Source organism: Dromaius novaehollandiae, chromosome 5 (genome assembly GCF_036370855.1).
Source record: "Dromaius novaehollandiae isolate bDroNov1 chromosome 5, bDroNov1.hap1, whole genome shotgun sequence".
Lineage (NCBI taxonomy): Eukaryota > Metazoa > Chordata > Aves > Casuariiformes > Dromaiidae > Dromaius > Dromaius novaehollandiae.
Window position 1 is genome coordinate 35,627,331 of NC_088102.1, and position 144,179 is coordinate 35,771,509.

At 37.0% G+C, this 144,179-nt stretch overlaps 2 long non-coding RNA genes across 3 annotated transcripts; one reads left to right on the forward strand and one right to left on the reverse strand.

Annotated features, from left to right (window-relative positions):
• The first annotated feature begins 16,611 nt into the window (after positions 1–16,611).
• Positions 16,612–84,437, forward strand: LOC112979601 (uncharacterized). Of its 2 annotated transcripts, none has more exons than XR_003258221.2 (3): positions 16,612–16,690; positions 25,864–25,912; positions 83,795–84,437. It is a non-coding gene; the product is annotated as an uncharacterized LOC112979601 (long non-coding RNA). The 2 variants fall into 2 exon arrangements; XR_010389614.1 differs by lacking the exon at positions 83,795–84,437 and adding an exon at positions 78,443–79,209.
• An 8,798-nt stretch (positions 84,438–93,235) lies between these two features.
• LOC135328478 (uncharacterized) lies at positions 93,236–97,070 on the reverse strand. Its single transcript, XR_010389384.1, has 2 exons — positions 94,688–97,070; positions 93,236–94,196 (listed from the first exon to the last, which is right to left on the reverse strand). It is a non-coding gene; the product is annotated as an uncharacterized LOC135328478 (long non-coding RNA).
• Between the last annotated feature and the right edge of the window lie 47,109 nt (positions 97,071–144,179).

Here is a 144,179-nt window from a genome sequence, read left to right on the forward strand (position 1 = left end):
TGCTAAAAACTACAAGTCACAAAACAAGATATTGACTGATATACCATGCCAAATCCTTGGAAGCTCCAGCCAGAGACTTTTATGTATTTTCATTTTTGTTAATAGTCTATAAGGACATCAAGCAAATATCCATAAAAGTGCCTTTTCTTGGCTAAATGACATGCACTTTTAGGCACTAAAAGTTCATGTCACAAGTTCAACATGTGTCTTCTTTCCTTGCTGATCCACAGCATTTTGAGTAATCTGACTACACACTGTACAGCATAAAGAATCTCTGATGTATGGAACTGAGCACCAGCAAGATGGCAAAATTTGATGGATCTGAGTGCAGATTTCAAAGGACTTTGAAATTTCTCTTTTGAAGATCTAATAGAGTACAAGTGTTGAAATGAACAAAATGCAGCAAAGTTGCAACAGGAGCAGCAATTCACTACCATTTTTTTCATTGAAATGTCTTTGTTTCTTAGGACAGTACTGAAGCACCTGTTAAATACATTGCCGTTATGTTTAAACATCTTCTATTTTCATTTCTGATGGCTCAGAAACTCTAGTCCTAATATTCTTCTGCAAATGCTGTGAAAGGACCTCACTGGAGCTGTATAGGAGATTTGCTTCAGATGTGCCAAGCTGTCTGAGTTCACGATTCATTACATTTTTTAACCAATGATAATCAAAACGCCTGATAATCAAAGGTCAGAAGCAGAGTACGTGAAAAAATTTTAGATTTCTTTCGAGAGAAAAGGTTTCAAGGCAAGGATGGAGGGAGAGTAAGAAACAGCAGGCCAAGCTGAAGTCTTCACCTGGTATGTTGAAGACCCAAGTATTTGAATATGGCTATTTATTTTCATGGTAAGTCCTTCTGATCTGGGAAGGCATTTCCATACTGGAACTAAGAAAAGCTGTTTTGGTTTTGATAAATTATAATTCTTAAAGTTCTCCCAACCTCCTCTAGTCACTAGACTAGTATCTAATCACTAGCTCAGAAGAGAGAATGTTTCTCAGTCTGTTTAAATACTTTTGACACAACTAGGAATCGGAGAATACATTAAGGCTGGAAAGGATCTCTGGAAGTCATCTAGTCTAACCTCCTGCTCAAAGCAAACTTCAAAGTTAGTTCATATTTCTCAGGGTCTTCTCCAGTCAAAATTTGAAAAGTCCCAAGGATAGAGATTCCTTAACCTCTCCATACAACCTGTACCACTGCTTAATTTTTGTCATTGTATTTTTTTCCCCTTACATCCATTCTGAATTCCCCTTGCAGCAAATTCCATTTGTTGCCATTTGTCTTTCAGTGCACATCTCTGAGAACAGTTTTACTCCTTCTTCTCCATAACCCCCTTTCAGGTATGAAAGACTGCAAATAGAACCCCCCTTAATCTTCTCATCTCCAAAGTGAACAAACCAATTTCCCTCAGCTTCTGCTCCTATATCATGTACTCCAGCTCCATGCCCATCTTGGTGGTTTTCTGCTGAACTGTATCCAGGTTCTCAGTCTCTCTCTTATATTGGGGAGCAAAACCAGGGCCCTGTACTCCGGGTGAAGCCTCACAAGTGCTAGGTGGAGAGGAATAATAATATCCCTTGACTTTCTGGCTACATTCTTGTTAATGAAACCCTGTCAGTGACTAGCCTGTCACCTCAATGTCTCATTGCTGGCTCATGTTCAGGTTGTTGTCCACCAGAAACCTCAGACTGCAGACTTGCTGCATTGCAAGTCAGTCCCAAACCTGTACTGTTGGATGGGACTATTCCATCCCAGGTGCAGGATCTTGCATTTGCCTTTGTTGAACTTTGTGCTGTTCCTGGTAGCCCATTCCTCCAGCTGGTTGCTCACAGAGCCCCCTGGAGTGGTGGCCCTAGCTTCCAGGGTATCAAGCACTCCGTCCAATTTGGTATTCCCCATGAAATCCATGACAGTTCACTCCATCCCACTGGCCAGATCACTGATGAAGATGTTAAATAGTGTCAGCACTGGTATCTACACCTGAGGAATGCAGCTCATAACCAGTAACTAAGTAGACTTTGAATTGTCAACCTGTACCCTTTCAGCCCAACAATACAGTGCTTTTCATCCATGTTGTAGTCCATCCATCCCATCTGTAGCTCCCCAATTTGGCTACAAGGATGTTATGCAAAAGACTCCCCAATTTCAAGGTGAATGACATCTGCTGCTCTGCCCACGTCTGCAAAGCCAGTCATTTCAGAAGACAATTAGATTGGTCAAGCGTAATTGGCTCTTCAGACATATGTGCCAGCTGTTTCCAGTCACCCTGCTGTTCTTCATATGACAGAAAACTGCTTCAGGAAGGACTTCCTCCATAATCTCCCATCTTTTTTCTTCAAACAGTCCCAGAATTTCCTTGAATTGAGATAACACCAAGTAAGCAGATAGACTTAATACCTAACATGGAGTTCAGAGCAACTACATTTCTCCTCTTTCTACAAAATTTGATGCATACAATATAGTTTTTTATGGTTTTGATATGTTATCTAATAAAGCATTGGAAAGGGATGTGATAGAAACAGTACCTGATTTTACAGCAGTTCAGTCTTTTATACCCCTTTCATAGTCAAATCTGCCCCCTTACAAAAGAATTTTATCCAATATTCCAATCCAGGGTCCTTTTAAACATAACAGAGTCAGACAACTGCAGTCTTAAAATGCCAGTTTTAAAACCATCTGCTATAAACTGCACCTGCCTGTTTTCCAAATGGTAAATGCTCTTCATTTTTCCTGGAACTATGCTGCTTTCTCTCACCTATTTTGGAAATATCATATAAACCTTGCAATATCAGAAAAGTTTGCCATTCATTTCTACGGCAAGCCAATAGAAACCTGTGGATAATGTCACCACTGGGCAGATAGTTTTGCATATTTACATATATATGGGTAAATGGATTTTCCTTTCAGTGTTAGTTTAAAAAGGGATTCAGAGGACTGACATATAGAACTTTGGTATTAGTTTAATTTAAATTGTTGAAGTAAAATAAAATAGCTATCCATTGAGACAGTTCTCTGAGCCAGATTGCTCCTTAAGGTAGAAATGACAATCTTGGATTGGCTAGATTCAATAAACCAGGTCACAGTTTGGCCTATGCAGTGCCTTTGGTAACAGTCTTGTTACCTGGGTGAAACTGAGACACATTTTGGGCAAAAAGCTTCTTCTGAAAGCAATGAGTAAGCTATTTTGCCAATGCTGCAATGCACTGTAATACGGGGCAAAATCCATTTCTACGAAAGGGCCTCTGTCAGTATGACCTCTCAAAGTCTGCAAAATCAATTTAGCCCACCAAAGTTAGCACTAAAAAAGCATATAAATCAGTGAAAGGAGGAAGGGAAGAAGTGTTCTCAAATATTGTCAATCATAGCATATCTGCAGACATATTGTGAATGAAAAAAAGAAGGAAAAAGCAGTCAGAAACAATATCTGTATTTTGATTGGGCTAATGGTCTGAAAATGTTTGCATTATATATGATTAATACTTTGCTATTGCAACATTTTACCTATATGAAACAGCTGACAAACTAAGCTATGGGACTCATGAGTATTTCACATAGCAGAGATTATCAAAAGCTAGCAATGTCACTTACCTCACATCACAAATATTGCAATCCAGAGGCAAGTAGAGTGTACAAACATTTGCAAAAGAATTTTTTTCTGCCCAAATTTATGCCTTAAAAGAACCCTTCAATATTTAACACTATATAACAAATTACAACTTCTACTTCAGTGACCTGAGAAATGTAAATTATGACCAAACCCAAGAACAAAAGAATTCATAACAGAAAAGATGAAAGACCTCTGAGTGGAAGAAGTACTAATGGCCTTTACAGTAAGGCAGCATGAAGGAACTTAATTCCAGAGAGCTTTCCACATTTTTTTTAATACTTCTTTTTCTTTATCATAGTATAATACCTGGTTTGACAACAGAAATGTCAACAGTTAGGGCTCTATTCTTCAAATCGTCATGCTCTATTAACACTGTTTTTTTGTGGGATTTACCCTGTCAGGGAAGGAATCACCAAGGAGTAAAGTCTATGGTTGTCTTATTCACTAAATCCCTCTTCTCAGTGATGCACAAATGACTAAGTACTTTTGGTGCCTCTGCAAGGCAGGAAGTTAAAGCAGGTCAGTCTCAGGTTAGGATGATAGGAAGTTTGTCCTGCACATGCCAGATGTTTTATAGATGAAAGAAACATAAAAATCTCAGCCATTCCAAAAAGACAAAAGTGCATAAGGAATAAGTGTGCACCACAGAATTACACACACGCACACACATACCCAAACACACACATACATATTACTGTACTTGTGATGTGATGTATGGCAACATGAACCTTGTTCTTTCACTTCTTTCAAGGATGCACAGCTTTCAGTTGCTAATGTTCTTCACTATGTCGTGACACAGCATAGTCCTGGCCCCTGGTAAAAGGCATAAAGTGTCTAGATGCTTAGATATATCTTAAGGAGAATATATTGGACTAAATGGAGAGATTTTTAATAACAGAAGAGGGGGTGCACTTAATAAAATGAGCATATAGAGACCCTGACTGTGGCTTGGTGGATCACTGCTCAGGTCCATTGGCTCATGGATGCCAAAGCAGTTGTACCACCTCTACATTTACACACAGTTACATTTCTTACTTCTGTCTACTATAAAGCTTACAAGGAAACCTGATATGACATGATACTACTGAGGATATTAGCAAAGTGAGGGCTGAGGTTAGGCACCTTAATTGTTGGACTTTGAAAGATTGATGAGATACTATTTTTGCTGGTAAGTTAAAAGTCTACCCCCATTTGTCATCTCCTGTACCTCTAGCATCTGGGCCGGCTACTCAGGCTGGGAACTTAATTTGCTCCACTCTGCACATAGTATGATTCAGTCTTTTCCTGTGGGGGAAAAAAATCACTGTAGAAGTCCAATTAGGAGATGTTTATTATCAATGTAGACTTGTTTTATAGAGTGGCCTCTCCTGTGCTGAGCAAATACTCATTTTGGAAAATGAAGTGGGAAGTTTTACTGCTGTTGCTTGACTGAATAGTATGGCATCACATTTGGTAGAGACTCTTGTGCTGCCTCAGATAATTGTCATTAGTATTTATCAACATGAGGAAGAATGGGAAATGCAGATGCAAACCTGTGCGGTGAAACCTCTATGTGAGCACCTTTAATCAATACGCATGGCTATATATGAAAATGACATTCTAAGTTTTTCTAGTAATCTCTTAAAACTATAAAAACTCTAGTACATAACCTTGAGAGTAGCACTTACTTAAAAGTTACTTCCTTTCCATTTTAATCCTTTTAGTTCACCATCCATCAAAATATTCCTTCTCTTTAAAATATTTCTTCTGCTAGAATCTAGGATTTAGTAGCTACATGGAGAGTTTAAAAGCAGTTTCTTAGTCACTTAATTTCCCCTAAAAACTTGTGGTCAGATTCTCTTCTTTCTTACATGAGTTTTATACTGGAAAAATGCCTAACAACAGTAGAATAAAGTGCTTTCTGTTCTGTATAAGTAAGAATCAAATTGGACCAGCTATTTGGATGCTTAGATACATCTTAAGGAGAATGTATTGGACTAAATGGAGAGATTTTTAACAAGGGAAGGGGGGGTGCACTTAATAAAAAGAACATATAGAGACCCTGACTGTGGCTAATGTGCATAAAAAATTCAGCCTGTCAGATCTTCACTTTTCTAATTCAGTAATCTAAATAATTTATTTGACATTTTAGCTCAAGATGACCTTTCTTGGGAAAAAATTACTGTTTTAAACTTTTAGCAAGTGCAACCACTGCAGAGGATTGCTGTTGAAGTCTGCATTTTCCCAAATGAGTAAAGGTTAATCTTGTACAGCTCAAACACATTTCTGACCCTTTTAAAGAAGTTCACAAAAAGTCATTTAATTTTTTTAATATAATTTCAATTATATTGCAATATTTGTGTTAAACAAGCTTTCCCCTCCTCCCCTTTTATTTCTATTTCTCGTAAGCCATTTCCTGTGTGTTCCAAAGGATTTAGGCAAAGGACTTGTTTTGAATAGTAACCAAGTGTTACCTACAAAGTAAGTTCCATAAATCAAGTGAAAATGCATGGTAGATTAATAGGTGAGTAGGTTAAAACAGCCACTAGTAATAGCAAGAAAATGACTGTCCAGAGGTTCACAGTTCCCAGATTGGTCACTTGACTCAAGTAATCAGCCTCTGAGCTATGCCACAAAAAATGATCATGTCTGTCCCTGGATTCTCTTCCTCTAACTAAACAATCCTGTATTTTGCAGAGGGCATTCCAGTGGTTCTACAAAAGGACGTTTAGTGTAATTTCTACTTTGCTATTTCTGATAATTTATCTAACTTTCCGACAGATCACAAAAAATCTTTCAATGTAAGGAATAATATACCTCCAATTGTACATAATAAAGGCTATAATTCTCTTGGGGGGTCAGGTGATTTTATAGGGGTACATTATTTATTGTTTAAAATGTGAATTTGCTAGAATGGCTGAAATATCACAGGTTTCAGAATCTGTGCAAAATCTGCAGTGCAGCTGCCAACTGTGAGAGGGCCTAAGTAACTGGCTATCAAAGAAGTAGAGGACCATCCGTATTTAAACCCCTCAAATGCATGGATCTAACAATGTCTTCAGACTGAATTTTTTCCCTGCATTATTTTTCTTGAATTATTCTCCTAACTCATATCAGTTGAGTGGTTCCAGGTCATCATCTTACACATATTGGTGTGCAACTGGAGGAGCTCCAGGAGTCAATGGAATATGACACTGGTGTAAGTTTGATGTAAGAGGAGAATCAGTATACTCATCTCTGTTGTGATATTCTCTCTTTACTGATGTCAGTTCTTTTCTGGCGTAACAGTAGGCTATTGATCTGATGTGCCTGCATGTACCAATCAGAAGCTACTGTAAAAAACGGGGAGCTGAATGATCAGTGAGGCTTATGCTCCTAAATTATTTTGGCAATTTTAAAATCCATCATAAGCGTAATCAGCCTCTTTAAGGCTTCCAATGTTACTAGCTCATAATTATCAGTAGTGGGATTATGTACCATGCAGATAGTATTAAAATTGCAGAGCCAGCTTAGTCTGCAAGAATTTATTAGGTCAGGTGTGGCACTACATGAATAACTCCATATGACTTCCAGGGCGAGCTTGTCACTGGAAGTGGTGTGGCTGCTGTTGTGCCACATGGGGGAAAAGCTAGTAAACCGTTTTTTAGAACCAAGCTAAAGCATGGAAATCCAGCTTGTGTGGCTCTTCACCCCATTCCAATAACTGAGAGCACTGGGCAAAAATATCCCAACAAAGTGTTGGTTGAGTTTATACTAGTTCTAACTGCTTCATTTGCAATTAGAGCATTATATGTGTATATATTGCAGTTGCTCCATTAGCTGATAAAATGGTGATCGAGCTAGTGACCACCAAAACTAATAGTATGACTTCTTTTGCTTAGAAAACCAGAACTCTTCATCTGGGATCCTTTGTAATTGCTGCATTCTCCATAGACGAGGCATAGAAAGTTTTGTTGTGCACAATGATACGGAAGCCATCTGTATTCATTATGTGAATCATAAAAACAGCCATCGTCACTTCCTTCCATGCACTAGAAAGTAAAAGAGAACTTTTTTCCAAGGATTGCGTAGACTTTTCCACGTCTGCCTAAATATCATCAGTTGAGGCATGCCTATTGGCTACTCTAATTTAAGGCATTACAAAAGATATCCTAGAGTTACTGAATAAGCAACATTTCAAGCAGACAAACAGAGAGCATAGGCTTGTACAGTGAAACACTGTGCATTGATAAGGGCTATTCTTTGTTCAATTGATGCAGTAATATGCTGCAACATTCTTATCAGGTGTAGATATTTTTCAGATTGTGCAAATGTAGAATGGCATGGCAAAATAAGAGTAGTAAAGCTCACAACAGTATTAGAAAATGATAGTTTTCATTGTTAAAGGTCTCTGATGGATAAATGCTTTTGTTTTGTAGTTCTTTAACTATGATAAGCCAAGATGTTGCAAAATACTGGTTTGGATACCTCTATTTTTATTGTTCAATATGAAAACTGTAAAAAAGGAGTTGATTTTGAGTGAATTAAATTGGGCTAAAATGTTTTAATTGGGAATTCAAAACTGGACATGTTAAAAATATTTACTATTACAGGAAAAACTGCTTGCACACTACTGGGAAAAGCTAACAATAAGCTGCAGACACTGCTATATGAATTTGATTGCTACTTGGCATGACTGCAAAGTTAGCAGACGTATGAAAAAGCACTGGTATGCTAGCACTGAGGACAGGTGAATCCTGCTCCCTTTCCAAAGATGGCCTGAAGGTAACATCATTGCTTTCTGGTTCTAGTCCTGTTAAGGTCATGGTAGTTTTGCATCTTCATTTCTACTTGTATCCTAGTGATGTGTGAGCTATCTTAGATTATAAGAGAGGCAAAGTTTGTAGAGAGAAGTAGCATTATTTATTAGACCAACAGATAAAGTTAGATGGTTTTGGAAGAATCATTAAGACTTAGAATTAAGTGTCCATAATTGAACAGTAAGCTTTGGAGAAGATTAATCTTAGAAATTTTTCTCTCTTTGTTTTTAATTTTTGAAATGTTTTTGACTCATGATTGATGCCATGTAAAGTAACTAGCTCTCTGTTCAGAGAAAAAATTGTTCAGAGAATCTACTCAAATTTTCTTCACTCTGCATTGACAATGTTTCTCTGGAGATACCTAAACCTTTGCTATGAATCAGAAGGCGGTCCTTATGCCCATTTGGTAAGCTCTGGTAGTGTTTTTTATTATGTAAATTGTTGTCCTGTGGCCCACAGGCTGAGACAACTGCCAGATCTTAATCACTTCTAAGGCACTGGAGTCCGGATTTGAATTAGTAATCTACAGATGAAAGGTTTGTTCCTCCCATTAACAGTTCTCTATGACAGCCAGATCTTGTGTGTTGTAAACCTGTTGCTGTTGCATGCAGTACTGTGGCTCTGGGATTGTCCTTGTGAGAAAATGGCAGTGAAATCGTGCGTGTAAATCTTCTTCCCTTTTTTCTCCTTATTATGCAAATGACATGTCTTGAAACTGTGTCTATTTATCAGTTGTAAGTTTGGCTGATGCTCACATCACTTCAAAAATATTTCTAAAGATTTTTTTCCAATTGATTTTCTTTAGAGTTGTTTATTTCCTGTGCCTCTCTAATGTCCATGAGTTAACTAAAAATGTTAAAAGGCAACAGATGGTGATGCTTATTCTAAAGGTTATTTAATAGATATCTCACTAGTCTTTGCAGGGAAATGCATGAGGAAAGATATACTGAAGTACAAGAGGCCAGGCCTGCTGTGATCTTAAGATACTTATGCAAAAATGCATTTCTTGGTACCCTGTCTCCAATTCCACCTCACTGTGCAATCATATTGTGGTGAGGAAGATGGCATTAGTTCTAACTTTCATTTCTAGCATGCAATGAAAATACAGAATCCTCTAATGACCAAACATTACTTCCCATGCAGTGTTGGAACTCTCTTCCATTTCTCGAAGCAGCCAACAAGAATGGCTGATAAATCCATTTATCACTTCAGAGGAAGAAGAAAACAAGAAGGAAGTGTTGCCAGCTGATGCATGAACTCGTGAGAAGCTAACAAAGCTATTTCTGCCCATTTCATAAGAAGGCTTCTTAAAATTTACCTGTGATTTTAGGAAACTCTCAGAACAAATAAAATTAGGAAGACTTTGTCTCACTTGCGTACACTGCTTAGCCTGAATTCCTGATTTAGATGGAGTTTTCTCCCTTGTGTTCATCTGGCCTGTATAGCAGTGCAGGATTCAGTCATGATTGTAATAGGGGCCACCTTATATTTCTGGTCATCCATAAAAATCTCTGTTGTTCTTTAGGTGTGGGGCAGAGATACGACCTTACCTTTGAGGGCAGTATAGCACTCTAAGGTCTGGTATGAGGAACAGTAGACACATAATCACATAATAGATTGCTATATGATGCTTGCTAACTCACTTGGTTAAGGTCAAGAAGCTGCTTGTACACGCGCAGTATGATTTCCTAAAAAGGCATCTCATTCTTTACCCCACTGAGTGGCAGTGTGACACATAAAGAAGGTCAACCTCAGTGACCAATAAATGAGCAGCTACTTAAGACTGTGAAAGGCAAAACTGGCTTCCAGATGCAGCTGAAAAAAAGGCTGGAAACAAGAATTCTGACCACGGCCAACGTCTAAGAAAAGCAGGGCGTTAAAGTGACTCTGAATCCCAGCACTGTGATTTGAGCTACACATCATATTTTTGCATCTGTATTTATTTCAAATACTCAGTTTATCAGATACCAATGACACTAAAAACGCAGTTCGGTCTTAAAATGGTCATAAAATTGATATGAGACCAAAAACTATATATCAGATCCCAATTTGTCTTATTGTTCTATTTCCTCTGATGTAAAAATCCAAACAAAACTTTCTAGTTGCTGTGTTGTGTTTATAAAACCTGTAGTAAATCTAAATTTGTGTCCCAAATTAGCAGCATATTCACAGGTAACATCCTTGTGGAGTAGAGCAGGAACACTGTTACATGTTTGCTTTTCATCAGCAAAGAGCACTGCCATAATGTCTCTACTTGGTAAATTGAACTAGAGTGAGGTGGGGGGGTCTCACTAGTGTTCTCATTCTTATTGGTGCTGTAAAATCTGAGTCCTCTCACATGGCTCAAATTTAGTTAGTTAGCTTAGCTACCTAGGTCAACAAAGGAAAGAGCCAGGAAGCAGTTAACAGTATCCAACTTAGACTTTTCCAAGGGGGGTCAGAATAGGAACCTATCTCTTTTCAGTGACTATAAAGTATGATTATAGCCTGCTAACAACCTGCTAAGCTGTATGCCTAAAATTTGTTTAACTACTAGAGATTTAGTCTAAAGATGGTCTAAATACCCCCTGAAGTTGTGTTTCATTAGTTAAAACTTTTGCCTCTCTGATCCACATAGGAGTTCATAGACCTGTGTTGTCAATGAACTTACAGGAATTGTTTAGCATGTGCTGTTTCTGTCCTTTGATGGATGATAATGGTTGCTATTTTTTTGTTATGACCATCACAGCTTGAGGCTGTGGCTCACAAAACATCAACCTCAGGCCCTGTATCGAAGTTATTTACAAGATACTTACACCTCTACACACTGAGGAAGTTTCAAAAGCAATTTTATATCATAAGGCTGAGTTGCATTTCTGTATTTGAAAGAAAAGATTGCTCTGGATTTCACACTCTGAATGGAATTACTCAAAATGTGTAAGAGGTGGAATGAAGCATCATACATAGAGAACAAACAGAGAATACAGGAATAACGAGAGAATTTAGGGATTCTCATCTCTACAGTGCATTTAGGTTCAATCCAGACTGGCAGCAATACCAGGTTACCATAAACTTAAGGCTGAAGTTAACTTTTGGCCTAAAATTGAGTCCCAGGAAGAGAAACATGAGAAATAGTATCTTTGCTTAGGATCAGATGTCTGCAAGGGCTTTTGTACAGCTGTACTAAATTCATTACCCATAACCAGAATATTTAATCCAGTATTTGATGAGTAGCCCAGTAAGTAAAGAAGACCACAAAAATGGAGCAATACATTCAAACTTGTTAGAACAAGTCAGAAACCAAGAATCAAAATGATCACATGATTTTCTATTAAATTTAAAAAGCTCACATTCTAGTGTGCTCTGCTTTCCAAATGTCATTAAAACCATTAATGAAGCAAAATTAAAATAGCTGTCATGCACATCTAGTTGGTGTTAACATGCTTCTTCTGCAGTTTACTAACTGGAAAGAGAAATGCAGAAAAGATGAAAAATTTGAGACAGACTTAGTGGTGCTAATGGGGAAAATAACAAAAACATGAACACACTCACACACGCACACACACACACATGCAATACCTTCATTTCCTTTTCATCTTTTTTTTTTTCTGTCTTTTCTGGTACGGCTGCTTGATTTGATTTGAGAGATGGAATTGCCTTCAGTGTATTAAAGAAGGCAAAATCTGTAACCATAAGTTGCAGCAGCCCAAAGACATTTCTGAAAAAGCTTCATTGGGCAACTTGTTTTGGTCCTCCCAGAAACTCACCTGTGAAGCTGGGTATGTTTGCAGAGCGGTTCTTCTTAAAAAGAACAAGCATATGACAAAAACAAGCTAACAAACAAAGCTGTGATACATGTTTGGAGAAGACAGTTTTTACCTGAAGACAATAGAGAATCTTTTTTAGATCAAAGGCATGTTTTTAGACTGAAGGCATGCAACCTATTTTCTGTTTTTCAGAAAGGAGTAATAATATTTCTGGTCCTCTGAGCAAGCTTGTTTCACTCAGCACCACTCTTCTCACTCCCCCTGCCAGTCACACTTTGCTTAGTAAACAATTCATTGAGGTTTGCTGTTTTATTTTATTTTTGCAGACAGAAAATGTACTGTTATTCTGTAAATGTTTTCTTGCTGTCATACTTCCCAGACGATTTTCTTCCTATTTTTGGAGGCCTGAATCTGCGTTTGGTCACACTATTTGCTCCTCTATGGTCACCTCTGAGAAGATTAACCCTTTCATTAAGAAAGCTTGGCCAGGGTCAAACTACCGCCTGGCTCTGGACTCTTACATCCCTTTGATCTCCCAGCTATGGAGAAATTATTAGCAAATTCTAAGCCTTCCCATGTGATTTGTTTTTGTAAATTTGTAGAAATTATTCCTAATCCTATTACGTGGCTGAGGGCAAACCTGCATTAAATATATGAGACTTTTTGTTATGTGGCAGATGAATAATAAAGGAATGCTGAATGCAGCCCATTCCAAGTTATGGGAATCTGGACACTTCATCAGCATTCACTTAATCCTCTGCCATGGCCTACGCCTTTGATGAATGCTCTCATTTATGACCACTGATGCCACTCACTTAATTTCAGAGAAGAAAAATAATACCTAGCTGTTAATGTGAATATTTGAGTTTATGGCTGTACAATGAATAATTGTAACATTATCGAGGGAACATCTTCTTATACATTATTCACTTGTATAGACCACATTAACCAGAGAGAGGAAACTTGCAGTTTTGCATCTCCCATCTTCTTTGGAAGGTAGACACCATGCAGACAAAAGTCAGTGTCTTAACCCAAATTCTAGCTGACAGCCCGTATCAGCCCTCACTATATTTTGCTCATTGTGTTGCCAATCTCCTATCCCACCAATGACATTTTTTCAAAGAAAGAGTGGATTTCCTAGAGACTCTACTTCCATAGCTTTTTATTGAATAGGAAAATGTATCCCTCCTTTTTGCTTTGCCATGTAGTATGTCTGTAAATTTAAGCTGAAAATTAAGACAGCACAAAGTTTATGCTCGTACTTTATAAAAATATGGTTCCCATAATAAAAAGGTTCCTTTCATGCAATTTAAGATAAAAACAAAATTCATAAACACAAAATTTATAAAATAATTCTTCAGTGTTTTTCATATATAGTTTACAGCTTTTTCATCCAGAATCACAAGTATTCAGCCATGAAAAACATATTCACTTGTTTTATACAAATCTGTGTGATCTGAGACAAGATTTTTTTTCACATGTTCCTACTATATCTGATCTCTCTTCAGGTTTCCTTATTTCATTCAAGAGAATATGTAATTACATTGCTGGTGTAAATATTATTGTTTTAATTGGAAGCATTTCCACATTTTTAAGTGTATTTATTTACTTTTTTGAATGTATAGCAATATTTAAGAGTAGGAGTTCACTATGTTTTTATCCTGCTTACAGTGAAGTAATTTTAGGTTGATGGTGCTAAAATTCTAAAAGTAGAAACCTGCTGTCCCTTTAGTTTAGATCTATAAATTTCAGAGGTAAATTGAAGTTCTGGTAAATCATCAGTGTGAGAAACGTGTCTCGATTTAGTAAACTATTTAAAAAAAAAAGTCATATCCTAGTGGGAGTTTTCACACACTGTAACTAATTTACTGGAATCAACTGAGTAAAAATAAATAGTTTGCTTATTTATAGTACATTTACTGATCGCTATTTTGAGAACTAGTGTAGCAGCCTATCAGGACAGCCTGGGCTGAGTGCTCCAAAATGAATATAAATAGGGGTCCCATGTAGAGTAGTTGCTTCAGTCATCCTCTTCCATACTGTCACCTAATTTAACACACATGCTGTAGAAGTCACATGCAAGCTTCTGCATGCAAGTGTTATTTTGTATTTGCTGTATGTTTTGAGATGCCTGTCAGAAACAAGAGCACTGTCAAAGTGGAAGTTTTTATTTGGGAAAGGGATTGTAATATCTTGTGCAGTGTGTCCATATAATTATGATGATTCAAGATCTATTTTTTAAAGGAGAAAGAAATGCAAACTCTTCCGTGATTGTAAAATGATACAATGATGAAAGATTACAGCTTAATTGACTTCAGGGAGAGCAAGGCATGGCCTTAATTTAACATCATAATGTGCTGAGCTAAACTCTTTTCACCCCCTTGGATTTCTGTGCTGATTTCTGATGCCTCTGGTTTTTCCCTTGACAAACACAACATTTCTACAGGGTCACATTATTACGAAATTGCAGAGTTGATTGCATTTTTAAAATTAGTCTCTGTGACCCAAAGTGTTTGAGAAAAGAAGAGGGTACATAATCTATAATGGTTAAGATATGGATTTACAAAAGTAGTAGACAAGAATACAAAGTCTATTTACAGTGGGCCAAATCTTGCGAACAATGTTTTGGCAAAAATCTCCATAAATCTAGTGACATATTTTTCTTGAAATTCACCTCCCTCAAAAATTCACAGTATGTCCATAGCGGAAATTTTGTTGAAGGACATCTAAACTAAAAGCCAGAAACTAAAAAACAAAAAATACCTGTGGATGTACTTTAGATAGCTTTTTTTAGATTTTAGATATTTAGTCCTCAGTATGAGTATTTGGCAATTAAGGAAATCCAGGCTAGATCTACTTTTGGAACATCCCCAAAATATACAAGGTTTGTGAACTGGAGTCATGCTATATATTCCCGCTAGCATGATGTCAGTTGAAATATGTAACACTTACCTGTGCTATGGACACCCAACTTTGGTAGTCAACTTCATAAAATCATCCTTTGTTACTATAATAAGAATGTAAAGGCTCCATTCTATGTGAAACGCAATCAGTGTCTGGGGATTGCTTGCTATAGCATTTAAGGCTTTGCTGACGAGTCAGCTAGTGAGCAAACACCCTGTTTGCTATTAAGCGAAGTACAGATCTCTGTACAGTCATGTTGTTAAACTCAAAATGTGCAAGTCTTTCATAAACTATAAATTGGAGTCCACAATAAAAGAGAGCAGGGACAATGTAAAAAAGATTTGGTTTTTGGTTAATGAGCATTAGCACCAACAGCTGGAACACCTTATTTTGCAGGAAGTGTGTGTGTGTGCTGGGGGGGGGGGGGGGGGGGGGGTTTCCACTCTTTTTTATAAGATAGTTGATTCAGACCGGTAGGTTGTTCGGTGAGTTTTTCCTTACATTTTTAAAGCTCCTCTTACATGGTCTCTTAACAAAATTTAAATGAGTCTAAGCAAAGCCCTTCCTGAATGTAATGTTACTGTAAAACAATGCATTCTTTGCATATCTGGAATGAAAAGGTAATGAAAGCATTCTGATGTTTTGGCTCCAGTCCTGCAATCAGAAGAGGTTGCTTGGGTATAAAATGTAAGAAGCAGCAAGGCTAAGCAGCATAACTGAGAGAAATGTCTTCAGCCAAGGCACTGTCTGTATTGTACTGGACACTGAAAGCAAAGCAAAGCAAAAATGGCTTCCTGCCCACCACGTAGTTTTTATGATTGTAGAGTAATCCTCCAAACCCTCTCTATCCAGAGACTGAAATGCTTTTACCTGAAAGTAAGAAACATTCATGGCTTCTTTTTCAAGACTCTGTTTTCCAGTGTGATTGTCTTGGAAGCATACAGCATGTATCATGTGTGAGAAATTATACTTTGCTGAAATGTTGCCTTGTTAAGATATGCTAAGAAAGCTGAGAGCAATATTTACAAATAGTTTGTGTCACAACAATACACCCACTGCTCAGGCTTCCATCGATTTTACTATAATAAGAGTTGTAATAAAGGGTACCACTTTTAAGTATTATGAAAGTATTCTTTATAAAGAAAGATAATTGGGAAAAAATCTCTAAAATCTATATTAAAATCATTTTGCAGATTCTGCAATCTCAGCTGTCAGAAAAAGCAACCACAGTCTCTCATGTCTAAGAAGAATCATCCGGTTTTGTGTTGTTACTGCTTATTTGTCTCTTTGCCCCATGTAAGTTTTTAATTTACTTATGAAGCTCAAAACTCAGCTACTGTCACTCTTTTTTTTAAAAAAAAAAAAGTTGCTGTTAATCAATTTAAGCTGTGCTTTTGGAAAGAACAGCCACATTACTTTTCCATTCAGGAGATAGTTCAGTCCTGTACAGCAAGTGTTAAATTCTGCTGTCTATTACATGAGTGTAAAGCTGGTGTAATTCCACTCATGCAAAGGAGGCAGTTCAAATTTACATCAATTTAAAAGAAGGAAAAGCCAGACCTTCCCCTGAGCATTTGAAATTCACTCCAATAGATTAATGAACACTTTTCTTGCATGCAACTTCATGTTTTTAAGATCTTCCACAGGGAAGGTAAGAAAGGCATTCAAAAACAAGCTAAACCTTTTTTTCTATCAACTTTTATTTTACTTGTTATTTTTAATGGAGTGTGGAATATGCCTGATATATTTGTAAGTCGCAAGGGCCTGTTTCACCCACTGGTATCAATGAGTGACATCAGGGGTGAATTTGGCTTAGTTAGTTTTGTTCCAGCAGGTTACTGTATCTGTCGATCCATGCCACTTAGATCTTGACAGAAACATAATCATGTTATATGGGTATGTACAGAAGAAGTAGTTAAAGTGTATTAGAAAACATATACACTGAAGTGGATCATTTTTTCAGTCTATGAAAGCAAGGTACAAACTGAAGGCTGTTTCTTTAGTTGGCGTTTGCTATTATTTTTGGTTAACCAAAAGCAAATGTGGTGTAATATAGAGAATTTTGCTCCATCTTCCAAACACATTGTCCTGTTTTCTACTAAAATTAATCTATCGATTCAGTGACTTCTTGAACCCTTTTTCTCATGCTGAGTGTAGTACTTGTGAAGAGAACAGCCCGAGCACACCAGTGTGAGTCAGGATCTGAAATCTGACATTGCCAGTATGCGTTACATTCTGGCTGCATTTTTAGCATAGCAACGGGGGATCACAGAGGTGAAATCTAGACTGATTTACCTCATCAACAAAACACGTCCTATGACCAAACTGCTTCTCTATATTAATAGGAATGAGCAGACAGGCTGCCATCCCCCTGTGAAACTCATATCCATGGAAAGCTTTTAATTTTTTTTTTTTTTTGAGAAAAGCAAGCAAAGTCCCACAAGAATTGTTTCACAATTACATATACAAATAGGTTTACATACAGTTAGCAGAACTTCTAGAAGGAAATAGCGCTTGCATGTAATAACAAGCACCCAGGAAATGTCCAGTGAAGCCCAGGACAGAGTATTTGTTCAGATGAGCTGCAAAGCAGACTGGGGCAGGAGAGAGCTTCTGGATCCCTGTTTAGTATTAAATTTTCAGTCTTGATGTGATTGTATTATTTTATCTCTGTGAATTTAGCACATTTGATGTATGGTTATGGCCTTATAAATATAACAATAAATATCACATTTGTATTCAATTTGAGAAGTCTCCTTCCCTCCCTCACACCAGCAGCAATACATGTGATCTTACAAGGGTCTGACTGTAAATAATCTGGTTAAATACAAGGTTACTGATGCACTTACAATATAGAGAGTCACAAAGACCGTGGTAAGATTCAAGCCCCCAGATGTCTCTTCTTGCCTCAGACAAAGCAGATGTCTTTGGTTTTGAAAGGCAATGCATAATCTATTTTTGCTTGTTCAATAAAGAAACCGTATATTTACCGTACCTTTAGGGATTACTTTTTGTTATTGTCAAAGAAATAATTTCAATGTTTACAAATTGTTGGATGACATTCCCTCGTACATTTTTAAATATGATATGCAGGGAAAATACTTCTAGTTCTAATCTTTTTATTTAGAATAGAAAAGCTATGTGTAATCGAGGAGATCGGATATGATATCTTTATTAAAGTGGCATATGCTAGCTCTGTTACAGTTAAAGGTCTGCCAGTATATCCATTAAGGAATCCATTTTTCAGACTTTTAACACTTGTCTATATTCATACCGGAGTGAAACTTGGCACTCAGGTTTATAGCCCAATTTGTGCTGCTATTTACAAATGTCTCTTGGTATTCATTTAAAAAAATGTTTTTCTATTAAATGCCTGAAGACCAATTAGTTATTTAAAATGCAAATGGGAGTGGTAGTGAAAAGAACACTGTTGACTACTCTAAGAGTCCCGTGCTGGAGCCTGAAAATAATTTTGCCATAAGAAGCTTACGATATTCGATCATTCTGGAATGAGCTGAAAGTTAGGAGGTAAGGTATTTTTTTGAGGTTGGAGAGCTTAGATGCCCCGGAAAGAGCTACTCTGTGTATCATTTAGCTAACACATGCTTTAAAAATCGTGTACACCCTCATGTGCACACTATAACATTCCAACAGGCCTCATTATATTCAGGTAAATAGCATGTTTTTTTAAAAAAAGAGTATTTATTTATATATTTCAGTATTGAATATATTCATAGTCCTTTATGGTAGCACAGTGCTATTTATTTCAGTTATTTTGGGCTTTTTTAATAAGCAATTCTGTATAAGTATGCTACAATAGCAAGGCAAAACTTGATGCAGAAAAGATAGCACAGCAGCCTGAAATCCAGTCATGTCTTTGCTGCCTTACTGTTTGAATGTAAATTTCCTGTGGTTTAATTCAAATATACTTTTGCTTCTTTGTTTATACATTCTCATTTCTATTTGCTCTTTAAATAAAAGTTTGATTCCTCTGAAATGAAAATAACTATCAATGTTTTATTCTGAAAACAAATATGGCTTTATCCTTAGCTGATGTAAATCAGCAGCTCATTTGCCTTTGTACTAATTTATGTCAACTGAGAGGTTAGCCTGTCATCATAATAAACAAAAGAAAAAGTTCTTAAATCATTTGAGAAAGTTCCAAATAGCAAACCTTATTATAAATGGAGATCTCTTACTGCTCCCTCATTTTAATTTCTTTTTTGACAATAAATAAACTTAGGAAAGATGACGAACAGAATTTTAGTAACTCCTTATCGGACCAGGTTCCTTAATTTTATGTAAACTACTGTGGTCTGAGCTGGAAGCACTGGAGAAAATGTTACGAATAAAAGAAATCCAGAGTCAAACGTTCTTTATACCTTTGGGTCATTTTAGATTTTAGGGGTTTAGAAAAGCCCCATCAAGCTCCATTTAGACTTCAGGAGTAATTCCTTAAAGCAGTTCTGTAAACAAAATGATTCATAATGTAGATTTTTTGTTCGGTTTTGTAGTTTCTATTCCTCAGTTGTGAAAAAAAGTATATACTTTTTTTTAAGTACCTTACTTTTCATTTCTGCAAACCTAATTTTTAGTCTTGGGTTCTGAGAAATCAAGGGCTATTTAGAATACAATAAAGAATAAAAGTGTGATCAATTGTAAGAAGTATTTCTGTGAAGTGTGAACAAAGTGGGAATCTGAATTGCAGCCCCAAGTATTTAAATAAGCTATTACAAAAGGAGTGCTAGGAACCATTATATTGCATGATTTCTTGTGAATAATAGAAATGCTCTCTATCAGGTATTTTTACTTAAATGGAATAAATGTTTGAGAGAGATGGTGTTCAGCCATTGTAACCTTTCATGCCACTACTGTTAGTATTGTTAGAACTTCATCTATTAAAAATATGCTTTGAATCTATTAAAAATATTCTAAAACTTAGAAAGAAGTGTAGTTTTTAGCCCCCGTACATTAGTATCTCCATCTTTTGGTAGTGTGTCATTTATGCTTTAATGACATCAGTGTAGAATTTCAGCATTCTTATACAGAAAATGCCTGTCATATACAAACAACATTATGGCACTTTTAGTATAATATGCCTATAGTAGTGCTATTATTTAATGGTGTGCTTTTATATTGCTCAAGTAAGTTTTTAAGGATAAATGTATCTACATCATATACTAGTCCTGGGGCTAGTAAATGGAGTTACTTGTTGTGAATAAGGTGAGCAGGGTTTCATCTCTAGTTATGATGGTCCTGGTACAGTATCACTGAAGTAAAAAGAAGTGTCTCATTTATTTGCCTTTTATAAGAGCATAAGCAATCTGTGAGTCGCAGTTCATCAAATGTCCCATTTAAATCTGGTGTTTTTTACTGATGAGACATATTCATGTGTCTTAGAGTTGTGTTGAGTGGGGCTGGTTTTGCTGAATTGTCATGTAGGAACAGAAGTCCATGTTCTTTGTTTGGGCTTAATTCCAGATGACATCCACAATCCTGTTGCTTTTGCCCAAGGAAAGACCAAATTAAATATTTTCTTACATTTTTAAATTTAAGTTCAGGGAGTCTGCCCTTAACCCCATGTGACCACAATGCAGTCAGGGATACTGGCTTAGGCACAGGTGAGAATCTGCCTCCAGTGGGGGTCAGCCAAAACACAAAATGAAAAAAATGTTTCTTTCCAGAGGAGTGAAGTTATGAAAACTATGTATGCCATTACTGATTTCATGCAGCAGTACCATATGAAAGAACCTAAAACTCCGTACTAGGGTGGTATTTATTGGATTTGGTGAGAACTAGTGTCCCAAATACATGGATGCTTCCTGTTTGTGTAACATAACCAATGCTTATGGGGAATTTTTTTTTTTTTTACTTAATTTGTTCTAAATGCCAGAAATATCCTGAAATGATATTTTGGAAGGAAAACAGGCCAGTAGAAAGGATTGTTTTGTATGTTTTATAGTGAATAAGGCAAAAAACATAGAGTCTCTTTCTAGTAATGGGAACTTCATTTAGAATATTATTTTCTGATATAAGATACAGGTTTATGAAAGCTTTTTATAATACTGTTTACTTTGTTTTGCATTATATCTGCTCTTCCTTACTCTATACAGTCACTGTTTGCATATTCTTTGGAATAAACACAAGCAAACTGGCTTTCTTGCTTTCTAGCTAGAACCATTAAAAACTCTATTAAATTACATTTTAAAATTTTAAAATTTAAATTTAAAAATGCTAAATACAAGAAGGCTTGAATTTAAATTAAGTGGATATGTAAGGAGTCTTTGGGCCATAGCAAAATTTGAGAACTATAGGATAGGGGTATGTGTCACATCACAAGAGAATGTATAATGTATCCTTTAATAATGACATCTGTTTCACATCAACTAATGCAGTTAGAGTGCTATAGGTTATTTAACTCCAATGGACCAAACTTTCAAATCAAGTTAAATATCTCCTTGGTATTCTTTGGGGAATGACAAGGCATGATCTTGGGAAAATGGAGTCCTTTTAATTCTAGTGACTTCAGTCACAGTTGGTATCCACCTCTTCCAGGTCAGTCTTGGCATCTTCTGGGGGAGTCGTTGTTAGAATAATAGTTATGCAAATATCAGGTCAAAAATCAGGCCTTCGGCCAATGTTTTTTCTGAGTCTGCAGGCTCTTGAAGCTTTGCCTTGAGCTTGACATTAAATCTTTAAATCTTACTCAGATTTAGTATGGAATATTAATTGGGATACATTTTTACCAAATCTATAGTAATTTATTTTCATAAACCAGGGGATAAAAACTCAGTAGTTACCATACAGTAAAACTCCATTCTTTGTTTAGATTAAATAATATAATATAATAAAAGCACAGGTCTGCAGCTGTGAGAAATAATTTTATACACACTTGGAAGAAGAAGCAGGTTGTTCAGAGCAAGTAGAGACACTTCAACCGAGCTACTGGGATTCGGATCCCATAACACTTTGGAATTAGTTACTAACTACATATACAACACAAGTAATAGCAGGTTTGGCACATTTAAACCCTCATTTTGCCTTCAAACATCATGACTGGTCTTTAAGCTGAACCAGGTGGGATTTGCAGGTGAATCGGAAGCCTTTGGTTGAACTGTATTGTCCAGCACACACCTGTGTGTGTATTTGGAAAAGAAAGTCTCCTTTGTTTTGCTGCAGAGGCAGCCACAAAATGTCAAGATAACCTTAATTTATCCATTAAAAATGTAGGCCCATATTTAAGAGTCATCAGCAATAAAGGAAAATATACTGAATCATTTCAAGTGCATGCTAATCATTTAATGTAATAAATGGAGCAACTCTAATTATCTCCCGAGGAAATGATTTCACACTAAAACAATGGAAATGAAGAGGTTACTTTGGGAGCATTATACACAGCTGAAAATTACTCATGTGAATCTGGAGGATATTTCAAATAAGTAGAAAGGAATGCTTCTGCCTTTTCAGTAATCATTTAATGCTACGAGAGAAACACTAAATGATGGTAAAGATATTTAGTAATTTGCATGCAGTGAGGCTTTCACAGGTGCAGTTACACGACCAAACACTGTTCCTTTCCACTGAGACACTGGTTAGCACAAGATCAATGTCATAATTACAGGTCTTTAATGCAGAATAGTTGAACAGTGAACAGTAAAATGAATATATTTGTCTTTCATATTTGTTAATTCCAGTCCGCATTAGAATTTATAGATTTGTAATTGAAAATACCCATGAGTCTCTCCCTCGGGGTCTCTGGGATTCTTTATTTTTAAAAGGGTAAATAAAAATCTTTTTGATTTTTTTTTCCCAAACTAAATCCCAGGAAAGCTTATTTTGGAAATTTAGCACATTTTTAGCCAACAAAGAAGAAAATGAAAAGCAAACTTTTGAATAAGATGTAAAATTTTCTCAGGGAGTGGGGTTAAAATTGAGTTTAGTGATTCAGTCCATTCCCTCCAAGGGAACTGATTTTACTGTAAGCTAAAATGTTTTGTTAAATTATGTACTTCAGTTGCTTGGGTGTTATGTCTGTCTTGGAGAAGCACATGAAATGAGCACTATCCTCCTAGGCATTTTAAAAACACATCCACATTAAATAGAATATATATACAGTGGTTGAGCATGCAGTCTTTTTAAACTAGATAACAAAATGATTTTGACTTGTTTTAAAATCTTTTTCCTTAAATGGCTCTAAACCTAAGACTAAAAGATAGATAATGTGGACTGAAAAATTCCCCCCTTGCTTTCAGTTTTGTAGAGAACAGCACATTATAGGTACTTTCCTTTGTACAAGAATCGCATCAAATGCCAGGAAAGCTACATCTGTTTTGGCTACATATTTAACAGTATGCTTTCCAGAACCCTCAATTTGTCTTTATGAATACATCAAATGCAGCTTGTTTAAAATGTTTGCCCATTCCAGTGCCAGGCTACGATAGATATTATTAGCTTATAATTATTATTAAAATTAGGTAAGATATTAGAGAATGCAGCTCTTGTACACAGGGAAAGATATGACCTAGTTCAAGACAAATTAATGCACAATGATTCTAAAAGCATAAACAGACGAATATAACTTTTAGATGGTCTGCATTTATTTTAAGGCTGATGCATATTTCACAAGAGAATATTTAGACAATTGTTTTTTATTGTAAGATTACTGTTCATCTTGTACAAGAAAACAATTGTTATCAGGTATGAACTTAATTGGAATCAACTGTAGCAGTCTTTACAGGAATTTACTGAAATGTCTGCCATTCAGAGCTGGCTTACCATAATATTCTCTATGGAATAGTTGACCACAGGATTCTCATTCACAAACAGCCAGGTTAAACAGTTAAATGCTAGCAAATCCTGCATAGCCCTGTGGGAAATTTCACTTTAATCCCAAACTTATAAGAGGACAATCAAAGCCCAAAGCCTGAGTAACAAATCTGATCCTCCGTTGCAATCTGTGTCCTCATGGGAAAGAGAGAGATGCTCCCTGTACAAGCCTGAGATGGATAAATACCTAAATGATGAGATAGATGGGGAATGCAGAAGAAGCGTCTGGCTTCAGCCATTCGCTTCCAATTTCACATTACATTGTGAAAGGCAATTCTTGTGCAGCTCGGGAACAGCCAGTCCTGATTACTATAAGTTGAAGTGTGGCTTAAGGAATGATTAATGACAGTGTCAGGAGAAAACAAAGCACAATGAGAGTTATCTCTAATCCACCTGCTTGCAGATGCTATAGTAAGGGAATGAAAATGGCCCCGGCGAGCCCTGATAATAAAAAAATCAAAATAGAAAGGTGCAAAGCTGTAGATATGTATTAATCTGATATATAAAAACTAGGTCTTAGCTTGAATAAAGCATTAGGCATGAATGGAGCCCCATAGGTGATAGATATTAGAGCATAGTGGACTTCACATTGTCTGTATTTTTTAAATCAAACAGAACTGTTCCCTTCAGTATTGCCTTTGACATTAATAGGTTGGTATTTGAAAAGTCACAGTTCACTAGATGAGCAGGCTTGTGAGTTCAAGCTCATTAAACAAAACCTCTTTTTTGTTGTTTTTTAAAAAAAAGTGACACCATACCACCACCTTGTGGCTTTCTAATGCATAACCCCGGGGAGGAGAGGATCAGATTTTTCCATTTCCAAACAAGCTACAGTCAGATAAAACATAATTATAAGATCTCCTTTCTTTCTGAAAGGCAAACACACTTACAGCTACTTCCACTCGCACAGTGCATCTGCAGGGCAGGTAGGCCCTTCCCAAAGGTTCTTTAGGTAGTTTTCAAGCTGTTCCAGTAACATTTGCTCTGATCCAAGACCGCAGCTATTACAGAAGTAAGAGGGTCACCGATCGCAGCTATGACTGAATATGCAAATTAAGGTAGTTTCCTACAACTAGGTTTCAGTTGCTCATTTTCTGCCTCGTCCTGATCTATCCATCTTTCTAAACTTCAAGTCTGCTGGGAAATCTGTCACGGATTGTGTAGCAAGCTGAGAACTGGAGAGATTCACTGTACGGAACTGTCTCCTACTGTCTCTTCCTTCTTGGTGCGCCGTGCTGTTCATCAGGCAGGGTACATCTGTTAAAATCCCTAACAGTGGCAGTACCTTGTTTGGTTTAAATTGCAGCGTTCACATATGAACTACTTGCTTGTTTTGCGGGTTTCATATACTAAAAGGGAGTCAGAATAGTTCTAGAAGGAATACTACTGGGCCTTTTTGTTAGGTGCTAGGTCTTCAACTCCAAAACTCACACTCAGGTTTCCTAAAACACCTAAGCTACCTGAGAATCTAAACTTTTTTACTCTCGGTGAGACTTAGGTTCCTCAGTCATCCAGGTGACTGAAAATTTTAACCATCATCATGCAAGACAGGCACAGAGACTGAACGAGAATGCTTCTTGCGACCTGCCTGTGCATCAGATTTAAAGCCATTACCTCGTGTCGCCAACACCGAGGGAATGATTTGGCCCCACTGAATTCAGAAACAAAAGTCTCATTGATTTAACTGGGCCAGAATTTCATCCCAAAGGTTTCCCCCCTCCTTTTTCTTAATATAACCAGCAACAAGTTAGATGTTAATTCATATTTCATGGAAGTATTTTAATATTGAAAATCTAATGAAGATTTAGCACTCAGTTTTTAATGAGGCTGACATAACTGTTGAAAGAAAGCAAATACATTATTCTAATTAATACCAGTTCGTAAGTGCTCCTGATTTATATATTAAACAAGAAAGAAAGTGTCTTGTCATACACTAAAATTTATATTGTATTCACCCATCATTTACTTAGAATTTTTTCTTTTTTTTTTTCATGTGAGGGGTATGATGGAAGCTGCCATGTAGAATTGTACAGCTGCTGCATGTGCTGTAAGTACTGTGATCACATCACCCTTATTTTCTGATGATGCGCCTCAAATCAATTCTATCCATGTGTCTTTGTCTCCACCTGACACCTCCTGCTATCATAATAATAATGCTGTATGGTTTAAAGCTTAAAGCTTTTGTATACTGTATTTTCTTAATAACACCAGGGAGCCAGACAGTTTCCCTGCTATAAAGGCACATTGTTATAAACAGGAAAGGGCCTGCATTGAAAAATTTTTGATCAAGGTATTGAAACCAACAAAAATCACGCATGTTACAGCTGGAGTTTTGGTTAGTCCATTTTAGAATCTGACAAAAATTGAGATTCTGGGTACATGTTTTGGGTGCTGTCTCTTCTCTAGGCATTAGGGCATCTTTTATTCAAGCTAATGTTTGGAATGGAACAAAACAAAACAGAACAGAATAGAATAGGTTGTGAATGCATTTGGAAATGCTTTTACCTGTGTAACCAAGCAGAATGGGAGAATGAATTAAGCAAGAGAAAATAGTCTTGTAACTACAGTGTTTTGTATAGTCGTGAAAGATGTTTGAGTTAAATTTGAAAGGTAATGTGTCAGCATCATTAGACAGACATTTCATTGTGAACATACAATAGGTTGAAGATTCCTTTTGGATAAATCCAAAATCATTTAAGGGTTAACTGCTATGCTAGCATCACACTGTGGAAAATACAGAGGTATCATTGTCAAACATGTTGTCTGAGATGCTTTTATACTCATCTCTCATATGCTCCTCCCCACTTCTCTATTTTCCTCTTCTTTCCAATAAAATTTTTCATTTCCTTCAACCTCATCCTTCCTTCCCATGGCACTACTTTCTCTCTTGATCCCCAGCAACCATCAGGAACCTGAAAGGTTTCCTTTAAATGATTGTGCTGAGCTTTCAAATGTCTCCTTCCAAGCATGATACCTTTAGCTGATATTCTGGTCTTGATACATGCTCTGTTTTAGGTTTGTCTTGCTTTCTTTAGAATGTGTGCACCTAGGGATTCAGTTCTAAATGTACAGTTTCTGAAAAACATTGAACCTTAGCACCATACCCTCTAAGATCTGAAGGCAGCAGCTATCTCAGCAGAGATTTACAGACTATCACAAAATGTATTTCAACAGAAGCTCAGAATCCTGTTATGTGGCATTAAAGGCAAGGGATGAGAAAAGGTAGAGGATTAGAAGATCAAACTCCTAAAAAGGGGGGTTCATCAAAAGATTGATTTTGTGCACCTGGATGAGATTTAAGCTTGCTCTTTCCAAGCTGTTTTTGTGCGAGCAGATTCATCTCTGAGCTGCTAGGGGTGACCTCTTTTATTCAGAAAGTTTCTCAAACAGGAATTTCAAAAGATTTTGCATGTGTGTTCTTTCTGGCCGAAACACATTCCACCCTGCAAAGTCAGAAACCAGCCAAAAGCAAGAATGAATAATTTACAAAGGGCAGCTGGCCTGGTTCTTGAAAAATCAAACTAAAATCTTGACTCCAACCCTCCTTTAAGTGAGTAGATCTAAAGCCTAGCCCTGCAGGTCAAGACCATTCTTACATTTGTTTTGCCTATCTGCCTAAATTTCCCTTCTTCTACTGTGTGTAGACATAGGAGGAGATATTCTTTTTCCACTCTCTTCCTATCCTTAAATTGCATAGTGCTGTTGATTCAATCATAGCTACTTTTGGATTAGAAAATATGCTCTAAGAGTAGGTGAATATTTTTTGTAGCCTGCAGAGGACGTAGAGATTAGTGCCTGGTGAGGAGATGATTTAAAATAGAATGTATTAAAGCAGAGCTGCACGCTCTCCCTGTAAGACAAAGTATTACCCAAATTACTTGTGTATAACTATGGAGTCCTCACTGCAGTTACCCTGCTTGCAGGGATGTTGCCTGGTAGCCGTTTGGTAGTAAGCCATTGACTCATTAATGTCACTGCTCTAGGTAGCGTTCTAAGATGGGAGATAATATTTTACCTCTTCATTAGTTAAAAAACCTAGCAGCTAATGTCAGCTACTGCTGACATCCTTATTTAAATTACATTCTAGGCTTCATCACATTGCTAGGACTGTTATTTAACAAAGATCGCAATATATTTTCATATATCACGTAGTGACTTTTAAGCCATCTCTTTTGACATATGCTAACCTACAGCAAAATAAAGATTTCTCTGTAGATCTTAGCTAAACAGCATAATAGTGAGCTCAGTTGTACTTATCTTAATCAAAAATAATCAAGAATAATATTTATGTGTATGCTGCTCCTGCTGTGGATGCATAAAGCAATAGTAAAGAGCCATACAAAAATTTTGAAACTGGATCACCACTCCCTGCTGTTCAGTAGATGGTGAAATTCGGTGTACTTCAGTCCAAATTTGAGCACAAATTCTTCATAGCTTGAGGACTGTGTGTGCTACCATTTGCGATGTAGTTATCCACTATTGCAGTATAATGTTCAGAATTTTTATAAAAGAATCCCAACACCAGTACTTGGTCCACACACAGTTTAGGATAGGTTTAAAATCTTGGCCAGACACATGATTTTCTTTAGCAATACCTCTACAACACGTACAGAAATTGTCAACACCAGCTAAGTGTCAGTATAAGGCCTGGTATAATCCTCAAGGGAATAACCTGTATCAGTATAAATATGTTTATGCTGATAACTGAGTCCACACTGTAGCCCTTTGTGCGTTCAGAACATATAAAAGAAGCTACATTTTTATGGAGTGAATCGAGGTGCATAGCCTGGAAAAGAAGCAGAAACAGAGCATAAGATGAGAGTAGCTCAGATGCATTTAACATCTGCAAACAAAAATCAGTGTTCACTCAGATAAATGGATTTCCATGTGATGTTCCTTCCTCTTCTCTTTGTTAAGCATGGAGCTCTTTTTTTCCTTTCCCCCCCCTTTTTTTTTCCGAAGCTAGTGGTAGATCTGCTTCTGGCAGTATGTTATGTTCAACCATTAGTTTATTTTTTAAGACTAAGAAGAGATATTTCTACATTATAAATTATTTATAAACATAAGAACAAAGGGAGGCTGTCAGGGATGCTGGTACTTTGAGAAAACAAAAAAAAGATGATGAATATATGAAGAATACAATTTTATGAAGGAAGGAGGGGGGGAACTCAACTACTAATTATTAACATTCATCTGCAGACAAAGACCTGAAAGGATAGGATTAGAGGGATACATTTACATCTGTCTGTCACAAAAAGAAATCTCTTTAAAGGTTTACTAGACTGTCACAAAACTTCTTCTAATGTTAAACTTGAGGGTCTCACGAGGGAGAGGAATAGCTCAGTTTTGGCCCATTCAAAAATAAAGTGATATTAAAAAACAAATACCCAGAGCACTTACGTTTTTAGTAACAGCTCCAGCTGAATCTCTTTAGGTGACATACAGGTTCATATGTCATGGAAAAACTTTTACATGTCACTGCAAGTTTCAGTAGTTTCTGTTTACACAGCCATGTGTACTTTGAGACATGATATGGCTGCCACAGCAATCATTTTGTGAATAGCATTCATCCTCTGGACGCTTCTTTTCATCTATAAAAAGAAATCTGCAATAGGTTGCTTTGACAATTCAAGATGCTGAGCCACAGTTTCTCTCCTTTAAAGAAGCAGACATTAAGGTTAAATACATTAAAAGCACACAAAAATAAACACGCTGTGTATGTACAATACGTTGACAATAGCAAAACTTCAATATACTGCAGTTTTTGATCAAAGAACTAAATCTGTAGAAAAGAAATCCAGAATATAGCTAAAGTTGTCATTTCATTTTTCATAGCAAAGTAGTTTGTATTGAACATGCATCACTATGGAAAAATCTAGAACACTATTTTATATTACTTGAGTTGTTGTGTGTAGCCATATCAGGGAGGTATTCAGACAGCTACTCTTAGGATCTGACATATATTTTCTTCGTATTGTATTCTGGTGGATTTTATTGTGATTTATACACTGGCTTGATGAACATATGAAATGGCTTGCAAGGGAGAAAGTTTTCATCTTGAGCACTTTGTTAGAGATACTCAAATTAGCAAAGAAAAATGTCAAGGATTCATCTAGATCAGTCCCTCGCCAAATCAGGATGATTCTCTATAGTATAAAAAAACAAATCCAGATTCGACCTTTGAGATTCAACTATTGCCGTCATTAAGCATGCCGTTTCATGTTTTGGATGGGATTCAAAGACCTAGAACAGTACCTCTGATTTCACAGTCATTCATTTTTCCATGTCCGGTGCAGAGAATATTCTCCAATCTCTATTTTCAAAGCTGACTGGTGATTACTGGTGTCTGCTTTTATATGCAAATGTTGAGACAGCAAAAAAAGACCTGATATTCAGGGGCTAGTTCCTGAGGTCTGCTGAAGTTTCAGCTCTCTAGGTGTCTCAGCTTGGGCACGCAAAAGCAGATGCATCCAAATGTAGGCCCATATGCTTGAGCATGTTGCACCACTATATATGCACTCTCTGGCACTGCTGAAAGGCATACATTCCCTGCAACCCTCCCACACACCTCCCTCTGTTCTGCTCCATTTAGGTCTGTGCACATAATCTAGATTTCAGGTAACCTGAATGAAAAAGTTCTTTTTATTCCAGTAGCTGATAAATGAGATGGTCAAGATTCGAGTCGACTCCATAGCCAGCTTCTCAGCATGCATATTCCCTGTGGATACAGTATTCAGTTACATACAAAGGACACTGGTGCTGAAAGGAAATGCAAAAATGATGGCTCATAAAACTGGAATTGTGTAAGCAGTAATAACAAGATATTTTATTCTTTACATATCTATTTCATCATCCACATTTCCCTTCACTCAAAACTTCTCTTACTGAATGCAACTGAGTAATCCACCTGAGCTATAAAGGTAATAAAGCAAAATTATCACCGTAACTCTAGGAAATATCTTAATACATTTTTGAAGGACTTTTTCAAAAATAAAGCAAAACCCATACAGCAGTGTCTAGCAGACAAACCCTTAAGATACAGAAAACGAAACACGGTAAAAATGCCTAAGAAATGTGAAATTGTAGGTGTCAAAAGCAATTGGATTGTTATGCCCCTTTTCGATTCACATATCTTTCAGACAGCTCTTCTTTATGCCTGTTCTGCAGTTCTAGCTTGATATTTTAGGGGACAAAAACTCTAGTTCTCAGTAAAGGGTGTTATTTTAGAGGTCCAACAGTATTTTCTGTCTTGTGTTCCTTATACAGTACCTCACCACTAATCAAATTCTAAAGAACAGAAAAAATATGCAGTCACTTAGTAGGGATTAAATTTCACGTCTTTACAGTTGGAGATCTATTTTCTCTATTTTCTGTTACTCATAAAGCAGGCATGTGAAGCCAATTTAAGAAGCAAATGGTGACAGATTTGAAAGGAAACATTAAAGCTACAGTTGAATATTTACTTTGCACCTGTTCTCTATTATATATTTTTATATTTATATGTGTATGTGAGTTTGTGTGTGTATACATTCACACACTATATATATCTAGTATCTAGATATATATGTCCAGTGTCTATATATAGAATCTATGTATTGTAGGCAAGTAGAAAATACATATTTGTTTCTTTCTCATTTCACTTTTTACCTGAGAAGTAAATGTTTTGCATTTTTCCTTCTGGAACAAACATGTTCATGAGGGTAACCACATGAAATACCTTTCCAGTCTCCAGAGAGAACAAAGTTTGTGAAAAAGCTACTTATAATGGAGGAGTTCAGCTAAATATAAATTATTGTAATCAATGGCAATATAAATTTGAAGAGTATAATACATTCTGTATACTGCTAATATTTGCTACTATTACATGTATTTCCAAAAGTAAAATTGTTGCACTTCAAACAAATTTTCTCTCTGGCTTAAAGCAATTTATTATTCAAATCTTCCTATTTTTATCTACTAGGAAAATATGTAATGTAGACAGGCAGGTAACAAAATAATTGCTGAAGCTCATCAGAGGCAGGACTTTCACAAGGCAATTGTTGAATCTTATCAAAGTTTGGGATCTGACTTAAGAAAGATCTGTTTTCAAGTGCCTGTGCCTAATTCCACTTCTGAAGCAAGCCCTTCTCTGTCTATCTGCCAGGGCATGTCATGCAGCTCTAGAATTTACTTCCTGTTTGCAAGCAAGCTAAAACTTGTATCCACACCACACAGCTTGTTACATTTAAGCATGACTCCATGGCAGTTAACTACAATTATATAGATAGTACACAGGCATGGTGCTATGCTGACGAGGATAATTTACTCTTCTCTGCCATGAAGTCTCCACAGCTAATTATGCTCAGTCATCTTTTCTAACTCCTTCCAGCAGTTGCTTCTGGTGCATTTTATCTGTATTTACATAAAATGCATCTTTGATCCTATTTCTCGCCCCATGCATTACATTATTTTATATGTTGCATTCACAGAGATAAGTTGCTATGTGGAGATACTGAAGTGATGATATTCCTAAATAGACACTCTAGGGTGTTGATAGGGGCAGCAAGTTGCTAGTTTCCCTGATCTTCTAGAGATTTATGTGCCAGTGTAATGAGAATAATAAACTGCTGTTCATTGTCAGTGTCTTTAAGAATCTGTTCATAAAAGCACATATTTGCAATTCGTATTTGGCTTTGAACAAGCATACAAGAAGGTAGCTGAGAATAGGTCCAAAATTAGATGTAAGAAAACCAGAAATAATCAGTAGAACTCTGGAAGACTCTGGAAGACAAAGTGAGGACAAGAGTGTGGATCATATATGTAAAATCAGGGCATTTAGGAGTGAGGTGGGTAGTGAAATACTGTTTTTTGAAGTTTGGATTCTGGGACTCTTCATGCATACACACAGCATGATTAGGAGACACCCCTATTCAGGATTTGGTTCCTGACATTCACTTTTGCATCCCTACAGCAGAACATGGAGTGGTAAGTCCCTGGTTTCGATCACTTGTCAAATATTCTGGAAGGATGGAATTAAAGGCCTGGCACTCAAATTTTGAGTGAATTAGAGATTTAAGCATTTGAGTTGAGCATTTCTGCAGTTCAAAAGCAAGGTAAGCTATCAGTGTAGATATAGACACTTAACATAAATTCCAGGATGGTAGTGGACAAATGAACATGGCACCCTTCTTGTTTTAGTACTAATATTGTCTCTCCCGGAAAAGGAAAATACATTTTTCTGATACTTCCAAGGATACCTAAAGGTGGTATGCATTTCTAGTGGGGACTTAACTCTACCAAGGACAGCAATAGGGGAGATGCAAAGCAACAGATAATTTTGCATTATTGTGTCCCTCTCCTATAGTGCCTTTTGTTTAAGGATTTCAAAGAATTTTAAAAATGAGGTCCATTTTGCAAATAAGATAATTGAGGCACTGCACAGTGAAATGACTTGCCTGAGGTTCAACTACAGGCAAACTGTCAAGCTACAATCAGAAAACAGAATATCTGTTCCTTTCAGGTACTATATCCACTAGGTTAAGCCAGTTGTTACTTGCTGCTTTAAAGTATTCCGCATGTTCTAAATTGTGCCCCTTACTACAGGCTTGATTTTAATTTATCAGCGATGAATAACAGAAGCAATTTTATGGAAGCTAATCGAGCTATCCAGGAGTAAAAACAGTGTAACTAAAACTAAACACCAAAAGTAAGTTAGGAATTTTTCATTCCTTTTCAATAATGAAGGTAAAGTCACTGAAAATATTTAAACGGATTGTTTTGATTCTGCAGACACTGGCAATTCTAATGTCAAGATAGGATATTCTTCTAAAACAAATGTTCTCATACAAAAAGAAATTAATTCAGGACAGTATAGAGGAGGTCAAACTAGGTGATCAGAATTATCCTTTCTGGATGCATAATCTATGGATTTATGAATAATGTGAATATGCTGCAACTATATTGCAGTGTCATTTTCCCTTAAAAGTAGCTATATACTTGTTTGCATGTTAAATTTCATTGTCTAGTAACAGACTCTATATTTCTGCTTAGTATGTCTTAAGTTGGGAGAAGATTTCCACAGTCTTGTTGGAAAGTAATCCAAGGCAGATTTCCTTACACCTTGGTCTCTATACTGAAAGCTTTAGGTGCCCTCTTTTGGTATAAAATGGGAATTTCAAGCAGGCTTTGTTTATTAAAACTCAACCTGTGGGGGAATTGCAACAAATCTCTAAATTATGTGAATCCTATGATAAGCATTATACAGGTGGAATTTGCCCACAGAAAAAGCATTTTATTTCATATGAAGTCTTATTGTATGATGCACCTCAGTATTAATCTCACATATACAGCCAGTTCATGTTTTTCCATTAAATTCTCAAATTAGGTATTGGATTTTAATTGTTATGCTTCAAGAAATATACATGCTTAAAGCCAATATACCTGGAATGCATAAATGCGATGAAAGCAGAATTGTAATTCACAGAACATTTTCTGCTGAATTTAAAGGTTTAGTTATGTCATACTGTCTATATGGCTTTCTTTGGCATGGGGACTCACTTATCTAAGCCACAGCAAAGTTCTAGTTCCAACAAGTACAATGCTATAAAACATCAAAAACATTTCCTTTAAGAATATACAAGTATAAATACAGAGATTTTATAAGTTCAGCTTGTATCTTTGTGTTCAGCAATGTGATTGTATGGGGTATACTTCTGTCCATGTCAAGATCAGCAATATTCTGTGTAGTTTCTTTTACTACTGGTTTCCTTTCATTTTTCATTTAGAGTCCTTAACCTGATTTTACAAAGACAAAAGAAGCTACTTTCTCATTTCTTCTTCCTCAGCAACACTTGCTGTTTTGATATTTTGAAATATCTTCAGAGTTGTTAGTAGCTAACCCTAAATTGGTGTTATGTCAGAAAGAATCTCAGATGTAGTTATTGAAGCAGTTAATGCTAGTTTTTAGGAATACGTGATGTAATATCTAAATCTTCTCCAACATTTTTCTGCCAAGTAGACTAAGAAAATCTATAGAAATTCATAGTTTAGAGAGCATTAGCAGGACACTGTTTTTTCTTCAGATTTGCCTCTCATAGTTAATGGAACATTACCATTCCAAAAATGAGAAGGTGTACTGGAGGTACACTCTCAACAAATACAGAAACTACAAGGGAGAGCTCTGCATGTTTTGTATTGGCTTTGAATATATTCTTCAAGGGTGTTCTTATATTCTTCTACGTAAGTCAACCTCAATTTCTCTGATCATATCAATACTGACCAAGAGATAAATGATTCAGCTTTTTACTTCCTTAGCAGATAATCCTACTGAGTCCCAATCTGATTTTTCTCTCAGGAGTGTTTTAGTCCAAAATCTTTTTCAATCAGGTGGAAGTATGAGGTTTTTAGCAGGGAGGGAATATGGCTCATGACATTTGTTTTCAGACCTTCCTAATAAAAGGAATGTTCTTTGTACCTGCTTGTTGTTGTTAGTATTACCTCTAAAATGATAAGCTGCAATTTTAACTATAACTAGCTGAACAGTGGCAGAAGATGAATGCCTGTAACTTTGCAAATTTAACATCAGTACTAGCATTATGTGCAGACTTAGGGCAGTAGGGCACATTGTCACATCAATTTTTAATCAGGATTCTCCAATTAAATCAATGGACAGTACTGTTTAAAAGCCAATAGTACAGTAGTTGGCTCTAATCCATAGATTTAGAGGATAGTCAAGTTCAGGCTGACGGTAACATAAGTAATGGAGGTTGCTTTCAAGTGTTCTCAGTCATTTAGCTCACTCTAAAATGCAAAGTTTCAAAACTGTGCATCTGATGACAGAGTTAGGCTCCATTTGTAAATACATTTCCTGTAATGTGGGATGCAATGTTTTATTCATAATGTGATGAAGAGCAAGACAATATGGGCCAAAACAGGCAGAGTTTTGTAAGCAGATAGGAGACATAGAAGTAATTTGTAATAGTCACAAGTCATTGTTGGGTAAGTAAGAAATGTCCCACTGAGCAACTTCAATACTTTTTTGATATTCCTGTACAGTCACAGCACAGATTTGTTTCTTAAATAGTCAATACTGTGGCAATTTTCACAGTATATCTTGGCTTTTTATGCTAGTGAGGCAGAGAATGAGAGGACTATTATAAGTATCAGGGCAATGTTACCTAGTTTTTTTTTTCTCACAGGGTTGTGAGAAGCATGGGGTTATTCAGATGAATTTCTATTCATCTAGGAAACAAGGAGTAGTGCAGAGATGACAAAGTTAAAGAAAGATGAATTGGACATGTTTCCTTTTAGATTTCAGAAGTTCTAAAATTCTTGATAGGGTCCAGTTCAATGTCAGAGACCTGAATCTATCAGTCCCATAGATACATGCAGATTAGAAGCAGTAAATCTTCAGTACTTTTTCATGCACCTTTGCAGGAATGAAAAGGCCTGAGGATCAGATCTGCTGATTTTGAAGTGCCTGGCAAAACTTACATTGACTTCATTGGAAGCAAGACTAGTTTCATTCATACTGGTTGGTGCTCTTAAAATGCTGAGTCTTGGTTAGTACTGAGTGCTTGACTGCATCGCCCTTACTTCTTGCCCACTGTAATTAAAGATTTAGCAGTGTTGGTAACTCTAACCAGTCAGCCACCCAAAAGTAATGATTCTATTTTAGGAATTAAGTTTACGCAGATACTACATTTGAAAGATTATTTATCTTCTGGTTTCAAAGTGTTAAGAGTTCACATTCTTCATCTGTTTCGGCAACTGGGAGGCCTAAAAATTTTTTTTGCTTGTATGAATGAAAGCAAAGGGTGTCATTTAATTTACAGTTCCTAGGATTTGACATTTTAATAAGAACACTAAAAATTAAATTTGGAGTTTGGTGAGGTCCATGAGAATTTTAGCACTACCAGCCAAGTTCACGTCTAATCCCATAAGAATTGTGACAATATACAAGGCTGGCAAAATTTTCTTAAGATGAACTCTTTGAGGTTAAAGAGACGAATTAGTTGCAGCTCCCTGCAGTTTCTTTGACTTGGTTGTCTACACTGAAGCATGGGGTTCTGTAATGTATTTCAGTGGCTTACTATCAAGGACCAGAATTCAAATATGACTCTAAGTCTATTGAGAGCAATAAACTTACCTTGAGGTGTGTTTTTAGAGAGTTAATAGATATACAGTATTTAATGTCAGCATGGCAAAATATTGTCTCCTTGTATAAAGAAATATTCAGAGTTGGGCAGGAGAGTGACTTACCTAAAAGCCTGACTTCCTCATAGGGGTCATCAGAAAGGGATTACAGTCCTGAGCTGTACCAGATCTGATGCCTAAGAAAGGGAACTGCAGTTCCATGCAGCATAAAGAATGTGAGGACAAAAGGGAAGGAGGGACACCCAAGAGGAGACAGAAGCACACATCACTGCAGATTTGTCCTTTTGGTCTCATGATGCCTAAGACAAGACGAGACCATCCTCTCCTGTATTTTACGAAGTCAGGAAAGAAGACAGCAATGCAATATGCACCACCAGAGAAATGATAGAAGTGGGAAGGCATCATTCACACATATATGCCCTTGACTCAAATCAGAACTGAAGGTACTCAAATGCAGTGGTGCTCCTTTGAAACTCCAACCATCATGAATCAGAGGTCCAGAGATCACCAGTACTTTCCAATATTACCTCAGCATCACCAATTTAGAGTTTACATGCTCAACCAAAGCCCTTGTTCCAAAGCCTTTTGATACCAGATCACTCCCATCCCTTCTCCAGCTTATCGTACACCCTTCACAATCTTCTCATAAATAGCACATTCCTCTTTGTCCCAGGTCTTTCCATATTAGTCCTCTATTGTTTCCTGTCTCTAAATCTCTTAGCCTCCAACTCATCATGCAAACCTTCACTGTTCTCCCAATTCTATCTACCTAATCTACTCTCATCAAAGTTCAGCTACAAGGAGATGCAGCAGCATCCTGTAGAAGCAGAAAGTTCCTGGCAGGAATTTCATAAAGCCAGACACAGAATGTACTTGTCAGAAATCCATCCCAGGGAACTTTATGTGAGTTAAGAAAGAACAATTCCTAGAAAATATAGATGTATGGCAGTTACAGCTCAGAAGTAATGGGTTTGTTACAAATCCTTCTTTTCAACAAAGATTTTGTGCTTTTTAGTCTCTTCCCTCCTTTATTGAGGGACTCCCTTAGTGAGTGCAGTGATTTGAGCTCCCACATCACTTCTCCTTGTCCAGTAATTAATATTTCTCTTTCCTCAGACCTCAAAATCAATCCTGCTACCCAGACTCCACATCAGTTGTGACACACACCCCCATCACTATGATGTAATTTTAGACCAAAGCCAGCAAAGAGAAATAGCCAGCCTTCTAATGGTCTGGCTATCTGTCAGATGTGGGAAACTCACATTCTTTGATTTGAATCAATATAGGAAGATTTTGAACTTCACACAGCAGACTGAGGGTTCCAGCCACTGCGCAGGCTATCATGGGGTTTCTTGTTTTTGAGAGGATAGGAAAATTCTTGAAATCTCAAATATTTCAACAGGCTGAGAAAATTGTTTTCCACTCAGTTCTAATAAGATCATAGGTTCAGTGGAAATTGTAATAATTTCTGACTTTGAAAAATGTGATGTTTCATTGACTTCAACAGTTAATCAATGATTGAATTCACACGATATAAGTTTACTTAAGTAAACCAGAAAACAGATGTTGTGTCTCATTCATTTTGTTATATAGGCTCAGAAAAGTAATTACTACCAAAACTTGGAAATCCTAATCTCTGACAACTGAATTAAGTTTCTATGTGCATATACTATATACCATCAAATGTTCAATAGTTGGGAGTTCGACCTTCTGGAGCTGGCCTAAGGGAACCTTTCAAGACTTTGGGGATTTATGAGGGGTCAAAGATTTCTAGGAAGTCTGACCTAAATGCTTCATGTGAAATTAAAAGAAAGTAAGAAAACCATTTTACATAGAATCAGACTGGAGTTGTTGGAAAAATTAGGACAAAGAAAACACTCATCTGGTGCTAAGATAAATTACTAAAGATATTTCCGGTTATGTAACTTTCTTTGTGATAGCTTTCTGCTTGCATAATAAATTATTTTAGTTTCAAAATATGAGATCAGATAGCAAGGTTACAATGGACATTCAGGAGTGAATACTAAAGATTAAGAACATAAAAAATAAATAGCTCAATTCATTCTATATCTGTATCAAGTCTGTTCCTCAGCACAGCTTATGACAAATTGTTGTCCTAATGTGATAATGGTGAGGGAGGGTCTTCTTGGAAAGGGGAAAACAAAATATCATTTTAGAAGGGAACATCTTTTGTTACAAATTTGAACTTATTAGAACAACGATTAATTTGAAGCCCACATTTAAAAAAATCAAAATTTTTGAATTTTAATGTGGAACAAATCTTTTGTCAGTCTAGAAACCAAAGTCTTTGCTTTATATGCCGCTTAAAATGTTGTTTCACTAGGTGTCCCTTTAACACATAAGTTACATTTAGGTCCTACTTGACAATTCTGCTGATGATGTGTGAGCCACAGTAGATCCTATGCTTCTTTTTCTTTGCTATGCAATTTTGAAAAGGGCAAGTAAAAAATTCTGTATTTCTGCCAATCTAATGAATAGATAAATTGAAGAAGAAGTGTTTTCACATAGCTTTTTTAATATCATAAATGTGGTCTGATCCATAATATTTGTTAAAGGACTGTAGTTTGTATTAGAAGGAAATGAAAATCTGAGAAATTCACAGTAATTTAGAACAACTTCCTGAATTAACAACAAGTTTTCATTGTCAGCTGCTGCTTAGTCTTGTTTATAGAGACAGTCCTCTGATCCTGTTGAAACCTCAAGGAAAAGGACTTTATCCAGAGTCTTAAATCATTCTGAGATGAGTAAACTCAAAGGAATTACATCATGATGCTTGGTAAATCCTATGAGCTTAACTCTTTCATTGCCTTAGGATGTTTGATTTTCATCCAGGAAAGTACATCTAACTCGCTCACTCAGTCTAGAGTGAAATACCACTTCATTTGTGAATCTGGCATGGACAGAGTTATAGTACAAGATAAGTGGCAGTTGTCAGCCCTCCAGAGAAGAATGTGCTTTCAAGAGAGGGAGCTGATGCACATTTTATCATGTGGTAAAACACCCCTCCTTGTGGTTAGCAAGCAGCAAAAGGCTGTTGTGCATCAAACAGTCTGGAAATGCACTTCAGTTATGCTACTGACTTTTAATTATTTATTTTGTTACATTGATAAAGATATGCATGATTAAAAGCTTACAATGTTTGGCTTAAATATTCAGCCTGGAATCCAGTCTACAAAAACAAGAGGTGACAAAAAGGTGGTACTGGTTTATGTTGTCATTAAATTGAAATAGTACCTCTAGAGAATGTCTGAAGGAGTTTTTTGGTCAAGTATCTGATATCCTATATGTCACTAAAACATAAAAAGTTGTGCAAGAGCTTGAAACAAAAAATACATAATCTATCTGATGAAATTAACCTTTTTTCCTTATTATATGAGGATATACACAGTTTTGTGATCCAAGGATTCTGGATATTTTATTTTAACATTTGAATATCTCCTTGCATGAATTACAGTCTTCTGCAAATTTTCGGTGTTTTCTATCCATGTCTTATTACTTATCTGTTATTGACTGAATTACTCCATAAGTGGGTGAAAGCATTCAAACAGACCTATCTGAGGCTAGTGCTGTGACTATCAGCTTCTGCACAGATGACTTTACAGAATTTTATGATTCTGCAAGTAAATGTTGCAAGTAAAAGTTGATGATACAGCTGTTGTAAGGAAAGGTCTGGGGCACAAGAATACACAAAATACATCCTTTATTTTTTTTTTCCCCCCAAGGAATGACCCTGTTTTTCCAGCTAGAAAATTCATGCTTAGAAATATTGCTCCAGAAATGGTGCTTCCTGCACTGATCTATCTATGCTTTTCATAAAAGCTTAGTTTTGGGAGGTTGAAGAGGTTTGTATTGACAATTTTTGCATTTTGACTGGCATTTGCTTCAGAAAAAGTGACTGGGGAAAACAGAAAGGAAGAAGGTTAAGTTTCCCCACATAATTCCTTCTAGCCTGGGGATTCAGTAAATTGTAAAGCCAGAAATCAGGAACTGTCATCCTAGCACCTTTCAAAGATTTCTGCTAATGTTCCAATAGCTTTCAGAACCTGCCTCTGAACCATACAGGGCTGACAGCCCTAGTGCAACACAGGTACATGCCATCCTCTTTGCCATCATGCTAAATGCACTATTCCTGTAACCTACACGGACACAGTCGATCTTTTCGCTGTGTCATCTGAAGAGTACTGTTGCTACAGTCTGTTCATTATTATCTCTCATTGCAGGCTCCCTGTCTCTCAGATCAGTTGTTTGATATCGGGACTTCCTCGCATACTAGGGTAGCTCCAACAACTAACTCATCCTGACAGGAATGGGAAGGGCTCCTGCAAGGGATAGGGCAGATGACAGATCTGATGAGCACAGTGATAATAAGGTGAGGGCAGTGATAATCAGGCAGGAGCTATAATTTCTTCCACAAGCAGAAGTGGAGCTAGAAGAGAGCATACACCCATGGCCTAAGTTTCTCTGTCATTCTCATAAGGGCTAGGCCAGGTATAAAATTGTATCGACTGTATCATTTCCACAGTAAAAAATGTGGACCTTTAACTCAAGTGAGAAAAATGCTTGCTTTTGCATTTAGAGGTGCCTAGCTTAGGTGCCACGCGTGGCTCAAACATGAGCATTGCTATATCTGTTTGTGCTGTCTGCATTGCGGTCTGACAAACACCTGAGTAGCACTTGGCAGATCACGTGTCCATATTCTTCTGTAGGTTAGCTCCTCTTGCAGGCCTCTTCTATATCCCTCAGTACCAAATTATATGTAAGTGAAGTGGAAGAGATTTACAGTACGAATTTCCAGTTCATGGATCAACATATATAAAAATTGGGTTAGGATCTTTGAGTTATCATTAGGGTAATTTTTTTTTTTTTTTTTTTTTTGCACCACATTTTATTTAAGTAAAACATTAATTTTACTTTTCTAATTTTAATACTTCCAATGTATTTGATTCTCCCTGTTCCCTTAAACACAGAGCAGGGCAACTGTTAAAGACTCTTTTTCAAGAAGATTAAAAGCAGCATGTGGGAAATTCTGTCAGTCTTTAAAAGAAAGTGAGTGACTGCGAGGTGCCATAAGGTCAGAGCTGGCTTCATCCTCACAGGTGTGACACTACACTGGATGCTTCAGGAAGCAGTAATGCATTATACAGAGCTGTTCATCTGTCACCAGTTTGAATCCTGCCTGATTTGAACACAGTTTCCATCTGAAAGACATGCTATGCCCCACCCCACGCCCAACCGCCCTAGCAAATGATTTGAGTGGGAGCTGCTTCCAGCTCCACCACTGTAATTCACAGTCATGGTATACATTTTTAAGATAGGGACTATCTCCTGCTCAGTTTGTGTAGTGGACTAGCAGTCTGGGCCGGATTGCTTAGTGAGACCTCCTGCAAGACTGGCCAAAATCGTTGGACTTACTCTAAATGTAAGGAATCTGGCTATACTCTCATTATCACTGGAGGTGAGCAGGGAGGTCTACCTGATGGATGATCATACCTCACACATGTAAAGAACTGTTGCAATTGTAGGTTGCTTTTACATTTGTGTAAGTTTTGAACTTCAGGACTTGAGAGGACTAGCTTTTTTCTATGTTCACCTCTACAAAAATCACTAAAATCAAAACTTATTTTTGTATTTTCAACACAGGGTCATGCAAGCAACCTCAGCTGCAATTGTGTTCTGCATTTCTTCTTTACTTGAATGGACTGAAAAACAAATACTTGCCTAAGCAAACGAGTTTCTCAGTATCCTTAATACCTATTACAGCTATTTGCACTTGAAAATAACAGACGATTTTCTTCTAGTGATTACACACAGTGTGTTTGACAAGAGCAGTCACTCCCCTGAAGAATTTATAATCCAAGATTCCAGTGCTACAGTTGGATCTATGCAAATTAAAATCAGTGGGTATCAATAGAATTTCAAGATTTGCCAAGATTTTAAGATCAGAACATAGGACACAGAATAAAATAGGAAATCCAGAAGAAAAATAATATATTTGAAGGTGTTGCCACTGCAAAATGTGAAAATTAGATTGTTGGAAGGATTAGTCTGTTAAATGAAGTGGTATTTTTGGTGGTTTTTTAAGGATCATTAAAAAGAGATAATTCCAAAGTCATTAGATTTTAAAATCATTTACGGCAGGACAAAAAGTGCTATATACATGTGTATACTGTATAGTAGGGGAAAATATCCTGCTTTCAGAGAGATTAGATTAATAAAACAAACAATTTGGTTGTATATCTTTTGTAGTAATTTAAGGAGGAGTTTGGAGAGAATATTTATTAAAAAGCATAAATATTATTTAAATATTAAGTCTCTATTGTGTACTTTTGAATATTGATAAATAAAAGATGGAACTCAGGAAAATACAGTTGTTTATATTGTATCAGTGTTCCCCTGAATGAGATCACAGTATAATTGAATAAAATATATGTATCTTGAAAGCCATTAATTAGCCAGCATGTAATAGTTCACAAGACCTGTTAATATATGGGACTTCTGGGACTCTTTTCAGATTGCAGCAATTGATTTTGACTCAGAGCCAAGAAGTGCAGAGTGGTTTTAGTATTTTTTTTTTCCCCTTCCAGAAACATACCTGATAAATCTGGCTTTGCTTTTCTTACCCTCTGTTCCAGTCAGACCATAATTACTCTGGCATCAAGGTCAAGCAACTTGGCTAGCTCTGAAAGATATCAGCTGTTTTTCTCATGCTTGCTGAACCTCTCTTAGACAAATTTTGCATTGTTTTTTGTGTCAGTTTTATCATGGAACATCGTGCTGCCATCTGGGAAGAAAAACACCATGGTACAGGAGCAGCTGGTGAATGAGAATGGCCAAATAAACATTGGCACTCACTCTGCCATTAGGTGCGATAAGAGGGCTGAGGCCAAGCCAAAAGAGACAGCCCCATACTGCTGCCGCCATCCTTCACTGTCCCTTTCTCCCTTATCTCTATTTAAAAACACAGCTATCATTCATTTTAGAGAAGGGAAACCACACCTAGCTATCAGGTAGTGGATGCACCCTTCTGAAGCCTGGAAAACAGAGATATCCACAGTCAAAAGCATCTAAAGTGTCTTGCCAACTGACTGAGTGACTGGATACTTTTATTTCACTGGAAAAATAACAAGAACATTTTGCATTTCTATAATGACTCCTGTCATAGGAGCTCAAAGCACTTTAGGCATAAATTAGTTCTCTAAGCACTTTGAGAATGGGTACGCAGCTACTAGCTTCTTTTTCCCAAACAGGGATACTGAGGCACAAAGAAACAAATACCTGAATTGCTCAGGGTTGGAGATGGAGTTTGTGTTAATGTCAGGAATAAATCCTCTGTTTCCCAACTCCTATCCCTTTATCTCTACCAGCAGCCCAATTTTCTTCCAAGAGACTTGAGGCTGGCCCAGAAATTTAGGGAGCCAATGTGCTTACAAATAATGGCGTACCAAACTTTTACCTCCAGAAATACAATGTCATGCAGGATTGTATTGTGATCTATTTTCTAAAAAGTTGAGTTACATTTTGGGGATCCCTTATATGCAGACACATTGCAAAGTAGTGGATAGAGGAACTACATCCAGCCATCCAATGGCACAGACTTTCTAACAGGTGCTGGTGGGGAGCTGATTCTTAGCTTTTAGACACTGAATTTCTCAAAGTAGGTCCTTGGATATCAGCATATGTATGCTTGCATTTGCAGCTTGGGTCAGTTGAGAACCTATTTACATTTGGCACAGACTGGACACATATAGACATGCAACCATTACAGTGCCTATGGTTGCCTATCAGCTAGTAGTTTTACTTAAAACTGGGAAGTTTTACTTAAAATAAGAAAAAAACACTTCTCTTCTTAGTAATTAGGAAGACTGGTTTCCAGATAACAAGCTGAAATTTTGAAAGTGACAAAAAGTAGTCTATATGGTATTTAAAATGAAGATGAATTATTCTTTATATTCCATTATGTTGTATGTTGCTATATCAAATATAGGCTCAGTTGGCCACTCAAGTTTGACTGCCAACAGTATTTGCCATCTGATGGCTGTTTGGGGAAGAGTTTAGTAATTTCAGTCCACTTCCCAGTGATAACAGCTGTCTTCCTCACAAAATCACATATGGCACTAACTGGCCTGGCCTGCCTGTCAGCCCTAGTAAGGCTAACATCATGGTGTTAGCATCATCTTTCTTTTGTAAAGAAGACCATGGCTAAGGTACACTAACGAGCCTTTTGAAAGCAACTTAAAAAATGATAACCCTAAAGTGCTTGCTCTGCCCTAACAGTCCTCAGATTATTTCTGTTATTTCTTATTTTATTATTATTATTACTTCTGTTATTACAGAAATAAGAGCAAAAATTAGTCCAATCCAAAATCACCATATTTTCCTTTCTTATGTCTTCTATGCAACTGCAAAAGACCAAAGAGCCAGGATTCAGGGGCTTCAGGGGCAGGGCTAACAGCAGGAGGAATCATCATCCAGTCTGATCTCTTGCAGTAGCACAGGCCATAAAACTTCAAGTGATTTGTAAGGACAGGGAGCAAAAACAGGCTGTAAATCAATGAGCAGTGGAGCTAATGGAACCTTGCTTCCTCTCAGCCTGTATCACATGTATGCAATCCCCTCCCCAGTTCTCACCTGGCAACCCTTGGTGCCTTGCAGAATTCTTCTGGTTCCTCCTATGTCCTTGGGGTGGAGGGATGCTAATGGCCACAGCTGTTACGTTTGATTCAAAGCTTCCAGTGTGTGATGTTTGGCTGTTGCCTCTCTGTGTGCTATAGTGGGCTGAATTGTGCCTTCCTTTCTCTCCCTGGGGGAACTATTTTGTGTCTCTCTCCTCTCCCACTCTATTCATATTCATGAACCTGGAGCATATGCCTTTCCAAAGTTGTGGGGAGAAGTCTGCTGTCACATCAGCCTAGCTTCATTAGAAAACTAAGCTACTTACACAGTCATGGAGAGTGGGGACCCTGCGTCACAAGACATGAGCCGTTGTGCCACATCAGACAATGTTTATCAGGTGGCCAACAGCCCTCTTATAGCTAAGAGCAGTTCCTTACCACAAGAGATTTGTACTACCATTCTTATTTTCCCAGAATGACTTCTCTGCCCCATGGAGAATGCTGGTACTGCCAGCTGTTAAACTTTCCCACCAAAAGAATAATAAAGGAAAAGAAAAATTAGGAAGTGAAATGCGCAAAAGACGGTAGAAAAGAACAGAGAAAAAATCAGACTAAATCATTTTTCAATAAATATATTTGGTAAAACTAAAAAGTGCTCTAAATCACTGGTTTGAATCTCCCCAGGCATTTTCAGGAACTGGCACTATAAGTATTTTACAAACTTTGAACTCTCCTACCAAAAAATTCAGATCCAAAATATCCTAAATTAAAAACATTTAAAAACCAAAAAATAAAAAATATGTATCTGTGATCAAGGTCCAGGAGCCAACTGAGAATTTTTGTAAACTGATACTATTTTGGGGTTGGAACCACTCAAATGTGGGGTAGTTACTGTAATACCCTAACATGTCAGCAGCCCAGTGGAAATCTGCTGTGGCCATCTGGTGCAGTACAGCACAATACAAAAATATCAGTTCAGGTCCTGAAAGTAGTTTAGGTTTATCTGTTTAGTATTACATCTACCTTAATTAGCCATAATAACATGTCCTAAAGCTAACCCTAATATTGTCTAATTCCACTTTCTGGGTACAATATTAACTGCATTCTCTTTTAATAATGTGTTTCAGTTAGTCCTGATTGTAAGACAAAGTGATGGTAACCAGCCATGACTGCAAGACACGATTTCCATTTTGCACTGTAAAAAGTTAGTGTGTTTGGGATTTTAGATTCCTTTTTCCTGCCCAAGGTTTTCTGCTACAGAGATGGAAATTCTGAAATACTGCTTTGCGGGAAAACTGTGTAGCTTGACTGATCCAGATTTTGTAATTTTCCTTCCACACTCTACTGTGCTCTCAAGCTTTACTTTGATTTAACTGTCTGATTGAACTCAGTATCTCAATGAGAACTATACCTAAAAATGTTTTCCCAGCAAACCCATTCAAAGTTTCCAAATACATGAACAAGTTCAGAAAGTAACTGAACACAAAGCCGTTGTGATAGTGAAATCTCAGCTATATGATATGACAGCATCAGGTCACCAGACAGAGGGGAGGTTATGAGTGTGGTCTTGGAAAGATGGTTCTATGCTTTCAGAACACGTGGCAAGGGAAAGCTTGAGATGCTAGGTAGGTGCTGGGAGATGTGGTATTTACCATGTTCCCAAGCTGCAATACCACTATCTCACTCAGAATCACAGATCTGCTGATTATTTGTGCTTGGCCTAGGAGAATGCAAACTAACAGTGAGATATGTTGCAAATATGTGAAATGCAAGTGTAATGCTTGAGAAGCATCAAGTGGGGGCCAAAAGAAGGAATATATGCTTCAGATATGCTGATATACAAGACATACAATGGCATTCAAGACAGGTCATTGAAAGAGAAGGAATGAATCTAAAGAGCACTCAGAACAAGTACTCAAGAGATTTGGATTCTATTTCTGTTTGCCACTAGTATGCTGGTTGATCCTAGGCAAATCACCATGTCAGCATGATTAGCTTCAGTTTTGTCATCTGTAAAACAAAGATGACCTCAGTAATATCCCTGATAAAATGCTATGATTAAAAATGCTTTGATATAGAATGCTTTTTTCTGACGGAAAGGTCTATGCAAGACCTGGGAGTTACTGCTTATCTCACAAACCATTCAGTGCATCCAATCTCCATGTCCATCTGGCGATAAGATTGTTTCTGTTATTGGCTCTCCGGTGAGTTGGCAACCTGCTTTTCACACCAGTTGTTAATCACAATTCCAGCAATTTATTTCATGGATAAGTTCTGTTAAGAAAGTATTAAACTTAACTGTAAATATTTTATTGTAGTGATGCAATGAGAAACAGAAAGAACAACACTTGAGAAACAACACTGTGTAACTGCTCTCAGAAGTCTGCTGATCAGTCTCCCAGGGCCACAGCATGTCAACCATAACATTTGAAAAAAAAATCTTCACTCTGGGTTCTGTAATAGCAGAAGATCCAGAAGATCCACCATCTCCATATGGTAACTCAGGACTGGCCTTTTGATCAGATCAGATCAGTCATGTTGGTGCCAAAAAGCCCTTTAGAAAGAGTTCTTAAAAACTGAGTTAAAGTGGAGGCATGCAAATGTATCCAGTGTAGAGCAACTGGAATATGCTATTTTATTTCCTGTAGATACGCTCCACAGATGTGCCCAGGGAAGAATGCATGAGGAAAGAAGTCATAGTGATGGAGAAACAAACTAATTTCTGTAAGTAAAATGACTTGGCTAAAGAGCAGTACTAGTCTGCCCTTACAAAGCAGATGAACTGAGGTCCTTGTCTTAGCTGTCTGTTCCGTCATGAAGGTGTTACAATTGTGCGTCTTAGGCTTGTACAGGCAGAGAACCTATATATGGCAATTGCTGTTGGGACTATGTCTTGTATAGATATATCCAACTTAGTTTTGCCCCTCGTATCTCAAGTACCAGCAAAAGTCTAGCTGCAGCAGCACAGAAATCATTGAGGACTGCAAAAGTATCCAAATGAACTAGATAAATACTGAAATGTTTCACATGAGAAGAGGTCCATACTATTGTGACTGCGAAGTTCTCAGTCATCAAGCTAGATAGTTTGAAATTATCTTCTGTATGCTCTCAAAAACAGCATTTGCTGTGTTTGTTTTGCCCTAATGTATGCTGGCAGTAGGTATTAATGTGTTATATTCATCCTGTCCACAAGATGTCAACGCACCCTAAGAATTGTGGTGCACATATATGCTAGTTTTTATGTAAGATGAAGCCTGAGTATTTGTGCATTTCTGTTTCATGTAAGTACAGGGCCTAGGCCACCACAGCCATGATTCTTACTGGGGCCACTGAGGAAATGTCACTGCCAGTAATAACTAACAATAATAATGACACAGATCACTATGTCCTGCAGAAAGAATCTAGGGGGAGGGATCTCCATGAAGAGCCTCTGTCATTCAGTCTCCTGTTTGTCCTGTTTGGAAACATGGGGCGCTTCCTCAGGATATGGTGGTTAGCAGTGTACATGCCAGAAGGAAAAACAAAGTCTTTTAACTTAAGCATCATGCCTGAACTGCCAGATGGGAACTGCTCAACACCTGACTCGCTGAGAGCGTGGGCAGAATGAGTGTGTATGTATCAACAGCTGTCCTTGTTTACTGATACATTCTGGTATAAAAAAGGATAAGAATTGGACTTATGCAAATTCATATTGCAGCCTGTGTTACTGAAAGCTTTAATTCTGCTCTCATTTACCTGAGACTATTGCTGAAATAACAAGGATGCTCTGAAGTAAAATCAACAGGTAAAGAAAAGAGATTGTTGCTTCTGATTGTAAAGGACTTTTGAGCTCCTCAAATGATAGGCATTAGGGAAATGCTAGTTTTTATTATGTTTCACTGCTTTGCACTTCTATTTGTATTGTGTTACACAGAGCTCAAGATCGGAATATACCTATTTGTTGTCTGAAGCCACACATACAACCTCCTTGGACTGATCTGGTCCTTATTTGCCTTGATTGATTCAGAGTTAGATGAGATGGCACAAGAGGCCTACTTTAGACCATTTGAATTTTGACTTATGTCAGCAAGACCTAAGTGTGCGGAATTGGTATATCTGGAAAGGGAGAGGACAGGGTGGGTACTTTTACTGGCATTCCCCCAGGGAAGAAGCAGCCAGCATTTATGAATGTGTTTCAGTAACACAGTAACTGCTGCCAGTTTGTCAGAAGCCAAGTTTTGCCAAATGCCTTTTCAATTTTTCCATAGACCTTTAATATTTGCTTTCAAAAGAGGAGGATGGAAAATGAACTGAATGTCACTTGTTACAACAGAGATACTAAATTTGTCCTTTTTTTAATCTTCTGGAGAAATATATAATTGCTTATGTTTAATTTTGAGTAGTATAAACTACAATTCTAGCATTGTCATTTCCTCACATTTTGAGTAGGAGGCGGCTGATTCTGTCCTCTCCTACCCCCATAAATAAATTTATAGAGTTAGTGGATTTAAAACAACATGAAATAAGTTTAGAATCACCCTAGTGTAACCTCATGGGTTGTTAGGTGCCTAATACATGATGTCTTGACCCTGCTTTCACTGCGATAAATCTAGAGTAACATTCATGTATGTTTGTTCTTCTACTAACCAGAACAGAAAGAGAGGGGGCCCTTTCCAATCTTGAGATCTTTAACCGAAAGGTACTAAAAGGGTTCAAATATTATTATGATTTACTGCAGTCAAAATTCACTTGTTTGCATCTTGCAGATAGATAATATGATGTAGAAAATGCAGGTCTTTTTAGAGTTTGGCTTTGTTTGTCTGTTTTCTTCCTTGATTCTGAACAATAACATGCTTCAACTTTTTTTTCGTCTGAGGGAAGTTTCGCCAACTCAATAGTAATACCAACAAAAGCTTACATCATAAAATCAGAGACAAAGTATCTGTATTTTGTTATATATCTATCTTGCCTATGAAGGGAGGAAAATTTAGTATCCTTTCCTACAAATGTAAATGATAGGAACTACAACTAGATATGGTATATAGAAAAATGCATCTGCTTTCTCCATTATGAAAACAGCATCTTTCAGGAACAGTTCAGACACAAAAATCATGCTTATGGGACCTGGTGTTCTTAATGGCAGGCTTCTGCCTGTGGAATCTGATACTGCTTCAGATATTTGAGTCTGGCTATTTCTACCACTTTGTGTAAGTCAGATATATGTCTGTTTTCTACAAGCTGGAGTTTGGAATCTCTAGGCATTTAGAACCAAGCTTTTATAAAGGGTAAAAATGTTAGGTTCCCAACACTGAAATGTTTTGGTCTTGATTCTGGCTTTAACTAGGTTGGCGGGGCTGACCAGACTGAGGATAGATTGGTTGCCACTTCAGAGTAGCAGATACAGTGTTGCCCATGAATTCACACCCAGCCTTCATCCTGGCACTTGCTGTGGCTACAGCTAGAAGTACCAAAAAGCCCAGAGAAATGTGGTGGAAAATGTGTTTTAATAATACATGATGGAAAAAAAATAGCTGAACAAGACTTACATAAGATGAAATAGGAACTAAACTGGTTTTCTTTTGAATCTTTAATAACATTTTAATCAGCAAGAATACATAAATGTCTCCCAACTAGGAACATCCTGAGATGCAGGACTGCCAATCTCTCTTTGTTCTCTGTCTCTCTCTCACTCTTTTGCTCTTTCCCACCCTTGCTGCCCATGTTTATTTCTAACATATCACCCTAAAATAAATTATTTCCTTTCTTTTTTTTTTCCTGCTTTGATAAATGGTGAAATAGCTAAGTGTTGTCCTTTATAAAACACCATCTTTAGCATAAGGTGACAACTACTGGGCCAGTTAATTCCTTAGAGATGCATCAGTTAGTTACACTCCTTTCACATTTTGATAGGTTTCATTATGACTGTAACTTTTAAAGATTTTTTTTTCCTCAAATGAAAGCTAAGTGTCTAGACAGCAGTTAAAACAGCTGCTTTTATTCCTCTTCCCATACAAGTTTTTTTCCTCTTGTTTCTCAAGCATGTGCCTTTCCTTATACGTGCACCCTATAAATAGCACCTTCACCAGTAAAAAGGGAGGTAATCCAGTTTGCTGCTTTCAAGAGGAGAAACTATGATGAATGCAAAAAAGACCTAGGAAAGCAAGTAACAACCTAAAAAAAATCTCTATTTCAAACACAGTATAATGCACATAGAATGAGAATTAGAATAAAAGTTGTATTTGTGTGACCAGCAGTCTCTGTGTGACTACCACTCATCAGGAGAGTAAGCTTTAAGGAAGCTTTAAAGATGCTGTTTTCATAGGGCACTGAGAGACAAGGATAGCTTCAAACCCTCTTGTTTGACTGCTCAATGGGGCATAGGCACGCATGATTTCACTTCCTTCCTGTAATAAATCATTCAGAGTTTTCTACTTAACAAAAAGACCTTCTGTATGCAGTGTCTGAATTGTGGTAATTATAATGTTTATTCATTTCCATCAGACTGGTAGGGAAGACAGATCAATAGACAACATTTTGACCTGAGGCCTGTGGGATCCAGACTTTGTGTCTGTTCTGTACGAGAACTCAAACAAATCACTTTGACACAGATATCTTCTAAGATACCTAAGAGTACCCACCAGCTATAGTTTTATCTCTTTCAGGTGACTGACCTCCTCTGTGGATCCTGCTTTTAGTCTGGCCATGCCTACATTGTCTTTTGATGGTAGTATTCACGGCCAGGGAATGCGATTTGCCTGACCAGATGTAGTGTTTTCCATCTAAATAATTATCTAGACTTTCTGTGGTCAATGGAGAGAAATAGCCTTTGTAGGATGTGATTCATCTGTTCTTTAAGCAGTTGATTCATGCCCTCAGAGTGCCTATTTCTCTCCATTGACTAGAAAGGAACCTTTGTCTTCACTGTAGCTACCTGAAATTGGGTGAGATGCTGTGGGCAGCAGATCCCAGGACTCCAGGAACATCCAGAGGCTCCCCTTTAAATATCTAGTATATGACCTAAGGGCTTTAATAGTGGGTCTTGGTGTGGTCAGGCAGGATGTCAGCAGTTGCTCGAAGGACCTTTGAGATAGCTCTGAACACATGAGAAAGGAGACACATTCATAGACAGTCTTTAAGAACAGTGCAGAGTCTAACAGTTGCGTATTTCACTGAAGTATTGAGGACAAATAACTGAAAGATTGTGAGAAGTTTAGCTGCTATAGTGTTCAGGGCCATATAAAGGCTAGCTGAGATAGATAAGCCTGCTGTTTGGAATTATGTGGTTTTGTACATCATGATCTTCTGCACAGTGGTGTCTGCCAAGTGTGCTACAAAAGCATTTCAAGTACTCAGGCATTCAGAATGTCACTCCGGAAGCAGCTAAATTATTGCTGGTTAGATATATACCCACTGAGAATTAAACTCTTTTCCATCTTTGGGTTTTGCTTGTATTTTTTTTTCTTGCTACTTCTCTTCCCACCCTGTCCCCAGGTTTTTTTCTCTAGAAATTTTTCACATTAATGGAAAACAGTTCATCATGTAGGTAGTGATCCAGAACCATTATTAAACATCTGTTAAGTCAGGAAAGCCAGGAAAAACTTCAACTGGATTGTAATTGTTCTTGAGAGGGTGAGCAATGGAAGGGAGAAAGCACACAGAGCACAGGAGGCAGCCAAAGTCTGTTTGGATTTGGGGATTTTTTTTTTCTCCAGAATCATAACAGTTAGAAGGAAGCAAATGGCCAAGGTTCTTACGCCAAGAGGTACGTGGTTGAGTAGGATAATAAGATTGACTTATGTTCCACCTATCCCACACTTCCCCATTTTTTGAAGTGCACAGACATGAAGAGGGTTGTGGAGAACGTAGTAGCTGTCATTCCTACGTATTTTGACAGAATGCGTACAATAACATCTCCCTCTCTAAAGTGGCAATGCTACACTAGCTATCCACTGACTTGGAAATTGCTTTGATCTCTGTGGAAGGAAGGTATTAACATTTAACATTTTGAGAAACAATTTTGGTGAATCTTTCTCCTGTAATAACAGATGTTTCTGCCTCAAGCTGTTCATTCCATTCCTCTGCCAGAAGTTACTACAGAGTCAGTAGAGGGGAACATGTGTAGCACATCCATAGAAAAAAGCTTGGTGTCCTAGGATAAACCAGTAAGGAAAACTGACTTGAGCTGGTACTGTCTAGGTGGAACAGTTAAGATATTATTATTATATTATTTCTGCATATTATTTCTGCTAACTTTGGTACAGGAACAGTAACCTTTGTGTGGAGGAGGCAGCTAGCAGCAGTAAGGCCTTAACTCTAGAGCAGCTCAGCTATTACAGCTCCTACTAACTTGACACTTTGTTAATAATAAATACTAATAGAAAATGTGCTATTACAGAGCCCTAAATGTTACTTGCTTTCATAATGGCACAATGTGTATCCAAGAGTGAAATCTGAATGAAGCTACTGCAATATAAACTCAAAGTGTGTAGCTTTTCATTCAGAGGAGCAGGGGCAGAATGCTATCAGTCTGGCTGAATCTGCTCAAATAGAGTTACCATCTGTTGTCATAATGCCTTGTTATCTAATTAAAACAATATGACTGGATTACAACATTTTGAATAGTATTTTTTGCTAGACTGGCCCTGACTCTAAAAAATTTACCATTCTGCCTGACTGCCTCTGCACCTGCTAATACAGACAATGTAAAGAAATTGCAAGCTTCTCATTTATTAACCATATGGTCAATAAGCTAGTTCTGAACCTGAAAATATTTCTGCATTTTAAATTTTGACTGACTGTATCCGGTAGTCATTTCTCTGTTTTTTGAGGAAGTGAATAATATGGATATGAGAAAAGTTTCTGCAGCGCTTCTGTGTCTATATGGCCCATAGGTACTAAGGATGCAAGTAATCAAGGTGGGTGAAATTATGTTTTAAAAAACTAAACATTTTCTACTTTTAAATAAGTTTTAAGTGTAATGAGTTCTTCACTTTCTTCCTATTTTATAATCCTAAATTGATCATTAGAAACATCTCTTGTTTATATCTCTAACTCAGTATAACAAAATTTTTGGTTTTACAGAGTTGTGCATTTAACATCTTTTCTGAAAAATGCAGATGAACACTCCATTTGGCATTAGTTGAGCTTCCAGTTTTACATCGTGTTTTTGAAGAGACAAGTAAAAGCAAATGTAAAACGGTACCAGCAACTGAAATCTGTGTTTGTAAGAATAAAAACAGCTATTGACTAGAGAGTTAACATAATGACTAAGAGGGTAGGGCAAATCTGTTAATCAAATGCTCTATTATTTTAGATCTCTAAAGCACATTTATTATACTTAAATAAAATGTTCAGTTTGATAACTGCAAAACTTCTGTCAATACTGGACAAAAAGTCTTTCAAAATATGTTTTATAACTGTATTTACATTTTTAGCTTGTAAAGCTTTTAGTTTACGGAAGCTAGAATACTGTATCAGACTGGATTTCCTAGTTGCTATCCAGACAGGTTTTGGCCTCAACCAAATATGCTCAGGTTAGTAAGGAGTGAGAAGGTTACCCTTTCATAGTTCTTCAACCTCCTAAAACCCCACTAACTTTTTATTCAAAAGTTTTAGAATTAAGATATGCTGTGGTACTATGATATTCATATAGTGAAAAGCTTCAGATGATGTCAGCAACCACTAGTCCACCACAGCTTCTAAGCCTTGTTCACCTATACCTTATTTTTAAGATGCAACCTTTTTGTGTGTGTTTTTTTTCCCCTCCCTCCCACTTATAATCTTCTCAGTATCCCGTCAGGACAGAGCTGACATTAGATCTTGAGGGTTCTAGTCAGAAACTAATGGGGCTCTGAGTGACAAATGTGGAGTGATACCTGAGACCTAGACTTCCTCCCCACTTAAAGAGGCTCTGGTTAACATTTGCCTCAAGATACTTTTTTTGTACTTTGCATTACCAGCTTGCAGCTAGGCCATTACAGTTTAGTGAGGACTGCAGACTCCGGAGGATTCGTAAACCTTTGTGGAGTATGATATTTGGTAGTTACAGGTGCTTTGCTTCAAAGGGAAACTGTATTTGCCAAACCTTTCTGAAATCACTTTCAATGCCAAGAAAGATTTAAGAGAAAGCTAGTCCCTAGATCTGGAGAGAAATGCAAAGAACTAAAACAATAACATGCTGTAATAGCTACCTGCAGCTCTATTTTAATTTTGGAACCCAGTTCTGTTTCATTCACCCAGCAGATCTGAGTAGTGAGTAGTAGGACCAACAACCCTATTTTTGTGACTGCTAAACCCTTGACTTCCTGGATAAGACACACCTTCAAGTCAGCATCTCCTAAAAAGAATCCCTCTTTGAGATGAAGCTTTCTATCTGGTATCTGATCCTGTTTGCAGATCCTATTTTGTTCATGTGCACTCCTAGATGTTTCCTGAAACTCTTAATATTGATTATTAACTAGAAATTTCCTGGCTAATGCTGCTGCTTGTACCATTAATCTTTGATACATAACAGTGCTTGTGAAAAGTCTGTGATCTGGATAAGGTTATCACGTGACTTCTCCGCAAACAAAAATTCAGAATGGTCCTTTCTATCAAACTGGTGGTACTCAAACATTTCTGAGGAGCAAATTGAAGTTTGATTTCAGAACATCCCTTCTATAACAACATATGATGTTAGAGCTATTTATTTAAGCAATGAAAAGGAATGTAGTTCTTAATCACTTTCAGTAGATACTAGACATGACATAGGCAGACTTGAGGATAGCAAACTTGATCAGTTTTTCCTCAGTTTCTTGGTTCCTCTCAGACTCTCTCTTCTACCCACACATTAGGAAACTTGCCCAGTCAGCTTTGTAAGCTACCTGGCCATCCTAACATATTCTGAAAATCTGAATAATTGCCTTGTAACCACTTCTGCTTCAAAAACATGATCTAACTTTTTTCTGTATGTCCCCTTTGCCTTTTATGAATTCTTATCTCAAATCTAATTTCTACCATCTAAACAGGAGGAATACCCTAAAACCTTGAATTTTCCACAGAAAATGATCCAAGTTCTCTATCATCTCTTCTCCATCATTCTGCCTACCACAAAACACATTTATTTATCAGACAAAAGGGATTGATAGATTAATTGAAACTGTCAAAAGCATTGAAGGAAAAATAGCAGAATTTTATGCTAAAGTAAATCTGCACAGCTCCATACATTTCAGAAGTAGCTACTTTACACCAATTATGGCCTGCAGCATTTCAGAACTCTGCTTTCACTACTTGCAGCATCACAATTGAATAAGGTTTACATTAGTATGCTACTTGCCTCCAAAGTGAATTTGACCTCTCTGCTTATCCTCCCCTCTAAGAATGAGGAGATATGATTGCTGCCCAGTCCTTTAATCCATACACAGACATACCACGGACTGGTTGTACTGATATGGTAAGTCAAAGGAGGGAAACATGGAAAGAAAATAGTTTTTCACAATTGTAAGAAGCTGGGAAGAATTTTCATCATGAATTACTACTAAGTGTCTAGAGTCTTTAGGAGCTCATTTTCGAAGATTTTGTTGTTATTCTTAAAGCACTTGTGAATGGTGTCACTGACATCATTTTATCGTTAAGCCACATAATATCTGGCATTTCTGGTCAACCTGTACCTTCTGCATTTATATCTCTTAAGTGAGAATCTGTTTCCTTTTAAAAATAAAAAGTTCCAAGCCTGCATGGCTGCACAGAAAACTTCAAAAACAGTGAACCCTTACAGCTAAGAAACATAAAAACAAGCAAGAATAACGTCTTGCTTATTTATGCATTTATTTGTTTACGAGTGCCATAATAATTAGGCTAATCTCAAGGCACTTGGGAACATCTTGATTTTTAAATACTAAGTGCTTTTCTGTAAATAGGAAAGAAATCGTCCATTCTCCATGCTGGGCAACATCATGCTTAGAATTCCTCTCCCACTCTCACCAGTGATACAGAGAATAAACATATTCTTTAGGCTCTCCAGATTCTGGGATGCCTCATTGTTGTTGAACCCAAGGGTTAGTAAAGAATTAGGAAGAGTCTGGAAGAGTCATTTTCTCCTGATTTACACCCATAGATAACAGCGTATTTGGGAAAGGGAATTATTTTATTCTTATTTCCATTTCCACCAAATTTGTAATTCTTTCCCTTTTCCATAAATGCAGAAAACAAGAAAAAATGTGATGAGATTAGAAACTGTTCATGATTTTCTGAGTGGAAAACGGTCTTAAAAACACAGCTAGCTTACAAATCCATATTAAAATGTCTAAGAAAATTGTCTCAACAGTGTTGATATTGTACATAGAAAATAGTAGTCTGTTTAAAATTATCCAACTACCCAATCTTGAAAGTATTCCAGCAAGAGGATCGTGTTTGAGAGAGCTTTAGGAAAATCATATTATATATTTCAAGACAACTTAAAAATAAATAAAACTTACTTTTGTTTCTTATTTAAGCAGCTTTAAGTCTTCTGTGAATAGTGTTTAGGGTTCTTGTTCTCTTCAGAAACTGACAGAGTCAGGCAGTAGCACAGCTTTTTTTCCCAGGCCATAGCCAAGCAGCAGTAAAAAAGATTGTTTTGTCTATTTACTATTTTGAAATCTAAGCTTATGGCAACAGCTGCTTAAGTGTAACATGATGGTCACAGCATCCTGTCAGGATTAAAGCAAAAGCAATAAGAACAACACCCCCCACCTTCTGTCATAACAATAGCTGCAATGGCAGGCAAGGGCTTTCACAAAGCCTCCCTGGCAGACCAGTCACTGATGATGATGATGATGATGACAAGAACACTCCTGCAAACCTGGCTTCACATCTGTTTATAGCACTGCTGCTACTGGGAAAAATCCCACTTCAGTAGGTCACTATCAACAAAGCAGTACGACTCTTCATGGGGCTGGAGGGAGTGGGGGGGGTGTATCTCTGATAGTACCTAGTTGAATCACAGCGGAGCCTATTGAAAGAAAAGCTCTCTACAGGTGTTCGTTTCTTATTGGGCAGGTTGGGGTGGGCATAGGAGGAGGAAGAACAAAGGTGAGTAAATAGGAAAGACTGAAACAAACATAACTGAACAATGCTACCGAACCGGGCATTTCCAGCCATTCATCCTCATTCTTACTTCCCTCGCTTAAGGCAGGAGAGAAAAGTATTCCCTTTAGGCCTTCACTTGTCTCCCTTAGTAATCTGTCCTGAGCTGATGTTCTCTGTATCCTCCCTTACCAAAACAGCACTACATGCTCATCTCTGAGTATGAACTGCACTATAATGGATAAAATTAACACCTGAAGTCTAAACAGTACTCTAGCCTTGGGGATATGAAAATCAGATTTTTAGTAAGAGTCTAGATTAGTCTTAGGCTTAGCAGGTAAGGGAGACAGACAGGCAGAGACAGAGAGAGAGAGAGAAAATAAGAGTACACTTAACGCATATAGGTACAGGCTGAACTGAGCTCCAGATCACCAGTGAACTAGCTGTTAATCTCATGAGAAATTTGGTTTATTAGTTAAAGCACATCACCAGCCATGACTGCATAAATCCAAATGCTAGCTCAGCATATAGGGAGAACTGTTCAGTGTTCGTCCACTTCTGTATAGGTAGACTCAGGACAAAAGAGAAAAGAAGCATGTACTGAATTGCAAAATTAGACTGAAAATCCACGCTTGATATTTGGACTGGCCACACATTCTGTAAAACAGTAGCTTCTTCTATGTACTTGTACACTATCAACACTTCGCCCTTACCACTATCGTCCTCATCACATCTCAATTAACAGCCATTTGCAAGTACAGCTTCAGAACAGACTCCAAATACCTGTGAAACTAGACTGGCCTTGAGTTTTGTCAGAAACACAAAACTCATCTGTAGTTAGCAAAAAGAAATCCTGGTGTAAAGTTTGAGTGAACCTGATCCTGTTTAGGGAGTGTCTTTAAAACCACATGAAAGCATGTGAAATTCAATGATTTTAGCTGTGTTTTGCTTTGAACATTGAGTTCATTTAAACTCTAATTTTAAAAAGAAGCCACAGTACTTGGAATCTGTATGAACCGACACTGAAAGTAGTGGGCCCTTGGGTTGAAATGGTTGAGTTGGATACAGCCCTGTTGATAACTCTGCTATTTTGTTTTGCATGTGAACAGTTGAGATCCACGATGGTTCTTTCTTTGTCTGAAATGGAAGATAGATGTGTATATTTTGCTAGGTACAGTGAGACTTTAATTCACTCCACCAACACAAGTCCCAGAACCAAAAATATGAGGCCAGAAATAGTTTAGTCTAGACAGGAGCTAGGTACATTAGCATGGTGCACCACCTAAGCTGACAAACCTTTGCCAGCCTCAGCTAGTTTGTACAAAGTCGATGCCTCGACTCCCCTAAGGCATCTCTTCATCATTTGTAGTTCACCTGCCTTTGACAGCAAGAAAGGAGCTTCTGTATACACCTAGACTAGTCACAAAAACTCCTTTGTCTTAAACCCTCTGTAAAATGAAAATAATCATATTTATCTAAGTGCTTTGAGATCTCTGGATGAACAATGCTATGTCTCTGAAATACATCACTGATGAATATTTTATGAAATAAATCGCCAGTGCTGTCAACTGTAACCCTATGTCTATAATTAGGAGCATTTTTAAAAGTCTGTTCACCCTTCAAGTGCTTCAAGAACTTTTTTATATCATGAATACTTTAGTTCATAACATTTTTGCTATTTTATGTCATGCTATTGCTCTAAATTAACATTTTGGCACCAAAAACAGTAGTCTTACTAACTGCTAGGATTTTAACTTCTTTACACATTTATATTATATATGACTGATGCCTTTTGCTTTTAGTTTAGTCTCTTTCAGAATCTTTCTATCAATTGAAGCAGTTTTGCTAAAAGTCACTGCATAAGCATTTCCAATGCTCTGAACAAAGACCTTGTGCCAATTTTTAGCCCATGGTGCCCTGCTGGCCAAAAGATATTGTAAGGATCACTTAATCCAGTGGTGCAGCAGTTTTGCCTGGGGACAGGTCGTGGCAGGAAAAAGCTACACATCCTAGCAGTTTAGTTAAACTGGCCTCGGGCACACCTTCCTGGGGACACCAGGGAAACCACTGCTTTAGCCACTTGGCCATCGAGGTCAGCTCCACCAGCTTTCCCTGCCTTAGGTTCGTGCCAAGCCCAAAGCTGGAGCTTAAGCAGAACCAAGGAGACAGGATCAGAGTATTTTACCAGGTCCTCCGTGACCTGGAGGGCCTGATTTCTCCCAGCAAGAGGGCCCTTTCCTGCTCACTCGGATTAGGCAGATCCAGCCAAACTGGACACCTGCTATGGTTTGGCAAGTCCAGTGGGACCTGCAGGACTGAGCCTGTACCCTCTAGTTGTCACAGAGAAGTTCAAGGTAACTGTGAAGGATGGATGTGCCTCCATTTTCTTTCATGAGAACTGGAAGAAAGAGCAAAGGGCTTAAACTGATTTTGTAGAAGATCTGTGGCCAACATACTGCTGCTGCAGTGCCTTTCTGAAAGAGCACTTGTGTAAAATATTTCCTCCTGGGCAAATTTGGTTATGAATGAAAAACATAAGATCTTGAAATAATGAGACAAATAAATAATAAATAATGAGACAAATTCCAAAGCAAACTGTAATAGGTTCTCAAACCTTTTTCTAGTCTCCTCAGGGAAAAAAATCTGTTACTTCAAGCTCCTGCTTTCACTTGGGATCACCTGAATCTGTGAGATTCGTTCCTAGTGACCAGTGCATCACTTACATGTAATAAATACATACTTATGCCATTCAATTTTGATACATTGTTTCTGGCCTTGCTCCAGCAAAATGCTTAAGCACATGCTTAACTTTTAAGAAAGGTTGTGAACTAGTACAAAATCATGTGACTACAGCAATTAAAAGAAATCAGTAAAATATATACATCAAAAGTCAGGGCTCCATCTACTTAGTGTTTCTACAGCGTTCAGGTCGGTACTAAAAAATCCAAGCTATGCATTTAGGGTTTTTTATGTTAATTTTCCAAAATGTATAATTGCGAAGAAAAAATTTTCTGAACTTTAAAGACTAAAACCAGTGCTGTGTGAATCTTCAGGCACTCTGAAACAACAGCTGGGTTTTTCTGAATGGGATGCAAGCTCTGTAAGTGAACTATACAAATTTCAAGGTTCATCCCAGGAGAAGTTGCATGAATTCAGCAGATCAGCTGTTACAGAGTGAGCTGGTGTGTGACATATGTGGGACTTTGGCAGAACCTCATGTGTTAGCCCCTTTCTCTTCCTGCTGTGGTCTGAATTAATAGCCATTCTGCTTAATTTAACGTACATGCTTCTCTTCTACCTAAGCCTTAGGAAATACTCTGGCTATTTACCCTAAAGCAAGATCTGAATGGAATTTGTATAACTACATTATTTTGATATGTTCTAGCAGCACTGATTCATTTGTGATTTTTTGGCAAGACTATTATTCAAGAAAAGCCCTTAGTGTAATTATAGTTGTACAACATAAATGTTTTTGCCATCATCATAACTTATTTTGCCCTCCAAAGCTATATGAACTGTATCTTCAAAATCATGTTCTCTTGATATAATCATGTCTACACAAAGAGGGACTATTGCTTTAGCTTCACCCACATAGATACATCTGGCTTAGAGAACGGCGAAGTTGCTACAATGACCTCTAACAAAATATACCATCATCTCTGTGGAGAATCAAGCTAGTGAAGTAGTTTAAAGGGAAATTTCAATAAAAGTCTGTTACTTAAACCTGAATCACATATTTTCTCAACATGGTAACAGATCAGTTCCCAATTAGCTATCCTCCTTTACATTGCAGTCTTTAATGCAGTTCATTTCTTAATGAACAGCATAAGTACAGTAGCTCAGTGCCAGATTCCATTAGCGGGCACCACCCTAAATAGAATTAAAACACTACAAATTAAAAGAAACTTGGGCAGAATCTAATGGTAAACACTATTCCAGTAAGTGCTTCTCTTCCATTACCCAATTTGTCATTTAAATACGTTGCTCATACAGCCTTTTACTTAATCAAGACCCAGGAATGTGACAACATTCACTGTGGTAAATTGCTTCAAGATATTACATATATAGGAATTTTTCTCAGCATTTCTTTCAAACTATATGTTTTTCAGACACAGTTTAATATTGGTCTTCCTTATATAATTGTGTCTCAAGCTCCATAGTGTCAGCCTATTGACAGCTACTTTTGCAGAGCTACTGTAAGGATAACCAGAATAAAACGAAATTAATGCTTTTCCTCGTCTAAAACTGAACAGGTTCTTGTTTGGAGAAGTCTTATTAACTTAATTGTTTCCTTTTACACTGCACTACATTTCCTGATTGCAATCAGAACCAGAAGTTGAAATACCAGAAAAATGTTATCTTATATTCCAGAGGACTGTCTCCATGTCAAAGCACTTTATGAAAATGAACGAAATAACCCTTATTAACTTTTTGAGTTATCAAAGTATTACTATTCTCATTATTGAACCTAAGGTGACATAAGTCATCTGTGAACAAGCCAGCAACTGAATCTGTATCCTCAGACTCCTGTGATCATAATACTTTCTTCTTCAAGAAAATTCTTTCCTATTTTGGAAGACCACAGATATTCAAATATTCAACAGAAGATAAAATCAAAATATTAGATGCTTAGAATGTTTCTTAGAGAAACATTCTTAAAACTATGTATATCTTTGATTTCTATATAATCTATATAATTTCTATAAAATAAAATTAATTGAGGAACCAGTAGAGCAGTGCTACTGACAGAATAGTACAGTATGGTAGATTTATAACCATCAAGGGAATCTAGTGTTGTGTATATTATCAGGTCAACAAGACAATGCCACACCATACAGGTAAAATAAATGTAAAGCATACAGTAAAATGTACCATTTATTCTTTTCTAAAGCTAGCAGTAACTTTTTCTCTGAGAAATTGTGCTTGCCCTACATAGTCTTGCAATTTGGCAGCTCAAAAAACTTCAAAATCTTTTTTTTTTTCCTATGAGAAAACAAGTGTATCAGTATGTTCATAAAATAAAAGTGACTATGCATTCAGTGAGCATTTCACGAGATGTTTCTTGTTGGGTAATATTGGACTGCTGTTGTAGCTGGTGAGCAAAATCTCACTGCTATCACACCAGACAACTTCTGTTTGGAAAAAATTTCTTAAATGGACAGAGCTCTGTCTCTTGTCTTTATTCATGAAAAATCTTCTTCCCTGGCAGCTGAGTCATTTAGTGAATTATTATTCTAGCCACATCACTCTCCTATGTAACACTAGCTGGAGACATCTTTTTCATGAGTGGGTTTTTTATACTTTTAGTGAGAAGTCCGCTGCCAGTTAGTTACAGTGCTTCTTGTGTTGTTTTTTTAGTTGCATTTGTATAAAAATTGTTTCTTTTGGCTGTGATTCTCATATCTTGCCAATCCCGAAGCGGAGCTTTAGAAATGTGTTTCATGGCATCATGTGCTTTCCCTGGGATTATCTATAAAAGCAATGGTAAAATTTTGTCACTAGGTGGAGCCTGAATCTTCAGCCCTTAAGGGTTCTTCGTATTAATTTCCTGTCACTTTAGGAGGGAGTTCCTCAGCCTTTCCAGTCCTGTAGCTAGGCAACTTCTAAACCATTTGAGGTAAATTTGGTTGTATAATCTGCTGTATGTTATAAGTCCTATTAGAAGCCTTTTTTTTACATATTGAGTCATGTTTGCTGTGTGACTGAAGTTGGATTATGATCAAAAGGAAAAGAATAAAGACTTTCCACATGTGGGCCTGTTATGTTGCTTGTATAGTAAATTGCTCCATGTTTGACTTTTCTAATGTTCTACCAGAAAAGTAGATTGATTGCAAAGAAAATATGGTAGTGCTGTTAAGGGAAGACTATTTTATATTATTGTCATGCTGTGGACATTGATTACCCAAATCTGTACTGGTAGACTGATAGATGATATCATAGCTGTACAGCAACACCCGGGGCACACAGCTGGGGCTTCATCTAATCAACACAAACTGTCCTTATAATACATTTAACGTGCAGTAAAAAAATATTTCCTTTATGCTGCAAGCTGCGCCAGCTCGGAAAGCTGTTGGAAATATGCAGCCTCGCATATGGTAGCATGACATTTACTCTTCCGGTGCCACATGGAGTGGAGGAGGAGCTGCCTTATACTAGGTGAGAACTCTGTTGTGGTAACAACTTGACCTCACTAGGGAGTACAGAAATCTCCCCTGCTTATTGCAGGACTCAGCAGGGTACTGACATCTCCTTTCCTAACTGGAAACCTTTTTTCCTGTACTCTCTTCAAACACAGGATGAGGATCTTGGGCTAAAGACTGTCCTCCTCAGGCCTCATCAGAGTTCTGAATTTCTGCCTCTTCTATGTAGGCTGAATCTTTTGACTTTTTAATACTACTGAAAAGATATGGGCAACTTTTAAGAAAAAAAAAGAGCAATGTTTATTTTTAGAGTATTACATAATGCACAGTAGTAAGATTAGGGCTGTAGCCCAGAATGTCCTGGTTACATGTTAATTCCAAGGAAGACTTCTCCAGGAAGGCTTCAGAATAAGGAAGCAGTTCAATGCAAAGGGCTGAAATCTGATTGACATAGAGCAGAAAGTATCCCATAAACAGGGAGACAGTCAGAAAAACTTTTCCCAGAATAAAGCCAGCATGTTTGTGTATTTGTTTCAAAGGTTAGCCTTTAGCCTAATAAGAAATAGATTGGACTACTCAGATGGGGAAATTCTGATAGTTAAGAGATAGAGAGATGGTGGTGGGAAAGGAGTGCATGGAATTCTGCAGTGTTGATGTAAGCTTTTGGGGTCATATTTTTGTAGAATAAAAACATTGCAGGAGTCAAGCTTGTAATTAAAGGGTTTTTATCTAATAAAAACTGACCTGAAAGGGAAGCAACTCCAGTTACCAGGCAACGATTTGCAATGGATCAAGACAAAACTAGATAGTGCCTATCTCTGGGGAGGAAGCTCTGTTGATCTGGCAACAGTTAAATTGATTCTCAGTGCCCTTTTATAATCTTTGACCACTCCCTTTATCCTGTCAACCATTATTTCAGTCAGAGAGTAAAATCCTTAGTTCTTGCAGTAGCAGAGTAAGGTATGTGTTCTGCAGAACCTACTTTATAAATTTATCCCAGTTGAACTGGATTTTAGTCTATTCTTGAAACAGGTAAGTGTACAAGTGAGGTAATTCTTCATGAATTACTCTTTTCTGCACATGCATTTTCAAAACTTTTACAGAAGTTACTCTCATTACAAACTGACATTTCACCATGATTGTCTAATTTCTCTAATTTACTAGTTAAACTGATGTATGTTATTTTTGCATAATAAATCTGACCTGTCTACATGATTTTAGCAATACAGTGCCTTTGGCATGTACCTGTGTATGGGATTTGCTTTAAAACCAAAGGCCAACAGATGACAGTGCTCTCAAGATTTGACTTGTGAAAACAAGGACCCTTTCCATACTTCTGTAGTATGCTTACTGAACTCTGATATGGTATTAATCAAGTATCAGTGCTGCTGCTGCAGCAGCATTGCTGCTCTCAATTACCACAAGGTCTGGCACAGCACATTTGATGCATCTGGTGCATAGCACATAGGATAATTAAGTAGCTCTCATTTTAAAATAAGTAAATAACTCAGCCTGCAAGAAACATTTTGTTACAAAAAGACAAAGGCAACAGTATATATGACTGCCTAAAACTCTACCACTTTAAAAAAGAACAATTACTTTAGAAGTTAGTTTGGAAGTTACTAAAGCAGCTGGACTATTTTACAAGCCCAACAATAGTATATACAGTAAGTTTCAGACACATTAAATTATGTTGAAATGGGGTAGATTTTCCTGACACAAGTCCTGACTCTAATTTGAGCAGCAGAATTAGAAAGTACAGGTTATGAAATGTACACTTACAGATACAGACTTATAGATAAACTCAAATACATTTCAAGCACTTCATATATTTTCCCACTTCTGCTTTCAGCATTTTGCCCATTTACCTCCAGAAAGGTTAGATAATCTTAATGTTTGACCACGGGAGGAGATGAGTACATGTACTTAACATTAATTATCTTCATTTAAACTTATTATAGTGTCATTTGGCACCTGTTTCTTAAATCAGTTTTAAGAATCTTAACGTAATTTATCATTACATGCATGCCTGAACTGATTATGTGGTATACTGTTTTGAATCAGGTATGAATAGCTCTACTAGAAAGCCAGTTATTAAATTCAGGAAGATGGTTCTCAGCACTCCGTAGTTAAGTATGAAAACATTCATAATTCAGATAGTAAATGGCAGTTAATGCATTTTATTCATGTTGCAAACACAGTCACTTACTGGTGATGTTGAAGATGTATCCTAATAGAGATATAAAGATATCTCTTTGAGCAAGCAGATATTTGTAATGGTTTTGCAGTGCATGCGGTCTCCTGCTGGGAGGCTAAAGGAGACAGCTGTTCTCTGGGGTCTTGGTCCTCAGATTTTGGTAGATCTGTTTATATATAAACTAACTTTGTATTCTGTGGATATAGACTAAGGTGAGACCTTCCTTCCTTCCGTCCTTCTTCAGAGTTTCTTCACTAGTTTTGAGACTTTCTGTAAGCTGACACTTTAGCAGGAGTTGAAAGCCTGTAAGACTCAACAAGGACCCACAATCAGCTCCAGGATGAAGCCCAAATATCTCTGCACCAGCCTTACTACCTGGGCTGTTCTCTCATTTCACTGTTTCTACTGTTCTTTCAACTTTTCTAGTTTTTTTTTAGAAAGACTGATTACTTTTTCAGTTTAATTAATTCATAAATCTACAATCTCAGCTCCAGTCATCACCTTTTCACCTATTCTTTTAATCCTCTCTTTCTATTGACTCCACATCTCTTCCCATAAAAAAGAGGAAATAAAAAAATGCAAAGTGACCTTACTTCTTTCCTTGGCCTAACTTCTCACTATATTCTTTCTACATTTCTATTCTTTTGTCTCCCTTGTGTCAAAATACAAGTCGGATACCTAATTTTCTTTTCTGATTCCCTACGTGGCCCATGGACTGCATACCATCTCCTTCCCATCATACTCCCATCGTGTTCCCATCTCATGTATTTCTCCCCTTAAATTCTCACTGTCTTTCAGTGTCTCCTATACAATAGTCATGTGTGTATCTGCCGTCCAAAAAAGCTGTTTTGATCCTAGTTTTCTGCTCACCGTTCACTGTCCTTCATCTATTATCACTAAGCTCAAAAATATTCTGTTTTATACTATATCTAAACAATTGCTGCCTAATACTTTTTCTTCCAATTCTGTGCTAGATCTTCTCTGGTTTCTTCCCATGGCGCTCTGATGAAACTGCAGCTAGATAAGCCTATACTTACATCTTCCTAGGTAAATCTCAGGATTACTATTCCAACTTCATTCTCTCTCTTGTCAGCCACTTTGGACAGTATCACGCTCTTGTGTGCCTCTTGAAATCCTATCCTCTTTTTCCATTATTGAGACAAATTCGTGTGATTCCCACTGATCCTCTGAACTGCATGTTCTCAAAAGATTCTTAACATCCAACAATCTTTTCAATATTCACTTTCTCCTCTCACTTTGCACCTTAACTAATGGCAGTCTAATCCACAAGCACAAATTCAAATACTTTGCTCTGTTGATTATTCATACTGATTACCTGCTTCTTATTTACTACAAACTTATTTCTTATCCAGTCCAAAACTTCATCCTGACGTATACCCATAGAAGTTCAGCTCAGGCTCAGCAAGACTAAACCAGAATTTATTATTCCTTCTGCACAGTCTTCCTCACTACTTCCTTTGTCAATCACCCTGAGCAATCCCACATCCTGGCTGTTGTTCAAGCTGTTAACTTGAGCATTTTTTTCAATTCTGACTTCTCTACCAGTCTTCATATTAGTGCAGTGTTTAGGTTTTGTTCATTCTTTCTGTGTAACTAATATAGGTCTTTTCTGTCCATCCACATGGCACAAATTCTTGCCCATAGTTTCATCATCTTGTGTTCAATTGTTGTTTTCATCTGTCTCTCATGCTTTTCCCTATGCAGTTTTTTGTAGTTCAGTACCAACTCAAACTATTTGTATATATTTTTCAGGCCTTTCAGAAGCTGTCTCGCAATATGAGGATATGGGATGCCACCTTTAACTGGTCTATGTTATCAGCTTCCATTTGATTCATAAACATCTTAAACATATATACATGTTGTGTTTTAGCTCATGCTGCTTTTCAGGCTTGAGAGGATGTCCCCATGACCTTCCACATATGGTCATATATGCTAATATATTACCCTCTTTCAGAACTAGAAAAGGTGTGATGTGATTAGGTGGCTGATAGGCTGAAACTACCATCTGTCTTTCTCACAAATATTGTCTCATAATTTCACTTGTACTTCTGTTATCTCTTGTTTTATCTTTACATTGTAAGCTGGGGAAAGGTAAAGGTTTAGTTTTGTGACTGAACAGCATCAAGCACAACTGAGACATGTTCTTTGACTAGGACTCACTGACAGTAATGCAAATAGCTGTGGTAATACATTTTTATGCCTGAAAGCTGTCTCTCAAGCCTAATTCAATCTCCTTTTGGTGCACTATGTGCCATAAATATAAATGTAAATTGGAGTTTTCAAACAGTGGCTTAGGAAATAGATCTTGTTTTGAGAAATCGAAGGAAGAAGCATGAATTTTGTTGTGTTTTTATATCTGTGTTCTGCATATTTGAATTTGCAAGTCTGCAGAGGAAGTTTAGCTTCCTCTGTATTTCCTGTGGTGCTGATATCTCAAAGTGCATAGAGTGGCAGACCAGATCAAGCAAAATACAGTGGGAAGGGTGACCATGTTAGAAGCTGGTGTAACTTTCCATGTGAAAAGTTAATATTTAAATTGATTGTTTTCTGAGCTTTTTTATATCCCATACTTATTCTAATCAATGTTTGTGTTGCTAGAGTATTTGTTAAAGCAGTGTTACAAGTTAATTTGATACAACAAATTTTTGCATTTATATTTACAAGTGTTAGTTACACAGATCTGATTCTAAAACACATGAACTGACTATCCCATACAGTTGACTCTCCTATCATCTGTAGAATCAATTATTTTGAGTGTAAAATATCACCTGCTCTCAGTGAGCTACATGTGAATGATAGATCACCCAGTATTCATAAAAATGCATTCAGAGCAGAATTTTAAGCAATGAATAGCATGAAAAATTGCAGTTTATCTCCAAGCTAAGAAAATCAGAGATTGAATATATACATACATGTATATGTTCATATGGTTTGCATAATTTTTTTGGCTAAAGATGTTGCATTTCTGAGAAATAAGAATAAACTCAGCACTTTTTTCCAGGTGGATTTAAGCATGACATATTATGTTATGACATGCTAAAGATTTCCATTTTAAGCATTGTAAATATGGAAAATCCATTATCATTTTTTATTTATTTATCTGTGATTACAAGACAACCTAGAATGATTATTTTCCTTTCAAAAATGGGCAAAAAATAAAAAATGTTCACATTATTCTCATAGTCTATTTTTGTGTCAGAGCTGCTCAAAATGCGTACTGCATTTTCCATCATTTGTGCTGTTAACATTTTTATACTAGGGAACCTTTGCTTTTGTAAGTCACCAACAGAATGTACTTTGGGAAAGCCGTATCTTACAGATACTGTGGAATTGGCAAGCATTTTGGCAGAAGGGCGTAGGTTGTAGTCAGTTGCTTCAGAATTGCTCCCCCATCATCTTTACGCACTGCTATCCCCGGAACTGAGTATGGGAGTGAGCAGAAAAGAAAGTTGTAGCTTGCTTAACCTACGATTCAGAAGCCAAACTCTCATTTAGATGTCATATTTCTTTCATATTCCATACTTTCTTTTAAAACATTTTCAAATGGTAGATTTTGAAAATAAATAAACAAATGAAATCATGCCCAGAATTACCAAGCTCCTTCATTTTAGGCATTGAAACCTTCAAGGGACTGTGGGTAAGGGACCTGGTGGAAATTAATAGATGGTTGGGAGTTTCAAGGGGAGAGCCAGTATTCTAGGTCATTGCTAAGTCAGAAAAGTTGTAGGCAGGATTTAGCAGAAAGGACAAATGCCTTAAATGTAGAGGTCACATCTATTAATCATGTTCATTACAGTGAAATGAGAAGTCTGTGTGGTCATTTCTCCTGTGTGAGAAGGCACTCTAATTTAGTTTAAAATCTTAGGGGAAACTTTATAAATCTCTAAGAATGAATGTAGAGATTCTGTTTGGTATTTCTAAGGAGATTTTCAGGAATCTAAGTGCATTATAATGAAGGAATGGATGAACAATCTGCATCCTCCTTCACATAGAAATCTGGAGCAATCTTTTCATGTTCCAAAAATGATGAAGTACCACTTGGCATTCAAGTTTATGACATTCTTAAAACACTGATTGAAGTTAGGTTTTTCTTTCTGTCAGTGAAACACAAAATGCTTGTTCATTACTGAGTATAAGAAATTTTTTCCAAGATCGCCTCAAGTGCTTACTGAAAACCCAAGGTCTGTCAGTGCTAAGTAGTTCTCAAAATGTTTTCTCCAAACTCAGGTAACTTTAAGAAACCAAATATGATGTTTATCAGAAGCTCTTTCAGTTCTGTGATTCAGCCAGTTTTCCACTGCTATTGATTAAAAGCACTAGAAAATCAGATGATGTGCCCCAGGATACACATAAGTTATTAACTCTGTTGGGATTTCACCCAGGGAAGTTTCTGCCTGCTAGTCTTTTGCTTTTACCAGGAAACCATATGGCATATTTAAATGTTGTGTATACAGTCTATTTATCAGGGAGATCTCATACTATGGGAATTGTCTCGACTGAGATGATTTACTTATAAAAATGAAACAGAGAGTTTTTGCATAAATGCCATCTGAAAAATTATCTACAATTTTCATTATCACAGCAAATTAATTTGCATTGCCGAGATACCTTATGATGCCCTCACTATCCTTTACAAATGTCCTAACAACTTTGGAATGAGATTAAAAAAGATAAAAATTTTAAATGATAAAAATTAGATTAAGTAAATCAAAATAAACCTTGTGATGAAATCAGAACTTTTTTTTACTTTAAAGGTGGCCATCTATGCTTAAATGTATTTAAAGTGTATTGGTTTAATTGAATTAAATTTTGCTGTTACTTAAATGTATTGTAGAAATATGACAATAGATGTGTACTCTATTCACCATATAGTGAAATTAGACCAGCTTATGAATGCAGCTTTTAACACTGTTATAATACTTCCACATTCATTCCCCCCAAAGGTAGCAGGACAAGGCTCTTTTTTCAGTGTTACAATTAACTCAAATCAAAGTACATACATAATAACATAGTTTTAAAAATATGACTGGTGAATCTACACTCATGGCTTCACTAGTTCTATAATCAGTATAGATGTTACAGTCAGAGGAAAGGGATTAGAGTGTAGGTTGCTAGTGTGTGGCCTTGACTAAGTGTGGAAAATGGCTTCTTGTTAGGGAGTGCTGACAGGTACCCAAGAATTCAAATGAAAATTCATCTTTTCTTAAGCCAAAAGTTAAAACATGTTTTAAGGAGGAAGATGGAGGCTGGAAAAGCTATAACAGATTTTTGTGGACTGTGACCCCCTCCAAATGTGCCTATATCCAAAGTAGATGCTAAAAAAGAAAGCAGCTCAGTGCTTTAAAGTTTTAGAAAACAAGCATCTGACCTGCAAAAGTGCTGCTATTAAGACCCATGTGATACAACTTATAGCTGTAAATAGCAACAAGTAAGATGAGAAGTGATGCTTAGTTAATGGCGATGGTTTGGGTTTTCTTTTACATCCACATAGCATATCACGAGTTACATTTGTTTTCAGTGATATTAAAATCTGAAGCTACCATTAGATCGTTGAGTCTGAGCTCTTATATCAGTCAGAACATAAGGCTTACATTTTATGCCTGTATTCACCCTAATAACCTTTTGGGTAAAAGAGATCTTTAAAAAGTGAGTTTTTAGCTTTACCGTCCACAATTTTTTCCTCTAGTAGTTAGCTCTCTTCATCAAATTAAATATATCTTTATAGTTGGTATTGTCTATGAATGAAGTGTTATCTCATTGCAATCATGTCATCTCTCAAACGCCTTTTTGATGAGCTAAATAGATTTGCTTTCGTTAAGTCTGTCATTGTAAATCATCTTTCTTAGCCCTCAGCTATTTTTTCCTGGATTTTCTCTGTAGCCTTGTTAGTTCAAAAAGATATATCCCGAAGTACACTATTCATGGGGGAAATAGAGCAATCTGATGTGACCCTAAAAGGTTCACATATGAGCAAGGAAGAATAAGGTATAGAACATAAAAAAGATGGATTATAACATTCATATACATGTTTCTGATTTCAAATGTCTCAGCACTAAGAAAACCTTTATTTTCATTTAAATGGATCTTCTGTAAGAAAAATGCTGCAGTTACCCCTCTTGTAATTCAAAACCTTGATACAAATAGTGTTAAACTAGCCATTGTAGATTGCAAAAAGTAAACCGAGAGAGAAAAATAAAGCTCAAAGTTTAGTTCAGTCGTCAAATAAATCCTGACATAGCGCAGTCAGCTTGATATTGCAGCACGAATACTGAATTATCATACTAGTCTAAAAGGGATTATTAAACTCAGACAATGGAAGACAGCTACCTGTCCCCCTGCTCAGTTAGGGCGTAGGGAGTTTCTGGTATCCAGGCTCCTAAGGAAACAGTGAAGGGCCTGGAACATTCAAATCTGCCAGAACTGGAGCAGTAGTGGTATAATAAGATGAGAAAAGACAATATGAAAGTTAGTACTCTTTCTGTTCAGCTAATCTTACGTAACTGTCTTATTTTGGAAATTCAGAAACTTTTCACTTGGTTGATCAGTGGTGAATTAATTTCTTCCATTAATGGGATTTTTTTAACATCTGACCAGCTTTACTGTGGAATCTTCCATAGCTGTGATAGTGTTATCTTAGCTGAAGGACTAGCAGACTTCTTTCATCTAAAACCAAGAATTTCTTCAGGGTTGGTCACTCACTGCAGCCATCCATATTTTATGCATGGATACACATGCAAAAAATGCTCTTGATGTATGAACTAATATAGTTCTGTTCTGTTGGTAATATCATTTGTGAACAAAACCTTCTGAAATGTAAAATTGCTACCACATGGTGAGAATATTGGGAACAAACACATTAGAAATAGTATTTTATTTTGCTATACAGTGTTATACATAAAGATCTCAAAATTATATTAAAAGATTAAGTAACTTATTCAAGTAAGACAAGTCTAAGAGAGGTAGAAAGAACACCAAAAGATCCTGCATCTTCATGCTTTGCTTGAACCAGAAAGTTTGAAAGAATAGATGCTTATTTTATTTTATTTTAAGTGAGAAAGAGCATAAGGCTAATACAAGAATATTTCTAGCACCCCTTTTAGAAAACCAGCTGCCTGTGGTAAAACAGATGCTGCAAAAAAGCTAAAGCGAGGGAAAAGATCAAAGAGAGGAAGAAATGGGAGACAGTATCATTAGCTAGATTGCCCATGAAGCAGAAGTAAGGAATAAATGCCCAGTAATGATATGGACCGGTAGTATAACAAAGCACAAATTCAGGCCTATTATGATGATTATAGCCAAGTGTCACTATAATAAATGTGTTCTAATCATTTTTTGCGTAAAAGTAAGCCTTATCTATCAAGCTGATTGTTATCAGATGGTCTTCGAGATAGTGCTCTTAGCTGCATGTATTAGATTTGACAAAGGTTGCCTGTGGCTCGATTGTAAATGAGTTTTAATGCCACTCTACAAATGATCCAGTGGTTTTCACATGCTGTCTGCAAAAATGCAACTCTGCTACTTTCTATATTCTGATTTTTCGGATATTCACAGACAATACAAAGAAAAGATTCAGACTGCAAAAGAATATCATGCTACTTTCTTCCTAATCTTGATTTAAGCAGTGTTTGACTTACTGGTAGGAAAGACTCTGGATATCAAAGGTGAAATAACAATATGGATTTTTACAGATAAATACAACCCGGAATATAACTCTAACAACACACTAACCAAAAGAGAATGTTTCATTTCATTTGATAATGCAGCCCTTATAAAAATTGGTGTTCAGCATCATTTGTTAATAAAATCAGGTATCAATGCAATGTTTCCACATGTTGGTATTTTGATAATCCATGGAAGTTGTGCTTACTATGAAAAATTTACCACAAAAAAAGAGAAAAATGAGACAGAGGAGGCTGTAAAATTGCCTATTGGGGGAGAAAAATATTTCTGTTTTATGACCTTTCATCAATATGGCACACAGCAGCCTTGTTATCTGAAGAACAGTTAAAGGATGCAGATAAATAAAGGCAAAATATCTTCATATGTCTGTTACTTACTTGTATTATATGTGACAGTTTAAATGGAATATTCCACAAATGTTCCAATCTATTTCCTATACAAGACAGTAAGAAAATCTTTGGCATTGCTCTCTTTCTTCTGACGGGAATGCAACTCTGCTGGATTTGCTAGAGTAAGTGAACTTGGAACTGGCATAGATAATTTGCATGAACTTCATGCACTTATCTATATATATGCATGCACACATACATGCAAGAACACATAAACTTGTATATATACACACCTGAGTAAATGGGAGAATCAAACCGGGACTGAAAACAATAATCATTCTGGAGTGGAACTGTGGCAGTGCAGTACTCTCTGCCCTTTGCTCAGGATTTATAGTAAATGTCCCATTTAGACTGAAAGGCCTTAGATTATTTGATTTAATTTGTTGTCTTAAAGTTGTTCCATGTTAATAACTGGAACAAGGAGCCTAAAAAGCACAAACTAGACAGTTTTTTAAATCAGGTAATTTGAATTATATCCAAATGGTTTTCCAACAAGCATTATTACTTTAATAGCTATAGCTTTGTATTATAAGAGTTGATTGTGTAATGAATTTACCAGACACATTCTCAAAGGGTAATGAATAAGACCCAGGAAGCCATTTTCTTAATGTTAAACATCTATGATTAATAACATCTATCCATTGCCAGCGGTAAATGTATAACACAGTAAGATAACTCCCTTTCTTTCTAATCTGAAAACATACTAACATGTTTTCCAAAACCATGAAAACATAAAAGCTTATTTTTTCCCCACATGTCTGTGCTTTAGAATAAACTCATTTTAGTCTATGCAGCAAATTTGGGTTCTATCAAACCAGTATAGTAGATTTCCCAGCATCAGCAGGCTTCTAACATTTAAATAGGGGATCATGATCTCAGGCGGACTGTAACAACCTCAACAAATGCTGAGAGATTAGTGATCATTTAGATAGCTCTGGTCTGAACCACTATAAGCATCTTTATAAAAGAACTTGGACATCACATATATAACCACATGTGAACTGAAATACAGTGGCTCTGTTGAAAAACTGAATGTTTTCTGTGCTAACAGGCTATCACTATCTTTTTACTCTGTCACAAAGTTTTAGTGTAAGCTTGAGTGATTCATATAGTCTTTCTGCATCCTGAATTCCCTGCTTGTAAAATGGTGATGATACATCATTTCACCCCCACTTAAACTCCAGGCTGTTCAAGGCAGGACAGTATTATCACAGCTTTGAAAAAAAGTGTACCACTTTTCCCAGTACAAATAATAGAGCATTCTTCTAACTGGATTAATTAAATGAATAAATGAAAATGGGATACATCCCACCTAACTTTAGCAATCTAAATTTAGGCATCAAATCTCAACTAGTCATCTAGACTTCTGTAAGTAACTGAAGAGATGTAGAGATTCCCAAAGGGCAGTTCATCCCATCCTAAGATAAGTATCTAGGAGATGGAATGATTTGCTGTCCCTCTCTTTTCCTGCCTCTATAGTGAGCAGAGACAACCAGTTGACTAGATACCTAACTTTTTTTAGCTAAAAGTAGTTGAAATGACTTGCATTTTTGAGTAACCTTTCTAAAAATAGTCATTCATCTTTCTCAGATTGATTTGTAGTAGATATAAACCCAGAGAGGTAATTTCACCCTGCTTAGGGTTTCATACAGCACGTGAATAGCTTTCAAGTATATCAGTATGGTCAGGAAAAGTGTACGCTGCTTTGTTGCATGGGATAGAATTATTTGAAGGACAAAGCTCACTGCATGCTGAAATGGATAACTGAGTTGAGGCCTACTTTATCTTAATTTTTGCTTTTCAGAAACAGACATCATTACAACCACACACATCTTAAACTTTTATTTCTTTGCAGATTTATGTAAAACTTACACTAGTTGTAAAAGATAGAACAGCTAGCATTACTGAAAATCTTCACGTACTTCTGTATCACTGTGTTAGTCTATGAATCGAGGTTACAAAAATAAGCTGATGCATCCACCTGAAGTAGAAAATTAAGTGCTGCATTTTGAAGATAACTTTCTGTAGGATTTCTTAGATGTGATAACTTAGCTGAATGGTAGTTCAGTAGTGTTAGCAATTATGGTATTAATGACAACAACCACCATCTCATGCTAAGAATGCTTTTGCATTATAAGAAATAAAGAACTAAAATATTTTCATTGTTCAACTGTACCAAAACCTAAAAATTTGTAACAAAACATTATCCTATCATAAAAGCATATTAAATATACTAGGAGGCAAATTACTGTAATTACTGTGCTGTAGTGAGTATATGAGCCTTGTCCTTTTTATGATCAACTTTTTGGTCAGTACAGGTTTAAGCACATACATTGCTGTATGTTTCAGTCTATTACTAATACATAGGAATCTATTGCTTTGAAAGTAATGATTTTGCATCTCTCAACACTCTTTTTCCAGTAAATGTCTAATGCAGCTTAAGTTCCCTGGCTTTCTATACCTTTACATGGTACTCAGTACTAAACAAATTCCTCAGATTCTCCAGATATCTTATCAACACTGTTCCATCGCTGGACCAGACTCATTCCATAAAGAATATGAATAGTATGGGGAGAGTTTCACTGGAGCTCTCTTTACTGTTTCTCTACCTATATGTGCCTTGACTACTTTCTGTAGTGATCTGTACGTTTCTAGTGTCAGGTAGAGGACTGATAGAGCATATGGTAATTCTCTAATGTCCAATTCTGAGCTTTGAGCAACAATTATCATGTTTTCAAATAAATTCTTTCTGCTTTGAATATGTTGTTTCCTTTCCTCATGTGAGATTGTTTGGCCATCTGTTGCATTTGCTTTGGCTGCTTTCAACTCTGTCTTTAACACTAGGAGAACATATTTATGGAAAGCTTATCCATCAACACATTTTCCACTATATGATTTGTTTCCCTTTGACACCAGCAACACTAACTGCTCCTCCAAACTCGAATTGCAGCTTATTGTAGATAGTCTTTGTTTGGATATATTTATTGAGTTTTGTGTAGTATCTTAAGAGCATCTTGCTTTTCTATAAGGTAAATCAATACTATCACTCACAAATTAAAAAAAGATCTTATTTTTGATGAATACAAACAGTTCACGATATGCAGTATTTTCTATCTGAAAATATTCAAAATCTGGATCATGAGTCTCACAGTCTTCTCCAGTGTTATTTTTATCCTCTTCGTTTTGGTGTACAGTGGATGGAACAGTGTACAAAATTAAGAGCTTCTGTAGCCACAGTATTTCTCCTGACCATAATAAGGAGTCTGCCATGTATTGCTTTTGTCGCAGTGTTTTGTACTTATGCATTTGCGGAGTGTACTGCACTTAGCCATCTCTCCATCCTTTGTTCTTTCCTCCCAGAAAAAGCATTTCATCTCACTCGCCGTTGAACCATTTGGAGCCACTCTCTGGCTGCATCTAGCCTGAAGTATGCACAACAGCTTACTCAACAATCCTGCTGGTCCTGCAGCTATTCAGATCTGGAATGTACTGCAGTTTCCATCTAGCCTATACGTCTGTATTTCCTTCCCATGGAAACCCAAGTATAGAGGACATGACGGTGTTATTCTTGTTAAAACCACCCTTGGGAACTGCGAAGTGGATTATATGCATCTTCTGTGATCATTTGTCTATTAACCCCATCTTCACTCTTCAGCTCAATAGGCATGACACAAAAGACATACATGTTGTATACCGCACAAAAAAGAAGCAGCCCACTACTAAGAGAAGTAACAGCAAACTTCCTGCAAATGTGTATTATGGAATCCAGTTACTGTTTTACACCTCGTAAAATCTGTGTACAGGTTTTCACATATAAAAAGACTCTCCTCAACCATAGCATTAACCCTGTCCACCTCAGATTTCACCACTTCCAGTAATACCAATCACCTGTCTTGTTCCTGCACCATGTGACATTTAGAGTTCAACGTTCTAGTGTGTTTTCTCAACTTTCACCCCATCTAAACCACACTTTCAAAAGGTTGTTTGCTTTTATTAAAAAAATGAATAGGTACATATTTATCAATTCTGAGCTGCCAATATGTGTTTCCAGGAATAATTAAATGACATAAGTTTGTATTCTAAATCTAATGTTTGCTCCCTTGTGATTTCTCCATTAGAAGATGTTCAATAAATATATATACTTCCCATCCTGTGAGGATCAGCACTTTTATTAAGCTCTAGCATAAACAAGTCAGAACTGGTTGTTATATTTTGCAGAGGCTTATATCCATACAATGTGTAATGGTAAGAACTGAGATACTTAATGAAGCAGACCTCCTTCAGTTCCTTGGCTCTGAGTAACTGCCGAACAACACATAGTAACAGAAGTAAAAAGATGTTCTGAATGTAAAAGTAGAACAGTTAAAAGCTCTAATATAAAAAGGAAACAGATTCCTTGGAATGATGAACTGCATAGGGGAAAGATGTGCCTAATCTAAGTCACCAGACTAGCAACCTGGGAGCATGCAAACATAATCAACAGATATCAGGAGTCAGTCTGAATAAAAATGCTGTCCTGAAGCAATTAAAGAGGCAACAACATAACCCTGAGGTACTGAATAGTGAAAAACTAAACTGTCCGTGAACACATCAAAGTCAGGCCCTTCATTTGTCAGAAGTGGAGGCCAGTATTATGCATCACAGGCATTAATAAAAGTAAATGTTGGTATGCTCACAAAGAAATTGATGACTTTGGCCTTAATCCTTGACCATAGAAAGTTTCATCTTCCTTAGTGTTCTATTCCTCTTTCATTTATAGGAGCAGGGTGTATTTATAGGAGAGAGTGCTAACTGAAATATTGAGTAGTAAAATGGGTCCAAGAAAACATTTTTTTAGTACATGTACATGGCTGTTTCTTCACTTTCTTCAAAAGACAGAAAGGAAGAAGCTCAAAGCTGGTTGGGTAGGGTTTCAAGCAGGCAGTCTACACAGCAGGCTGAAACATCAGGAAATTGCCTAGTCCAGATTAATGAGTTTACTAGCATCTTGAAAACAATATTTCTGGATATATAGTGCCCTTAAGATGTGTTCTCTATTGAGACCTTCTGTGTCCTTGTAGATTTGTCTATGCAGGGTTTTTCTCATGGTGAGGACAAGGGAGGAGGAAAAGAGGATTGTTTACTAAGTGCTTGAGCCATGTTATACCAGCTTTGCCAAAACAGAGGCCTTTTAAAATCTTTTCAAATATTACACCTGATTTCCAAATAATGCTAGAGAACAGAACACAGATTCAGTAACTTTTTTCTTCTGTATGAGTAAGCACACTGGGAATTAAACAAAGGAATTCTCTCATGAGTTATTGCATTAGATGATGACTACTAAAAGAACATTTTCCTTTTTTTCTTGGAAATGTCATAATTCCTTTAGAAGAGGTCAGACAAGCAACAAAATTATGTCAGCTGAAGGACATGAGACATTCAGAGCTGTAGTATCTTCCTGCAAGGCCCAGGCCTTATCATCACAACTGATACTTGGGCTACTTCAGATGGTTCATCATTCTTCAAAGTATTTGAAAATTCTTGTCATTGTGCACAATATTACAACTTTTCCTGGTTAAAGTTCACATCAGGTAAACTCCTATTATTTGACTCATTTTTCCCTTAAGTTATTAAGTTGTAACTGTAAAAATACATTGCTGCAAGAACTGCATTACATAATGTCTCTCTCACATTTACAACCACAATCATGAGACAATACCTATTCAAAATGTGAAACAGGAAATTTCATTTTCTCTCTGACAGTATGGCAGACTGGAAGAGAGAGGTCTTAAAGTCTGTCTGTTTAAGGGTGTGATCTGCACCCCTAGTAACTAATTTAGCATCGGGCAAGATGACGGTTTCATTAGAAGCAGCCCATTCCCTTTGATAAACAGATGTACTCTTTATTTAACTGTTGCCCGCCAAGTTAGTAAAAAATAGATATTTTTTTTCTTTGTCACTGCCAGTTAATTTCCGGCCTCTCGTTCTTGAATCCAGATACAGTTGTCATAAGCAAAACATTTCCAATTATTATGTATTACCATAAATAAGTATTAATTCATCCTTGTACATGTCCCTTTATAAATCTTTACAGCACTACAGCTAAGCAGTTGAGCTTCTCTGTCAAAACTGTATGAGTAACAGTCCAATAAAGCCACACCTAGTTGTCAGTGGACCAGTACTTGGGTAAACATGGTCCAACCCAGCACTCCTGAGCCCAGTGCCTTGGTAAACAGTCAAGCATTCAGAATTTGCAGGTCCTACCTACTGAGTGAATAAGACCCCACCTTGCTATTATTGTCCTAACAGCAAGGCAAATAAAAACTCCACACGCAACTCAAAAGAGCTGCCATTGGGCCTACTTAAAAATAATTCTGCGCAATTCCTTGATAGGCTACTAAGCAAATAAAGGCTCGGCTTTGTTCTGTTTTTCTAGCCTCTAGGTAAATAACCAGTGAAGAAAAGCACTCAAGAGTGTTGCAAATAAAGCTTTTAACTTACCAAAAATTATCTGTTAGATACTGTAGCAGATGTTATCACGAATATATTGCTTTTTCTTTTATTCTTTCACTTTGTATTTTATCTTTGTGTATCTTCTTTGGGAGCTACGAGTGTTTTAGCATCAAGTAAAAGGGAGAAAGCCCATCTGTGTTATTCTTAAGTTAAAAGAATGACTAGATGTACTTTTTAAAATGGACATTTACCATTTATTTATTATTTCAGTTTTTGCTGGATGAGTTTTGAGGATTTTTTTATTATTCAGATGTTCTGGTCAGGACAGGACAGTTTCTATCCATGTATTGCCACAATCTTGATATAACTCAAGGTGTAATACTTACCAGGGATGGATATGAGCTGATGTGCTTAGACTGTAGTCTGTAGAAGGCTATCTGAATGGATTTGGTTCAACATACAATCGTGGCTGCTATTTTCCAGATTTTCAAGGCTCAGAGTCTTGAAGGCTCATTCGGCTTTGAAAATGTCTCTTCAATTTTAGCTTTTAAGTTTCACAGAAATCCCATTGGAAACACTTCTATCTCAGGTTCAAATTCTACTTCCATACCCACTGACAATGCTGGTGTCTAGTGGGCACTAAAATTTCTTCTCAAACACTCTGTCCACTTCTAATTAAGAGCATTCACTCTAATGGTATTTCCTGTAGGTACTTAGCAGTATAGTTTCAGTTATTTTCTGCTCACGAACAGTTAAATATTTATGACTTGATCTTTCAGGCAGCTGAGCACCTCCTTGAAGGTGATGAATGCCTTTTGCTCTGGTCAACATGTTGATGGCTACTTAAACGGTGCAAAGTAGAACTGCTGCTGTAGTTGTGCTTGCTCTGGTGATATTCTTAGGCCATGCAGGGGAATGTTTCTTACATTGCCTTTATTTCCCTGAGCAAACACACAGCTGGGGCCTATGAGTGAACTGTTACAAAGCAAGAGTTCTAGCTATCCTACATCCTGTATTTATTTGCACTAATGGGACTTCTTGTTTGAATAAGGACTGGTAACATAAACATTTCCAAAATTAAGTTGTAAGGTTTTCCACATGCTTTCATGACTGCAATCTTAAGAACTGGGAAGTTTAGAAATGAAATCATATAGGCTGTAGGAATCACTATGAGTCTAAAAACTATTGTGAGCCTTAAAATACACACTCTAAAGGATATACACATATGTAAAATATATACATATATAAAGCATATGCACACTATAAAGTAGACGCGCTAAAATCAAGCAAATCACAGCTATGTGATATGCAAACCAAGGATCACAACAGCAAATAGGTCTGTTACTGCAAACAAATACTGCCCTTTTTATTACATAAAAATTATAGAAAAACAAATTATGCCACAAATAGTAACAGATATTTCAGCTTTAACATGTCATATAGTTCCTGTTTCATATTTACTATACAGTTCTGGTTTCTTTGACAAGACTGTCCTAAAGTCTCATTTTTAAAGAAATGCTTTTATACATATTTAATGTATAATTATATTATTTTATATCACTACAAATACAAATAGGGTCTGTGTAGAAGAAGAGAGATTTGAAAAAGATCTCTCTGAATATTGTTTTTCTAAAATGAACTATGGAAATAGAGGACAGAATTCTTTATTAATAGGCTAATTGTTACTAAATTGAAGCAGGAGAGGGAGACTACTTCTAGTTAGAAGACAATATGACATCCCATAGCTTGCTGGCAGTATACCCCAATTTGGAAGAACTCAACCTATGGTTATTGTATGACAGCCTCCTCTATTCCACATGGTTTTTTTGCCCACAAAGAATGAAACAGGTGTGCAGATCAAGGGCTAAACTGTTTAATTTGTAACCGGAAGGTACTAAAGTAACTGTTTAGCAAACAGGTCAAACCTGGATGCATTGTAATTCTCCTGTTTTCTAGCGCTTAGGTGGACTTACAGTTTTGCAGGTAGTTTGCAGCCATGGTATGATTTTTGCCTTTAATTTGCCAGCATGCTTTTTTTCTCTTTTGCAAAGTATCCAGCCTTTAAAATGCTCATACATGCTCATCTACACTGTATTTTAGTTTCACTTTGCTTTTGGCTCCTTCGGCTTTTAGAGGCAGGAAAATGTTGCTCCATACGAAGGGTTATTTTTTACTCGCCAGAATTCCTTTGCAGTTTTAATGGAAAGAAGCAAGACTTTTTGGGGGGAGCCAGCATCTCATTTCCATTCCGCTCTCATACAGCCACTGTTGTATCTGCAGGGCCTGCAGAATGTAACTGCTGCGGCAGGACGAACAAAGACACTATTCAGCATGGAGAGCAGCTTCCCTTCCGCACCACTCGCTGACCGCAGAGAGGTTGGCTGGAGCACGCTATCCGACAGACACAGGATTCGCTGGCTGAACAGAGCTCCCCAAGGACTCCCGTTCGGCATTCTGGATTTCTCTAGTGGGATGAAGGCTTCCTTTTCGGTACTAGTCTGAACAATGAGAATCAGCTGCAGCTTGTTTTCGTTTCTCAGTTCTTTACATACAGAAATCTGCTCTTCGGAATGTTACTTAACAAAGTTGTTGCTCATTAGAGCTAAGGTGGCTGGTTTCAGTACCCCGATTTTGTTCTCGGATGGTATGTTCCGAAGTTACAGAAGTTGTATGACGACATTGTTTCTAATCTACTGCCTCTGAAATCCCATTGCAGGGGTCATTTCCTGACTTTTGTGTCACTTCAATCCAGTCCCTTGCAAGTTCCCACCCCCTGTGACTTCGCAAACTAAGTATATAATTGAAGTATTTTCCCATATCTATTTCCTAGGTTGTACACACAAAGGAATTTACTGTAAGCTTGATTTTGCGTAAGAAAATAAATGTACCATTTGAATAATAAAAATACCATTAAGGTAAGTTATGAACTAAGTGTTTAAAGAAAAAGAACGCCCTACACAGTGTTCATTCAGACTTAGTTCAAGTTGATGAAAAACATACAAAAATTGTTGAAGCTCCATAAAATGCTGAAAACTTCATAGACAAAGCTCATGCCAACTTTCAACATGTCTGTTTCTTTAATGAGCAAAACCAGGTCCCAACTTTCATTTCAAAGCCATAAATTATATGGGACCAATATTAGACTTGGAAGTCAACTTTTGCTTTGTGGATAAATAACAGATACAGCTCAGTGAGGCTAAGACACCATGACCATAAACACTGTCCCAACAGAGAATCACCCTAACGAACTGTGCCAGTGCAACGTAAGAAACCAGCAATTAAAGAGAAAGATGAGTCGAGCAAGGATTAGTGACCAACTTTATTCCTAATGATACACCATCAAAACAAATAGAGTTTCTACCTTTGATGAATAAGGCTCAGCACTTCTGCAATTTAACTACATGCCATTAACAGATATGACAGAAATCTTCTCCCAGTTGAACCAGGGGAGACTTCCATTGAATTCAGGGACATACTCTTTATTTAAATTGCTACAATCAATGCAATCAGATTTATGATACAGTTCTAATTCTGGGAATAATCCAAGCAAACCTATGATTTGTGTAGTATTCTGTGTTTCCTCCTTCCTTCTCAAAGTAAAACTATTTTATTTGTAGTCATCTCCACAAGAGATGTGCCACACAGATTTGTTTCAGGTCCGATATGCATCCAGAAATTCAGAGGTTTCCAGAGTTTATCTGATCTCGTCCAAACCTCTCAAGTCTGGAAATTGGATGAAAATCTGTTAAAAGCAGACTGTCTTGTGATTTTTCAGTACTTCCTTGTTTCATTCAGGTCAGCTGTACTGCAAGAACAGCCTTTCTCACAGTATTTTGGCATTTCCGATTTCAGTTCTGGCTGAAACAGAGAAGTGCCAAGGCATGAGCAGTAACTTCATAATAGCTTACAAAACATTTTTAAAAGGTTAGGTTTGGTCTGTGTTAGTTTAAATTTCAGGTTAATTTTATTCTAGGTAGACTGATCTAGTCATTTCTCTTACTGAGAATAATTTCCCTAATTTCTTTACTGACCAAACATATTTTGTCTAGTAGCATTTTCCAAAGAACAAAGCAATTTGAATGGAGTGCAAAAACTAACTGGCACATAATTACCTAGAGTGACTACTGGACTGTTGACAAATGTTTTTTCTGTGCTTTTTACCTAGCCCTGGTTTGTAGGGCTTATCCTTAGACTAAGTGGCATAGCTGGCTGAATCATTTACACTTCAGCCAATAGGCAGAATCCTACTACACCTTATCTGGCAACATTCCCATATGTTCATAAATACTCTAGTTGTGCAAATAAGGATTTTTGAGACAATTGCATCAGTATTTCAATCCAAGATTGGAGAACAACCTTTAACGATGATATTAACTAAAATTTCTGTCTTACAATTTATTTTTAGCTAAACTTCTTCTTGTATTCCGTATAGTAGAATAAAAGATCCTGGTTCTTAATTCAAATGGGTCAATCATTTGGGTAAATTTATTTCAGGAATCAGATTTAATACCCTTCAGCACCAACATCCTAAAGAGTGAAGGTAAATCACAAACAAGTAATAGAAGAAAACAACCCATGGATGTTAGATTTGTCTTTCATTATTTCTATCTAATACTTCAGTTTCTTGTATTTAAACATAAACACACACTCCCAATTTTTTCTGAAATCCACCTTCTGCAGGCTGCACCTGACAGGCACACACCTACACCATTGCTAACCAGCAACCTCTCACAAGTGTCCAAACAAAATCCACATATAATGCTTCCTGCTAAAGAAAGCCTTGGTGATGTGGCAGGGTTATATTTGCAGGGTGCACAGACACAGTCAGTGAATTCTAATGGAATTTAATAGAGGCAGTGCTGTCAGAGTACACAAGTGCCTGCAAATGTTGGTGCCACACAGCTGTCTGGTCATTTTGTTTTTGTTTTTCTCCCTTCATACTTTACAATGATCAACTGAATTCTTGTTAGGCATTTGTAATGAAGAGCTATAAGAAGGAGAAGAGAGTTTTATTAGGAAAAAAAGAGAGTTAAGATAGACAAGAAGATTTAAGATTTAAGAAGCCAAATGATGCAACCATAATGATGCAGGTAGGAAAAGAACCCTAACTGGCCTACAGAGCTGCAAAGAGCAAGGAATTACTCTTCCTTGTTTCCCCAAGTCAGAGCATATATAGAATAAGCAAAACCAAATTATTTTATTATGTTCTTCTCTACTTACCTTTCAGATTTTTTATAAATATATTTAATGCTAGTTGTTGGCAGTACATTTACAAATATTGGGACACATTTTTTTGTTAGCCATTGTTCAGATAAATGCATTGAAGCAATAGTCACAGAAATGCAACCTTTCTCTATACTGTATACTCATTACCTGAAAAAAATCACCTCAAGAGCTCTTACCATAGAAGGGTCTCCAAGTCAGGGACTGACTGTCTGACACCTCTAATAAAAGTGCTAATTAATTCCAGCCTTTTTATCTTTTTATTTCATCAAAATACTTGGTCATTAGAAAGAAGTTCCTGACATATTTCATCTTGCCCACCCCAAAAAAGCCATGAAATAAAAACAACCTTGCCTCTCTATTAGCCTGGTGGTAACTTGTTAGCAGCAGTCAAGAAGCAGCTTCTTTTGGGTCCTCTTATCCAGTCGTAGCTCATAAACCATCCATAGATCCATATTGTTTAAGAAAGCCAATTACATTTCAGGCACAGTCATAATGGGTCTGTCCTGCACAGCTATCATGGGCTTTTAGATACTCTAGAAGTGCTTGAGGATTTTCCATCAAAACCTTTTTGTTTTTTTCTCCTTATAGAATACACAATTTTGCAGTATCTGTTTTTTTCCACAAGAAAAAGCTTTGCTTTTATGTAGATTCCTTCCATTTTCCCATTAGGATAACCAAAAAGAAAAAAAAAAGCCATATTTTCCAGTTGGCTGAATAAGAAACCAAATATTCTGGTTTGCTGAACTAATCTGAAATGTTTCATTTTAAGTCAGCACATACTGAAATGCATATTCCTCTGCAGCTGCTTTGCTATATATGTCTCATACCCCTGTTCTTTCCTGCCGGCTTGTGTTTCTTGGCCAAACTATCTCTTTTCAAATGAGATGAATGGAGTTTCATCAGGGCACATGACCTGTGTGTTAAACAAAATACTTCAGTTTGGCCATATGAAAATATTTCAATCGTTAAAATGCTGAAATTAAATATTTCCTCATTTCTGCATTGGAATTTTTCAAAATTTCAAAATTCTTGTGTTGCACACAATAAATAGGAATTTCAAGTTTGGCTTCACTCTGAGATGAAAAGATGTGTCAAAGTATTGTTAGTCTCAAAGAGATTACTGATTTTCTGATTTTCATTCAACTCACGCATGATCAGAAAAAACTTTCCATCCTATTAATACAAATTAAATCACTCCAATCTGTGTACTTTGGTGCTAAGTTTTAAGACAGTTTGCATACTTTATTGTTTTAAAATAATTCCATAATCACAACAAGATAGCAGTTCATATGTTTTTTGCAGTAAGGCCTGATTCTGCTCTCACTAAAATGAGTGGGAGTTTTGTCACTGACTTCAATGAGAAAGGATCGTCTTAAGTGAATATTTATGGGTATAAAAAGGAAAGCCACAGGGCATGTGGTTATCTCCCAATAACCCACATCCTGCTGTGTTTTTTTGCTTTTGTGGATTATAAATAGGCGCTTTATAATTGAGTTGAGACTTAGCCGCAGTTATAACAAAAGAACCTTTTAAAGTGGAAGAGCTTTTACTTTATTTGTGATTAGAGTTGCATGCTAACCTAGCTTCATACAAAGAAGGTAAAGGACTGGGCCAGTAAAAACCTAACTTGTTTCAGGGTATATTCTGTCTTCTGAGCTGCTTCTGAGAAGTCAGAGAAACAGAATCTGCGAGACTCTTCTTTAACCATCTTGTTTAAAAGTAAAACAAAATATAAAATGTCTGTTTGTCACAAGAAGTTCCTCCATGAACTGATTTTTTGTTTGTTTTTTATTCAGAACAGTTTCTGTGCAAGAAAAGGATATTTTTAGGGGTCAGCTTAAGCACTGTATCATTTGCTTTTGTAAAAATATTTGCCGCTATTTTTCTGCCTGAGCCAGCAGCATCTGCCTAGAACAAACTATGTGAAAGCCCTTTGGTTTTCGTGTTTCTCTCTGCTTCACCACTAACTGGGAACAACCAAGTATTTTAGAATAAACAGAACAAGAAAATCATCATAAGATGATCAGGAGGTTTACATGAAGTTCTTAAACTTCCTAGGGTTGAAATGATACTGGATGGTAAAAAAGAAAAACTCAGCAAAGTGAAAGCAGTTGTGCATTGAGAAAAATGTTCACACAGGTTTAAAGACAAAATTTGGTTCTGATCAAAATAATCCTTCAATTTTACAGTGATACTTTCTTTTTAGGTGGTCTTCTGCTGATTATAGAATGTAGAGGTATTTTAGTTGAATAAAGTGGTGCGACTTCTCCTCAAAATCAGTTTTATAACTTTGAAATTTACCGGTGTTCTGTGCTTAAACCAAAAAAAAAAAAAAAATCCTGTGTGTTTTATAGACACTACTACTTACTTGGTAGTACCTCTCGTTCCAGTAGTAACAAAGAAGGGAGCAGATGGAAAGAGCTTTCTGAATGTTGAGTTTTTCAGTGTACAACTGTCTCTATTGAAAACTCCTCTTTGCGTTACTTGATCTCTAGCAAAATATGCTTTGCCTGCATGCCAAACAAGTTATACATAACATTTCACAAGTTCTGAATTTAACTTCGAATGTGTTTTGGCAATAAACTATGATATTCATAAACAAAATACCATTGACCCTACCGAAAAGCACTGTGGTTCATTCCAAGCTAAGATCATCTTCATTAGTTTAATTCAAAATCATTAACCAAACAAAAAAAAGATGTTGTACTGGAGAAATAATACAGAGAGGTTTCAACATCTTACAAAATGAAAGAGAATTTTTATTTGTTTTTAAAATTGCTCTCCAGGATGTATGAGAGAGAGAAATAGTGAATACATTTCGTTGTTGATTAAAACAGAATACATGCCATTATCATGTGTTTTATCAGGTATTATCAGGTACCTTCAGGTGTTATCAGGTATTATTTAGGATCAAAATACAATTTTTTGTACCAACACTACTCTTCTTTTTATTATACTTAAACTTTAAACACTTTTATCAGACTTCCTTCAGAACACAGATCAGCTATTGAAATCTATTTTCCCTAAATCTATGTTTTTCTTAGTAGGAGTGGAATCATATTGCATTTGCCTTTGCGTTATATATTATTGGATAGTATCTTTAAGCCAGATGTGGCTGCTTTCAGCTGACATATAGACTAAGTACATGACTTTGGGATTCATCAAAGGCAGCTTTTGGTCATCACAGGTATGAGACTTCACTCATAGCTCTTCATTTTTGTGTACATCTTCAATCTTCAATTTTGATTGTGAATTTGCACAGGATGTGGGCCAGGGAGCATTTAGTAGAAAAAGCTTTAAGACAGAAGAAATTTTTTTGTTTATCTTGTACCTTCAACTAAAGAATTTCATTTTTATTTCCATATACCACTTACCTAAAAAATCAGGTGATAACAGACGCTCTTTAGTGGTTGAAAATATGGAGACCACATGCAAAAGGCCATGCAAAAAAGCAAGTGGTAGAACTGACAGTGGAAGGTGGCAGTTATTATAGCCTGTTCTTTGCTCTAACCACAATTACAATTCTTTACAATTCTACATGATGTCAGCTGTGTCATCAGTATAATCTACATTGACAGTAGGTTTGGAACACCCAGTCTTTATTTATTCTCTAATACTTCCTAAGGAAAAAAATTTATTATCTGTTTTCATAAATATGTAGCTTGTCGGTTTATAGAACTTATGGAACTATTTATTTTTATATATCTTTTAATTCCTTTAAAGGGTACAAATCTAAAGCTGTGCATACTGCCATTATTAAAAAAAAAAAAAACCTGAATTTATTATTGTTCATTTTATTTCCCCTGTTTTTAGTTTATTTGCTATTTCATCTTAAATTGGACTACAAATTGTTAGAGGGATGCATTCTATCTTTCTCTGTGTTTGAAGACATGATTCATGGATTAAATTCAATGGCTGTATTATGCAAAAGATTAGATTAAATGCTAATAATGATGTTTCAGGTGCCATGAAGGCTTTAAAACAAATGCTCGATCCTAGCTCCATTGAAATCAATGGCAATTTGCCACCAGCTTCAGTGCATCCAGGATTTTATGCTCTGAATCTTTGAATCAGGATGAATTTAAAGTATGTTCTTAACTGCTATCACTCAGCAGAGAATATAATCTGCCTACTTTTCATTGATTGTTTTATGGCTTTCTCTAACACCACCAAGTGGGAAAGCAATGCGTTGGTAAACATCCACTAATACTTCTCTAAAGGTGTTCAGTTATTTTATTTTATTTTAAGTAAATATTGATTATGTGTGGTAGGACAGTGGAATAAATTTAGTGACTGATTTTCTTTAAGGCTTTTTCTGGAAAAGTGTTTTCTTTACTGGCTTTCACCAATCTAACACCTTTTTCCTTCTTAACATCAGAATTTATGTCTACATAATTTCACGATTTCTTCTATATCCTGAAAATATATCAGGGTGAGAATGGGTAAGTTTGCTATAATTATGTTTAATTTCTTTATTTCAAGTGCAGAAGTATTTTTGCTCATGTCTTAGCTACCATGTTTTAAAATGAAATGTGTCTAATTTGTTGTTTTTGTCATGTGTATCTGAAAATGATACTTTCTATATTTGTAGTTATTCATATGTCTCCTCCGTGTTTGTTCTTCATAACTTCCCTCCTTAGCAAATTGTTTTGCTGGAGATTTTACATCTACAAATCTTTCTTCAGATAATTTTAGGATTCGATATTTCCCTACAGTTCCAACAGCAAAATATTTTGTCATTGGTCTCTATTTCATTCTGTTGTTTGCCTGAGTAAAATAAGTGATTGTTTATTAAAAGATAATTTCCCGCTTTTAATATTATTTGCTTATTAGTCACTTTTAGTTTCTTTGACAGTCACAAATGATCTTATGGGAAGAGTGACATATTTTAGTGACCTCATTTATAGATTTAGAAATTGATAAGATTCAGACTACTGCAATCAAAGTCTTACTTTGTTAACAATACAAGACAGATGATTTCTCTGATTGACCTAATTCTTATTTGAACTAAGGCATATCTTTTAGGAGAATATGGCCAGTATTGATTGAAGGGTGTTCAGTGATGAGGTGCGACCACAGTTTAAAGTAAATTTTGCCAAAAATTAATTATGCTATTTTGAAAAATTGCATCTTTTTAGTCAGTTGCACAGTTTCTGGTTCCAACCATGAGGCATTTTTGTAAATCAGTCTGATGAGCTCTGTATCAAATGTTTGTTCCCTGAAGAAGTGCTTAAGGATTACATTAAGAATTTTCAATCTTTTTGTATAAGTCACTTTTTTCAAATCTTTTATCATCCCTATGACTCTTTCCTGTTTTTTCTCAATTTTTCAACAGCTATCATGAAACATGGACACAAGAACTAGAGGCAGTGTTCCAACAGTGGTCCCACTATAGAGGTAGCATAACTTTGCTACTTCATCTCAGTCCCATCATACACGTACACATCACCTAATCCTTTTGCTCACAGCATCACACTGGGAACTTACCTTCAGCTGATTATCCAACATGACATTCAATTTGTTTTCAGAGCCACTAATTCCAGATAGATAATCATTTATCCAGCACTTTAAATTCTTTGTTCATAGAGCTATGACCTTACATTTTGCTGTACTGAAGGGTTTTTGTCTGCTTGAGTACAGCTTGCTAAACAGTCCACATCTCCCTGTACTAGTGACTTCTTAACTTCATTTTTCACCATTCCCTGGAACTTTGGGCCATTTGTAATTTTTATCAATAATTATTTGGGTTTTTTTCTGGATCACTGATAAAAGTTGCTAAGTAATACAGACTCAAGAAATAATTCCTAAGACCCCTCTAGAAAGGGTTAGAAAGGGTACTGAAGATACCCGGGACAAAAGCTGAGACATAGGGAATGCATTAATGATACTGCACTAGAGGCTATAAAAGGTGTTGACAGCAGTGACATGATACAAGATGTAGGTAGGGGCCTGAGGTATTTAGCTAAGAGTATGTAGCAATGCATAAATCCACAGAAAATCAAGTTTTCTTAATTCTGGTAGTCACGTAGCAATCTATTATTGTTTAATTTCTTAACTTTTTTTTTTTTGCAATATTAAGTCAAATGCCTTGCAGAAGTTTAAGACCGTTCTAGCGATAATATCAACCTATATCAGCCAAACTTGCAGCATTTTCTTAATTATTTCCATATTCCTTTTGCTTCCTCGAGTGGGAATTTAATTTTTAGCACTATGTGGAATCAAATTCTTTCAGAAGGACAGAGTAGACCCTGATCTTGATTGTCCTGAGCACTTTTAGGAAGAAACTGCTATCCTATGATAGTATGCAAGGTTGACTCTTGTTTTTTGAGCATTGCAGGAAGTGCTCAATACAATTCTTTCAGAATAATGGAAGATAAATGATGAAAGCTCAGATAAGATGGTGGTAGTAAGACATATATCTGTGCATTGTTCAAGGTCTAAAATCCCATTCCATTTGTTTACTAGAGACTGCAATTTAAAATCAAGACAAGGTGATGAGATTTAAAAACTCATTTATTCATAGTTTTGCACTCACAGGGTCATAGAAATTCAAGTTGGGGGAAAAAACCCTAATAATCGCTTAGTCTGTGCCCTTTCAAGCTCTTGCCTACAATATATTTATTTATAAATTCACTCCCTGAATTTTATTTTTTTATTGTATTTACTTTGTACTCAGTCTAGTTTTAGGCATGCTGAAACTACACAGGCTGTAGTACCCAGGCAAGCCTATTCAAATATCTCTGCATTCTGGGTAAGCCTCTAACTCCTCACCCGAGCCTAATTAAGTGAAGTTCATTAATTCAAATTCCAGAAGATGGAAGGCTAAAGATCAGACTTTTCTAGAACTCCACATGCAAATCATGGCAATGTATATGAAATGTCAAAAACCCCAGTCTTCTTAAATGTAGTTTACATCTTGTGTAGCATGTGTAGTTTTAAATACTCAGGGCTGAGTACAACCCGCATGTAGTTTCCTTTTGTTTTCAGGAAAGATCTGCAGTCATTCCCTGCAAAAAAGTAACTGTCATGAACTTGAATGTTTTCAAAACTGCTCTGAGTGAACTTCTCTGTGTTGGATTGAAATTCTTTCATGTGTTCCCCTACTTTTGTATTCCAAGAAAGATTTATTTCAGTGTTGTCAACTCCATTCAAAAACACTCCATGTTTACCTTTATTTGTTCTTGTCAAGTAATTCTCATGTTTTCCTCATAAGAACTTAGCCGAGAAGTGGAACTTGAAATTCCGTTGTGCATATCGTTCTTGCCGTTCCATAGCGGCACAATGCCGTCTTTTCCTTCTGTTGCAGCACTGAACTGGGTTTCTGACAGGCTGAATTCCCAAGACTAATATTGTGATTGACTTGTAACACCAAGAACACCAGTAGCCTTAATTTTCTCACATTTGTCAGGGTAGTTTACATGACGTAGAACAGACAGCTGTGTTTTCTTCATGGGACCTCAGAAGCAAAGATGGAAAACCATAAAGCAGTAATCATATTAAATGGGGAAGAACACCCACATTAAAAATAAGATCAATATAGTAGCGCCTTATGTTCATATACTCATTTCCTTATATTATATTTCTATAATTATGTCAGATCAAAACATCTTTTACTGGAGTCACCTCAACCAAGAAACAAAAAATCTGGATTTTCCTTTGTAAGGCACAAGACATTCAAAGCTTTGACCCCAGACTGGCTTTAACTATACTGTGTATGGAAATTCTGTATGTAATCTGGGTAGCTGGCAAACAAAGCTACCTAGCAATTTTTGGCTAGTGGAGATATTTTACAATCCATTCTGCATTCTCTTATTATCCTTGTTTTCTTTTCTACTCTGGCTTTTTTGACTGACTAATCACGTTGCACTGCTGGACTTCATTACTTTGTAGTGTGAAATGATTCCTAGATAATATCGTTATCAATGATTTTACGTCTGTTTTCTGTACCTCGTAAGAAAAAAAATAAGCAAAATCCCAAATCTGTTAAGTCACAGAACTCATCTTCCTCCGCACTGACGAGTGTGCAGATTCTCTGGTTTGTGCCTGTCAGTGGGCACTCCACGGGTGTGCGCTGCTGGAAACTTTGGCTCGGAAGGCTCCTGTCGGACTGCAAGGCAAGCAAGCAGACGAAAACAATGAGCAGAAACTGGTAAGTGGGAACTCAGCTGGAGACCATATTTTTAGTGCTGGGTTCATACCACTAGACATTGCTCCTCATTAACTGTAAAGTCACCGTGGCAATTTACCATGTAAAGGTACACATTGAAGAGAAAAAGTGGTGTTACTACAGACACTGTACTTACACAAGAATGTCATTAGCATTCATTTCATTAACAAGGGCTGCACTTGTCCACAGAAACTACCTATATTTATCCATCACAATGAAGATATCCAACCAGCATTTCCCTTAGCTCAGTGAAGTACAATTTCCAGATCCATTCAGAGTGTAAAATTCAGAATTTACATGGAATTAAAACTAGTATGCATTTCACTTACTGCTCTTAGCAGTCATGTACCCTGAACAGTTTACCATAACTCTACTCAGAAAAAGCATTTGCAGTTGTAGTATCATGTAACATAATTCAAAACCAAAACATCTGTGACAGATACCCTAACAATGTCACGTAGTATTAATCTCTGCATTTAGCTAAAGATTGAATTTCAGAGGCTCCTTTAATTGGTCAACTAATTTAACAAGTTGCTGTTACAAGTTAAAATAATTTCCACTTCCATGCACTTGACAGCACTGGGCAGAGTTTTTCAGAAAACACTTGTTACCTGCACAATTCTTTTAAACCTTAAAGATTGCCAGCTTTTATCTTTTTAGCTTATATCCAAGGTATGCTCACAATGTTTTTTATCATTTTAAATAAGTAAGTTAGCATTTTAAATAAGTACAGTTCTGGCAATATGTCAGCGTAGCAGATGTTTTCTCATTTCATAAAGCTTGTGTATGTGAATAAATCTAATATAGTATCTCCGTAAAACTGATTCTATTCAGCTGATTATTTTTCTAAATTAAAGGATGGTTTTAAAATAATTTAATCACATGCCCTGTGGCAACATAGCCAAAAAGGGTGATACTTTTGCCTAAGGAGGTTCAGAAAAGAGCTCTGTTTTCTGCTGTCTTTTGCTGGATTTCATGAGAGACATTTTACTCTGTAGAGCCTAATAATCTAATCAAGAAAATAATGCCTACGACACAGTTGTCCTTTTTTCCTGTATTCCACATAGAAATAGTTTTAAAAGACACCTTAAAAGGAAATGGAAATCTACAGGAATCAGTCATGAAGGATAACCTACTAAAAGGGGTATGATTTGGGGAAGATTTTAAATCATTGCAAGAACAGAAAAAGAAGCTGTTACATGACTTAAAGCAATGCAATATGCTGACAAGATTGTGGCATTTGTGAAAGTAAGTCGAAACTACACAGGGGACATTACCTCTTCTGTGTGACAAAAAGAAAAATCAAGGGAAGAAGAGAAATAAGTTAGTTCTTATTGTTTGTGCCTTATTAGAACTAAATACACCAGCAAAAACTAACCACGGACTTAGATTCAACTAGCTAATGATCTGCAGGTCCCTTGATTTCCTTACAGAGCTTTAGGCCAGGTGGCACTTGATGGATTTGGTCTGCAGGGATTTGTGAAAGCATTTGTATAGGTTTTATTTCTTGGCTCTTCATGCCCTTACGTACAGGAGAGTTAAGATGAACTTAATCTCAGAGCTCAGACTGCCACATTTTCGTTGGCTTCCCATGATATTGGCTTCAGTTCTACTGGAAGTTCCAGAAACCTCATTCCTTTCCAAGATTTGCAGTAAGACTCTATGTTAAAACTCAGTCTCTGTCCTTTGGGCTCCAGAATCATAAGCCTCCTCTAAAAGAGATGTTCCTATGCTCTTTCTTACACATAAAACAGTAAAGCTAATTCACTGTCATTTATGTTTGTGGTAATGGTTAGAGCTATTTTTTAGGATATAGGAGATACAGGACTAAAGTCTTTCTCAGCTTGAGGGTTTTCAAACCTACCTCTCCCTCCTCTCTGTGGCAGTTCTCTAACCATCTGCTGACAAACTATTCTGGGTGGTGTGTGGTGATACTGAATTACCGCAGAACTACCAAGAAGAAAAAAAAGTTACTCTACTCTCACAGTGTAAAACTCAATTGAGTTATTTTACAGAATTGAATTAGCGTGCACGTAAGTACAGAGATGCAAACAGAAGTGAACTTCTTGTGACTTTTAACACAGTGTAATAAGTCCAGTTTAAAATAAAGTTCTGTTCATATAATTTTCAGAAATAACTGAAATTACTTAGACAACTGAAGCATCCAACAGCCTTCACACATTAGACATGAAGATCTGAAATCTTCTTCAGCATAACGTTATATGCTTAAGCATAAGTAATTGTTTAAGTACGCTGTTGCATTAAGAGCTGTCTAGCATCAGTTTCCATTTAGGCATGGTAGTTACAAGGTCAAAGTTTTTTGACTTTGTACTGATGCAAATGACTTTTCCAATTTTCTGCAGCTACAGTGGCAATATTGGAACTCAGGCTCTCCACCATCAAAGTGTCTTTCTTCACACCACAGAATGGTCCTGCAGTTGTTCATCTGTAGAGGGTTTTAGGATTCAGAATCTCACCAGTTACTTTTAATTAAACTTTACATTTCAGAGTAGCACTTCTACCTGAATGCTTCTAGTACTACTCTCTAGTTCTGCCTCTGCCATAGGTGCAGGAGTATGAGTGGATGGCAGTACTCTTAGCTCTAGCTTAATGCCTAAGCACGCATTACAATACCTGCCATAAATTAGAGTGTGCTCAGCTAGCCAACTGACACTAGCTACTTCACTGACATAGGAAATACAGTATAGTGCTGTAAAGTTGCCTTAATTCTTCCTGTACCTTTATGGAGTCCAGCAGATGGAGCACCCAAGAGATTTTGATCCTTTTAAAGCAGTTATACCTTCTTCAATTTTAGGAGAAACCCACTGTTCCTTTACACTGGTCTGAGTAAGAAATCAATGTGACTGCCTATGGATACTATGAATCTTATAACAAAGTGAAATTACAAAAGAAAAACAATAACAAATTCATACATTTAGAGTATACCAGTCCGTTCCAACTCAGATTCACAAGCAAATCTGATAGTAGTCATGGTCGCTACGGTTTTATTGCATTTTGGCCAGTTTCCATATGCTGGAATTTCATCCGTATATTACATTCTGTCCTCATCTGTGCAAAGTTGTGATGTTACATGTCTTTATAATGTCTTTATGTTACATGTCTTACATGTCTTTAAAAACTGAAAGCAGAGAAGTAAAATAATAAAAAGTCAAGATCTTGCAACTGGTCACATGCTTGGAGGCAGCTGTACCAAAGAGCTATGTGACCTTAGTTCTTCCATCGTAAAAAAAAATGTAAATCAGCAATATTTCTTTTTTATCATTATTATTTGAATCACTACAACATCTTCAGGCTTCAGTTAGAGATCAATGCTCTGCTGTCCTCAGCATTAAATGAAGACTGACCTTACCTGAAGTTTCTTCCTGTTTTTCTATCCAGTGTTAATAATTTGAAGGTGATTTTTTTCTCTTTTTTGCTTAAAATTAAACATATCAAAATCTTTTATGATTTCTGGGATTCTGTATTTAGATTCATGCAAACAGATACTTACTTCCTTGAATTCAGTGAAGTTCTTTATAGGAAAAATAGTCCATTTAAAAGTTCAAGGCTTATGTGAGTGTCACTGCCAATCTGTTTGCAGCACACAGCACCATGGCAGTTGTTCTATTCTGGGTGATATGGAAAGATTAGTCTAGTTGAAAATCCTGAGCACTTTTTTCTTTTCACTCCAGTTTCAGCTTCTCTTTCACACTGTAAGTGTCTGTTGTTTTTCCCTTTGTGCTAATTGTTGTGTTAGAAAAGCCTGCCCAAGGCAAGATTCAGTCCAAGTGCTGCCTGTTAGATACAGGTAATTACTTCAAGAACTGAACATCAGATTCTGTTTTTTTTCCAGGTAACTTTTAGGTCAACTTAATTGGTGCTTGATTAGTTCTCTGTAGTTAAAAGCATTCCTGAAGGTAACTGGTATTTAAAATATCTCTGGTCTCTGGAGTAGGCTATATCCTGGCCAGGTCATTCTTGGGAGAGGAGTACAGAAGAAGGCCTAGAAACTTAAGGACATTTAAATGAGGAAAAAAATAATTAATGGTTCTTCAGGGCTGCACTGTAAGAAGCTCAATTTTGTAATTCACTTGCAGACCTAAAATTCAGAAATTTTTCTTAATTCTCAGAATTTCCTGAAATCTTCTATAGCTTTGTATAACGTAAGAGATGTCTGTACCCTCATTTTCCTATGGTGAGAGAAAGAAACAGCAATACTGACTGATCTCACAGAGGCACTCTCAAGCTGAATAAATAAGTGTTCATATAAGGCTTTGAATATGGAAAGTGGAGGACATTACTGCAGAATCACAATAACCGAAGGCCAGGCACAACGTATTATTCCAGTACAGTACTGTATGTTCATATACAGTTACTATCTGTTATACATAAAGTATCATAGTTGTTGAAATCTCAACTCTTTTAAAAAAACATTTTTTTAAAAAAAAGCTCTCTTTGCAAAAAAGGAGACTTCAGGTACTAGCGTCTGACTCAGAATTCTGTTCTGCCCTTGAACATCCCTTGTGCTTTCTAAAGATCCACAAAAGCAAAAGGGGGAACAGACTTTTTAGGAGAAGTGAAAGTGCTGTCAAAAGCTACTGTAAACAAATTTTTTAAATGGAGAAAAATATATGTGTTTCACCATCCTCTATGAGTCAGTGATGTGTTAAGTTTAATATTGTCAAGCATATGTGTTTAAGGCAGAAATGTGGTTAGGTTTGAGTTGATGCTCTTTCTTTGATCTCACAGTACACTTGAATTCTGCAGGGCACTGTATTATTCATTCACACAGAGATTATAGCAAATGAATTGAATGTATACCATTGAATAAGTTTACTGTTAAACAGATTAAGAGCAAGATAATCAAACTCCTTTCTGCTTTTCCAGTCAGTTTCTTTGGCCTTGTTTTATACACTTCAGTTTTTCTCATGGGGATAAAGGGTAATTAGCAGATAGTGCAGCCCAGTACCAGCTTGACTGTACCTCTCTCAGTCTCTAAGTCTCCTGAGAGTTGATGGTGTCTGAATTTGCCAGCTTGGTCCACCTCCTTGCCTCTGGCATAGCTTCTGTGTCAGAAGCAGGAACAGAGACTGGATTAATACAAGGAAGCAAGCAGCAGGAAGAAAAATCACATACGTGTAAAAAGAGCATACACAGCTTTGGAAAAATAGCCTCTTTTTCCCTGGCTTCTCTGGTTCATCCTTCTCTTAGGAAGTCGCAGCTGTCTGATTTTACAGTGATCTCTTCGTAAGTTGGATATTTGGAGATTTGTGAAAAACTTACTTCAATTTGGCAAACAAATAGTATTTGTAGCAAGATAAGGGCAGCTACTTTGACAGATTTTAGTTTAATGAAAAATAATGCTAACAGATGTTTCTCAGTATACAGCCAGATAAACAACTAATAGGTGATTAAGGCAGAAGCAAGAAAAGAGGCGTTATTATTTAATTCAAAAGTGAATGGTTTTAGTAACAGTATAGAGTAGCTTCTGTATTTCACATCAGAGGTAGCTGCGCTGCAGTGACAGATGTATAAGTTTTGGTTACAAAGCATCTGAGCTTTTCCAAAAGAGCATATGAATGTTGATACAAGGAATAAAGGTCTTTAAAGAAAAAAGTCAAAAACAGATGATGTTTAGAAAACTTGCTTTCGGAAATATTTCTTCAGAAAGCAGAAAGGTCAACCTAAAAAAGATGTAAACAGCAAATAGTCAATAGATTTTTTTTTTCTTCAAAGATAATTCTGCCCCCCAAAATGTTTCTTCCAAAAATGCTCTCTTGTTTTTTGTAGATCTTCCTTTGATAATTAGATGAATGCGTATGTCACACAGTTACCTCAAACCCTGTTACGTCATCGTGATACAAAGAATAAAAAATATGTTTTCTGAGACAAGGTTTATGGAGAAGGGAGCTGACAAGATAATTTATTTATTAATTTAATTTCTATAAGTAAAAGAGCTATTCCCAATAGGCTCTAAGACTTAGGGAAGTTTTGTCACCAAGCCCAATGGCTTAGCCCAGGTCCTAAAATAAACACTCAAAAGAGTGCAAGGAGTTTAAAAGTAAATAGGAAGGCTCTTTAACCTGAGCTTTATGGTTCAGTGTTTCTCATGGAAGTAATTTACTATAATTGAAATGAGAACACTGTGTCCTTGTGTGACTGATGTAAATTTGGGTCTAAAATATGGGATGACCCTCATAATGAAGTATGGTTTGGGGTGTGTCAGAGATGTGTGTGGCTTCATTTGAAATCAGCTCCATGGCTGAACATTACAGGAAAAGAATATGCTGAATTTTCTTCTCATACCATATGCGAAGCAGGGAATGTCACAAACTAGTGACTCATTGGCTGAGCTGTATTTTCAGTTTGTGTTGTGTTTGGTCATCTTTTCTCCTTGTGTGGGAAGGATGGCATGACTGGTCTCCAAACCCCTGCTTTATGTGCTGTAGCTGAAACATGCCCAGCTGAGAACGTGAAGCAACTGTAAAAGTGCGTCCTTTTCACTTACCTTTCCGCTGACTAACTGGACACATCTGGACCTCTCAGCAAGCTGGAAATCTTGCAATGAAATTTTCTTCACTCTTACATGAATACTCTTCAAAACAGAGAGGGCAGGATTTTTCCCATTGGGTGCAACCCTACAATATGCTGCCGTGCTTCCTGTGAGGTGCTCAAGCCTCTGAATGAGAACAAAGGACTTTCATCACCTCGTCACATCTCTGACAGTCTGCATACCAGCTTTTTTCTCTTTTCTTAAAAATGATAGGATGTTTATGCCATTTTGAACAGATGCATCCTTCATTTAATATAAATACCTATATCATCTCATACAGAGAGGACAGCTGGTGCTATTTCTGATGAAAGAATGCATTTTTAGAGAAATATATCTTTGAGGACCCTTCACAATAAGCAGAAAAAACCATCACAAATCTCATCATTGCACTGTGGATTTTACAGGTCACATTCTGCCTAATGTCTACCTTTACCAGGGTACCAAGGTCACTGAATTACATGGAATGAAACCTTAGGCAGAATTTCTGTCCTGTTGTTCTGCCAGACTTTGTTTAGCCACCTTCAAATCCTAACTTTATCCTTTATTGTATGAGGGCTGCACGTGGATATTGTGAGTCTTTGTAGCCTGATGTTCATATCTTCTTATTTAAACAGAAGCCCAAGCAGGTCACTTTGAAGCAATGCTGCCAAGCCAGCAGTTGAAAAGGTCCTCCACTCAAAATGACAACCTGGCGTGCCTTGTACTGCTCACTACTCACAGGCAGTACACCAGGCTTTGGAAAACCAGCTCCTTTACGTAGATAGCACTTGTTTTGTTAAAATGTCATTCCCCCACAAATAGAGACAGGTGAACACTGAGCAAGAGTTGAAGCAAATCCACAGGTGATTTTCCTGTGAAGCAGGAGAGAATACCTCCATTTGCATGACAGCCTATGTTTGCTATGAACCAGCTCACTCCTTTTATACTTTCTTTTTTTCTCTTGATGCTGTCATACAAGTTGGCAGACTGATTTAGCCTGCTGTATTTTGATATTTATGCAAGTGGATTGAGTACTTGCTATAATTCTCTGTGCACTAGAACCTGAACTTGAACTCCCCTTTTGACTGTTGAAAAGATCTATTGTGCGTGTATGTAGGGAGAAGGGGTGATTTAGGGGTTTCCTCACTATTTTCTGTTCCTTCTTTCAGTTTTTTTGCATGCACTGATTATTGTCATAATAATATTTCTTACATGTGATAAAGAGTATAGCGGCACAAAAAGGCTGATATATTTCATATCTTCTTCAGTACCTTATTTTACAGCTTTACGTCTTCTGTATATCTAACACAAAGGTGACACTTCATTCTTTGTCCTCAGATCCCACCTTCTCTTCTGAGATTTGGTCAGCCTCCTGTATGCACCTACTTCCACTGGACTTTCTTTTTAACTAGCATCGTGATAGATCATGGGGTGATCTGTAATGGGATGATCTTTCTGGCTTATTTCATTATTTTCCATTCCCTAATGGTCACTTTAGGAAAGACACGTTCCTTCCTCTCTGCTGACAGAACACATTATTTCTTCATACCTAGACATTGCCTTGTGCACTCAATCACTTCCTCTCAGTGGTTGTTTTGTTAGACACAGATACAGTCACTTACGATATTTCTTAAATTCTCTTGAACATGTATTTCTGACAAATGCTATGTGTTCACTCCAAGGCATGATGCAGTGTTAGTCATCTTTATACATTCATACTAAAAATAGTCAGCCCCACAGCCAGCTACCTCTCTGTGAGTGGAAGCCAGCTCCATGGCTGCGGAAGGGGTGACTAACTCACAGTGCAAACGTTCCCCAGAATGCCTCGGCTTAGTCAGCTACGCTAGGACATTTCCTCTGCTCTCAGGATGATTAATGTGCTAACCATTGTCTTAAACATTAGCTTTGTATTGACGATGGTAATGAGAAACATTTAACATGAGCTTTGTTCCAAATTTAAAAGATGGTCTTCAGCAAGTTAAAGGACATGTCTTCATCATTTGTGCTGCCTCATGGTCCATTTTTACTGAAGCACATGGGATCAAAGCATGAAATTAATGATACCCGAAGGCATTTTACATCCCTGCCAGAATTTAAAAACTCTGTGTTGGCCAGTAACTAGCAACAATTGATTGTTGACAGTCCAAAGTCATGATCAAATCACCCCATCACTATAAAACTAACGGTGCTTTTTTTGAGAGCCTGGAGATATCAGTTGCTGATTGTCACCACTTTGTATTTGTCCCACAGAATAGTGAAGAGATAATTTAACCCTCACCACACTGACTAATAAACAAAAATTTAAAACTGAATAAGTTGGTCGGAAATTCATAGAGTAGATTCCCAGCAACTTCTGGCAAAAAGCAGAGTAAAACAATGTAAGGAGAGAGGAGGTTTGATGCCCAATAAAATAGTCAGACTTCTAAGACAGGGGGAGGTCTGTCTGACTTCAACAGGCACCCTATAAAGGGTCACATAAATAGAAAATTTTAATTTCTGTCAAGAGAAAGTGAGAGTTTTCCTGGGAGCAGAAAGGATAGCTACTACAGATTTTTCTGTTCTGGAATATGCCAGCTCTTTGCAATGCCAAGTAATGGTTACAATAGTAAAAAAAAGTAGATTGTCATATGCCTATTATATGTATATGTGTGTGCCCATATGTATATATGTATATGTGTGTGTGTGTGTGTGCACACATGGGCAAAATATCACTATAAAAATACAAGTAAACATTTCATCTAAGTATAAATATAGATATAGATAGACATATATAATATAGATTAATACATATACAAAATGTGTATATGGAAAAAACCTCCACAATATTTCTAAGGTTCTTAAAATATTGGGGAAAAAATTTCATTCATCTAAGTGAGGCAGTATGTGTTGCGTCCAACTGTTTTCTATGGCAAAATACACTCCAAGTCCTTGTTTTGAGTTTAGTGCTATAGGCTACTATTCTGCTGAAACATATTGTCAGAATCCAGGCGAAGAGATGTTAAACCAACCTTGTTAAAACAAAACAGCAACTTGAACTTTCATCCAGAATGTAGACAGAACTGAAGCACTAGCTGTAAGATTAGAGCCCTAACTACCTAAAAATAATAAATTTAGAGGAACAGATCAGAAATTAACTTACATGTAGGAATGTTTTGATAAAGAGTGGTTCGAAACATGTCAGCAAGAAGAGAGGCCTGAAATTTCAGTCCTCAAGATTAGAGCTAACTATCTGTATTTATAGTCATATTTGAAATGAAGGCTTGTCCAGCCAATGAATCTTGAACATTTTCCTTTCAGAATTTAAACAAATAGAGAAGATGAGAAACTGATGTTAGGTTATCTGTTTTCCGTGGTAGTCGTTCTTAAAACAGAAACCTCCACAAGGACTTCAGAAATTAACAATTACTGCTCTTACTGCAACTTCAAAATAAGCAATATTTTTATTGTTAGTAAATATACTTTTTATCATGGACATACCACTCTCACATTTTCCTCACTGCAGTTCACACAGCAGAGATCTAGAACAATAGTCACATAAGAAAAAAATGGCATTGAAGGGCCTGATATACAGAATAAATTTGCTTTTACCTCATTGACTCCTGAAAATTTCTTAATCATTAATACTCTGGCTCCCATTCAGCTCCCAGCTTGTGGTCCTAATAATGATGTCCAAGTCTGTGTTTCACTGTATATACTGAAAAACGTAGATAAATACTCAACCAAAAAAGTTTTAAATCAATATTTAGCTATTTGAACAGAAATAATTTCATTTCTAATCTGGCCTTGACAAAGGTGCAGTAATATCCCTCATCTGGTGTGCACAACGCAGTTTTAAAGTAGTATACTCCAGAGGATCAAATTCTTCAGGCAGCAAAAAGAGAGAGAAAGAAGCAGCCAAGGATTTTGAATAAATACTACAGCTGCAGGAAATGAGTTGCGGAAATAAAAGGAGGAGGGACCAGCTAGAGAGTTTTGAGGGTAATAAGCATATTAAATCTAAAGGAAACACTCAGAGCAAAATGGACCCTGACTTATATCCTAAGTAACTCCACTGACTTCATTAGAGTTCCATAGGATTCAGAATAAAACATCTCAGAAATTTGCTAGTATATGATGGCTGTAAATAAGAAGGAATTTTGCAGAAATACCATTCCTTTCATCTTACCATTTTTATATTATGCTCTTTTTTTAAAAACTTGGAAAGTGTGAGACTCAGAGGGGTAGCTGCAGCCAATAGTATCACAAGCAGGTGTTACACAACTCCCCCGGTCCCAGAGCTCATGTTCTGCCTTCGTCCACAATTCCTCTACTGCTCTAGTTTTGGATTGCTCATGAATAGCTCTAAGCTGTAAATTTTGTGATGAACTGGGTAGTGCTCGTCATGCACACAGATGTGGAGCGCTGACTAGAAATAGATATCATGTTTGCACTCACTAAAGGTATGCTAACCTTTTGCTTGAGCCTTTCTGTGAGTACTTTTGTGCTCTCCAATCCTTCATATATGTGAGGTGTAAAATTAAATGGGCTGATGCACCCAGAAGTGGTGGGTTTCTCACCTGGGTTTCTGCTTCTGCAGTTCTGTTATATACACTCTTCCTTCCAGTTAACTTTGCTGCTCTGGATCTCTCAAACTCATTCTCTTATTCCCAGTTAGAGGATTTCATTGCATTCCATAAGTATCCCCCATCCTTGTGTAAAAATATGTTAGGGCATGAGATTAGTATTACTTCATATAGAGTCTCACCTACTTTCTGTACTGAATAGAATGCATTTCTCTCTGCAGGCAAAAAGTAGGGAAATACACAGTTAATCCTGATTTACAAGGAAAACATGCTTTTATTTAAGATAACTTGTGTCTGAAAATATATACGTAGCAATAATTGTGACTTCCTACAGCAGACATAAATGCCTCTGTGCCTGAGCCATCAATCTGAAGGGGTACTTTAAACTTTTAATTATTTTAACTATTTCCTATGAGCTTCTACAATTTTTCCTAGCCTTAGTGGAGACTGGGATAGAAATTTGAAATAATCTCAAGGAAGGAGACTTACCATTCAGAAAGACCAAGAAATACGTGGGCTTATTTTTAGGTGTAAGAACCTGATTGTCAAACGCAAAAGGTGAAATCTTTACCAGAGTCCCTCCTTTCTTCTTCAAAGGATCTCTTGGTGCACCTTCATCACAATCCTGAAGTTCTTACTCAGATTTTATTTGTTTTTTTGTATACAACTCAAGCCAGATCCAACCCTCCAAAGTCAGTTAAAAACTAATAAAACTTCAGGATATGGCTGTATAGCAATAACACTTGGTGCATTTCAGCCTGCATCCTAAAGGTGAGGAAACGTTACACAGTTTATTAGGAAGCAAAAGCCTTCTAAACAATATTCTAATCTCCAGTCTAACTCGCTGTAGATTCCCCCAGAATTTCCTGTGTTTAGAAATATAAGGTTACTTAAGCGTTATGGTATATGTCACTTCAAAGCTCCAGGCAAATTTACAGCAGTATTTTATCAAGACTGAGAACATAAACCTTTAAAAAAAAGGAATTGTTGACAGGGACAATCATTGGGAGAACACGCATAAATCAAGACCCAAAGCAGTATTTGAAGCAGCTTTAGCCTACCAGTCTTCCTGGATATGGTAAGCCTTTAGGAAAACAAGCATACACATAGACTGTTTGTGTTTGGGCTTTTTGGAGGGGGGATGGAGGAGCGGGCGGAAAGGCTCTCCCTGAAATACCTTGATCCTAAGCAAACTCTCTTTTTAATGATGGTAACCAGATCTGCCAATAAGAACAGATACAGTCACTGATTCCAGTCTGACCTATAGAGGTAATCATGGTTAGTACCAGGGAATCCCATCTCCAGGCCTTGTCGGAAAATAAGAGAATTGCACCACTGCACTTTCATGTGCAAAGCAGACATGGGAAGGACATGCACCGGATGCCTGGGTAATGCTGGTGGTTCAGGTATTTCAGGCCAAAAATCACTGTCAATAAGTCTGAGAGAGGATTAAAATCAGAAATTTCTCATTGATTCATGTTGTTGTTGTATATACCACTTGCTGAATATGCTGTTTGTGAATACTGCTACTTGTAAAAATATGATTCTCTTATCTGTTAGTACAACAAATGTAGTAAACAGTGAGAGCAGTAGGAATGGGTTCATGACTGCAGGGAGACTTTTCTGCTAACATCAGGCAATACTGATAGTCAGCTTATGCTGTTATCGTTCAGAGTAGAAGCAGCCTGTGCAGTAGACTGACTCAGCTTCAAGTGCTGAATGTACTGCAAACAGAACCTAAGTCATATAATAATGTGTTGACTTTTGCATGCAGTTTCTTCAGAATGAGAATTAACTCCATATGTGATACTTCAGTCACAGCCATAAATACTGGGAGTCCAATGTGTTTGGCACTCAGTGGAAGGGTTAGTAAAAAGAACAAATTAAAATAGAGGAAAGGATAAAGCTAGAAATGTTTTCTACTTATCACCCACATTTACAGAGGACAAGATTTCAATAAAATGCAGCCAAAACATGAGCTGGAATGAAATTTTTTCCTCACTTGAGCTATTTCTGTTCTGCAATAAACTGCTAGAGGCAATATCAGTAGTATTAGGAACCCAGGCAATAGGCAAAAAAGGCAGTTGTAAAGTGAACTGCTTAGGTGGGAAAGTCTTTTCCACAAAACCAGCAATTCAGCAAGAGCTTGTTGAGGCAGAAATAAACACAAAGGGAAAGAGAACAATATTTGGTCAAATAAGCTTGCAAAGTATGTCATTACAATGACCAAGGCTCATGAAATCAAAGTGAGATCCATAGGTGTAATGAATGTCCCTACTTAGATTCCTAAATGCAGAAATAGAGTTTTGAAAACTTTTTTTTTCACAATGATTCATTGAAAAATATTGTGAATATACTTGGAAAGTCTAATTGAGGGCTGCATGCCACTGAACTCTTCCACTCATCTTGTGATGTTTATCATCTTTAACTACAGGTCTCTTCATATGACATTCTATCGTGACATTGTAAGAAGGCCAAGATACCAATTTTATCTTCTCCTTCCAGAGGCTTCTTTGCCAAAGTCAGATGGGGTAGTATTATAGCATTTTGTAGAAGTTATGATCTTTTTCCAGCTGTGATATTTCTAGAGGCTTTTGTGTATTCAGTTAACAATGAATTTCAGTTGCTGTCTCTGTGCATTACATAAGTTAGTCTTTGGTCTCCAGATGTATCAAATGTAAGAAAGGAAGTTAGAAGAGCTTTTTTTTTTTTAAGAGCAATAAATGCAGGCTTTCTTTTGTTTTTCTTTCTTATACTGACATTTTTATTATTTTCTGAAGAATTATTCTTAAAGTAGCTGCTGTATATACATATATACATACACATACATAGAATAAGTTTACAGTCTGCACATGAGAATTTGCTCATGGACCTTAAAAAAAGGAGAAAATACTACTTTTCACATCTGGCAGTCATTTGTTCATCGTAGAACTGTGCATCTGAAATTATTGCATAATAGATATGCAGGGCCAAAATCATCCTGGGTGTAACAGTACTGACGTCAATTCCCTTACACCGCGAATGATTTTTTTGTGTGGTATGCAAACTGTTTTCATGAAAGACAGAGGGAGGAAACAGTTTAGTATGGAGGCTTCTCTTCTTTTGATTTCCTTAAACAGCTAGCAGCTGGTAGAGATTGATGTGCTGGCCAAGGGCAATTAGTGAGATGGACCATGAAAAAGAAAAACTACAAGGAAAAGTGAACATGGTTGCTCAGATAGGAACGAGACTATATGAGTTTTCCTGCTTGGAGGGAAAAGGAGGAGGGAAGAGGGGAAGGGGTAAAAAGAAAAATGATAGTACTTCCTCTTTTTTAGGAAAAAAATGAAATAATGTTTTCAACAATGAACAGAAGCAGATTGTTATCCATTGCAGCCACTTCCAGATGAATCTTTTTCTTAGCGTGGTCATGCAAACTAATGCCACAGCTAATGCCACATACTGTTTAATAACTTCATTAATAACCTAGATGATGGGACAAAATGTGCTCTCAGCAACTTTGCAGATAATTCAATATTGGGAGGAGTGGTTGACATAGCAGATGGTTGTGCTGCCATTCAGAGAGACCTCAGCAGGCTGGAGAAATAAGCACACAGGACTGTCATTAAGTTCAGCAAAGGAAATTGCAATGTTGTGCACCGGGGGAGGAATAAGCTTATGCACCAGTACAGGCTGGGGGCTAACTTCCCAGAGAGCAGCATTGCCGGAAAGGCCCTGGGGGTCCTGGTGGACAAAAAGTTGAACATGAGCCAGCAAAGTGCCGTTGTGGCAAAAAAAGGCCAGTGCTATCCTCAGCTTCATTGGGAAGAGCATTGCCAGCCGATTAAGGATACTCAGCCCTGGTGTGACCACCTCTGGAGTGCTGCGTCCAGGTCTGGGCTCCCCAGTCCAAGAAAGACATGGATATGCTGGAGCAAGTCCAGTATAGAGTGACAAAGATGATTAAGGGACTGGAACATCTGATATATGAGGAAAGGCTGAGAGAGCTGGGGACTGTTCAGCCTGGAGAAGAGAAGGCTTAGGGGGGATAATGTCAGTGTGTATAAATACATGATGGGAGGAGTAAAGACAATGGAGCCAGACTCTTCTCAGTGGTGCCCAGTGAATGAGCAAGAGGCAATGGGCATAAATTGAAATACAGGAAATTCTGTTTAAACATTAGAAAAAACTCTTTTACTGTCAGGGTGATCAAACACTGAAACAGGTTGCCCAGAGAGGTTGTGGAGTATTCATCCTTGGAGATATTCAAAACCCAAGTGGACAGAGCCCTGAGCAACTTGCTGTAGCTGACCCTGCTTTGAGCAGGGCGTTGGACTAGAGGATCTCCAGAGGTCCTGTCCCACCTCACCCATTCTGTGATTCTATAAGATTCTGCTAAGGTGTGTGTGAGCCACAGTACAGCAAAGGGGACCACTAAAGACTGTATGGGGGTGGTCAACACGAAGTGTAGGAAGAGGAATTTATTTATCTTAGATTGAAATGTGGTACAGCTGGACTTGAGTGGCTGCAGTTTTAATCATGCTTAACACTGACTCCTTGTTGGCTTATGTTTTCTAGCTAAAACTGTGTTCTTGTCTCTTCTACTGTGATACAGTGCATGCCTTGAGAAGGTGTGCATTGTAGTGGGGTGAAATGACACGCAAATTCAGAGAAGCACATGTTCTGATGCTGGCATGCTTCAGATCTTCAGATAAGTCATTTATGTACCTCGTTTTGCCCAATTTGTACTATCGGTACAATTTTAGCTACCCAAACCTGTACTTTACAAGGCAGTTTATGATGATTACTGCAGATTTGTCGAAATTATAAAGCACTCAGTTGTGTATGATGTGGAAAAGTTTAGGAATATCTCAGAAGGCAGGATTTTCTCATCTATGTGTAATGTGAGGTTGACATTTGATATTGTGGCATTTGACATTTGACAGTTCTAGTCACTTGCTTTATCAGCTTTCGCTCCTCACTCCTGGGGGTCTCTCTCACTCTACTGAATATAGGTGGCTGAGGGAGAGTAGCCCTATGTAACCCTAAAGTCAGCCTTTGTCAGTGTGCCCCATAGTTTTGCTAAATGTTTTGCTTAGCAGGGGAATAGGAAGAGAAAGTTCTCCAAGGATCACAGGGTTCATAAATAACTGAAAGAGGCTAGAGGCACACAGATGATAAAGAAAAGGTTATGGTATAAATCTGAAACAAATGCAGTGGAGCAACTGTCTAATTTGTGTTTCGAAAGATAGGTATTTGAAAGCTGACAAAACAAGTCTGGTTCGTTCAGGGCTAAAGTTGCTACCAGCAAGTAGTGAGGGCAAAAAGGAGCAGGGGTGGGGAGAGTAAAACAACTGAGGATCTGAAATACTGTGTGTTTTTCAAGGGATATTATTCAGACTAACTCTGGACTGATCCCTTGGGCTGAATACACATCAGAAGCTGGAACACACTGGGTGTGCTACTGGAATCCATCTTCCAGTTTCATTTTATCCAAAAGGAATCCCCTGTATGTGCTTTGAGACCGCTCTGTGATATGAACCTAAGTATAGCATGTGGAAATGATCAGGACATTCACTTCAAAAGTACACTCCTGGTCCAATTTAAGATGTAGGTGCAACTACTGTGAACAGATTTATATGTGTTTTGTGTTGGTCATGTTCAAACGTTATACAGTTAAATAGCTTGACTTTCAGTGCTTAACCTGTTCATACATTCACAGTTTTTGCCGCAGACACTACCCAGTCTTTTTCATCGAGAAATGTGACCCTTTCCATGGAGTCAATGCCTGACTTGATAGAGCATCACCACAGAGGTTTGTGTAGCTTTGATCTGAGCAGCTATTTTGACTTTAGGGTTTACCAGTCAGCTTGCAAGATGCCTTCCGGTGAGCAGTTATAATTTCAATTTGCTACAAGGACTCCATTGCTTACTTTCTTTCACATGTTTCCATTTCTGTTTGTGTAATAAAGCTTTGTGCCTCTCCTTAGTTTATGCAGCACGTTTGTGGGATGCCTGGGAGCTTCCCTTAATCAACGCGCTTGGATCTGCTGGAGGCATGGAACATATCCTGCCTATAAGGGTAAAATTTTGAGGAGTACCTGTGTGACTTAAACAGCTGACACATACTCTTTCAAAAAGAGTGAGAGCAATTTGTCATTCTGATGCTGTTATGTAGATGTTATCATCTCCAGCTGCATCACCGCTCCTGTTTGAGGATGCCATCCCGACAGCTTGCCAGCAGAGATTCCTTGGAGCACTCCCTGGTTGGCTGTGTCAAAAACAGGCAGAGTAATTTTGTTAACATTTGAATTAACCTTCTCATTTGCACGATGTGGATTAGGAAGCATTCCCGCGAACCATTCCACTGGTAGAGAAGCAGGAATGGCAGTTCCTCACAGAGTGTTTATTGCAAACTTGGGAAAAATAATATCTGGAAGCAGTGATTGGTGACTGCAAAATTAATATTTCTCTAAGTTTCAGAATCTTGAATTCTGTTTTTGAAAACTAGAGTTTTTCTGAATGGAACTTCTCATCCTAAGAAAGATACATTTTGTACATTTTACTGAGAGCAAACATGCTGTTTATCAAAAATCCAAACACTTGCTATAGCAAGAAGTCAGAGAGCATATAGACACACGTAACAGAATTATATAAATGTTTATTAATCACATGTCTCAGTAAGCCATAGCCACAAAATTTCAGGGTCCCTTTGTGGCTTCAGTGCAATAAATGGAGTCTTATAAAAACAGAATTTTAGCCTTAGCTCAAAATCAATTGTTTCAGTGGAGGTTAAAAAAGTTGAAACTAATGACAGCATAGCTCATTTCACAGCTCACCTATGTTATTGCAAATAATGCCTGTAATTTGCTAACTGTATTGTCCTGTGCAGAGGAAGCAGCATGATTCGGTTTCCTCTCCAACCCATCCGTGTCTCTGGGCTCTGAGGCTGTACAAGAGCAATTCCTGAGCTCCCCAGAACAGAGGCTGCAATTGCTGCTAGTACTTACAGCAGCCACAAAACTGAGAGGAGGTTATGGCAGTCACAGCTTAACCTAAAATGCTAAATCATATCTTTGCTATCCATACTACCAATTTCAAAACACTATTTTAAAGCTGTATATGTCTTGTTTTAAAGACTTACCATTTAAAATACACCTGCTGAGTAACTTCTGTGTTTGTTTTTCTTCAATTCCTTTACAGTGTTCTCTTTCATTCTCTTTAGAAGGAACAGGATCAGGTTCCCAGACAGGAAAAAGGTGAAGTGTGTGTGTGTGTATGTATACGCTAATATCTGTGTACTAATATATACATCTAAGGATATAGTAAGGATATATCCTTTACAAAGGGTATATTGGTTTTGGCTTTGAATTTTTATTTTTTATCTTCAGGTAGTTTGTTTCAAAAGAAACTTAACTGAATGAAATTGAGCTACAGCAATATAAACCAATTTACAAAAAGTAAAAGGAAAAATGTTAGTGTGCATGTGTAAGTGTGTGTGTGCATGCACAGCTTTTCATTAAAACTGAGATTTTTTTTTAATTGAGCAATTTCAGTCAGCAAAGATCAACAGTGTTTGCAACTTCAAATACAAAACAAAAAATAATGTCCTCAGTCTAGTCACAGTTAACCACACAGTGACTAAATATAGCATCAGCTAGCCTTCAGGATGTGTCCACAATAACAGATTACTCTAAATGTTCTGTTGCTATTCCCTACCTAATATTATGCCTACGACAAAATGTGGAAGTTTAAAATATCTCTGTAATTATGGTAAACAGACAACAATCACTAAAATTACAGAGTACTCTCTGCTGTTCCTAACCTACAGGCTGTATATAGAAAGCTAAATGAAACAATTCTGCCTACCATGGGCATCCTAGATTCCAGGTGTTGGTGAGGCATAGGGAAATTATATTTTGAGTTGGATACAGATTCTAACCTGCTTTTTTTGAAGAAGAAGATTTTTAGACAATTTCTAATTCTGAACAATTAGGGTATGCTTCCTTACTAGTTGTGTCAAGAATTTTCAGAAATATTTCAAAATGCACATCTCGTTATATGTAATGACACTATTTGCTTTGACTTCTTTACTTTGGAATTATGATATTGCTCAGTGACCTGTGAGATACTCAGGCAAAATTCATCTTAACTCCTGATTCCTCAGTGACCCTCTGTCTGTGTTCTGAGGGAAGCAAAACTCATTTCATGGCATGGCTTCCACCCCTCCCTGCCTGTGACCCCACAGATGCCCTTCTGCTTATGTACCGTAATCTTTGAGTGGGAGCAGGAAGAGGCGAATCAAGGAAGCAGCTGTTCTCTGAATCACAATCCTCTCTGGATTTCTGTATAAAAACCTAATAGGAAGATAATGCAGACCAGAAATATAATAGTCCTTGAAGCTCTCTCTACAGCTGCTACCAAGAAGACTCACCAGGATGGTGGTAAAGCCGGATGCAAGTCCAAGCAGAAAGGGTTTCGTCTCACAGACTGAGGGACTCTCTTTCACTTTGCTTTGCAGAATCTACATGGCTGGATAGCTACAAATTCACAGAATCAGCTGCAAGAATGGTCTATTAGAAGCTGCCCTAGATTGCCCCGAGAGGTTCCCCTTCTCTCTGTTCCTGGAGAAAGACTTCCTAGTCTGGCTTGATGGGAAATTTAACCTAACTATAGGTGGAGCAAGAACTCATTAGGGATTTCAGCGTTTGGTGATCAAAGTAACCCTCTGGTCTTCATATCCATTGTATATGGGAAAAAATAGCTAAACATGGCTGCACTTTACATAACAGCGAAAGAAAATATTGATTTTCACTTCTCAGGACTGAGCATGCAACCTACTGTTGATAAGATTTTATCTTTACTTAGACATTCCACATTGCTGTCTAGCCATTGGTAAACGTTATCAAAAAAATATGAGGGTAAGCTTTTACATGGAGAGAGAAATTTCTAGATGTCACATCTGCAGATAACATCCAGTTTGTGCTTTCTTGAAAAGTTGTGACAATCCTTCAATGAAATGGTAAATACATGTGACTAATACAAATAGTTAAGTTACAGAAGTACTTGCTCTTTGGAGGATATACAAGACATATCAAGGAGCAAACAAGCTTGGTTCCTAGAAACTCTTGAGGTGTGTCACGTATCATGAGATTGCACTTTTAATATTTTTAAAGCTTTGTATTTAAGAATCACCTCTGTGTTAAGCTCGCTACTCAAACAACAAATCCATTCATCAGTCCGCCTGCTTTCCTGTCAACAGTTGTGAACAGTTTTCTAGAAAACTTGAAGTATACAGCTCTGTCAAGACACCTGTGAAAAATATATAGACTTTGATGATTATTCCATTGCAACTTTAAGAAAATGTGTCCTTTTTCATTTTAGAAGAGAACAGCTTGCACCATAATCTTTTGGAGGCGGATATAATCCATTTCTTAATTATTACAAATGTTTATTCTATGAATGGGACTGCAAAGTATATTGAATTTCAGACTGAGCCATCTTTTGTCTTTCATCTTATAGATGAACTAGACCATTTCTGTGCCAGGTACTCTCAAAATATGTGTAAAATAGTCAAAAATCTGAGCCATATTTTGAGCAATGCTTAAAAACAGGACTGAAACTGTAACATCCAAAAATAGTTCGGGTCTGAGACCCGATATCCTATTCAGTTTTTACTTGGATTTTTATCAGGATTTAGAGATAGCTGGCAAGAGCTAAGATAGCAAAATGAATGTAAAAACTATATTTTCAGAGCCATAAATGACTGCTTTAACATCTTCCTTCAGTAAATTGTACCAAAAAATGAAGACAAGCACATTCATCCACAAGGATCATTTCCCATGAAAATTCCTGAAAACTTCTTATATTTAATTTCTTCTCTCAGCTGCCATTTCCTTTATACTATTTTGAGAGAGAAAAATAAAAAAATAGTGGCTCACCTTCCTGGCTCACAGTTCCTTCCTTCCTTCCCTTACTGAAAAATTGTCTTCTGCATGATGCAGTTGAAAACTAGAGTAGTACAGAAACTCACTCTTTGTATCATGTATGTATAAAATCAGATGCAGACTCACTTAGATTAAGGGATTTTAATATTCCCTGGTAGTGCCACTTCTTGTGCCTCCTCAGTATAGCCATATATTAGCGCAGCTTTACCTGCTCTCTCCCTCTTTCCCATTTAGCTCAGGATTTTCTTCATAATCTAATGGGTTTTTCATTAAAGGAATCGAGGAACTCATTTCAGTGGGTCAATATGAAGAGAACTTCTAGAGAGCAGATACTCAGGACACAGGCACAAGCTAGTGAGCAATGACATTTTGTCTAATGAATCCCTGCCACTTAATTTAGGTGTGTGTGGCCAACACACTTGGCCAGAGTGTTCAACAGCATTCTTTGTGCCTTTTTGCAAAACGATAAATACATGAGACTAATAGGAATAGTTACATTACAGAATACTTGCTCTTTTGAGGATGTATAGCAGACTTTTTACATGTTGAGGAAAAAGTTTGACATCCACATTTTAGATTTACAGTGTCTGATATGAAACTAGAAAAATTAGATCAACAACTCACTTGCAAGATGTTCATGGACAGCATGTAAAATATGTAACATCAGTAGATCTTTTATGATCAGGAAAGTGCCATGTCCCACAGTGACTCAATGAACAAGAAATCAGTGATATGTAGATATATGTAGATATGTAGAGGATGCTGAAATTGAATGTTTGCTATCGTGTTGCTTTTTGGAAGAAAAAGTCACCAAGGGACTTGAAAGAATCCTTTACTCACACTCACTGTGTTTTCTATGACAGGTAAATAAATTTCAGAATGTAGAATACAGTGAAAAATTATCTTTCTGCTCTGACATTATTAAAAATATAATTTTATTTTCCATTCTGGTAATGTCTCTATACCTTTTTTACATATATTTTGCATGTGGTACTAACACAGGTAGAAAAAGCCTTCAACAAGTTTAGTTGCTGACACTATGCATATCAGTGTGAAAACATTCCCAGTTAATTGCTTAAAACATTTATTTGCTTGATTAAACATCTCATGAATACATGACTCTGATTTTCAATGGGACTTAGGGTTCTGAATGCGAAATTCACTTTTGAAAAGAGGCTTAGATGCCTGACTTGGATATTTTTGAAAGTCATCCTTTGTTAGCTTTAGCGTTAAAAAATGAAGCACACGTTCCTGTAATATTTCATCAAGTTCTGACTAAGAGAGAATCAGAAATGTTCTAAAATGTACAATTACAAACAGGCATAAACTCTGAGACATTTTTGTGGTTTCAGAGAAAACTGACTTGAGTACATACGTCTGGAAAGTCCCACCAAGAAGCCACTTCTGTATTTTCAGGAAATCAAGTAAAGGGTCTACTGCAATTTTTTCTGTTGTCCTTTGTTTGTTTATTTTAAACCACACAATAAGTAGAAATTTGTGATCATAGGTACAGCATTTATATTGAAAGACATTGTCTGAAGACAAAAGGCTTGTTTATGTAAACAACTGGTCTTACAATTTTTAAGACTAACTGAAATGGTCTTATAGTCTGTGTAACTATGAATTGTGGGGTTATTTCAAAGCTCTGCAGCTGTGAATCAAGCCACAATCACAGTCACTGTCCTAAGCAATCTGTTTTTACTTCCTTTTTCTGGAATTACCGCACAGATTACTTGAAAGATGAAAAGTACTAGGACATCCCAGAAGATGCCTCTGAACAGTCTTTATAAAAAAGGTGACTAGAAGTGTAGTGTCCTGAATTGGATTGCTATTCCTGAGCGTGAGAATAGCTATACTAGACCAAAAAGTCCATGTAGCCCCACAACCTGTCTCCAGCGCTGGTCAATAGCAATACCTACAGAAGAGGTAAGGCTGAGTATATTGTAAAAGTTCCCTGGTGTTTGGAAGAGCCCAAACTCCAGCAATTTGTAATTCGTGGTTTTACATAAGAACAGAAAAAGAGCCTTATTGCTTCAGAACCAGGGTTTATCTGGCCCCATTTTGTATATCTCCAACAAAGTCCAAAGCTAGATGCACAAGAAACAGTAAGAAGAAGACAAATATGTATGATTCTTCCTCTCCAGCACTCTCAAGGCCTCTTGACACCTTCAGCTTGGCAGACTTCCTAAGTCTGACAGAGTTTGTCTGTTTAGTAAACCTCCAGTGGATCTCTCTTCCAATTAACCAACATTTCCTTGCAATCCTGGGAACGTCATGCGTCCACAGCAGCCTTTGGTAACGAGTTCCACAGGTGTACTACCCATTCTATTGGTTTTCCCAAGATCGTCGTTTGATGGCCACTACTTCTTGTATTTGACAGAGACTGAAACTGTCAGTCCTTTTTAATAAATGTTGAAAAGATTAAAAACTTTTAAGTCCTTTGGATTCTGATGTAGCTCAGAATCAGATTTTCCCTTTTCAAAAAACAGATGACTCCAACAGGTCTACTTTCTGAGCTGACTGAATAGACGCTTTCATTTCATCAAGAAAGCTTTCCAGATCAAAGGCTCTTTTCATCCCTTTAGAACTTCTTGATTTCAGCAGAGATTTTCAGCAGATTTCTGCCTAATGGCCCTGGCAATCCGGAAGCCAAGCTGTCTGCTTGAAAGATTTCAAGTATAAGTAAAGAATCTTCTGATCCTGAGACAAGAGATCTGGAAGTCTTGGAAACAGGACTTGTACCAATATTGATATCAGGCAATTAGAGAATCACAGCTGACACACTGAAGTCTGATCATTCAGGATATTTTGACTGTGTCCCAGCAGACTCCTCATTAGCAATACTGCTAAGCTATGAGACTTTGAATGAGTCTTAAGCTGCAGAATCAGCAATGATCACAATGGAGAGATCACAAGTGAAAGTGTTAAATAGAAGGTATCTGTCTCACATTGTAGCTAAATGGCATGCAAGAAGTAGCAATCTTTGCTAGTTTGCAGGGAGGAAAATGGGAGTTCTGTAGGACTAATAGAAGATGGAAGGAAAAGAGATTATTCTTCATATTGGCATAACAAGTACCACTTTATTTCTGCTGTGTTTCTCCTACTGGAGGAATGTTGTGCTTACATACTTCATGTAATTACATCACATACCTATACATCTTGTTGACTGTCAAGCAGCAGTTAATGGCATTGTTCTTTATTGTTCAGCTTCTTCTTTGGTGCTGTGAAAGCAGCCCTGTTCTGATAATGTAGGATGTTTTTTCATAATGATACCTTATGCTTAGTTCTTGCTTTCTGTTTTTAGGAAGAAGTTCTCACTAAAGGTAAAATGTTGCACAGAATAGACACTTTGTTAAGTCTTTAATACTGAAAAAGGTAAGCAGTGATGAGGATTTGCAGCAGCAACATCCTGTGACACTCTACACTGTTGCTCTCACATAAAGCATAGTGCTATGTGCAGTGTCTTGTTCTCATTTCACATAAGCCTCCAACCCAGTACGATATAACAGCTGAGCTTGTACACACTATGATGCCTTACTGAAATATTAGGGCTTGCAGTCTATAGTGCCATCCTGATGAATTCAGAATTAGCCACTATTTACGAGGACTGCTTTTACAGTAGATCTAACTGATTCACGTGCGACTATACTATGTCCATATATGCCAAATACAGATTATACTGCCACCAGTATCCTCTTGTGCATGCATATACAAATGATGATTAGCTGTGAAGCCTTCTGTGAGACATTTTATATGGAAAACTACTTACAAAATATATCAGGTTGCACCAGATAGCTGTCTAAATTCTGGAATGAATATCTGCTGACCATTTATGTGCCAAGACTGTCATTCACAGTTACTTTGTAACTCTGTCCAGACCACTAGAGCAAAAACATTTTTGGCAAATAATATTTTTCTGATCAATAGTTGCACTGGTAGTAAATAGCATACCACTATAACACAAGCATTTTAGTATGCTTTTTTCCTTACGTTACCAACCTCTGTGGTCCACTGTGACCTCACTCTGAATCTCAGGTGTCTGTTTCTAATTGGATGCTTTCTTTCCTGATAATAAAGATGATTCATATAGTGTCCTAAATGTATATGGGCCTTTGCAGAACAGACTGGATACTTCTGCTTTACAGGCTACTCAGTGCTGTTCTGTAATGGGAAAGACTGTACTTTCTGAGAACTGCAAATAGCAATCTCTAAAGAGATCAGTGTGAAAAAGATGTAAATACAGATTTGTTCTCCTTGCAGTGGAATTAGTGAAAGCATTTCTGACACATTTACTTTTGCTACAGTATATAACATCCTATCTATTCTTTCAAAGAACTGTAATTTTCCTTTAGAAAGCATTCTTCTGTAAAGATGCTGAATAATATTAGGCTGTAGTTAGGTTGGAAGCTCTTTGGGGCAGAGATACCTGTTATATTCTGTCTCTGAGTATCAGTGAGTACAATGGGAACCTGTGCCATTGCTGGAGTCCCTCGGTGCTCCTGCAATAAAAGCCACAGTGACTGTGGTGAGTAGATGTAACCTCTACTTTCATTTATACCTCCTATTTTTATTTACACTTGTATTTAAATTTCTCTCCTCATTGAACTTCTCTCCTGTAGGTCATCGTAAATACTTTCCCATCCTGTCTTTTATTTTGCATCCCAATCATACTAAAGTTTGTGAAAGGAAACCCTATAGAGAGAAATATGCCACTCTTCGCTGCAAATTGTTTCACTAGAACAAGGAAATTTTAGCTCTTCAGATAGCAAAAGGCTTTGTCCATTGAAGTAATGGTTGGCCTTGTGTCTATAAATGCACAGAAGCACTGAATTCCTGACTCCTTACCACTTTAGCTCTAACAGGGTAGAGAAGAAGCACCACATGATCTGTGTAGCTTGTGACTTAATGTATTACCTAGGGATTCCTCTGAGCACTTGAGAGGACAGGTAAATGTAATATTCACCTCACATTATTATCCATCTAACCTGCCCTTTTTTACTTCCTGCACAGCTTTTCCTTCTCTAATGGACATGGGAGTAACTGCAGAACTGTGGGAGTTCAGTTGCCAAATTTGCCTTCTTTGAAGGAGTTGGGAGACCTGTGAGTAAAGGTACCTTCTGCATATTCAGATTTGAAGGTCATTGTCTGGCTTAAAGTTCAAGATATGCAGCAAGCTCAGTGCTGCTAATACAGGATCTTTTTTTTGAAGCTTTAGCCCAAAAAGATACCATTTCCATTTGACAGCAGTAGCTGATTCACATTTTCACTAAAGCTAGGCTTCCTCTTTTGGGTACTGAAAGAAACTAGCTTTGTCATTTGAAATGTCATCAGGCCTTAGGTGCAGCAAAAAGAAAAAAGGCATGAGTAGTAAAGCCGGTAGTTTCTCTTTCTACAATAATAGCAGCAAGACCTCTGAAAATGGAAACAACTATAGGTCTTGGGATATTTAAAGTGTGATGCCAACTTAGTTTCAACCTGCATGTATTGAAAACTACAAGTCATCAGAAACATATAATGTCACTGATTTACGCTTCTCATTCTCATCACAATGTCAAATTATTCTCATTATGTAGTTGGCTTTACAAGGGCTAACATCACCATGGACTGTGGAAGGCTGCATATACACACATATGCACACAGAAAAAGATTTCATCCCTAAAGAGCAACCTCACCTATTTTGCTCTGTGTGAGACTGGAAACTGCCATGTACTCACCATTGCCAAAGTACATTTTTAAAAGAATAAGAATTCAACATAGAATATACAGGCATCATATAAAGGAGTCTGCAACTAACCTGAGGACATTATTATCATGTGGTCATAATATTAGTTTTTGTCAGAATAAAGTCAATGGCCAAATGTAATACAATATTTAGATACTGTCAAGCACAACTCTTAACGGGAATGCAAAGAACTTTTCTGAGGGACAATTTGTGGTCTATAAACAGTCTGTTAAAATGGGTTCATTTGGCGTGATCTGTTCTTCTTGCTTAGAAAATCTACTTTGAGATCAGGTCAACAGTCTGGTGACAGCCCTTTGCGATCGCATGTTAGTGTATTCATTGCAGGAGACAAAACTGAAGATTCAATAAAAATAAAATCTGGGGAAAATGTAGCCTGAAAGTAGCACTGAAAAAAACAAGGTGAACAAAATGTTTGTAGATAGAGGAATGTAACTTCATTTGAGACAGAATAGCAGATGGGTTAGTGTGTGATTCACAGGCATTTACTGAGTAGAGGATTAACCTCAATATTACAAATGAATTTGTGCAACAGAAGAAAGTCTGATAGGAACCATATGGCTTTAAGTCATGAAAATAACAGGTTCTCTGTCTTAAAAAAAGTTCTCTTAGGGAGGTATGTGGTTTTGATGGCAGATTTAGAAAACGATTGGCACACTATAATAGATTGTAATTTTAAGAACCATTGAATTATCCTACACTGGTGGTATATGTCTTTTACTGTATGTGCTGAAGTCTCAGGCTGGCTTAGAATATTTATGTCTACTCTAAGTGCTCTTTATGATATTCATTTTTGGCACAAAAATATTTTTGTTTGAAGCGATGTGCAAAATGTCAGAGGTTATTTGAATTTATCCATTGAATTTAACCTTTTCATATATTTGTAAGACAATCTCTAAAAGCAAATTATTTCAATATGTAAATGTGAATAGTTAACAAGAAAATTCCATTAGTTTTGTAATTAGCTTCTTGTTATTGATACATATGTTACAATTTTGAAAAAAATATATAAATTGGGCAAATTTTGAGATCACTTTTTTGTCACAATACTTTAAAAAAGAAGTGCAAGGAAATCACTAATGTGATTATTCTAAGTATGCTCACTATATATACATATAGATATATATATATATAGGGGGGAAAATTCTAAGTTGTATCCTATTAAGGAGCCTGCCAGCATTAGCAGAGACTGCCGTTGGAGACTGCTCTCAGACAGGACACCTGCTGTCAGATGGTTGCCAGAAGTTCTTTTTGAAGTAGAAGAAACTAAGCTAGAGTCATACCTCAGCTGTCTGAGTAAATTTATGTTGCGTTTTGCCTAGAGAACTATACCTACCAGACAATGTGTCTTTCAGGAGTGCATTTAATCTCTTCTATGGAGAACACCGACTCCAGTAAAAGTGCCCAGGAACCAGTGTAACCCCAACTGCGAAGGTGTGCCTTGGCTAAGAGTGCAGACCCCACAGACAGCAATGCTGATGTGGAAGAGGGAAGGTATGAGGGCAGAGCATTCGTTGCTTCCCTGCCAGATGGCATCGCAAGTCCCGATGCCACTACTTTTCCTGCTCAGCCAGGCCTGCATCTTTCCTAATCATACCTGCACTGTCAACAGATGTGAGCAAATCACATATGTGACTCCCCCATTAAGCAGAAGGCCTGAAGTGATGGAGACATAAGTTGTGATAGCATCCTCTCAGTAATTCAGCAGAAAGCAGACCGACCCCCTGAGGAAGAGAAATGAGGAACAGTATTTCTCCTCAGAACATTTGCATCCTCTTCCCAGAGCTTCCTCATGTTCCCACATTGCCATCTTTTCCTTTCAAATGTAGTTTAAGTGTTTGTATGCATAGCTCAATCTTTTACCATACAGCTTTTTCTGTGATTTTTCTTATTACTGCTTTTCTGCATTAGCAAGAATGTTCCCATGTTCCCCAAACATGGGACTAAACAGCAAAAAGGAAAAAGCCCTTTTATGCAGCAATAATCTGGAAAAAGAAATCTGGATCATTTCAGAAATTTTGACATTTCCAGGATGATCTTCATTCTTCAGTGTCTCTCTAAAGATCCTTTATCTTGTTTTTTAAAATATCTTTTGACCACTTCTGTAAATCGAGTAGGGATACTGACTTCACCCCTAAATTACCTTCAGAAAATACCTGAGATGCCTCTCTTCCATTTACATGCCTGATTAAGTGTTTATTTGCTATGTAGAGCAAAGCTCTTGCTTTGAAAATTCCGTTTACTTAACAATTATCTTTTTGAACTAGAGCAATGCTAGAGGTTTTTACTCTTTGGTATTTCCAAATCTCTCCTTGGCACAGTTAATCAACCCAAAAGCCTTTTTCTTCTTTAAGTAGAAGGCTGGATTTATGAAGGCCACAAATCAGTTTTCTTTACTGGATGCTGTAGTTTGAGTAGTCTCTAAATTTCTCATCTGTAATATGAAGACACAGACACTCAGGCCAGCTTAGCAGGTCTGCACTATTCCAGTGAGACAAAACAGTTTTAACTGACAGTAGGCTTTATAAAAAGAGAATTCCCAGGCTGGCAGAGAGTAGCTGTGGTGGCTACAATAGCTTCCCTTTCCCTTTCCCTAAGACATGGCATAAACAGTTCTCTGGGAGAAAGTGGGCACATTTGTAGCAGATTCATCATCGTCTGAAATTTGGGGGTTAAGTAGTTGGCCAGGACTGGGAGTAGTGGTTCTTGAATTCCTCTGAATCAAAGGCTTCTTCTTTGTCCACTCTTACTTCTTTTTCACAACCACTTGACTTGAAGTAGAATGGGACTTGCAACCTTCAGGTGAGACGAGATCGTATTACAGCCCTGAAATTCAGTAAACACAAAGATTCTTTTTTTTAATTGTATTTACCTACCTCTTACCCTGTCCTCTCTTCCTTGTGATTTCAAGCATGTATCAGTATTAGTCGATATATATGACACAATATGTATGTTTCCAATCTTCCAGAAAAGGTCTACTATTAAATAACCATAAATCAGTTAGAGACTGAACTCAGCTGAGATCACAACTGAAATTTAAAACTCAAAATTGCAAAACTTTGACCAGAACCCAATGTCTAAACTCCTTCTGTCCAAAATGATATAAATTCCCCATGAATGTGGCTAAGCCACTGTGCCATATATGGCACATATATTCAGTTAATTCCTGTCTCAGTTTATCTGTTTTCATGGCCTTGCTCTTGTCACTTTATCTTTCTCATACTCATTTTCTCCATCTACAAAGTGGTGTTAAACTTAATTCCCTTGTAAAGTATTCTGAGATAAACTGGTGAAATAGGATATGATTTTTATTATAATGAACATGGGCTGTACTTGATTTTGAAAATATTTTATCCTAAAGATTGTAATGACTATAAGCAAAAGATTTTTGCTCAGAGATGTTGTTTTAAAGAAAAAAAAAACTCCTTTGGGCTCAGCCTAATGGCTGTTCCAAACTATTATTTAGGCAGCAAATTTTTTGAGCTGAACGTTTTGTATACTTGAGATATATATATAGTATTTGCTCATCAAGGTGAGAAGTAGGGTGCCATCCATACAAGCAAAGAAGAAACACTTTGATGTGACATTTGTCATAGGCACAAAAATAAATGTGGCTAGGCCACATTCGTTGCCCTCCCACTAATTACCCATTCATGAGTGATATACATACTTCTAGCTGATGTATAGCATGAAAAATCTGATGAGTTCCAGCAAAATGAATATATTTATTCACCTTTAATCCATGATCTGGCATATACAACAAATATCAGAGCACTTCAAAGGTGTTCACATTGGTATGTGTGTTTGTACAATTAAGACCAGAACTTGTAAAGTGTTTTTTAGTCAAAAAGTATCTCCACTTTTAAAGGCAATGTGCAGCTTGACAAGATGCCTCAACAACAAGAAACAATGAAGGAATGCTGCTTTGCACATGCAGGTCATTATCAATTAAATAAATAGGGTGGAAAGCAAAGAATCTCAGATGGAGCAACGCTCTTCACAAGGATAAATGATTCAACAAATAGAAAAAACACAACCTTGGAGAATTAGGCTGATTTTTTTTGAATTATCATTTTTTGTGGTAACCCAGTTACACAGTGCATCATGTTGCCTTACAAATTAGCCACACGGTCTCACTGACCTGAATTACTGGTTTCTAATTGCACACAACCTTTGAAAAGTTTCTTATTTAGGACTGAACTTTTTATGAACGGCCACTGACAATTTCTAGTTGAGAATAAAAGCTACAATTTTAAAACTGATGAGTTTTGCTCATACAGAGGTAACTATTTATTTGGCATTTCAATTTACATGGAGGTCATTCCAGAAAGGATTTTACAAATAGGACTATATTCCATATTGTCTATATTCTAACTATAGGATACCTTTTCTGTAACTAAAGGGTTATATTTTCAGAGGTCAGCACTTAGATGTGGCCCTAAAAAGTATTTTAAACACTTTCTGAATTTTTTCTGTTGCTTTTTGTGTTAATTCATGTTATGTGAGGTGCCTAGGAAGTCCTCCACCTAGGATTTCATTGGAAAGGCAAGCTCAACAGGCCAGCTGCTCAAATTGGTTGGTAGGAATGGGCTTTGTCTCAGTGATAAATTAATTGGTGATTCACTGAAGAACACCATTCTGTGCTGCAGATTTGCCTGCCCATACTGGGTTTGTTTATGGGTCTTAGAACAAATTGGTACACATGGCCTACAAGATGGCCAGTTGTTTTTTGTTTTAATACAGAATTTATGTAGACTATTTGGCTATTTCTAGACTGGTTCCAGCCCTAGAACTCAACTGTCTGTGCTGTTAAATTATTAGTCTGTCTCCGCCCATGCCAGCATTCTCCCAGATAATTCTTAGGTATAATTTAGGAGTCAACACAGGCCAGTGATCACTTTTTGCATACGGCTACTCTGATTTGGTAGGGTAGAGAGAGATTAACAGTGTTAATAGGACCAGGCCAATTGGCCTAAGGGCCAGAGCACGGGCTATGGCACTGCTCAGTTTACTAGGATACATGTAACTTTAGCCTGTTAAAACACAATAATAGCTTAACCTGCTGTTACTGCACAGAAAACCCAGCTACATTGGTGCAGCAATTAAAGTCAAGATTTGGTTCTTCCTCTTGCATGAGAACTGTATTCATCTAAAAAGCCTTGTCTATATGTTTAGGCTGTTAATGGTATATCACCTTGTCCTCTAGCCAATATTCATGGTCTATGTAGACAATGAACCTGAAAATATGTTTCCTTTTGCAGTAAGATAAGTCTGGCCTTGAGCATGTCCAGAGGCTTTATTACCTGTTGGCTAGATCCAGACAGGCTGTCTATAGGTAGTACATATTCTTCTTGGCCTGCAAAGCAGGGAAGTGGGAGGCAGTACAGCTTTCCTTACAGCTCTTCCTCAGGCCACTTTTTCAGGATGGTGCAAATAGTCACTAAGGTCAAAAATCTGCTCAGCAGAGTAGTGGTGACTCACATAAGTAATAGTTTGCTGAATCATCCATTTTCACAGTTTAAGGGCTTCAGTCATTGTTCTTGTATAGAAATCGCACAAGTGCCAGTATCCAGTTTAAACTGGATATAAAATACTCCTAAATCTAGAGATGTTATTTTACACTCTCTGTACTCACTCAGTGCTACTGTAAATCATTACTCAAGCTAAAGAACAATGGAGAACTGAAACTTCAAGAAGTAAACTCAGGGAGAAGTCTCTTTTTATACTTGCAAGACAAGTATTATTCTGCTTATACTACATGCTGTATGGGATGAAACATGCCAATTCACACAGAAACAAAGGATTATTTACTGTCATTTATTGTTTAGCTTGATTATCTGACATGTTGCTTTGGACCAAAGATTCTATTAATCAGGGCTTGGAAAGAATTCCATGTTTATGATAAAAAGAGAAGGAAAAGACATAAAACCAGTTACTAGTGCTGACTTAGCTTTAGAAAGATCCCACTTTAAAAATCTGAGTATATTCACTTCATTAATTTTTTGCTAGTAGTATCATTTCTGAGTTGTTAGTGCTGCTGCTAGTCAGTAGAAAAGTCAGAAGACAAGTCAATAGACAAGTCCATTTAGTTTCTTCTTTTTAATTGACTTACAAAATAGGCATCAGGAAATCATATTTTAGAGTATGTAAGGATCATAATAAAAACTTTGTTATTGAAAGTAGCTCCGATTTCCACTGTGCCTTTTGCATGAAAACCTTAAGGGAATCCTAAGGAATTGCACAAATATTCCAAATTAAAACTTGCAACCCTAGCATGAAGTGCTGATAACGGTGCAGATGCAGGGGTACAGAAAGAGCACTATGAGATAATGGATTCACTGTGCATTGTTGTCACCAAAAAAAAAAAAAAAAAAAAAAAAACAGAAATGAGAGGAAGATCAATTGAAGAGTGCCTTGTGTCTGGAACTTGACAAAAAAAATATAAAGAAAGGTGCTGAGTATAAGATGCAAGCTTCCAACCTTCTCAGAGTTGTAAGTCTGTACATCTCAGGAACCATTTTTAGTACTGGAAATCTTTTGTCATAGACGAGTGATGACAAATTTTTGCATTTGTCTAAATTTCATTTGTCTGCACTATTCTTTCTTTCATCTTCCAAAATACCAAAGAGTTTCTCTGAGTACTGAGACTACTCAAAGGTTCATGTTCCCCAAACTGAGAAAAGTTGTTTTACCTGACACAAGTTGACCTGTACCGACTTACAAAGTGGAACTGGATAGTTACTGTGGTTACAGAATACCAAACCCACGCTTGGTTCTGGGACGCTTTTTGGAGGGAAGTACTGTAGAAAGTGCTGTTTAGAATTAGGCTTGTTGCCAGCTCCAGATTTTTAAGAATATATTTCCTGAACTCTTAAAAATAGTGTTCTTAATGTAAGCCCTAAGACATTAGCAGCCAGATGCTGCTCTTTAGGAAGGAAAAGGGATTAAGCTGAAGACACTGGCAGCTATCAGAGTAAGAAAAGCTTTTCTCTCTCTATTTCTTTTCTTGTGGAGCAATTTGATAGTTTGCATAGCTCCATTTCAGAAACAGAACTGGTCAGGCACTTTGTGACAGTTTTAAAGACAAGTTTTAAAATGTGACCATTTGTATTCTGAAATTCTGAAATGGCATTTGGTTTTTATGATATATATCACTGGTTTGGATTTTTTTCATTCACAAGTAAAATGGATTGACTTATTTTCTATCCTTTAACCAAAACTAAGCAGTTTTTGAAACCATTGGTTTCAAAAGGTTGGTTTCTGCCCTACCACTGGTGCTTTGTCCCCTGCACATAAATGGGCAAATCCGCTATTCCGAAGTCGTATGGAGAAAGGAAGAGGGAGAGGGAGATTCTGTTTTTCTCAGGGCTAATCATGGGGCTAATTCAGGTTAATTGTCAGCATAAGCCCTCTAGAGCACACAAACTCCTTCAGTAGGCTTGTGTAGGTCTACTGCAAGGGAGCTTATGTGAACTTTCCTGTCCACATTGCAAAGAATATATAATCCACACAGTCTCCTTATTTATGACAAAGTTGTAGATAAAGCTTCCATTGTACTGAAAGTAAAATTCTCTTTGTATGCAGGTGTTCCTGTCAAGTTACTCATTTACAAGTACATTTACATTCCTTTCCATCTTCCATTGTACATATATGCACATATACCAGCACATACCCAAACACATTAAGATGAAGACTGGTAAATATGCACAGACATCCTAGCCACAAATGGCTGCCTACACTTATCACAATTTGCAGACTTACCAGCTCAGGTTGTACTGACTGTCAGTACAATCTGACTGATCTTTGCTAGGAAGCAGAAGTTTCAGGATAATAATATAACACACAAGCAGAGTTATGCCCTGCTTACTGTATGAAATGGAATTAAAATTTAGGCAATCTGTGCTATATTTTTGTAATATACTTAGATTTAGCAGTAGTCTTTTATACAGCAAGATAATTGTTAATGAATTATCAAGTTTTCAGTTCACTTGAACTGTGTAGTATTAGCATGATAAGGTAATATACATTTCATCGATATTCTTATACTTAACCAGAGAATATGCTATGCACAATTAATCAAAGACATCGTATGATCCTCTCTGCAATGTTTATTCACTGTAATATCACCATATGATTTATTTATTCTGATCAGTGTAGGTCTGACTGTTATTACAATCATGCAAAAGAAGGGCAAACATTCAAACTACAATGGTAGTATTTTTATGTTTTGCACAAAATTATTAAATGTCCCTGTGAACTTAGAAAACTTTCAACCCAGGAATACATTTGTTAGCTTAGGTTTTCAGGGTTTGGGCTTTTTTTTTTTTTTTTTTTTTTTTTTTTAACCAATAAGTATAGTTATTTTTAAGTTATTTGAGTTCCTTTAAAAATTAGGGTTTTGTGTACATACAGATTTGGAAAATGTGTTCTTGAGTGGCTAATAAACAGCCTTGATTTGCAAACTAAAAATTGGCAAATAATTGGACAGCTCTAGAGCACAATATAGCTCGCTGCACTGATCAGAGCTATTCATATGGTTTTGACTGAAATATGCAGGTGCAGATAGCAGCTTGTATATCAGCACAATTCTTAGAGGACTAAATGACAGAGAGCCACCCTTTCATGGATTTGAACCATCTGCAGCTAATAACACAAAAGTGATAAAAATCTGGGTAGTAAAAGTTCATCTGCTTTGATTTTTAAAGGTTTGTTTGAGTTCTAATCTTGATCTTGTTTAAGTTACTGGTAGAGCTTATGTAAACACCAGTTGTGTGGGCACAGCCTTTTGTGGGTTAAAAAGCCCGTGCCCATAAGGGGAGATATCAACTATTGGCCCATCTGAAAAAATTCCTACAGGACAATGCATTGACAACCTGAGCCTGAATGAGATTGCTCCTCTAGTATTCATTTTTGTGGCCTGGGGGAAAAGCAGGTTATCTGTCACAAGACATGCTAGCCAATTATTGCTTTATACTTATACTGAATAATTCACTGAAAAATGAATAGTGGAAGAAGTCTGCTTAATGCCTTGCTCAATTCTGAAATTTTGATTAAAATGTGCAATTGAACCAAGCAGAAGTTTGGCACTAAATCTGCTTATTAGTATTGGCACTAGATCTGCTTTTTTTTTCTTTTTCCTTTTTTTTTTTTTTTGAAAGGAAGAAGCTCGAAAGAGCTGGAGTATTTTGATTTGAAAACTGGCAATTGTGATTGCCTGGGGTGGGGGTGGGGAGGTGGACAGGGGGAGAAACTGTTTTATTGAGCAGACAAGAACTTTGAATGCAGCAGGAAACATAATCTACAAAGCTTTCCCAAAATGCCAGCACTGATATTAAATACGTTTGTCTCATCCCATTTCAGCAATAAGAGTAATGTGAGTTAAATTTATTTCTCATAATGGTGAAAAACACCTCCCACACAGATATGATAAAGCACCAGAAGAACAATGAGATAACCTGGAGAATGAGCACTGTGCTGTTCACAGCACAATGGTACGGACTGGTACTCTTCTACTAGGCAGGTCTTCCAGCCTCTCCATCCTCCTTCCTCCACTATTACTGCAAAGGGACTCTTGAGGAAAAGACTGTAGTCAATGTCTGTGCTGCATGACTCCCAAGTTAAAGTTTTAGCTCATGGGAATTACCAGCAATGGTATAAAATATTTAAGCACTACTTAAAGGCTAAAAACATGAGCTCTCAGTTGTTTCATACTTTCTCTTCACTTTTCCTTCCTATTCCCAGCTGAACTGCATCAAAGGGTTTGGCCCCATATTTTATAATCCTACACAGAGAGAGAATTTTGGAGACAGTATATAGTTTTGGTCAGTGGAAAAATACTCCTTCAGTCTTTCTATAACTGCAAGGCCATTACCCATTTTCTAGAGCTTGTCTGGCCCAGTTTCCTAAACGTGGGAACTTCTACTACTTCCCTTGGGCAAGCTCAGCACAGTCTGGTGCGTCTCATTGGCAGGAAGCTTAACCTGACCCAAAGATTCTCACAAAGCCAATGTGGTTTTGTTATTGAATCCTTGACATGGTCAAAAGAAAAATTATGCTGTTTAAAGCACTCCTCTACGTGCCCCAGGCAAGCAAACCATCACGATACACAGTAAGCAGTACCCCATGCTCTCTTTGTACCGCTCTCAATAGAACCTACATCAAGCGGTAACTGGAAGGGGGCAGGAAGGCATAGTCTTGCCTTCAATGAGAAGAAAATGTTCTTATGCAGTAGTCCTTGGTGATTTTTCACTCTTTTAACAAAAACATGCGAAAAGCAACTTTTAGAAAGTTCAGCCAGGACAACATACTTCCAGTTACGTCTCCCTGTGCTTTGCAGATGACAAAGGCATTGAAGATCATTAACTAGACCATATGGACTACATTTTTTACCCTCTCCACCCCCAGCCCCATGCTATTTCTTGTGGCAGCATATGGTTTCAGCATTTTATCTGTTCTAGTCACCCATCCCATCTCTTTGATGAAATTAGTTGCATATGTAGGTTTGTTTGTCTGTGTGTTCTGATCTCAGGATCGACAACTGTGCTCTCCTCAAGAGGAGGAAGAGTGGGCACACATTGTTACTTTTTATGAGCGCATTTCACTGCTGCCTTCTCACAGAACATGGCACTGGTCTCCCCAGACTTTTTTTCCCCTCTCTTTTTTGTATATCTTGAATAGCTTTTCATATGTTGGTTTCTGGTAGCTTGCTCTCCTATGTGAAAAATACAGGGATTGTAAATGAAAAAAATCTGAAAAAATATATAAATGACATTAAGAAAATGGCAACAGGCAAATGTGATCCCATACAATTTCCTCACTTGCAGTGTACAAGGGGAGAGTTAAGGACTTTGTGCCATAAATCTTTTATAACTAGGGTATAAAATATGTTACTATTGTAGGGTTGTTTCAGACCTCAAAAGCCTAATGATGGCCATGGCAAAATACCAAAATATAGAAGTGGTCAAAAAAAACCCTAGATAGATGCCTCATAGGAATATTCTGCACTGTATGATTGCATGGCTTTACTGGCTTCCTCATGCAAAAAGCCTAAGGAAACATTAGTGTACATGTTAATCTTAGTGAACAGAGGTTACACACTCACATTCTTTGTGAAGGAGTAATTCCTCTTTATGATCGTTAGGAACTCATTTGTTCATATATTTTTGCATTATAAAACCCGATAGCTTTATATATAAAGCTCATATTCTACATACTACATCAATAATATCTTGCAGAGGAAGTGTGTTTAAAGTAGAAATGGAGATCTTCAGTGAAGCTGCTAAGAAAAGATCAAAATTTTGTAGCTTTTTCACAAGTATTTTACTCCTATTTTCACCAATTCCAGTCTTCATATGCGAATTACAGAACACATTGTTTGGAGGAAAACAAGATGAGATTTAGGTCTAGCACACACATGGAGAAATGATTCACAGAAGAAGAAAAGCGTAGAAAAAGGAGAGAGAAAAATCTTAACCTGGGGAAACGGATTGAATGGAAAGAACAGCACATGAAATCAGAAAGGTGTGAATACAGTTCAGAGACAGTTTTAAAATTTAGAAAGACAGCTTTCAAGTGGATACAAATACGAGTAGAAGGGGTCATATCCTGTATGTTCAGTCTTTCCTTAAAACATATTCTGCACACAAGGTGATCAGGAAAGGAATTTTATTTGAAATGCTGACCACACTTTGTAAGGTGCAGTCTGAGAACAATGATTCTGTAAAGAGCCTCCACAGGAATAACTATTTACTTATCCATTCTCATGTAAAAAATGTAATATCAACAATAGAAAAAAACAAAATTAGAGAAAAATACTCAGAGTTGTTCATCACACTGGCGGACTGTTCTTTCCAGCTGCTGGTTATTCAGTCAGCAATGAGAAGAGATGATAGCATCATTTCTATTATCAGGATGGTAGCTATGTGATAGTAACAATTTCACTCAGAAAGATTTGTGATTCATCCAGAATCATGGAATGGAGTATCCTGACCAATCTGAGGGTGGTATAGAAAGGGCTTCTGCATCTCTGTGGGTTTTGAGATAAAGTAGTATTTATTTATGCTCATGCAGCAAAAGGAATGTTCTCAGACCTATTTCTAAGAATGGCATCATGACTTTTTCAGCAATTCTGTGGGTAATTTGAAAGTAGCAGGTATTGAGTGTTTCTGTAGCTCCCATGAAAGCATTCTGATCATAAATGTATATAATTTTACACCAGCATTTTTGAAATTTGACTTTTTTCATTCACAGTAGCTTGACTTGCCTAAGAATTTTGCCTCTGCTCTACTATGTTTGAAAAATCTTTGTGGGATTTGGAAAGGAACAGCATGCATCAACTCTCGGACTTCACATTTCACCTTATCTGTGAGCAAATGACAAAAATCGGTGGAAAACTTTAACTGGTGGATTTGACAATGAAAGTTCTGAGAGTTACAGCAAGGCAGCTGAACCACAAGAGAACTGCTCTCAGAGGATTCATTATGGTGCTGGCAGAGCGTCTAGCATGTGTTCCTCTTAATATAAGTTATCACCATACCGTAGCTAGCACATATTTAAGCAATGAGGTATGATCAAGGCCAGCATAGGAGACAATGATAGTCTGACAGTTTGGGGCAATCCCAAAGCAAATGTCAGGTGCTCACCAATCCTGAAAGCCATTGGTTGTGACTCTACTACTAATAGAAAATAAAATAAACAATCAACAGCATTCACATTATAGGAGGAAGGGAAAAGAGTTGTAGAAAGATTAAAGAACAAAGCACAAACATTCTGGTTTTGCTGAAACTAGCTGAATCTAGCTGAAATGTTCAGAGCAGTAGCAGTGGAGAGCGGTTGCTCCTTCTGCATTCCCAAAGTCTTGAAGTTGTTTGTCCCAGGGTCAGGTCACTTCAGGGCTGTCTTAACTTATATCCAAATCAGGAGATCAATGGAGTATTTTGGTAGCAAATTATTGCAAAACGGTAAAGAAAACCCACTAACAATGTCTTTTCCCCTGAAAAGTCCCTTGCACTGTTGAGTTGGGCAGAGGAAGTTGTGAAAAAACATATTTTATTTGATCTAGAAGAGTATGTTTTCTTTGCATTTGATATACACTCATAGCTGACATAACCTAAGGTTTCTGCAGTAATATACCTTTTCATTCTCACACCAGGCAAAAAAATTGATCCCAAATCTTTGGTAGGTCATATAAAAACAATAACATTTCTAAAAACAAAATTGAAAATTCACAAGTAAATATATGCATATTTGGCGATATGAATATAAGCCACATTTGTTAGAAAAGGGATAGGATGGAAGATAAAACTTTCCTGCCAAAAGGATTCATATGATGTAGCACTTTAAAACACATACAGGAATAGTAGGCCATTCACAATCACAGCCTGAAAGTTCAAGTTAGCTGTTACTGTCAATGTTGACTACATAAATCACAAACTAAGTAAAAAACAGAAAAAATATATTGCTAGGTATTGTATCCAAGTACTCTATTGCAAAATACAGTGACTAATCTTCGAAAGCTTCTAAGTATTTACTAAGAACTTTATCACCAGACCAAGAAAATTGCCCTTCTTGATTCCTTCTACCATATTTTTGTCCCACTTTTTCTATTCCTGGACTTTTAAAAACTTTTTAACAAATGTCATTTATCCTATAGGACAACTAATACTGAAACACCTCACAGCAAAATCTTCCTGATGATTTCAGGAGATCGGGGATATAAAACAGGTGAATGTTTAAATGACTGTTTTGCTTGATTCATCCTCATTCCTGGAGACAAATGTACTTTCTTTTTACTGTTTTGAAAACAGAATTGTACCTATAAGAGTGCTGCTCAGATGGTATTTGAAGATGTTACTTGAATAAAGGTAATTACTAGGTTCATTCAGGAGGGCATAACTGGCATACACCAGACAGTTGGTATAATGAAGCCATGCCTTGGAGACTGCTCGAAACCCAGTCATCATGGAAAAATTAGCTTTACTCTGGATTCTTGTCTTTCTAAATATATCTTTTAAACTTCTTAATAGACTTCACATTTCTACGTTAGTTACAGGGAATACAAACAAGCCTGTTTTTACATCAGGCTGTTGAAGCAAGTCAGGAGAAACAAGTAATTATAGGGTCAGTATTAACCTTGAGGGCCTATCCTGATTCAAAAAATGGTAACATGAATACTTGAATACAAGATCAGCCCATCACTGCTGTATAAAAAGTGACATTTGGAAGTGGAGATGAATTCATTTTATGATATGATCCATATTACTAAGAGCACCAATATTGAAATCATCCATGGATGTAATACCATCCATTTCAAAAGTTTCCAAAGAATATGGAAGATCGTTCTAGTATTGTGGCAAACTATGCTATATCCTGAAAGAAATGGAAGCTTACTGGAAAACATCGGCAAATAGATAGTATCTCAAGACTTAATTGACAGGAACCTAAAAAGACAAGAGTCTGAAAAATATCCTCAAAATGTATTTTCCAGTAGATGATCCTTTGCAGCTCTCTATGTAGTCTGTGTCCTGTGAACAGCAAGTTTCTTTGTAGTCAAGTGACTGAAAGAAAAAAGATGAATTGCTTTTACATTTACAACAGCTATTACACACTGGGTTGATTGGAATTATCTATAAAATATATGTCAATGAGCTGCTATTTCCATTGACTTCCAAGGAAATTTTGCTCTTTGATTCTGTCTTGGGACTTTTTAAATTTCTTTAATTTCCCAAAATGTTTTACCAATCCACATTTAGTATTCCTACTCTTGTTGTTCTAAATCGATTCATAGCCAGTCAAGACAAATAAAGAGTTCCCAGCAATGTCAAATACATAGCCTTTTCAGGTATATATTTCCTAGTAACAGTAGGAGAATAATGTGTGGTTAATATATTAGACTGAAATCAAGAGATCTGGAATCAATTTGTGCTGTTACCACAGAGACTCAATACAACCTTATGCATTTGTGGGCAAATCACAAAAGGGAAGAATATACAGTACATAACTTTAGGCATCTAATCTAGGTGCCCCAGTTATGGCTTCCTGTGTGTCTGCTGTATCCATCGAATAGATAATAATTTTAGGTGCCTCTACGCTCTATTTGCAAACACAATTGGACTTCAGTCATTATTGGGTTATTCTTTCCTATGTGTATGTTCAGTGGCTAGCACAATGAAGCCTAGACCTTCGCTGAGCCCTGTAGATACTATGACACCACCATCACCAAAGCCTGACTAGTAGGTATAATAGTTGGAAGAAAAATTGCTGAGAAGGTCTGTTAATTTATATATGTTTCATTTTTCAGGCACAACTGAGGCATGTGTCCATAAGGCATGTTCGTATGCATATGTGTGCACATACATGTACAAGTCTAAATGGATTTTCAAGCAATTTCTGTGAATGGGCGCGTGTGTGTGTATGAAGGCTAAAAAGCAATGGCACTCTATAGACATCTAGGAGATGATTGATTTAGTGATGGAGGAATTTCACCAAAAACACAAGAGCACATTTCCAGCCATGAATATTGTACTTGTCTACATTTTCCACTTAGAATGAATAACTGGAAATACTCTGTCAGTATTCCAGATCACAAGAGGAGCAGTATGCTTCTTGACTACCACACATTTCATAAAGGAAAATATGTTGTTTGCTGTAGTGCAAGGCAAATTAGGCTGAAGAGAAGCAATTCTGTCTCACCCTCCCACACAGAGACAATTTACACCTGAACAATTCAGCTATGCGGAAGCATTTTAATCAAACTCAGAAAATCAAGAATATAATTTAAAATCCCCTTGTCTTTCTTAAATAAATCAGAGATCTAGGAATTTCATATCAGACATACTGCAGTTTGTGTGCATGATGGACAGAAATAAAAATAGTTTCTAAAATCTGATTACGTATTTTGTGTATTTGTGAATTACATTCGGCCATTTACATTAACCAAATGCTGCTCTTTGTACAGAAAATACATGTACTTTATTATTTCCAGTGGAAGATTTAAAAAAAGAATCTTTATAGAGTGTGGAAGACAAAAGGAACTATATGAAACATTACTATTATCCATAATTCATTGACAACAGGGCCATTTTTTGTCATACTTCTTCATAAATGGTGTTTCCTACAAAAGTGCCAAATAAGAATAAGACCCTCTTTTGCTAAGCACTATGGAAACAGAGATTAATCTTAAGGCTACCCCTACCTCAAAGAGTTTACAATCTAAGAAATGAGAGAAAAGAGATAGTAGGTGTTAGTTTAGACTTTATGTCTTGCCTTGTCTACTGAAACTGTAAAGAAATATATAAATTGTTGCTAGTTCTGATGCATGCAACTTTGTGATTGGAGATTAAACTAGAACACTGCAGTATGTTTGTACCTTCCTGTTCCAAGATGTATGTATCTGAATCTCCATATCTGAATGAACCTGACAAGCCTCTTTCTCACAAAGCCTCTCGTCCTCACTTAAAAAGTTTTGATTCAAACTTGGATCAAAGGGGAGACAAACTGTAGATTTTTTGATACCATCTAATCTGAATTCTAAATCAAATGAAGCATCAAAATTAGCTCCTACTTTATACTTCATCTGAGTATGAATTTTAATTATATTAATTGTGTGCCCTTAATTGTTCTGAAAACATCAAAATGCTCTCATATAAACCAGTGAATTGCCTGCAAATCTTAACAATCTGGAGAGAAACTCTGAAGGCCTGAAATAGCCTGAAATGAGAGATTCTAATCTCTTTGACAAAAAATAAATTATCTCTGTCTCTACCTCTTCTGTCCACAAGATACATTTAAAAATCTCAGTTGAAAAAATACATGCAGGAACAGCGCAGGTCTACATGTCAATTTACAAAGGGCACATTTCTCATCAAATGTTGAAAGGAAAACATCAAGTTGGAGTGACGTAACTGGTGGGGTTCCTCAGGCACTGATCTTGGGATCAGTCTTATTTGCATCTGTATGCATGTAGATGTCACAGAAATAATGTCTGTGGTGATGAGATATACTGACAAAGCAAAGTGATCATAAGAGAGGAGGACACTAGATAACTTTGAGGACTGGAGCAGCAGAAATGAAGTGAAATTCTTTTATACAAATGCCAAAATCAAGCCTTTAGGACTAAGAAAAAAGTCTAACTATAAACTCTGAGCTCCTCAGATGGAAACAACTCAGGAGGAGAATGACGTGTATGCATTAATTGGATACAAAATTATTCTGAGTTACCAATACTCTATAACCAAAGAAAAAAACAAACGCAGTCATAGCCTGTATCAGAGGCAGAGAAGGATTAATATCATTGCTGCACAGCCCTGGCAATACCTCATATGACATATTTTGTACCTGAAGGTGTCAAGTATTTCTAGAAAACTGGTAAGTCATCATTTTACTGACAAATAAATATTATTGAAATACATGTAAAGTAACTAACAATTTATTTTGGTGCATTTCATTTTTGGTGCATTTGCCACTAAACCTCTGCACCTGACATCTTTGCACTAGCAGATACTGCTTTAACATCTGATGAACTACAGACGGCTTCAAAATCTTTTCCATTTGTAGCTGCCCAGGATGTCTCGAAAGAATTGATTTCACCATTAATAGCTAATTTCTCTCTTTAGATAGAGTGGCAAGAGTGGCACAAACATACTTTTTGAGTCTGGCCTTTTTTAGATGGCTTTAATGTGCCCTTTTTTCTTTGGAATCCAGTTCTCTCTGAGATCTAAGACTACCTTTTTATGGTTCACAATTGTTGTTGTAATCAAATTGGCTGTAGGCCCAAAGCAAGCTGTGTGACTCAGTGACAGTTGCAATCAGTGCACTGGGAAAAAGACAAAGAACTGATACATTTGGAAGCCACAGCTATGGATGAAACTGCTTGGAGAGCTTTTCACAAAGTTTATTGGATGAAGAGCTTCAGATTAACATGGGCTTTAAAATATTAAATATTTAAATTATTAAATATTAAATATTAATACATGTTACTAAGTAACATGCATACAATAACTAATGCTGCCAAAATTTTATTTAAAGAGCATTTAGTTTCAATTAGATATGATATTGTTAATGTCTCACATTAAAATGTTTTGCTATGTTGCTGTGCACTACAAGGCTCTTGTTTAGGAAAAGCTTAGATATGTTTTAATATAGGCAAGAGGATTATATGCTCATAAAGTCACAAAGCAGTCAAGAACTTCATGCATATGCTTAATTCTCACAAACTTCAGTGAGATTTAAATATGGGCTGCTAAGAAAATACTTTGCTTTAAACAAGACCATTTTCCATCCCAGAGCCTAATACATTTTCATAAAAGACAGCAGGTTTCCTATCTAAGATTTGAAGCATGCTTTGAAAGGAAAGATGTTATTCTAACAAAAGGTATCTATCCTTTTTCTTCCTATAGATGAGAAAATCCTTAGATGCAGATCTCTTCTGTAAATTCTCTCAAATGATTAAGAAGCATTTTGGCAGCCTTTATGTGATCTACTTGGGGAAACAATCAGGAATAACACTAGCTAAACACTGTGGGGAGGAGCTGAAGAATCTAGGGTAAGATATGACCGATGTTAAATAGCTACACCTGTTCTGCCCTTTCTGCAAAGAAAGGAAAAATGCACAAAGCATATGAGAACAAGTTAAAGATATCCTTGGATAGCTCTAACTTATGTAATAGTACTCCCACTTCCTCTGCTAGCAATTCATTACTTCTTCATGAACAGCAATCTACTTAAAAGTCACCCACAATCACACATATGAATATAGTCCCACTCATTTGCACATTTGTATAGCAATGTCCTACAATATTACATTATATCAAACTTAAAAAATGAACTTTTAAGGAAGAATGTAAAATATATTTTAAATATCCTTAGGAACTCAGCAGATACATCCGTGAAAACTGTGACATGTACTCATGTCACAAAGAGGGTTCGGTTACATAAAAATTGCCATATTGGCTCAGATTAGTTGTCCATCGAGTCTAGAATCCTGCTTCTGAAGGTGACAAGTACCAGATGCTTCAGAGGCAGGTGCAAGAAACCCCCATACTGAACACTTATGTAATAGAGAGGGTTCTTCCTAAAATCAGGCAGTTAGTGGGTGGCTTATGCTTCACAGCAGGAGAGTTTATAATGCCATGAAATGTTTATCTTCATTATGTAACTGTGGATGTGATTACCAATCTACACTCAGCTTGGGCAAAAAGTGCCAAGGGGCTTTTAATATACACTACTAATCAGGACCTTGTTTTATTTCTCAGCTGAGAGATATTAGAGCAGTTCAGGAGCTGAGAGAGCCTATACCACTCTGCTAGAACGATCACTTTTTTAAATTATAGAAAGCGCTTGTAAATAGGGTTCATTTAGCCATCTAAAAGTTAGGTGTCTGGTCTAAGCTAGTCATTAAGCCAAGAGATACATGCCACTCCATGTGTTGTTAACTTGCAGCAGTGAGTTTCTAGGGTTATACATGATGAGTTTGAACCGGGGAAGTAAGCAAGAGGACCTTTTGCATCGAAACCTCCTTGGGCAAAAGAAAAATCTCTTAGGCAATTAGAATTAATAATAGCCCGAACCTGAAGTGTGCTACAATTCTAAAACAATAGTCGTAATCTCTATTATTTAACAAAAGAGATAGTGATTTTTTAAAATAAAAGGATTAATTTACTTTATAGTAAAGAGTGAGGAATTAAAACATCCAATACAAATACCAAAAAACCTTCTATAGCAGATGCTTGATTTTTAAATTAAAGTATATTGCTGTTTTAATTGTAAGTCTCCTTCCCTGCTTAAAGCTTTTCTACAAGAGGCAGCATGCATGTATAACGATTTAATTGAATTTGTTCAATGTTATAATCATATCATTAGTTAATTTAGCACAACTCTGTGTGGGTCCTAGAAATAATGGTACATGCAGCTGAGCAGTCACACCATTTGGCAGCACAAGTCCATTTTTTAGGAAAGAAATGAGTACAAGATGGAAAGACTCAGTATTTAACATTCTTTTAAATGAAACAATTTCATTAAGATGACAATAATAAGCACAGTGAAGGAAGATGCTGGAGTAACTAGGTGATCCCAGCAGTGCAAGACAAATTCTGTCTTGGCAATCCTTGTACTGTGTAACGTATTTTCTGAAGTCAAGACTAGGTGCAGCTTTTGCTTGGGCTAACATTCCGTTCAGACCTTGCATATCCATTTCTGCTTTCTTTTTGTTTGCATTGGAACAGAAAAGCTTGAAAGAAAGCGGTTCTCCATAGTTACTTATCTGTTTGACTCTCTGAAACACCTTTAAAAAATGGTGGGCATTTCCAGTCTCACTTTTAGATGTGATATAAATTAGGGTGGAGCAAGAATTATCCTCCAATAGAAGCTGAGTGATTTAAGAAGCTAATTCCTCATGGCTGGACACACTGAGTGGTTGTGGAAATGCTCCTCATCCATTTTACTGCAAAAGCAAGGTTCACTTAAACTCCCTTCAATGGTAGGTTTAAACTAATCTGCCAGCTGTGCACTGAAATGAATTATAAGTATGAATACAATCGATCACAGTGTCTCAGCTGAATTATCTTCAACTGTGTTGCAAGCTCGTATTCAATCATGCCATACAGCACAGATTTTAAATAAGTTGCCAAAGATCACACAACACAAGGGTGGTAGGGTTGGGAAAAGAACCAGAACTGCTGGTCAGTAATTCTGCGTTCAGTGCACGAGACCCCAGTTTCCCCTGGGCAACACATTTCTGCAGATGAAACAGAAATATGTCTCTGGTTCCTATTTTATATAGACTGGAATGACTGCAGAGAACCTGTCCCCAGCTGCCAGCCTGCAGGCACTGCTATAACTTCTGAGTATTAGGGGACTTTCCCTTTAGAGATTCCTTAGGCCTGACTTCCTAGGTAAAAACTGATAATGATGGGCCGAAACTGCCAAAAAAGAAACATATGAAAGATAATAAATTTAGAAGAAGGTTCTAAATAAGATTTTTTTGTGTGATCTTCATAGAATATTGACTTTCAGTCATTTTCAGTGCACTTTGTTGGTATTCTTCCTCTTATTTACAAAAATTCTGGTTTTTTTACTGAGCTTCAAAGGAAGGGCTGAAACTGTAGAGCACTGGAAGCTTTCCCGTTTGGCGTTACTTGTCTGTGTGCACAGTGTGATTTAGCCTAAATGATAAAAAGCATCCCCCTGGCACACCTTAAAAATAATAATACCCTACTTTGTAAATCCATCACTCCTGACTTTTAATCACCCATCTTGACTATAGGTAAGTAAGGGGAGGAAAGGGGAGGGGATGGAAGAGTAGAGGAAACTTTCATCCCATCTATTTTATTCTTTATTATACTCCACCTTCCTGAAGCTTTGGAGTGTAATCTGAAAGGACAAAAGTATTCCGACCGAAATTGTCCTCCACCTGACTGTAAGCATCTAAACAATCTAAGTTAGACGCATATTTGCACTAGGCTTTCTATGCAGTCAATGAAGAGAGAAAAGCATCTCCAGCAGATGATTCAAATAGTTGGTTGGCTTTTGTACTCTGTAAGGGCAAATGCACCTCCTTCCAGCTGGATGACAGCAGGGAGCCAGGAAAGTCCACTGAGCCCCCACACCACTGCACATGACAAAACTCTGTATGTGTTCCCAAACAGATACAAGGTGCACATCCGCATATATTGATTGCAATTACACAGCCTTGACAAAGGAATGGACTGAAGAAGAAGAATCTACAACTGAAAGAAACCATCATATCGGCACATGTAGAAAAGAGCCATCTTTGTCTTTGCCTCTGCCTTTGCATCAAAGAATGACTTGGAATTAAGTACTACTGCTTGAGTGAAAAAACACAGTAAGAAATGGCAAACATACATCTTCAATTAAAAGCAAAATATATTCTTCATCGATTTCTGATTCCCCAAGAAAAAACATCTCTTATTTTTATCTGGATTGGTCCTGAATATGGCATTCAGCTGCAGCATTTGAGATGGCAAAGCAGTTCTGAGACCACGATTTCTCTTTAATAAGGCATGCACAAAGTGCCACACAAGTGGCACCCTTCAGGATGGCACAAATCGGCACTGCCTCAATAAAAAGTAGTTTTGCACTACCCCTATTTCCTTGTTCTCACCTCCATGTTATCCCTTCTCTTGGGCCAGTATGTGTGTTTATCCAGTTGCATGGTTAACTGGACCTACTGAAAGACTAATCAGTTTTTATTTCTTAAACTAGTTTTAGCCTGGTTAAGTTTCCCAGTTCAGTTTGTTGCTCAACACACAAATATTTGTGCCACTAAGTAAGCTGCAAGCTAGGGAAGGGAACAGAGCAGGAGGAAGACAAGGCTGCTTCTTTCAGTGACACTGCTGATCTAGCTGGCTTAAGGCATGCCTTAGGGCCAGTACAAGTTTCAGCAGTGTTGTGGAGCTATGATAATCTACAATCTCCCTTTTTGTACTATCTGAACTTTGGGAAAAGAAGGCATCAAGTCTGATCACTATATACAGGCAATCAAAATGGAGCATATGT